The sequence below is a fragment of the Equus caballus genome, chromosome 28 (assembly GCF_041296265.1).
Source record: "Equus caballus isolate H_3958 breed thoroughbred chromosome 28, TB-T2T, whole genome shotgun sequence".
Classification (NCBI taxonomy): Eukaryota; Metazoa; Chordata; class Mammalia; order Perissodactyla; family Equidae; genus Equus; species Equus caballus.
Window position 1 is genome coordinate 38329867 of NC_091711.1, and position 131293 is coordinate 38461159.

The following is a 131293-nucleotide window of genomic DNA, read 5'->3' on the forward strand; positions in this document are numbered from 1 at the left end:
AGAGAGACTGAGTCCAGGTTCTCCCAAGGAAAGGAGCTCTTGACGTAAAGTAACCCTTGACTATCACACCACCTAGAGAGCCGTGATTTGGGTGTCCAACACGTGGCAGTCGGTTCCGGTTTTGCCACCACCTGGTGACGTTAGCTTCTTTGTTCTCAGTTTCCTGCTCTGTGAATTGGCACACTGTCTGCCCTGCCTTCCTCGTGAGGGCTTTGTGAGGGAGACAGGAGAATAAGAGGGGGTAAAGCATTGGGGAACAATTAAGTGTGCTGCCCACATGCAGTCATAATTAAGGAGGAGACTGCATTTGAACTGAAGGTGTCCGCAGCAGACACTGAGCACCGCCTCCCCAGCAGTCATCTCTCTCCTGCCTCCTCCTTTCTTAGAGCATCCAGGCTTTGCGCAGGTAATGGGGGCCCAGGTACCCAGGAGCCCCTCCCCAGCTTGGGAGTGGTGCTGAATGCTGATTGGTGTAACCGAACCCAATAATCCCATTCTCCTGGCCAATGACGGGTTGAGGCCCGGGCACGTGATGCTAATTGTCCAATGAGGCTGCTGGGGGCTTCTGGGAAAATTTTTCTCATCTTTAAAAAGGGGCAGAGGGGAGAGACTTGCTGCTTCCTGTCTTTGGACATCGTCCCGCGGAGATGTGATGCTTTGAGCTCGGGCAGCCGTCTTGCAAGCATGATGGGAAAGCCAGGAGAAGCTCAGAGAAACTAGCTGGATCCCTCATGTCACGGAGCTGCCGATTTATCCACCTGGAAGCGGTTTGCCCGTGTGCTTCTTTTGTAAAATAAGAAAGGTCCCACATTTCTGTAAGCTGCTCTTAGGCCTCCATTACTGCGCTCATTCATTAGTCCATTTGTTCCACAACTGTCTGTTGAGGTCCCACCACGTGTCAGGACCTTTCAAGATACTTATGGGGAGAAGTCAGTGACATCCCTGACCTCACAGAACTTACTTTCATCATGTGGGAGACAGAAAATGGACAAATCAGTAAGTAGAACAGAGAATTTCAGATGGGGACAAGGGCCGTGGAGAAAAATAAAGCAGGAAATGGTGCTCCTGGGCAGCGGTGACCTCTCCACCTGAAGAACCGAATGAGGATGAGCCCAGAGGATGACGGTGCCCCCGGGGTCGTGGGCTGCTCATGGGGACTGATGCAGATGAGGATAAAGGGCATGATGGGAATATCCTTGGGGGTCTCCAGATAGTTGGCAGATGTGAGGTGGTAAGTCTTGGGCCAGGAGAGAGGGAGGTAGGAGCCCACCTTGTTCCAGTCGCCTCTTTCCTTCCTGTGGGATGTGTGTGGGGGTGCTGATGTGGAGCATGCGGGTATCCTGAGCTTCCTCGTGACTCCAGAAGGCATCTCGAGTGATGCTGCATCCTTGCAAGAAATGCCCGGTCTCCTCCACCTTGGAACTGAGTATGGCCCGACGTCGCTCTGCTGTGGGGTGGAAGGGGAAGCTCACAGGACCACCATGTTTGGTGGGGCAATCTGCACGCTGCACAGCTGTAAGCAGTGGCCCCAAAGGGTCAGGATTCCAGAACCCCTCAGACCAGCGTGCTGGCTTTTATCTTCTGTTACCCTGAGAAGAGCATGCCTGGGAAGATGCCGGTCCAAGATTAGACACACATGGAGCAGGCCTGGACCTGGCACCAAGCCCAGCCAAGCCCAGAAGAGCCCGGCAGAACCAGGGCTGAGCCACAGGACCGTGCAGGAGAGGCCACTGCTAGTTGCTGCATGCCAGTGAGCTCGGGGCTGATTGTTCCTCAGCGTTATTTCAGCAGACGCCCGACTGCTACAGGAGGTAACTGATGCAGGAAGGACTCACGACACAATAGGGACTGTGCCATGTGCTGGCATTGTCTCCTTATTGAATCCTCCCAATAACCCCATGAGGGGGATATCAGTATCCCCATTTCACAGATGAGGCAACTGAGGCTCACACAGGTTATTTTCCCAGTTTAGCATCACAGATACTGACAGAACCAGATTTGACACCTACTGACTCATTACAATGTGCTGCGCAGTTCTCTTAGAATGCATGTGCATTTTTTTTCATTTAAGGGAAAAAAACAGCATGTTCAAAAGGGCCCCTGCCCTGCTGATTGGATGTCTGTTGTCATCAGATCCCTTACGATACAATACGGTGGAGCTCCATGGGGCTGCAGCCAGCAGCCGGGGGGAAAGAATCTTCCTCCAGCTCCTGCCAGGCCGAGGGAAGAGGCCTGGTGCGCAGGTTTAATGTGGAAAAGTTCATCCGTAACCCCCCTGTTGGCGTGCGGTCTTGCTCTGACACATTCCGATGGTGGCCTGTCTAGGTGCCATTTCTTCCTTCTCTCTTGTTAATAAAACAGCAGTTTTATCCAGGTGGCAGAGTGCCCAGCCTTAGGAAATGAACCATACTTGGTTGGTCCAAACCAGTCGTGCAATCTCATTTCCCTGTGCCAGGTATGAGGTCCAGTATGGGCATTCGACCCAGTTCTGGAAAATAAGATGCTCCGGGGAGGTCTACCAGGTGCTTCTGGGAAAGCTATTTCTCCCTCATAAGAGAAACACACCCTCTGTCTTATTGCTTAGTCGCTGTGGCGAGGACTTGATGCCTGAAGCTGGGGGTGTATTTCAGCCGTGAGAGGAGACACCACCCAAAACACTGAGGATGACAGGAGCCGAAAGACGGAAAGATCTGGGTCCAAGACAACATCACTCAGTTGTGAAACAGCCCCGTAACGACCTAATATCCTGTAACGCAAACCCTTAATCTCCTTATACTTTAAGCCCCTGGTAGTTGGGTTTTCTATTACTAGCAGGCAAACATATCTGTATTTATCTATTGCTGCATAAAATTACCACAAACATAGCCATTTAAAACAACACACTTATTATCTTCCAGTTTCTGGAGGCCAGGAATCTGGGCACAACAGAGCTGGGTGTTAGACTCCAGGATCTCTTCAGTCAAGGTGTCTGCTGGGCCTGGGGTCTCATCTGAAAGGATTCTGCTTGTGACAGGATTTGGTTCCTTGCTGGCTGCTGGCTGGAAGACGCCCTCCGTTTCCAGCCAAGTGGGCCTCTCCACAGGGCAGCTGGCTTCATCAAAGCCATCAAGAGAGGGCCGGCCCCGTGGCTGAGTGGTTAAGTTCGCACGCTCCACTTCTGTGGCCCAGGGTTTCACGAGTTCGGATCCTGGGCGTGGACATGGCATAGCTCATCAGGCCATGCTGAGGCGGCATCCCACATGCCACAACTAGAAGGACCCACAACTAAAAATACACGACTATGTACTGAGGGGCTTTGGGGAGAAAAAGGAAAAATAAAATCTTAAAAAAAAAACTACTTTTGAGGCACTTGGGAAATTTTGAATATAGCTTATATATTAGATATGAAGAAAAAGTGTGAATTTTGTTAGGTATGCTAATAGCATTGTGATTATATAAGAAAATGACCATTTTTAAAATACATAATAAAGTATGTTGGATGAAATGCCTTAATGTCTGAGGTTTGCTTTCAACCATTTCATCTGGGAAAAAACAGAAAAAGGAATGGATAGAGTGAATGTGGAAAAAACATAGTAATTGTTGAATCTGAGTGATGAATATACAAGAATTCATACTACACCTGAATGTTTGAGTATGTTCAAATTTTTCATGATTTTTTTGAATCTGGCTATCCCTTTCTGACCTTCATAAAGCCAAGAACTCCACATTAAACATAGGGGATTGAGTGACAGTGTGTTGAGAACACAAGAGTGGCTCTGAGCTGATGACGGGGTTGCCCTCGAAGGTCTCCCTGCCTCCCGATCCATCTTCTGCTCTCCTACACGCATGCTCTAACCCTGCCATCCAAAAACATGCCTAGTTCCCCAGACAGACCATGCTCCTTCCTGCCTCCCGCAAGCTTTTGCGTTCTCTGCACCTTTACCTGGGGATTTCTTCCAACACCTTCCTCAATGCTGTGTATCTATCTACTCTACCCCCAAATTCAGCTCAAGTGTCAAATCTTCAGTAAGGACTTCCCTGACCCCATCCGATAAGCAGAATGGACCCTCCTTCTCTGGAGCTCCCATGGTGCCTTCTGCAGATGAATATTATAGTATGTATCACCATATATTGCAATTATGTATCTTCATGTCTGTTTCCCGCACTAGGCTAAGAGCTTCTTGAGAAAAAAAGTTTTCTCATTCATCTCAGTAGCCACAGTGATTAACATAGGTCTTGGCACATGGCAAGTGCTAAATAAATGTTTGTTGAATAAATAAATGAATGGGTGAATGAATAAATAAATGAATGAAAAATTTAGCACCTAGCAACAATATCTATACACCTAATTTCAATCTATTGATCGGAAAGTGATGAGTCCCGGAAGAGCTTCAGCTTACTAAGTGATTTCTGCAACCCAACCAAGTCCTCCCCAGCCATCTTAGTCTCTCTCGCTCTAAACAGGGGATCATTGCAAATTCCAATACAGAAAAGACTCCAGGACACTGAAATGAAGACGAAGCACCAAGCGTGATTCCCTTGTGTGGCTCAGAAATGAGCACCGAAAACAATGCCTAAAGAGGAACTGCAGACGTTGTCTTAAAATTTGGTCTTAGAGGGGCTGGCCCCGTGGCCGAGCGGTTAAGTTCGCGCGCTCCGCTGCAGGTGGCCCAGTGTTTCGTTGGTTTGAATCCTGGGCGCGGACATGACACTGCTCGTCAGACCACGCTGAGGCGGCGTCCCACATGCCACAGCTAGAAGGACCCACAACAAAGAATATACAACTATGTACTGGGGGGCTTTGGGGAGAAAAAGGAAAAAATAAAATCTTAAAAAAAAAAAAAAAATTTGGTCTTAGAAAGGAAAGCTTTGTTGGCAGCTGCCATTCTGTGCAGATAGCACTCAGAACAGTAGGGCTAAATGAGAGGAAGGCGGATTTGGGCTCAATATCAAGAAAAGTTAGAGTTGTCCAACAGTGGAACAGGCTGCCTCACAGAACCAGGAGTTCCCCATCCATCCAAAAGTCAATGATGATTTGCCAAGCACCTACTGGTCCAGGTGTTGGGTTACCATAGGCAACAATATAGAAGCGTACTACCCCTTGGAGGTGCCATGATGGATAAGTCAAGTCTGGGTAATTCCCAGAATATTGCAGAGAGGTCCTCTCCATCTGGACCCCCAGACACTGGACCAGCTGACCTCTAAGTTCCTTCCAACTAGAGATCTGTTTTTCTTGTCCTGATGATCGTTTCCCAGTTAGCAACTTCATGTAGGACCAGTAGCTTCTATGGACCTTCTAGGGAAGGTGGAGAAGATTACTAGATATTCACTACCAAAGAATGTAAACTTAATTATATCTCAACAAAATTGGGGAAAAAAATAATATAGCCTTGAGGAAGAAAGAATCGTGTGTCTCTGGTCCACCATTATATTCAGAGAGCTTGGCACATAAGAGAGACTCAACACAAATGAGAAAAAAACAAATGAGTACTGGAAGTGGGTGGGAGGGGACGAAAACAAGAGAGTCACCACCAGCTGGGAGGATTGAGGTTAGGGGAGCGTTAGGAATGGGAGACATATGAAGAGAACCAGAATTAAGGATGAAGGAGTTTTAAGAAGTTTTGCTATGCCTTTTAATGTCGACTCCCTTTGTCATTTTCTCAAGAGGATTGCAATAAAAAATTAAATTGCTTTTCAATTCCTTTTGGATTCCGTACTGAGAATTCTTTGCATGAGATTTGTGTTGAGAATGGACACAAGGCAGCCTACAATTTACATGAGTTATGATCGTGGGAGACCATCACATTAGTCAATTGGCAATGATATCTTCGCCACAGCAACCAGTCTTACGCAAGATGATTATTTTGTAGAATTAACTTGCCGTACTGCAAACCTAAAGGTCATTCCTGAGGTTCATTGGTCTACAGTCAGCTTTTTGTCTGACGTTGTTAGCTTGTCCAGTTTTCCTTTTTGTATTTCACTCTTGCCATTGCTAAGGAAGGAGGCAGAATGAACTGACTTGAGAAAGGACCAATGAGAAGATGTTGTGTAGTTTTGATTGGCAGGTCAGCATCTTGTGATACAAACGGCCCTCATAGGTTGTCCAAAGCAGGAGGAGTGGCAGTCTCAGATTTGCAACAGAAGTTAGAATTGCTGCATACACTGAGCACTGACTTCTCCAGAAGATCAGTGGGCCACTGGATTGGGCAACCTCTCCACTGATGGCACTGAAAATGCTCTCACCCTTGCATTATTCTGTTCTTGCTGCTAGGAGCCATCCTGCTCCATCATTTTACTAAGTAACCGTAGCCTTCAACATTTCCTGTCACTCCAATGCAAAATATTACCTGAATTAACTCATAAAAAAGTCCCAAGAGTTAGCCATGATTGACCTAATTTTATAGTTCCCAAGCTCACACTGCTAGTAAGTAGAGAAACATGAGCCTTTGATCCAGTTTTCCAACATCTCTGTTATGGAGTGAAAGTGTGTGTTCTCCAAAATTCATATGCTGAACCTCTAACCCCCAAGGTGACAGTGTTTGGAGGTGGCGCCTTTAGGGAAGTAATTAAGGTTAAATGAGGTCATAAGAGTGGAGTCCTAATCCCCGAGGATTGGTGTTCCTATAAGAACAGGAAGAGACACCAGAGATCTCTGTCTGTCTCTTTCTCTGCACCTGCACCGAGAAAAGGCCATGTTAGGACAGAGCAAGGTGGCCATCTGCAAGCCGGGAAGAGAGCTCTCACCAGACACTGAATCAGCGGGAACCTCGATCATGGACTCCCAGCTTCCAGAGCTGGGAGAACATAAATGCCTGTTGTTGAAGCCACCAGTCTAGGGTCCTTTGCTCCAGCAGCCAAGCAGAAGCCAAGCCAACCAGGGCCCTCCCTGCTGTGCCCGCAGCCCTCCCCTCGCTCTGCCCTCCCTTCGCTCAGAACCGTTGCTCATCCTACTCCCTCCGCACTTAGGTCCCGTTCCCGGCCGAGGTGCACCAGCACCACTCAAATCTCCCAACCAGCATCACCTCCTCCATCAAAACTCTCCTGACCCTCCTCACGTTGGCTCTGTACAGACTCCAGTAATAATGACAGACAGCAACAATGCCATTTACTGAGCACTTGCTATAACCAGACACCTTGCTGTGCATTTGTCACTTAATCCTCTCTCCACTCCCACGTAGGCACTCTTTCTATCCCCACTTTACAGATAAGGAAACTGAGGTTAAGCATCTTTTCCAAGTCAGTGGCAGGGCCCAGATTCCAACCTTGGCCGTCTGACTGCAGAGCCCGTGACCTTGCCCACTCTCCTAGCGCATTAAGGTTTCATCACCTGACCTCTTTGTCGCTCTGTCTTCCCCATCAGACCGTGAGCTCTGCAGGGCTGGGACCTCGTCTGATCTTCTCTGCATCTCTATGCCTCCAGTGCCTAGCACAACTGCTACATCCTGGACCTCACAGAGGCTTGGGGAACGAATGAATGAATGAATGCACGCACGCCTCAGCCTCACACTGGCAGCCACCTGTCCCAGTGATTGGAAAACCTGCAGTCCCTTTGACTGTGGTTATTAACAAAGAATCTCAGTGTGGGATAATGAAAGTTACAGTGTGTGCCGTCTGTCCACGCAGGCTCCCTCTGTCTCCGTGCATGCACGTCTGAATGAACAGATAACTCACACTGAGATTTACTTAAAAGGCATTTAACTCAGCTCACGCGTCTGCCGACCAAGCCTATTACTTGCAGAAATCTATTCCACGCATTACCATTTTGATTTCCAGTGTGGAGAGACAGTGGTGGGTTGGTAGAAATTTTTTTTCCTCTCCCCAGTTGAGTTACTGTCTGCTTTTGTGGAATAAATTGCTATAAATGGAGTTACCAGCACTCTAAAATGGGGAAATATATTCTTGGTGCTATATGGGCAGCTGACAACATTATGGAAATACACAGAGTGTGTGTCCAAGTTTATGCGAATGGTGATGAGTTGTGATGGATGTTGGGAGAACGAGGGAGCGATGGGGGTGGCCTCGGGCAGAGACACACTCGCTGCATGCTTTTCCTCCCACTGCAACGGGGTTCAGCCTCTCGGAAGGGAGTTTTAGAGGTGGAACGCTAGGAAGATTAAAGCTCTGAAGATAAACAAGGCAGCCAATGGCTGGGAAAATCAGATCGGGAAATAAAACAAACCAGCCCAGTAAGTATAGGATTGAGGCCATTGTCGGTGCCCCACCCACATTCCCTTAGATGACTCCAACCGGTCCTATGCTTTGGTATTTTGCATCTAAAGGCTGTCTCTGCTCTTGGGCTACTGGAGTGGCTTTGAGTTTTGCAGCCCCCCGGGGCAGCTCTTAGCCAGTGACTGTCTCGTGTGAGAGTGTGAAAGCCCAGTGAACTTGCGCAGAGTGGGGACGAACTCTGAGGTCTAATATACTTACTCCGGAGCTTCGCGCGGCATCAGACTGACGCTGGGGCTTCTTCACCTCATGTTGCACATCTTCTCGGCTTCTTTCCCTTCCCTGTCCTCCTTTCCCAATTTGTTTACAGGTTTCTCCTGGGAGCACCTCCTTCAAAAGCCATTTGGACACAAATGTTTGTTTCGGGGTCAGGGAAAGGACACAGGGTCTGCGGGCAGGAGACCTCTACCCACTGAGAGGGTGGGTGGGAATGCATTGTGGGAAATCCAGGAGCTGAAGGGGCAGCAGTGTCCAGGGGGTAGAATGGGAGTTGAGGCCACAGGGGGACCTGCAGAAAATGCACCCAGTGCCTGGCAGAGAAAGTCAGCTCCGATCTCCCGGGCCAAAGATCAGGAAGACAGGTGATGGCTTACCAGGCAGATAAGAACTTTCCAGACCCCTTTTCTTCCTTCCTTCCTTCCACATCCCTCTACCCAATGCTCTACAACCCCAAGGAGTTAGAAATAGCAGCAATCAGGGGGAAAGAGAGAAGGACAGTCCCCCTTCCCAAAGCCAGCGCCCTAACCGCAGTTGGCCCCAGCTGGAGGGGAGGGGAGTATCTTACCTTGGAAGGCCACTGAAGTGCCGACTAATAGACTGGATTGTACATTCCAATCTCTGAACCAAGGTTCTTTTTTTTTTTTTTTTTTTTTTTAAGGAAGATTAGCCCTGAGCTAACATCTGCCGCCATTCTTCTCTTTTTGTTGAGGAAGACTGGCCCTCAGCTAACATCCATGCCCATCTTCCTCTACTTTATATGTGGTATGCCTACCACAGCATGGCATGCCAAGCGGTGCCATGTCTGCATGTGGGATCCAAACTGGCAAACCCTGGGCTGCCAAAGCGGAACGTGCGTACTTAACCGCTGCGCCACCAGGCCGGCCCCTGAACCAAGGTTCTTTTGCACCTTAAAGTGACCACAGGGCTTTCTCTTGCCTCAGACGACCAGCGGAGCCATGGGGACCACCTGCGTTTTGATCTGGGACCAGGGAAGGGACAGCTCTTCTCAAGCCAGGACTAAAGGAACAGGGGGAGACACTAATGAAGTGGCTTTCAGGACCATGCCTCACAGGTCATGAATGGTCAACCTACAAGCTACCCATGTAGTAAACATTTGCCATTGGTATTGTTACCATTGTATCATAATTGATTTGCTAGATATAATGGTTTCGTATGCCCCTAGGACAGGAATGCTCTGGTGAGAATTGAGACAAAAGGATCAGTTAGGAGGCTGACGTGGTAAGAGATGCTGTAGCCAACAGCAAGATTCCCTACCCAAAGCCACACACATCCCTCTCCCCTCCCTCCCTCTACGATAGAGCCTGGAAAGTGAAATACTCACCCACCCAGACGCCCTGCAGCCAGTGGGAGTCATGTGACATGGTTCTGGACAAAGAGATGCTGATCAAAGACCCTAGAGAGGGGTTGTCTGCCCAAACAAAAAGACAAAGGCTCCCAATTAGAAAGAGATATGGCCTGGAATGTCGAAGTGATGCTTGGAGAAGCAGCAGCTATCTTGTCACCGTAAGAACTAATGCCAACTCTAAGGATGGTGGAATAGAAAAAGTGGAGGAGCCAGGGTCCCTGATGACATCCATGGGCTCCTGTTCCAATTCTGGACTCCTTGCCTCAAACTTCTTTTTGCACATGAAGAATACACCCTTTGCCTTTTTAAGCCACTCTAGCAGAGTTTTCTGGTACTCAATCCTAGCTGACATGAATGATGAGGACCTGACCTAGAGCAGCTGTGGAGGGACAGAGGAGAGAATGTGGGTGACACATAGGAGACAGAACCAATAAGACTTGATGCCTGAATGGCCATGAGAGAAGGAGAGAATCAGAAATGAAAAGAGTGAATGTCTTTCCCAAGATAAGGATAGAGGAGAAGAATCAGATTTAGTGGACAGAAGTAAATAATCATTGTTTTAATAAGTTGCTATGGACTGAATTTTGTTCCAAAAATTCACATGTTGAAATACCCAACGTGATGGTATTTGGAGGTGGGGCCTTTGGGAGATAATTAGATTTAGATGAGGTCAGGAGGGTGGAGCCCTCATGATGGGGTTAGTGCCTTTATAAAAGGAAGAGAGCTTCTGTCTCCACCATGTGAGGCCCAGCAAGAAGGTGGCCATCAGCAAGCCAGAAAGAGAGCCGTCAACAGGAACTGAGTCAGCCAGCACCTTGATCTTGAAATTCCAGCCTCCAGAACCGTGAGAAATAAATATCTGTTTTTTAAGCCACCCAGTCTAGAATATTTTGTTATGGAAGCCCCAGCAGTCTAATCTGTAAGTGCTGTGTATTGTGCTAATGAATGGGATTTTTCTCCTATTGTCCCCAAATTGTGCATAAACCTCCAAAGGGAGGACAATGGGCCCCAAATACTCTCATGTTCTAAGGAGAGCTGTGACATAGCCATGGAGGATGAGGTAAGAGAGGACAGAAGCCCCTCTGCTCCCCAATCGTCACCCCTCCCCAGCCCCTCCAGCCTCCATTAGCAGGAGAGCTAGAGAAATTCCAGGGACTTGTCAGAGAAGGGGGCCTTTGAATTAGGGGGACAGGGTTGCGACTTTTCCTTTCCTGCTACACAGTCCCCCACCCCAGCCAACTGCAACAAAGATGACGGCTCTGTCTCAGTTTGGGTTTCCCCAGAAGGAGACCTTGACACAAGGATTCAGGGACAAGTGGTTTCCTTGAGAGATGATCCAGGACAAACCAGGAGGGGAGGGAGAAATTGCTGGAGAAGGGAAGGCAGGGAGAAGGGTATGGTTACAGAGCAAGGGATGCTGTGAGCAACAGATTAATCCTGCTGAGGAATGCTGGGAGCCAGGGAAGAACAGGGATCCCAGAGCCATCCCACTGGAGGGGCAAGGGAACCTGGTATTTACACACCAGTGCTCTTCAGTCATCGGTCCTGGGCTGCTGCTGGGCTGGCGATCTCGGAGGTCGCTTCCAGCTGCCACTCCCATCTGAGGGGCCCTGGCCATTAGAGAAAGCCCTCGGGCACAGAGGTGCACAAGCTGCCCCAGAAGTCAGCCAGTGAGCACTTCAGTAGGGCCCCAAAATGTACCAGCAAGCTCAAGAAGGAGACTGCAAAAGGACCATCAGAGCTGGAAGGAAAATCAGAAATGGTGCCCAAGAAGAGACCGCAGGGCTGGTCTGTAAGTCCTTGACTTTTCCCTGGCTGATGTGGCCTTGGACACAGGGTTGCAGAGTGGGAGGGGGAGCCAGCTAATGGAGGCAGCAGAGGAGGATGAGGCAGGAAGGGAGCAAGTCTTTCCTGGTGCTTGAGCGGGAGGAGAGGCTGGCTGACCCTCTCCCTCCCCCTGCCCACTGTACTCACCCAGCGTTATCCTTGGTTCCTCAGACTCAGAGACCCAGAAAACCACACCCCGTCTAGGACTCACAGCCTCCCCCTAAGCGTGACAGCAGAACCAAGGGAGCTCTGGCCACATTAAGGCATGAGCTGGAGAGGGGACAGAAATAGAGAGAAAGAAATCGAATGAAAGGGGGCAGAGTGGAAAAGGGGAGAGAGGACAGGGAGAGGATCTAGAGAAAATATCTGGCTGGAAGGACCTTCGAGATGAATGCTAGTCCAACATCCCTCCTCCTTTAAACTGAGCAACTGAGACCGTACCAATCCACTTTCTGTGCTACTCAAGGTTATCAGGTGTCCCAGGCTCCCAACCCTGAGTTATCACAGTTTTGCATGACGTGGGGTGAGTACATATTTTGGGGACCTTATGGAGAGCCCTCTTATGGAAAAATGAGACAAAACTATGAATGCAAGATTGGGTGCAAAAGTAGAAGGGGGCTGGGCAGGTGAGAGACCCTGAAGCTGAAGCTTTTTTGGCTTTTATAGCATTCCTCCTCTGATCACACTTAAGTTGGAGGGGAAAATACCCCTTTTTTTATTGAGGTCACAATGGTTTATAACATTATATAAATTTCAGGTGTACATCACTATATTTCAACCTCTGTTCAGACTGCCTCGTGTTCAGGGGAAAGTACTTCTAAACTTGGCCAGCAGCATCCTCTAGTGGGTACATGGGGGAAAGCTTCGAAGAGCCCAGAACCCACACTCACCCACATCGTAAAGCATAAAGAGGGGTCAATACCACCATCAGCTTCCTAGAAATTTGTCATCAGCCTGTAGCCCCACCCTCCTAACCCCAGAGTTGTGTACTCATCATTAGAGGCTCAGAGACCAGCATCTAGATGCACAATTACTTGTAATGTGATTTGAGGCAAGTTACTTCATCCTTCTGAGCTTCAGTTTCTTTCGTATAAATAAGTTGCATCTTAATAAGATTAAATAAGTGTCTATTTCAGAGGGTGGTTCTAAGGATTAAATAAGATGACTCACATGTGAGTGCTTTACACAAAGGGCAGTTTGGAATGTAAGTTACTTTTTAAGGAAAATATATTGATGTTGACACATTTTTCTGCTTCTGCATCAACTCTTCTGAAGACATCACCTGTACTACGCATTCAAAGAGGCCCACCCAAGACCCCAACTACACAGCGCAGGGTGGAGGGGGGTTGTCTGCCTCGTGCACCGCTCTCCAAACTCCAGAAGAGTGAGGTGGGAGTTTATTCCTTTCTGGAGTCCCCCGACCATTTCCCTGTCTCATGGGCCATCACAGGCCTTAGAAAAAGTCACTGCATGGATGACCAGAGACGGCCCCCACACAGATGTGAGATGGGTGGAACGAAATGAGCATTTTCTTTCTTTTTTTTCTTCTAACTATATTTTGACATAATTTCATATTTTGAAAAAAGTTGCAAGAATAGTGCAAAGAATTCTCATGTGCCATCCACTCAAATTCCCCACATGAGCACGTGCACATGTGTGTCGTCCTTCTCTCTATCTTCCCGCTTTATAGACGGGAGAGCGTCTGCATCATCTTCTGAACCACCTGGAGTAAGCTCTGGTGTGACACTCCTTTGCCCCCAAATCCTCAGTGCACACTTCCTAAAAACAAGGACATTCTCTTACGTCACCACAGTCCAGTTATCAAAATCAGGCAATTAACAGAAATGCAGCACTGTTAATTCCTGCATGAACCTTGTTTATATTTCACCAATTGTCCCAATAATATCATCTATACAAAAGAAAATCCAGGATCACGCGTTGCATTCAATTGTTACGTCTTTTATTCTCTGTTAATCCGCCAACAGTTCCTCAGTTTTGTGTGTGTGCATGTGCATGTGTACACATGCACCCTTCACGACATTTTTTAAGACCTTCTTTACGGCAGTTTTGGGTTTACAATAAAACTGAGAGGGAGGTACAGAGATTTCCCATATATCCCCTGGTGTTGACATTTTTTAAGAGTACGGACAAGTCATGTTGTCGAATGTCCTTCATTTTGGGTTTGTCTGATGTTTCTTCATGATGAGATTGAGGTTATGCATCTTTGGTAAGAATACCAAAAATTTATAGTGCCATCAGTTTACTGTGTGACCTTGACCTTTAAGTGACTATGTCACTTAACCTTTCTGAATCTCACTCCTCTCATCTGAAAAGCCAATAGGATGAGACCAACCAGGTACCAAAAGGAGTTCTTATGAGAATAAAACATGTACTTCAAACTACCAAACAAATGAACTGGTATCCATGAACATGTCCTTCAGTTTGCTGGGTAAACTGCCAAATATGTACACCATGTTGCTTTGTCTTATAGTGGACTTTTCCAGGAGAATGCAGCTGTGAGAATATTTTGGAAGAGTAAAATTCAAGAGGTTACTAATGTTACTTGAGAAGGTCTGGGTGAAAGGGGCAGCATTGTTTCCATCATTTAGGATCAACCTTAATTAGCCACCTCATAGATAGGAGGTATGGAGAGGAGAAAGAGAGACAGAAGCCCCAAAACCAGAGACAGAACAGAACTCAGGAAGCCACGGGTAGAAAAATTACAGAAGTCCGTTCAACCACTTTGGAAAGCAATGTCTGGTAAAGGTAAAGATATGCCCTGGGATACAGCATTTCCATTTCTAGGAGACTTCTCAAGGAAATTCTCACACAATTGCTCAGAGGACTTGAAGAAGATTGTGTGCTACTGCTTATAATGATTTTAAAAAATGGATACAATTTGAATGCCAATAGTGATGAAAACAAATAAATAAAATTTGGTACTTTGCCACAATGGAATACTATACAACTGTGAAAATAAATTACCTGGATCTACATGTGTCAACACAGACAGAGAGCAGAGCCACAATTCTGTGTGTGTATGCTTTACAGCTTGATTTCTGATGTTGGTATTTTATGTGTTCTCTTTTTCTCCTGATCAGTCCAACTAGAGATTTATCAATTTTTTTTATCTTCTCCAAGGATGGCTTTCTTAAATTAAACCTTCTATTTGGAGTAATTTTAGACTGACAAAGATGGTACAGAAAGTTCTCATATACCCTGACACAGCTTCAGTTCCCCCTCATGTTTTTCATCTCACATTATCACCATCTATTTGTCAAATCTAAGAAACCAACGTTGGTACGTTCCTGTTCATTAAACTCTAGACTTTGGATGTCATCATTTTTTCTATTAACGTCTTTTTTTCTGTTTCAGGATCCACTTCAGAATGCCACTTAGCATTTAGTTGTGTTAACCTCTTCTGGTTTGTGGCAATGACCTGGACAGTCTCGAGGAGTCACGCTCAGGTATTCTGTAGAATGTCCCTCAATTTTTCTGATGTATCTTCTCATGATTTGGCTGGGGTGATGGGTTTGGGAGAAGAACACCACAAAGGCTAAATGTCCTTTGGATGATATTCACATGATATCACTTGGTTAAAGTAGTATTGGCACTCTAAAATCACTATCTTCTCTTTCCATACTATATTCTTTGCAGGCGAATTGCTAAGTCTACCCTACCTTCAAATGGAGAGGTGGGAATTAAGCCCATGCCTGCATAAACTATTTAGGATTCTTCTACAATGAATATTTGTCTCCTCTCATCCATTTATTTACCTATTTACTCTTTTAACTTATTAGTCCTTTATATTTAGAGTGGGCTTCTTATAGGCAGCATATAGCAGAGGTTTTTTTTTTCCGATCTCACAATTTCTGTCTTTTATTTGTGGTGTTTAGGCCATTTTCATTTAATGTGCTTATTGATATGGTTGGTTCCAATCTACCATCTTGTCACTTTTTTGTTTCTGTCATCTTTACTTTGTTCCCCTTCCCCTGTATTTCTGCCTTCTTTTGGATTAATTAATATTCCATGATTTCCTTCTATCTCCTTTTTCGGCTTATTAGCTATAACTCTTTGTTGAGCTATTTTCGTGATTGCTTCAGGCTTTATCCTACACATCTTTAACTTATCCTAGTCTATCTTCAAGTGACATTGTACTATTTCATGTATAATATAAGGACCTTTCAACATTATACTTCCTTTTTCACCTCTCCTGGCCTTTGTGATATTGTTGTCATACATTTTATTCTACATACGTTTTATTAAAAAAAAAAAACCCACACAATTCATTGTGACTATTTTTGCTTTAAAAAGTCAATTATCATTTAAAGAGATTTAAAAGACAAGAAGGCTTTCATATTTACACAGATGGTTACCACTTGCAATGCTGTCCGTTCCTTTATGTAGATCCAGATTTCCATCTGGGATCATAATCCTTCCAGCTGAAGGAATTTCTTCAACATTCTTGTGCAGGTCTGCTGGTCATGAAATCTTTCAGTGTCTATATATCTGAGAAAGTCTTTATTTACTTTTTATATTTTTATATCAGTTATATCTTTATTTGAAAGATAATTTCGCTGGGTATAGAATCCTAGCTTGACCTTTTTTTTTTTTAGTACATTAAAGATGTTGCTCTACTGTCTTCTGGTTTCCAACAAGACGTCTGATGTCATTCGTATCTATTCTTCTTTTTGAGTAATATGTAGTCCCCAAGACCACTCACAAACTCAGAGATTCACTAAAAGGACCACCGGATTCACCATATAGCTGTACTCATGGATAAGATTTATTATAGCAATGTAGTAAGGATACACATTAAGGATACAATATAGTAAAGACACACAGTAAGGATACAATATAGTAAAGATACACAATAAGGATACATAGTAAGGATATACAAAAGGAAGAAACACAGGGAGAGTCTGGAGGAAGCCACCTGCAAACTTCCTTATGCTCTCTCTCTCTCTCCCACAAGTAGTCACACAGAATACACACTCCCCTTGCAATAAAAATGAAGCAACATGTGTGCGATGTTCCTGCCCAAGGAAGCCCGTTGGACACTCAAAGTTTTTATTGGGGGTTGGTCATGCCAACTCTGCCTAGTATGTACTAAAATTCCAGACTTCCAAAAGGAAAGCAGGTGGTGCTCATCATAAACCACACTGCTTGCACAAACAGCAGGCACAGTGAGCCATTCTTGTCAGTTAGGGAAGGGTGGGAACCTACCCAAAATCCAAGTTCCCAGACACCAGCCACAGGCCAAACTTTCACATAGCCATTTCTAAGGTTGGTAGTCTTAGGTCTGCAAAGTTAAGTCTTTTTTGCACATGGCTTCTTTTTCTATGGATGCTTTTAAGATTTCCTATTACTGATTTTAAGCAATTAGATTATGACGTGCCTTGGTGTGGTTTTCTTTATGTTTGTGAGTTTGGAAAATTTTTGTATCATTTCTTCAAATATTTTTTTTTTTTTTTGTAGCCACACTTTCTCCTCTTTCAGAGACTCAAATTACACTTACATTAAGCTTAGAGTTTTCCCACAGCTCACTGACACTCTTCATCTGGGGAGGGGTGTCTTTTTTCTCTCTGTTTCATTTTGGAAAGTTTCCATCAGTATATATTAAAGTTCATTAACCTTTTATTCTTCAGTGTCCATTTGGCTGTTAATCCTATCTAGTATATTTTTCATCTCAGAAATTGTAGATTTCATCTCTAGAAATTTGATTTGAGTCTCTTTATTCTTGACACCTTTATTGAAGTATAATTGACATATATTAAACTGCACATATTTAAAGTGTGATATTTGAGGGAGTTTTGACACCAGTAAACACCAATGAAACAATCACCACAATCACTAATGAAATAACACATAGTGTGCTCACAGACCACATGGAATCAAACTAGAAATCAATAACAGGAAGATGACAGAAAAATCTCCACACACTTTGAAACTAAGCAACAGACTTCTAAATAATCCTTGAGTCCAAGAGGAAGTTTAAAAAGAAATAAACAACTATGCTGAACTGAATGAAAATACAACATATCAAAATTCCTGGGCCACAGCAAAAGCAGAGATAAGAGGGAAATTTATAGCACTAAATGCATACATTAGAAAAGAGGAATGTCTCAAACCAATGATTGAAGCTTCCACCTCAAGATCTCAGAAAAGAAGAGAAAATTAAACCCAAAGCAAGCAGAAAAAAGAAAATAAAAAAGATAAGAGCAGAAATCAATGAAATTGAAAACAGAAAAACAATAGAGAAAATCAATGGAAAAAAGATCAATAAATTGACAGAGAACGCAAATCACCATTATCACGAATGGAACAGGGAAAATCACTATAGACCCTACAGACACCAAAAGAATAATATGGGAATACTATGAACAACTCTATACACAACTCTAGGTTTATGACTCCTTTTTTTGACAAATAAAAAATTGTATATGTTTAAGGCGTACATGATGTTTTGATATACGTACACACTGTAAAATGATCAAACTAATTAATATATCCATCACCTCCCATAGTTATCATTTGTTGTGTGTGGTGAGTGCACTTGAGATCTACTCTCATAACAAATTTCAGGAACACAACACATTATTATTAACCATGGTCACCGTCCTGTGCATTAGGTCTCCAGAACCTACTCATGTTATAACTGAAAGTTTGTACCCTTTCCTCAATATCTTCCCTTTTCCTACACCTCCCCCTCCCCCACCAACCTCTGGTAAGCACTATTCTACTCTCTGTTACTACAAGTTTGAGGGATTTTTTTTGCTTTTGTGGGTTTTTTTAGATTCCATGGATAAGTGAGATCACACAGTATTTGTCTTTCTATGTCTGATTTATTTCACTTATCATAATGAACTCTAAGTTCATCACATTGACATAAATGGCAGGATTTCCTGCTTTTTTATGACTGAGTGATAGTCCAATGTGTACAGACATCACATTTTCTTTATCCATTCATCTTTCAAAAGACACATAGGGGGCCAGCCCAGTGCTATAGTGGTTAAGTTCACACACTCCTCTTTGGCAGCCCAGGGTTCATGGGTTCAGATCCTGGGTGTGGACCTATACACTGTTCATCAAGCCATACTGTGGCAGTGTCCCACATACAAAATAGAGGAATATTGGCACAGGTGTTAGCTCAGGGCCAATCTTCCTCACCAAAAACAACAACAAAAAGACACTTAGGTTATTTCCATATCTTGACTATTATGAATAATGCTGCAAAGAACATGGAAGTTCAGATACCTCTCTGAGATAGTGATTTTATTTTCTTTGCATATATACCCAGAAGAGGAATGGCTGGATCACATGATAGTCCTATTTTTAATTTTTTGAGAAACCTCCATTATGTTTTCCATAGTGGCTACACCACTTTACAATCCCACCAACAGTGCACAAGGGTTCCCTTTCTCCACATCCTCACCACTTGTCATCTTTGACTCTTTTATGATAGCCATTCTAACAGATGTCAGGCGATATTTCACTGTGGTTTTGATTTGCATTTCCCTGATGATTAGTGATATTGAGCAACTTTTCCTGTACTTCTTGGCCGTTTGTATGTCTTCTTTGGAAAAAGAATCTACTGAGATCCTTTGCCCACTTTTTTATCAGCTTATTTGTTTTTTTTGCTATTGAGTTGTATGAGTTCTTAATATATTCTGAGTATTAACCCCTTAACAGATATATGGTTTGCAAGTATTTTCCTCCGTTCTATAGGTTGCCTTTTCATGTTGTTGACAGTTTCCTTTGCCGCAAGAAGCTTTTTAGTTTGATGTAGTCCCACTTGTTTATTTTTGCTTTTATTGCCTGTGCTTTTGGTGTCATATCCAAAAAGTCATCGCCAAGACCAGCGTCAAGGAGCTCACCACCTACGTTTTCTTCTAGGAGTTTTATGGTTTCAGGTCTTACGTTCAAGTCTTTAGTCCATTTTGAGCTGATTTTTGTGTAGGGTGTTAAGAAAAGGAAAAGATACATTCTTTGGGTGCCAAGATCTGCCTTCTTCTCCCCACTTTTCAATGTCTTCTTACACTTCTTTTTCATACAAGATCCAGAGTTTTTAGCTATACTTAGTGGGAGGAATAGGGAAAAGTATATCTACTCCATCTTCCCAGAACCAGATGACTTCTTGAGTCCCTTTTACATCTTTCATGTCTCTGCTTAGCATGCTTAATCTTTCCTCTGCCTTCTTGAACATATGGAATATAGTTATAATTACTGTTTTTAATGTCCTTGTCTACTAATTCTGTCATCTGGGGCTTTTCTGGATCTGTTTATATTGATTAATTTTTCTCCCCATTCCGGGTCATATTTTCTTGCCTCTTTGCATGCCTGGTGATTTTTATTGAATGCCAAATATTGTGAATTTTACACTGTAGGGCACCGGATATTTTGTATTCCTATAGATAGTCTTGCACTTGGTTCTGTCATACACTTAAGCTCCCTGGAAACAGTCAGATCCTTTCAGGGCTTGTGTTTAAGCTTTGTTAGGTGGGGTCGGAGCAGCCTTTATCCTGGGGCTAATGTTCCCCACCACTGAGTGCCCTACAGGAGATCCCATGAACTATGAGGCTTTTCCATCCTGGCTGATGGGAACCCACACTATTCCCAGTGCTGTAAGAGCGACAGAAATTGTTCCCTCCAATCCTTTTGAGCAGTTCCTTCCCCGGCCTTAGGTAGTTTCTTTGCACCCATCACATGCACCGATCATTCCTCAGCTGAAGACTCAAGGGCAACTCTGCAGACTCCCCGGGGCTCCCTCTGGGCAGTGCTCTCCCCTTCTGCACTCTGCCGGAGAACTCCAGCCACCATGACCTCGCCCAGCTCCCAGCTCCATCTGCCCGACTCAGGAGACCACCGGCCTCCAGCGGGTTACCCCTCCCCACACTGAAGTCTGGAAACGCCAGGCAGTAAACCGAGGCAATCGTGGGGCTCCCCCTGTTAACCTCCCCTGTCTCAGAGACCACTGCCCTGTGCTGCCTGACGTCCAAAGTCTGAAATTCCTTCTTTTGTATATTTTGTCTGGGTTTTTTTTTAATTGTTTCAGGCAGCAAGATAAATCTGGTCCCTGTTATTCCAACTTGTCCAGAAGCAAAGTCTCCCAAGGATGTAATTTTGAGTGAAAAACCAAGTTGTTACCAAAGGATACATACACTTCTATGCTGTTATCTAGCTTTGTAAAATGGTACTAGTGCAGAGTAGTACAACATAACAGCATATATTATTCATGCATAATAATAGCTCTCACACATAGCACCTTCCTCTATCAGGCACTGCTGTGTCTAATAAGTGATTTGCTTACCTTTTTTCCATTTTGAGAAGAGAGGCATTAGGGCCCAGAGATGTCTAGCAACTTGTTCAAGGTCACACAGCTAGAAAGTAACAGTTAGACTTTAATGTAGAAAGTCTGGCTCCTGAGTTATCGCTCTTAACCATTAGGCTTCTCTGCCTCTCATGCATATACAGATGTGTGTCACTTAACAGGCATGCATCCTGAGAAATGCGCCCTCAGGCAATTTCATCATTGTGCACACATCACAGAGTGTACTTACATAAACCTAGATGGTACAGCCTACTACACACCTACGCTCTATGGTACTGATCTTATGGGACCGCTGTTGTATATGCAGTCCATCATTGACCAAAACATTGTTATGCGGGGCATGACTGTACATGATCAGAGCACGGACAAGGACACAAGCCAATTCAATTCCTCTGAGATGAGAGGGAAGGGAATGACCTATTGGTGCTAGGGATAAGGATGGGGCTTAAACCGTTTTCATTCCTTAAAAAAAAAAATAAAGGGGCTGGCCCCGTGGCCGAGTGGTTACGTTCGCACGCTCCGCTGCAGGCGGCCCAGTGTTTCGTCGGTTCGAATCCTGGGCGCGGACATGGCACTGCTCATCAGACCACGCTGAGGCAGCGTCCCACATGCCACAACTAGAGGAACCCACAACGAAGAATACACAACTATGTACCGGGGGGCTTTGGGGAGAAAAAGGAAAAAATAAAATCTTTAAAAAAAATAAAAAAATAAATAAAATTTAAAAACTGAAGCCATTATCGGTAGAATAATGTTAACATTTGTTGATCTGGGAGGTGGGTCCACGGATATTTGTACTTCGAAATATCTTATAATTTTTAAATATTTTCCTGTGGGGAAAAAAAGGAAAGAACAAATAGAGTCACTGCCATGGGCTAGACATGCAGAACGGGAGAGAGAGGCAGGCAGGTCAGGAGAGGGCAGGCGCTGGCCCCAGCCCCGCCAGACTAAGTTCAAACTCTCCATGTGGCCCCAACCTGCCACAGCACCCCAGGACCTGACTCCACAGGCTGGGATGTGTCTCTGTTAGTCATTCTGAGGGTATGACACAGCCCCGAGCCTCCTTGCCTCCTCTGACCTGGTTTCTTCCACCAGGAACGCCCTCTCACTCTCTCCTCCCACACCCCACCCCACAGGCAAGGCCCAGCTGGAAGGCTTTCTCCTTCCTGTAGCCTGGGGACAGGGCAGCTCCTCTGAGTTCCAAACAGCGCAAGAGCAACCAGATAGATGACACAAAGGAGAAGCGGAGATTCTTGGCTCTGTGATGAAGCATGAAAGGGGCAGGGGACGGCTTGATCCAGGCACTGAGCATCTTCGAGCCTCTCTCAGTGTCCTTCCCATTTTCTCAGACAAGCTCCTCCCCATGGCTGGCGACAAGGCTGTGGGCAGCCCCAGGCTGATACCCTTGCAGCTTGGAGGAAAGACACAAAGGACCTCTTGCCTCCATCTGAAGTTTTAAATCAGCCCCAGGAAAGCTCAAGCAGAGGTACTCTGGTTACCACGGCTGGAGTTATACACCCACTCCTGAAGTCCGGGCAGTGGTGGGCCTGATACAGAAGATGAGAGATGGACCAGGCAAACCAACCCCATCCCTGCTACACCTTCTATAACTCACCCAAGCAGTTTTCATCACTGTCTCCTTGAGTCCCAAGAAAAATGGCTTGTTCCACTCTTCATTCAACAACAGCTAATCAAAAGGATGCATTGAATACCTGCCACGTGCCCAGAGGGACAAAGATGACTTAGATCATATCCTTGAGGAATAGGGAAACAAAGTGTGTAAAAGAATTATTGCAGTGCACTGTGGGAAGTGCAGCGATAGAAGCATGTTATCAAGAGTGTGGGAAGACAACAGCAGGACTTGGAGAGGGGGCATTCCAGCTACATCTTGAAGAATAAATAGGAGCTTTCTGGATACAGAGTTGGCAAAAGTAGTGGAGTGTAGGGGACATACAACAGACAAGGAAACGTGTGCACCATTGCACGGATGCGTGATGGGGCACTGCGTGCTTGGGGCAGGGTGGGAAGGTCAGCGTGGCTGGGCCGGAATCAAGGGGTGGGAAGAATCGAGGCTGGAGAGGAATTTGTCGACGAAAATAATCCATAACCAATCTGTAAATGAAAATTTGGGTGAGTTTATTCTGAGCTGAAATCTGAGGACCATGGCCTGGGGCCCTTCTTCCCAAAGGAAGAAAGGGCACCAAAGAAGTGGGGTGCACAGAGTGGTTATACACCCCCAAACAGGGTGTTTCACATATGATTGAAATGTCCCTCCCACAATAGTCACAAGATTGCCCTGTCGGCACAGCGCTTGATGGACACAGCAGGTAGTGGGTCTGCTCTCTCCTAGGGAGGGCGTAGCAGGAGGCAAATCTATTGTCTCGAGCTGGGCGGTCACAGATGAGCACAGCAATCAGTCTCTAGCCTAAGGAAAGATGCTTAATCCTTAAAGAAATGCCAACGTTGGGAGGGGCAGGGAAATTGCACCTTTATCTCAAGGGCCTTTGTTCTTGCCATACAGAATCTCTAAAGCAGATATACAATGCACGCTCAACGGCCACGGTCAGGCCCTTTTGGAAAGACAAGGTCAGGCCGAATTAGGTTTATACCAAATGGCTTCCTCATATTCTCCAATATATCCTATTGCTTGCCATTTTTATTTGTCAAATTTGAGGCAGATTAAGAGAGTTCTTGGCTTCCACAGTGAAGGGGTTGCTCTTTATGATGCAGGCAAGATGGAGCTGTTAAAATTTCATGAGCTGGAGTATAACCTCCTCTTAGCTGTGCTTTATCCTGATGGCTACAGGGGAGAGGGACTCAGAAGCAGAGAGGGAACCCCGAAGGACGAAGGACGAGAATCAGTCGGGAAGCCGTTGTAATAGTCCAATGAGGGATGAGGTCATCTATCGTGGGACATCTTTCTTTTTAAACTGTATCACGGTTATTTACGGACTTGTTTTATGTTTCCCACAAAATGCACACACATGTGCGCACATGCGCATGCACGCACACACAGACACACAGATGATCACTGCCTCACTATAGAGGGTTCACGTTTTGTCTTGCCAGAATAGATTTCTCTGTTCTCTTGAGGAATGACTCCTGCCCCATTCCCACATCATGCTTCTGCCAGGAATGGTTTATCGCAATATTAAATGATCACATGACCCCAAGACAACCAATCAGAGTTCTTCCCTGGGATTTTTTTCCCACAGAGCTGGTGTGGGAAAGCTCTCTTTCCTCTCCAGTCAGGAGACTGTAAGGAAGTAACCCTGGGCTACCTGTGGCCGTGATTCCAGGCCCTTGGGAACTGCCAGCCTGAGAGAAGAGAGCTAAGAGGGAAGGGTTGAATCTCTGGGCCCATGTGTCTAGAGGGTCAGCTGCTCTCTGGTTTTTAGTGTTTTGTTTGGTTTTTTTTTGACATGAGCCATCAATTTCTAAGGCAGTTTTAATTAGGTCCCATCACTGCCACTCCAAAGGGTCCTAACTAATGAGCATATCCATCGCCGCATCACCCATCAGGTCTAGCACAAAGCAGCTGCTCAAAACACAGCTGGAGAGGAGAAAGCCTGAGAAAATGGTCTGAAGAAAACGTCCAAGCCGAGCACAACTTGGGCCACCACGTGCCACTGCCATGGACTGCGCAGATTTACTTGGGTCAGGTGGACCAGAGAGCAGCCCCCACCCCAGGGAGCACCCAATCTTCACATATCTCAGATGCCATCCTCCACTCATCACGGGACAAGGCGTTCTTACTCACAAAGCCCACTGTGACCAAGTCTCTCTCCATCTCAGGCCACCAAGAGGTCCTCCCTTCTCTCTTTCCAAGTTTCAGAAACAAAAGAACCACAATAGGATATTCAATAGAGAATATTTTTCCATCGAGGCTCAGAGAAGGCCTTGCACCCATTCCAGGAGCTATGACCTCCTGGCTCCCACCACCAACCCACTTCTGGCTGAGTGAGCCTCCAGGGGACATCCTATGAGAGAAGACTCCCCTGATCGCTACTTTAAATAACAGTCCTTCCCATGCTCACACCCCGGTGTCTCTTACCTACCCATCACTGTCTCCACCTTTGATCATAACCTAACATGGCATCTATTTATCTATTTTCTGCCCCCAACCCCACTAGAATGTAAGCTTCAGTAGGTCAAAGACTGTCGATCTTGTTCACTGTTCTGTGCCCAACATCTAGGACAGTACTGACACATGGTGTGTTTTCAATAGATATTTGTTAAATGAATGAATGAATGCACGTGCAGTGATTCAAGACTGGGAGCCAGTTAATAGAGAGAGCAGACTGAGGAGCGAGCCAACTTCGGGTCTACAGGAGGTTAAGATGAGTGATAACTTGATATGCCCATGCTCAGGTGGGTACAACACAGAATGGGACAAATGAGACTCATGCGGCACCTCGGTCCAAGTTAGTGGTATAGTTAAGGGCACAGCTATTGTTTTTGCCTACTTAGCAGCCATTTATTCTGACAATAACCCCTGATTTTCCTTGAGTTTGCCCTACTTTAGGTAGGGTGAGCATGTGACCTGATTTAGCCAATCAGCATACCCCACCACTTTGTTACTACTGATTGCTTTTTGTTTGGACACACAAGCCAATTCAGGCAATAAAAATCTGCCACAACAAATGAGAAGAAAAAAAAAAACTTCCTCTCCAGGGACACCGCTAGTAGTAAAGATGACAAAGACTGGAGCTGTTGGAGTTACCACCTGGAGCCTGAGAATACAGCCAACTCAGAGGAAAGCATCACAGAGAAATCTCAAGAGACCTGAGTCTCCTGCTGGATCCAGCAGCTGAAGGTGCTGGACATTTCAATAATGTCAACCAATAAATTCTCCTTTTCCAATTAACTATTTCGAATTTGCTTTCTGACACTTACAACTGAAAATATCCTGACCAATATTGAAGAATAAGAGAGAGATACATTTTCAAGGCTCTTAAATACCTCACAGGGAAGCCTAATGTCAGGCAAGGTGTCGCAGAAATGCAATCCCATACCTTTTGGTGAAACTCATTGCCTATCTTTTTGGCAAGGAGGATGGGGGTTGAGAAGAAGGAGGCAACGATGCTAGTTTTATTTATTAATTGCATTTACATTTTGGGAATGAATTCAACAACTTCGTCTCAGGTGTTTTACCATCTCAGCGTCTCACAGTTGTAACAGCAGTGATTAAACAGAATCCAATATTCTACACAGGGCAGGAGAGAGAGCATGAGATGGCAGAAAGAGCCCTGAAGCAAGGGTCCAATAATCTGGCTTCCAATCCTTATCTGATCGCTAATTGGCAGTGTGGTCTGAGGCAAACCATCTTGCTTCTCTGGGTCTCCATTTCTACATCTGTAAAGACAGCATGATGACTACCTCAGCTTTAAGCACCTGTTCAGTTCTGGAATGGAAAGCCCACTAATCTTTGATGTGATCTAAACCCCCCAAAAATATTCATGTGCACAAACACACAATTTTGCATAGTTTCCTGGGGTTCATAACTCTAGAAGCCAATCTATATCTCTAACCTGTCTGCTCTACCGTTACTAGGACACTAGCTTCTGCTTGGATTCCTCTGGTAACAGGGAGCTCACCGCCTTACAAGGTAGCCAAAGACCACTGAACTGCTCTAGAAAAGTAAGTTTGTCTCCATATTGAACCAAGATCTGCATGCTGTAATTTCTACCCATTGATCCTAGTTCTCGAGAGCAAATCAGAAAAACCCGCCTCTCTCCTCTTCATTTCTCTGAAGACTGTTTCTAACTTTTAAGGGCAAGTAATTTATTGGGAGAAATGCAGATGATTCGTCAGGCCAATTATTCCACAGTGCCTTGTTATAAAGATATGTTCTTCCACCTCATCCGAAATACACCAAACACCCAAATGCAAATATTAAATTCCAAATAAGCACCGCCGCTATTAATCTGCATGGTCTAGGTTTTGCAAAGAGAATTATCGTATAAAAATATCTTGAAGGAAATAGCATAGTCTGTTGGAAAGAGCACTGCGTTAAGAATCAGAAGACGTGGAGTAGCACCCTGCCTCTCACCCCAACTACCTGTGTACGGTTGGGCAAGTCACTTAACGTCTCTGAGCCTGTTTCTCATCTGTAAAATGTGACAAAACCTACTCCCAGGGATGCAGCGAGGATTAAACGATACAGTGTTCGTAAAGCTTCTAGCCCAAGCCCGGCACGGAGCAAACCCTCAATCACTACTCGTTGCCGACCTCGGCCAGCTCGCGGTTCCATTCGATGCGCTCGGCGCTCGTGCACGAGCGAGATGCCCGTCCGCGAGCCGGAGTCTGCGCTCTGGGCTCGACTGAGGCTGCCTGGCCGCTCGCGCTTTCCTCCCCTCCAAGATGGCGGCGGTCGGCGGCGCTGAGGCGGGATCCGAGCGAGCCGAGTGAAGGTAGCGGCGAGCGGAGCCCCCGCGAGGCAGCGCGGGGACCCCTCCCCGAGGTGGCCGCGGCCCCGGCCCGCCGCCCCCCGCCGCCGGGGGCCCGCGACACCGCCCCGGGGGCGCCCCAGGCCCGCCGCGGCCTAGCCCGGGCGCCGAGCCGGGGACTGGAGTAGCGGCCTCAGGCCGGCGCCGGGCCGGGGCTGGAGCGGGCCGGAGCAGGAAGGAGGGCGGGAGCTGTTCAAATGGGGAAGGCGGGAAAGCGGCGGGGCCGGGAGGGGGCGTGCGGCCGCCCGGGGGGCCTCGGGCCGGGCGCCCCTCCCCCTGCGCCGCGTCTCCGCCCTCGGGGGCGCGGGGAGGCGGCGCGGCCGCGGGGAGCCGGCGCGGGCCCGGGCGGCGGGGTCCCCGGGCTGTCAGGGGGCGAGGGCCCGGCCGGGCGGAGGGGGCGCCGGGGCGGCCGATGCGAGGAGCCGCCTTCCTTTCGCGGTCGCGCAGCTTTATTGAACTAGCTGTTGCTGCCAGACTGCCGGGAGCATCCCATTGGTCTGCCGGGGAGACCGCAGAAACGGGGGTCCTGGGGGCTCGCTATCCCCATAACTTGGTGTCCTGTGGACTCGGGGCGTGCCACCCAGTTTGAAGGTTGCCTTCTTCGCGGGCTCGTCCCCACGGGCCCATTTCCCCCACCACTATTACTCGTAGATCCACTTTATTTCGTATCACGCAGAAGAGGAGAAGCATCTCCCTTCTTCCCGGTGGGCTCAGCGGATGGCTGATTCTGTTCCCTTAGAGCAGCATAAATAAAAAACTGAATCCAAAGGAGAGCCTGTTGATTGGACGAGGCTTGTCAAAATTTGTATTGCTGCTTTTTTCTTTTTCTTTTTCTTTTTTTTTTTTTTGGGAAATGTGTGTTGTCAGCCGATCTGTGCGGTGGTCCGTGGTTCCGCTTAGTTGCGTTGCCATGAGAGGATTCGATCCCCATCCCAGGCTGTCGGGATCTCTGCAGTTTGCAGAGCTGGCAGGGGCTGTGAGTGCTGCATAGGTAGGTTCTTGGGGAAGGGAGTGGCCGGAATTCGGAGTCGCTGCGTTCTAAGATTGGAGGAAAGCTCGACGAGATAGGAGAAGACATCACCTCCTCCTCTCCCAGAAGTCACGACAACAGCAATTCAGAAACGCAACAGCTGGATGAGCATCTTTTTCTGCGCGGACTGGCAGTCTGAGTTCCCGAAAGGAGTGCTGGAAGAAGAGAACAGGGACTCTGCAACAAGGCTCTCGTCCTGAACTAGCCCTGGATGTCAGGATTTCAGGATTTCGCTCACTGCCCGGTGTCCAGGCCTTACTTTGGCCCGTCCCACTTTTTCAATACTCCTTTACATTCTGGGATCAAGAAGCTTGTTAGTGATTCCTGAGCCTCAGATGGCCTCAAAAAATCACCTTCTGAAACTTTTTTCCAGTGCTGATAATTTGGACTTTCAAAATAACAAAGTACCGTATCCGATGATTTTCGGGTTTTCCCTAATTACTTTGGTAATCCTGAAAATTATGCCTGAACATAACACATATGCTTATCGACCAGTGGAAGATCAGCTCTGCTTCTTCTTTTTCATCTCTTGAAGAAAAGTCCCAAAAGAACCATTTAACAATTTGCACATTTCATGCGTACACATTTTTTTTATCATGGCTTACTTCCATAAAAAATATTAAATAAGCTTTTACTTATGTTGTCATTTCTTAGCATACTGAGAGGAACATAATTGTAAAATCATCCTCCCTCTTGAAGTTGACAACATTGAATTCTATAAACTCCAAAATTATGGAATCAGGAGATTGGGTTCTAACACCTGTTTTACATTGGCCAACATTTAATGTAATTATGGCCTCTGTTTTCTAATGTGAAATTCAAAGCTAATATTTTTCATTTTTGTTAATCTTCACAATCTGCTGCCCAACTCTGAACTCTGAATTTATTGTGGATAATATTCAACACCTGGAAGAGTTACCAGGGGAGTCATCTGATCTTATATAAATGTTGCCCTAACTCTGCCTTTCTTCCACACTGTTGCTTAAGACTTCTTTATCTGGTTTCATCTTTCTTCTATGAGTCAGCAACCAAAACTAACCCCTGATCTGCAATAATATCCTGATTTTAAAGAACCTGGAAATTCAGGGACCGTCAGTCGCCCAAGCTGTGAGTGACATAGTCCGTTGTGTTGAATTTTCGTTATTTAAGCTCTTGGCTGTCCCAATTCTGTAGTGAGTTGGACTTGCCTTCAGGCCCCACTCATTTTTTCCTATAGGTTATTTAATCCTGTAATTTATAAAATGCTCTTCAGCGTTTTTATGAAAGTTTAAATAGCAGCAGGCCTAATCCTAATACATAATGCTGACGCCAGCACGTGTTTACTGTGTTGGTCTGTGCCTCGGAGGATCAGCTCCTAATTTTCTGTCCCCTTTCACAACTTGTTAAATCCACTGGTTGTTTTTCACAGCAGTCAGTTATGAGCCATGAGTGCTTTTTCATAGTCCAGCAAGTGACATTGTTTTCTTTCCTGTACTGTCTTCAGAGGTACTTAATCCTACTCTGACTGCTAGGTGTTCAACTCTGTTTTACGTTAGTTTTGATGTTATCAAAGGGAAGGCCTGGTTATCAGTCTTAGGACCTGCCTTTGCTTTGTATAGAAGTGCATTTTGTTGTTGGCAACACGTTGGTGGCCATATTGATGATGTTGAATATTTAAGATTTTTCCTCTATTATTTTTCAAACATTCTTTGCCAAAATTCATTTGGCATGGAAAAGCGTTAACTTGAGGTCTCAAGTTGTGGTGTTTCCTGGCATTATCAGCCTATGAAAACTAATGAGATCTATATATTTTTCTAATAAACTCAGTATTTTAATGCCAATGAGAGGATGTACCTTTCTGAAACGACTGGATGTGATTTGCTGTGACTTTCTCCCTCTCCTCACCCCTTTTGGGGTTAGCGCCCTTTTGGGTGGAAAGGGGAGGACAATAATTTCTACTGGAGAAAGTTTAATGCTTAATGCTGGAACATGAAAAACTGGCTGCATTCTGTATCTTGCCTCCTCATATTTCTACATGAGACCTGACCTTATACCCCCTCCGTATCCTATGAAAAGCCCTCAGAGCAGGCAGTTCTCCAGTGTATCTTCAAAATAATCCAGTTCAGTCAGTTTCTTTACTCTAGCTTCTCTCACCTTGACCAAGTCCATTCTTCATTCTCCTTCTTCAGAAAGAGGACAAATGCTTGTCTGTGTTTCTTTTCTTAATCTTACGTATAAATCATTCTTGGTAATACTTCTTTTTCTGTTTTCAACTTAGGCATATCTGTGCATTGTATTTTATCTGACTTGTACACTTAAGTCTTTTTTCGTTTATTTTAAATGCAACTCTTATGAAAGTTTCCCTGTTAATCAAATTCATTTTTTCTTTCACCAAAGTTATGTACTTCAGTATTATCCATAACTACCTGAAGGGATTGGCAATGTCTCATTGAAATGTCCCTCAGCGTTTCTAAATCCCATTATAGTAATAAAGGTAAAATAAAATTTAAATAAGTGACCAATCAGACCAACTTTTAAGTACTTCACTAACTGGATGAGAACATTTTCAGTATGTTTAGTGTATAATTTTTAAATTTCCTGCAGGAATTGTGACATTGCCTGTCCTTAACATATTTGAAAAACTTTACCTTAGAGGACAGTTTATGGCTTGTCATCTTCAAAATCAAAATGGACATGTAAACTTGAATGCCAAAAAAATAATTTTAGAAAAATTCAAGACAATATTTAGAACATTTAGGTTATAGCAATTCTTTAAATTAGTGAAAATCTTAATCAAAAATTTCATCACCAGTGGACAAGTGATCATCCTTCCTTGTTTGCCTTTAGAAAGGCTTGATAGTGCTGAAAGCTGTCATATGGCCAACTAATGTGAGTGTCCCTACTTTTACACTGCTATGATTTTGATCAAATTCATACAGCCCAACAAAATGCCTATAAAAAAATTATGCTCTAAGGATCTTTACCGTCCCTGTAATGTTGTCATCATTCCTGTTTAAATCAAAGTACAATAGATTTTAGCCTGTCGTCGATCCAGATGGTAGGATTTTGTGGTCTCCAATGTGTGGTGTAATCTCTCTTCCTTTGCGTCCTACTTTATCTGTGCATTTTGTCACCGTGACTGAACCTATCCCTCTGACTTTATGTCGGTTTTTACTCTGTCTCGATGTTGTCAGTCCTGTTAGCATTTCAGAAATTCACATTCATTTTGAAGTATTTATTATATGGGAAGTATTAATTTATATACTTCCCCAAACAACAACTTTAATTCATGAATCAAATCAAATTAAGCCTAGTGCAGTGCCTACAGTCTCAACCCCAGTGTATTTACAAACAGGATGAGGAGGGGACAAGACACTCCTTTATTCCTGCCGCCCTGCCAGTCTGCCCTCGGATCCCTGCGCACTTCCACCGGGAAGCTTGCCTCTCCACAATGATTTCGCATTACAGGAGAGTTTTCCTTCTTTGTTTCTCAGACCTGGTCCTGTAGACGGGAAGGAGCCTGGACACAGTGACACATTCTCAAAGGCCCTGCAGGACCACCATGGCTTATGATGACTCCGTGAAGAAAGAAGGTATGACCCCTTAATCTGAGAAGCATTCCAAAGGGGGTGTCCTCTTCAATCCTTGCAGCCCATGGACATAGAGACCAGGACTGGCCGTCACAGCCTGGACTCCCAAGTGATGATCCAGAGCACGGTTAAGCCTCCACGTCATCCCCAGACTGGGCCCGTGGAAACGAAAACCAGGACAGGGTTCCAACACAACAGTGTGAACTATAAGTCTTTGTAGTCTATTGGGGTGATCCCCTGCAGCACTCGTGGTCCTTGCCAGCTCCAGTGTGCAGGAGTCTGGGGATAGGAGTCACATGTTGGACTCCCACAGAGCAACACAACACGTGAATCCTTATTCTTTTCAGCCTTACCTCTGCAAGTCTGTGTCCACCTGCCAAATCACAACTAAGAAACCATGGCTGAGGATGCACATTGGGCCTTTGCGTAGCGTGGAAACATTGGTTCTTCAGGTTTGATTCTTGTATTTGCAGCCAAATCATCAAGAAATATTCTTGTCCCCTTGGATCTAGCCCTGTATTCCGGTGGACTTACTGAAACATTATTTTAATTTGGAAATGGAGGGACTGTTGCATTACATGCGTGGTGATCTGGTTGTTACTTACTTGACTTTCTCGTTTCCTCTCCCAAATGGACCTGTGCTGCTCAGATTGCTTTGATGGTGATCACAGCTTTGAGGACATAGGACTAGCAGCTGGCCGCAGCCAACGAGAAAAGAAACGTTCTTACAAAGATTTTTTAAGGGAAGAGGAAGAAATTGCCGCTCAGGTCAGGAATTCTTCCAAGAAGAAGTTAAAGGTAAATTCTAAACGTTTGGATTAGGAAAGTTTTAAACTATTTCACATCATATTTCTTAATATTTAAAGAAAAGTTTCTTTTAAAAACTTCTTAGTAGAAAAATGAACATCATTCACATCTGTTTTTATTATTTTCTGTGTTTTACTTTGTTTTCTGGAGTCAGACATGATCAAAAAACAAGATTGGTTCCAAACTGCTTTTGCCTCATCATCTTACTCTTTGATCAATTCTTCTTTCTCTTTAATTCTAGGATAGTGAATTTTACTTCTTGGGGACGGACACGCACAAGAAGAAGAGGAAGCACTCCTCTGATGATTACTACTATGGAGGTAAGGATGGGAAAGGGCAACAGGTGGGATAAACACATCACTGGTTCTTGGAGTCGGGGTAGGGGAAGGGATCCAGATGTTGCTGACTCAGTGGCCTATTTAACAGGACAGTGGTTCTTGTTCTGAGTGCCGGTAAACCAGTGTGAAGGAGGAGAGAGGTGGAGGGCTGGTATTTTGGAGGATTCAGCATAGAAGAACAGTCTTCATTTGTGATACACCAGGTACCAGGTTCCTTCTCCCCCCAATCATCCACTTATCTTATGCCCATTGTTATCTAGCATCCCTTTTGCCATGTGTCGTCCTGGGCCCTCTGGCCTGCACCTGTGGGTTACTTCTCAGTCCAGTGCATATCCACTCACAAGACCAGTTTTTCTTAGCTATATTCTGCACATAGCTGATGAGACTAACTCTTTACTAGAATGGATTTGTCCTGAACACAGAAACAGATGATACTCTGCAGTGTAATCTAAATTGTAACTACTTGCAATCCCACAGCTATAGTCCATTCTTCTGGGTATACTCTCTTTGGTTGCTTGTGAAGACTCAGTGAAGAAAAACAACTTAGTGGCAAGAACTGTCTCCAGGGTCAGAGGCAAAATCTACCAAGCCAAGAAGCTCATGAGCATCATCTCCGAGCGTTAGGACTCAGTTGAAGGGCCTCCCCTCAAATCATTCCTGTTAGTCTTTTCCTCATGTTAGTTGGGTATTTTGGTGAGAGAGGAAACTTATTGACGTTGCTTTGTCATGAGGACGTTACTTCTCTTGATTATTTCTAGATATTTCGTCTTTGGAATCGTCACAGAAGAAAAAGAAAAAGTCCAGCCCTCAACCTGCTGATACAGCTATGGACCTGTTGAAAGCTATCACTTCCCCACTGGCGACAGGCTCCAAGCCCTCCAAAAAGACAGGGGAAAAGTCCTCCAGTTCTTCAAGCCATTCAGAGAGTAAAAAGGAACACCACAGGAAGAAAGTGAGTGGAAGCAGTGGGGAGCTGTCTCTGGAGGATGGTACTTCCCACAAATCCAAAAAGATGAAACCGCTCTACGTGAACACAGAGACGCTGACCCTCCGCGAGCCTGACGGTTTAAAGATGAAACTCATTCTCTCACCAAAGGAGAAGGGGAGCAGCTCCGTTGACGAGGAGCCTTTTCAGTACCCCTCTCAACAAACGGCTGTGAAAAAATCCTCTAAGAAGTCAGCTCGGGATGAGCAAGGTGCTTTACTCCTAGGACACGAGCTCCAGAGCTTCCTGAAAACAGCCCGGAAGAAGCACAAGTCGTCCTCAGACCCACACTCATCTCCTGGCCCTGAAGGCTGTGGGTCTGACGCCTCCCAGTTCCCAGAGTCCCACAGTGCTAACCTGGACCTTGCAGGCCTTGAACCTATTCTCGTGGAGTCAGACTCGTCCTCTGGTGGGGAGCTGGAGGCTGGGGAGTTAGTGATCGATGATTCTTACCGGGAAATCAAGAAGAAGAAGAAGTCAAAGAAGAGCAAGAAGAAGAAGGACAAGGAGAAGCATAAAGAGAGGCGGCACTCCAAGTCCAAGAGAAGTTGGGGCCTTTCTGCTGCAGCAGTGGGGGAGCCCACAGTGACGCCTGGCCCTCCTCCCAGCAGCCCCTACGCTGGAGCAGCTGCCCCTCCTCCAGCGCTTCCTGGCCTCCACGCAGATGGGCACAGTGAGAAAAAAAAGAAAAAGGAGGAGAAGGACAGAGAGAGAGAGAGAGGAGAAAAGGTAAACCACTTTATAAGTGGGGCGGGGATAGGGGATGAAGCAGGTTTTCCCTTGGTAGTAGTAAGTGGGCTTGGAATGAAGCGGCTGAGGCCAACCACCGGGAGTGGAGCAAGGTGAGGGCAGCTTTGGAGTGGTAGAAAGTATTACTACCAGTGGCCGAGTCTGTCTGGTCTACAAATAGGAACGATCTTAATTATTCATGGGTTCTCTTAATAGAGTTGTTCTTCCGTTGTGCCAAGCCTGGGTGTAGGAGTACCGTGGCTCCTTCTGACGGGTGCTTAGACTTCATAGAAGGAGCCAACCCCAGCTTCATTCACTCGGCCCCACTGTCTACCCAGGGCAGTTGAGAGTTGGGAAAATGTATTCTATGAATTCATTTTGGCTGAAAAAGATTTTTAAAATTGGGAGAATAGAGAATAATGACCAAGTTAACGGAAGAAGTTAATAGCTTTCCTCCAACTGGTGTTGGCTGCTTTCTGGTATTCTTTTTAATGTCAAATGTGTATTCTTTCACCATTTGAGAGCTTACTGTTTGCCGAGCCCAATGCTATAATACATGCCAAGAGGTGAAAAGCTGGGCAGGACATAGCTGTTGACCTCGGGGAGCTCACTGTTGAGATAGGAATGAGAAATCAGCCGCCTTGGTTTGCTTTCCTTCTCACAACTCGAGAAATTTTCCAGCAGTTGTACTTTAGGGGTTGATGATGATGTCATTAAAGGTTTCCTTTAAAAAATAAACATTTTTTCCCGTTGTCACAGTAATATATTATTTTTCTAGAAATTTAGAAATTCAAAATAGTAGGAAGAAAAAAGCAATCATAGTTTTGCCACCTAAGGACAACCGTTTTCTTCCTTTGTTTATAGTTCTGCAAAATGAAATGTCAGATAAAATCTGAAAGAAAAACTACTAAGAAAGAGAAAATCAAATATATTAAGAATTTGGAAATGGCAGTTTCATTTCAGTCAGTAATTGAGGTGCAAGTTGTTTTCCCCAGTGTAAAGAGTGCCTTTTAACAAAGTATGTGTGTCTCAGAAAGAAAAAATAAAACTACCTTCTGAGTCAAGAATCAATGTGAGGAGAAAGAACTGTATAGTCAAATACTAGGTCAGGTTTTATTTGTTTGTTTATTTGAAAATTGCTTCGCGAAATAGCATATATTCTGTGCAAGATTCTGTTCATCCTAAGAATTTCCATTCTCGTGATATATGACAGTGCCATAAACTAATATTACATGCTGAATGTGGGAGGCCAGGGTGGTCAGAGAAAGCTTGAAAAAGAAAAAGGATTTCAGTGGGAGGGGATGCAGGAAGGGAGGCAGAGAGAGGTTTAGGAAGAAGCGTAGCCAGACAACTAAATCCAGTCCTGCATTTCCAACTGCCTGATCAGTATTTCTGCCTGATGCGTTGGGCACCTGAGACCCACGTGTCACTCACTGAGCTCATCCTCCAGACCCCAGACCTGCATCTCCTCCTGCGTCTCCTGTATTCCCCATGTCCCACCAACCCAAGCTCAAGACTGTGTGCTTATTGTTTTTCTCTACATTTTATTATGAAATTTTTCAAACAAAAAGCGTTCAAAGAATTGTACAGTGAACACCATATGCCACCCACTGAGATTCTACAGTCAATATTTTGCTATTTGCTTTATCATACATCTATCCATCCATCAATCCATCTTATCTTTTTTAACGTATTTCAAAGTAAGCTGTGGATATTATACACTTCACTCCTATACTCTTCAGCTTGCATGTCATTAACTTAAGCTCAATATTCATTTTCAGGGCTTTTTTAAGGTAAAATTTACATATAATAAAATGCACAAATTTGAAGCTTACCGTCTGATGAGATTTGATAAATGCTCACCCCTGCGTGACTAAACGTCTATCAAGATAGAGACGTTACCATCATCCCACAGAGCCCGCACAGCCATTCCCAGTCCCCATCTCCAGAGACAACCACTCTTCTGATTTTCTTCCAACCTCATGGTTCGCTTTTTTATGGTTCACTCTCACGTTTGCCTCTTCCCTGCTCCCTTCTGACTATTTCCACTCAAGTGTTAAGGCTGATAGTCCTCCTCCTCAATAGCTTCCACCCCTTTGTGCCCTCCATTGTTGCTGCCGCTGTCTTGGACCGCATCCCTCCTGCGCTTACTGTAATAAACGGCCTCCTCTCCCTTTCTTCCCCCATGCAATCAATCTTACGGGTTGATGCCAGAATGATCTGAAGTTGCACGTCAATGAGGACAGTCCTCTGTTCAGCATCTTCACTGGGTCCTCACTGCCTCTGTGTTAGCCTGTACGCTTCTGGAGGCCCAGGATCCTGTCTGTCTCGTTCTCCACTCTACCCCTGGTACCTATCCCACAGTCTGGCCTGCTGTGGATGGTCAGTAATACTTGTTGAATGAGTAAGTGTCACAAGTCCAAACCCTTGGCCAAGCCTTCATAATTGTCTGATTTAGCCCTAAACCTCCCTTTTCAGCTCTGCCTCTTCTTAGTCTGCTTTACGCACACTGTGAGGAACCTAAACTTGTTTCCCGCACATCCTCGCCTCCATTCCTCCGCTCATTCTTTGCAGCGACCTGCTTTCCCTTCGCACAGACGGAAGCTCTGCCCTCCCTTCAAGACCTGATCAAATGCCACCTCTTCTGAGACATCTGACCCTCCAGTCAGATCTCACTTCTGAACTCCCACAACACCTTGCTCGCACTCTCTGACTGCACTGATTTTCTTCCTTATGTTGGAGTTCTCTTTGTACATATTCTCTCCCCCTAGTAAAGAGTATAAGCTCCTTCTCGGTGTTTTAGCTCCTTAGGGACTGTTTTAGTCACCTTAATATTGCCTTCAACTCCTCAGTGTCCTTGGTAAGCATTTTATGTTGTATGTCAAATGAATGAATGACTGGATGAAAACAGTTTTGAAAAGGTAGATTGGGAGCAAATTGTAGAGAATTCTCAATGCCAAAATAAAGGATTTGGCAGTAGGCACTTTGGGGTTATGAGCAGGGTTTAGATGTGCTCTAAATGATAATTTAAGGGAAAAATGATAAGAGCTATCCCCAGGTGGATTAGACTAAGGAGAGCGTTGTGACAGACCACTCAGGAGGTTATTGTAGTCCGAGGCCAGTAATGCCTGAGAGAGAGAAAGTTGAAGAGACAGATTCAGGAGAGACTGAAGGAAAAACTGACGAGATCTGGCAACTGGGCTGGATCTGGGGAGCCAGAAACATAAATGAGTATGAAGACGTCCCTTAGGGTGTTGAACCTGGGTGCCTTGGAAAGTAAAATTATAATCTCCTTAAGGGTAGGGACTTATTTATAATCCCCCCATGTGGCTAGCAATTGCTAGTGAAAAGTGAGTTTTAGTTTATGGCAAAAACCTTATTATGAATCAGTATTTGATTGTGATTTTCCAAAAAACCTGAAGTAGTCATATTCTGAATTTAATCATTTATGTATCCAACAAATATTTATGGGACGTATACCTTGGGTTTTTTGTTTGTTTGTTTTTTGTTTTTTGTTTTTTTTGTTTTAGTTAATTTTTATTGAGTTTATGATAGTTTACAATCTTGTGAAATTTCAGTTGTACATTACTGTTTGTTAGTCATGTTGTAGGTGCACCTCTTCACCCTTTGTGCCCACCCCCTACCCCCCCTTTCCCCTGGTAGCCACTAATCTGTTCTCTTTGTCTACATGTTTAAATTCCTCATATGAGTGGAGTCATACAGAGATTGTCCTTTTCTATCTGGCTTATTTCACTTAACATAATTCCCTCCAGGTCCATCCATGTTGTTGTGGATGGAATGATTTTATCCTTTTTTATGGCTGAGTAGTATTCCATTGTGTATATATACCGTATCTTCTTTATCCAGTCATCAGTTGATGGGCACTTAGGTTGCTTCCACGTCTTGGCTATTGTAAATAATGCTGCAATGAACATTGGGGTACATGCAGCTTTTGGAATTGCTGACTTCACGCTCTTTGGATAGATACCCAGTAGTGGGATGGCTGGGTCATATGGTAGTTCTATTTTTAATTTTTTGAGAAATCTCCATACTGTTTTCCAGAGTGGCTGCACCAGTTTGCATTCCCACCAACAGTGTATGAGGGATCCTTTTTCTCCACAACCTCTCCAACATTTGTTACTTTTTGTTTTGGTTATTTTTGCCATTCTAATGGCTGTAAGGTGATATCTTAGTGTAGTTTTGATTTGCATTTCCCTGATGATCAGCGATGATGAACATCTTTTCATGTGCCTATTGGCCATCTGTATATTTTCTTTGGAGAAATGTCTGTTCATGTCCCCTGCCCATTTTTTGATTGGGCGGTTTGAGTTTTTGTTGTTGTGTGAGTTCTTTATATATTACGGAGATTAACCCTTGGTTGGATATATGACTTGCAAATATTTTTTCCCAACTAGTGGGTTGTTTTTTTGTTTCAATCCTGTTTTCCCTTGCCTTGAAGAAGCTCTTTAGTCTGATGAAGTCCCATTTGTTTATTCTTTCTGTTGTTTCCCTTGTCTGAGAAGACATGGTGTCCGAAAAGATCCTTTTAATACTGATGTCAAAGAGTGTACTGCCTATATTTTCTTCTAGAAGCCTTATGGTTTCAGGTCTTACCTTTAGGTCTTTGATCCATTTTGAGTTTTATACCTTGTTTTTTAAACCTCACCTGTGAGCTGTAAGAAATGGCCTTTCCTGGATTTTATTTCGGTATAAAAAAGAACTCTCTAACCATGTGCCTAGAGGAAGAAAGGAATGCTTCAGGAATGGTGTTCCCTCATCCAGTGGTAAGCAGAGACTCGAGAGGCAGCTGGTGGAGTGCTGAAGGCCTCTGTGCGCTCCTTCTACTTTAGAGTCTGTGACCAGGATGGTAATGAAGGGGCTGGCCCCGGGGCCGAGTGGTTAAGTTCGCGTGCTCTGCTGTGGGATGGTAATGAAAATAGAGAAGCAAGAAGAATGGCTGGTTTGGGAGAAGAAGAAAAGTTAAGATTTTAAGGTATAAGTAAGCATCAAGAGATTCAGCATATCTAAGTGGTTAAAAGAGTGGGCTATGGAGCCAGACCACTTGGCTTCAAATCCTGGTTCTACCGCTTACAAGCTATGTGATGTTGGACAAGTTGCATAACTTCTCCATCTGTAAGTTAGGGACATTAACAGATCTATTCAATGGGATTGTTAGTGTAAAATGAGGTAATAAACGTAAACGTGCTCAGGGCCTCCATGTGCCAGGGACCTCTGGGGTGCCACAGCAAACACACGGGCACCACTGGATATTCTAAATAGACGACACTTTCAAGAGAAACAGCAGTACTTGACATCTGTCAGATACCTTATGAACTGCTAGCTCAAAGTAATTCACAGTTTCAACATCTTAATCATGTTACGTTCCTTTTAATAATGCCGTATCTTTTTGAAGCTAACTTTTCTGTGATTGCTGTGATAAAAAGCAAGTACTGTATGAAACCCACGTTGACACCATGAACCAAGAAAGTTTGGGAGTTTGAGCTTTGCACAATGCTCAGCACATTAGTGAGCATTCAGTAAATGTTAGTTTATAATCATCATCTCGGGGGAATTTCCAGAGAGTCGTGAAAATGCAGGAACTAGAATTCAGTAGAATAGTTGAAACGGGTTGCAAATCGGGCGTTCATGTGCAATAAATGAAAAAAGTGAATGGATGAGAGGGAATGAGCCCAGAGCAGAATCTTGTAGAACAGTGACGTTAGGGCACTGAAGAAGGAGGGAGGGCAATTGTGTTGTTGGAGAAACCAGAGAGGGCCAGTGTCCCAGAGATGAGGGGACAGTTTCAAGAACAGACTGGTCTCCTGCTGGAGAGGCCAAGGATTCAAGTGTGGTGGAGACGAATGGAAGCCCATGGGTGGAGTCACGGAAGAGTGAGAAGCAAAGGCAGCAGGGTGGAACTCTTCCTGGAGAATTTTGACCAATATGTAATATTTTCAGTGTTGAGTTTTGTTTTGGGAGTGGTTTTTTTGGTTTTTTGAATTTCTTTGCTTTTTTGTTTGTTGTTGAATCCTGCTCCCTAAGGGGGGATAGAGAATCGTATGGTGATGTCTTGACGATCTGCCCCTAAAGAGCATCCCTTGGAGTGGAAGCTCTCTTTACATTAGAGGAGCGGGCTACGGCAACATGCCTTACTTTTGGTTTTACTCAATCAATAAAAGCCCATTCGCTACCACTCAAAATAATATCTGTGATGCCGCTTCAGAGGCATGCCTTCCATTATCTGTATGTTTCCAGAATATTCACATCTCTTCTAAGCAACCTAAGGCTGGGCCAGGTAGCCTAGTGCTGGGCACACTCAGGCATTGTTGTTGATCTTCTAATAAACTAAATTCTGAGATAGAACTAGATTCCTGGTGGTATTACATAAATTCTCTCTCGGGTAAATTGAAGTTGAATGACAATGGCAGTAGGTGGTGACAGTAGCTACCGTCCATTGAACGCCTACTGCGTGCCAGGCTCTCCTAGGCATTTTACATACATACCGGTCTTCATTGGTAGGTATCGTGAGCCCCTTTTGAGAGAGGAAGAAGCTGAGAAGAAAAGACATGAAGCCCAAATTTTAATACAGCTTTCTTTAACCCAAGCATATACCACATGCCTTTCTAAAACCTTGAGAGATGATCACCCAGTGTTATAATACACCTTTGACAAAGCTAAAAGAAGGTTCTAGGCTAAAGGAAACCAATATAGCGTGCGGGTATCTGAGGTTTGTCCTATTGAGCCATAAAGATGTTGTTGGGGTTTTGTTTTGTTTGTTTTTTTAGGTATGCTTTTTGGTAAGGAAGATTGGCCCTGAGCTAACATCTGTTGCCAGTCTTTCCCTTTTTTTTCCTCTTTTTCTCCCCAAAACCCCAGCACATAGTTGTATATCCTAGTCGTAGGTCATTCTAGTTCTTCTGTGTGGCACACTGCCCCAGCATGGCCTGATGAGCACTGTGTAGGTCCACGCCCAGGATCCAAAGCAGCAAACCCTGGGCTGCTGAAGCGGAGCACACAACCTTAACCACTCGGCCGTGGGGCCGGCCCCTAGATGTTGTTTTTAAGTGGAAGAGGCAGAGTGTGATGAAGTAGCTGAAAGCCTGGACTCGAGTTCAGCAGGCTTGGATTCTTGTTCCCGTCCGCTGCTTACCAGCTTTCTTCTCTTGAGATTGTGTCCTCACCTCTCTGCCCGTTTGTAAAGTGGGGTTATTTAGACTAAATTGGGTGATACGTGTAACACACTTAGCACAGGGCATGGCTGAAGAAACAGCTGCTGTTACAATTACTGTTGCTTTCGTCCTGAGTTCTTCAAAAGTATAAATAGACTTGAAAACATCTTTTTAAAACTGGTTTTTCAACCACTCATTTCACATATTAGACTAGGCAAGGAGACTAGGTTTTTGTGGTTTTGTTTTGGTTTTTAATATAACGACCACCTTTATAGGAAGCAAACTTCGCAATTCTCGCACTTATTTGGAAAACAGTTAAGAACCGGAAAGAAGACAGAGTCTCTAGGGAGCAAAAGCAGATGTTCTAAAGCAAGTTTCCTACAGCTCATTGGAGCACTCCGCAGGCCCTGGGGGAAGGAACATTGGCTGGAGACAGGCACGTGACCTCTGTGACCCTCTTCTTTTCTTCCTAGAACAGCGAACTAGTACCCAGCCTACTTCCCCTGCAAGGGTGCTGTGACAGTCAGATGAGGTGACGCAAATGGGTGCACACTGTGCCCTTTCCACACTCAGTTCTGAGACTGTCATTCATTCAGTGCACATTCTGCACTTATGTTGTGCCAGGTACTTGCCAGGTGCTGTGGACACAAAGACGAATAAGACAGTGTCAGCTCTCAGAGAGCATGTAGCATCTGGGAGGTGTCATCTAAACCAAATCTTAAGGCCAAATAGGAATTATCGAGTGGAAATGAGGGGTTGGCATTCAGTCAGGAATGAAAAACACGTGTGAAGGCACAGGTCCGAGAGGGTCTAGGATGTTCAGAAACCACAAGGAGTCCGTGTGACTGACGTGAAGCCAGGAGGTTAAGAGTAACCATGGAGAAGGCAGGGCCCGCCTTCTAGGGAGGGGCAGTAGAGCTGAGTAGGAACTGGCAAATTACAGTCATTAATAGCTATATTTACAGAGTTTTCAATAAGTTCTAAGCACTGCAGTAAATTTTTTATCTCTAGTTTATCAGTGAATTTTTCGAAGAACCCAATGAGGTGTAGGTATTTTCATCTCCATTTCACAGAAATAAGCTGAAAGAAGTGAAGTAGCCTGCCCTGGGACATGCACCTGCTTGGTGGCAAAACAGGAATTGGATCCCAGGTTTTTCTGATTGCGGAATCCGTGCTCTTTCCACGATACCGGAAGATGTTTAAATTATAGTCAGTGATGTATTATAAGAGATAGCAGAAGTTTAGACTACATTTTAGAAAGATTTCCGTTCAGATTAGTGAACATAAAAGCTCTGGTGTGAAAACCTTACTTCTCTGGCACCCTTTCCTTTAGCCAGCAGATTTAGGGATCTCAGTTAAGTTCGCTCAGAAGAGCGTCAGATGGTATAGTGCTCACGAGTACGGACTCCAAAGGCAGACCGAGTTCAGAAGCTGGCCCTGCCACTCCCTAGGTACGTGAGTTGACCTCAGTTTCCTCATCTTTCAAATGGCAGTAAGGAGGGAGCTTACCTCCTAGGGTTGTTCGGAGGTTTAAGTGGTTTCTGCAGGTGAAGCTTTTATAACGCTGTCTCCTACACAATATTAATAGCAATGGAGACATTGGGTTCCTGTCATCAGCAAAAGAAAGCCATGTTTTATTTTTAAGCTTCATAAGTTGTTTTGCCTTAACCCCCAGATGTTTTACCTTTTTAAAAATGTTCTTAAACTGGAGTCAGGGATGGACTTGAAGAGGGCTTTTCATCAGATTCTCAAAGAGTTCTATGACCCAAAAGACTTAAGCATGACTGCTTTATAGAGAGCATCAGGGCCAGCCTTCCTCAGCAAAAAGAGGAGGATCGGCAGCAGTTAGCTCAGGGCTGATCTTCCAAAAAAAAAAAAAAAAAAAAAAGAGCATCAACAAGTTGTTCTTTGAAAGGTCTTGAAACTGTAACATATGTGATCAAACATTTACAAGGAGGTTCTGGCTGTAAAATTACAATGTTATGAGTTACACTTAGTAAGTGGACTTGTTGCAAGTCTCTTGCTACTAATAAGTATCCAAGTTTTCAAAATATCAACATTTTATTAAAAGGAAGTCCATGTTATTCCAGATGTAACCACTGTGATTCACTTGCAATACTGTATGTTTTCTTTCAAGAAAGAGTCTAGAGTGGAAATACTGGCCTTGCATTTAGAATCACATGGAAATGGTTTGTATACACAGTCATGTGCTACATAACGATGTCTCCATCAAGGATGGACCGCGTATACGATGGTGGTCCCATGTAGCCTAGGAGTATAGGAGGATATACCATTTAGGTTTGTGTAGTACACTCTACGATGTTCGCACAACAACAGAATCGCCTAATGACACATTTCTCAGAATGTATCCCTGTTGTTAAGTAATTCTTGGCTATATAGACATCACCCATTATTTGTGTATTTCTTTTTCTTTTTTTTTTTTTGAGGAAGATTAGCTCTGAGCTAACTACTGCCAATCCTCCTCTTTTTGCTGAGGAAGGCTGGCCCTGAGCTAACATCTATGCCCATCTTCCTCTATTTTATATGTGGGATACCTACCACAGCATGGCTTTTTGCCAAGCAGTGCCATGTCCACACCCAGTATCTAAACCTGTGAACCCAGGGCTGCAGAGAAGTGGAACATGCGAACTTAACTTCTGGGCCACCAGGCGGGCCCCTATTTGTGTATTTCTAACTACAAATTTAGAAGTGTCTGTGCTCTGGAAAAATTTATTTATTTATTTTTATTTTTTATTAAGATTATGATAGTTTACAACCTCGTGAAATTTTAGTTGTACATTATTGTTAGTCATGTTGTAGGTGCACCACTTCACCCTTTGTGCCCTCCCTCCACCCCTCCTTTCCCCTGGTAACCACCAATCAGTTCTCTTTGTCTCTATGTTTAATTTCCACCTATGAGTGGAGTCATACAGAGAAATATCTGGCTTATTTCACTTAACATAATACCTTCAAGGTCCATCCATGTTGTTGTGAATGGGACGATTTTATCTTTTTTATGGCTGAGTAGTATTCCATTGTATATATATACACCATATCTTCTTTGTCCAATCATCAGTTGATGAACATTTAGGTTGCTTCCACGTCTTGGCTATTGTAAATAATGCTGCAATGAACATAGAGGTGCATGGGACTTTTGGAATTGCTGATTTCAAGTTCTTTGGATAGTTACCCAGTAGTGGGATGGCTGGGTCATAAGATATTTCTATTTTTAATTTTTTGAGAAATCTCCATACTGTTTTCCAGAGTGACTGCACCAGTTTGCATTCCCACCAACAGTGTATGAGGGTTCTTTTTCTCCACAACCTCTCCAACATTCGTCACTTTTTGTTTTGGTTATTTTTGCCATTCTAACAGGTGTAAGGTGATATCTTAGTGTAGTTTTGATTTGCGTTTCCCTGGTGATTAGTGATGATGAGCATCTTTTCATGTGTCTATTGGCCATCCATATATCTTCTTTGGAGAAATGTCTGTTCATGTCCCCTGCCCATTTTTTGATCAGGTTGTTTGATTTTTTGTTGTTGAGCTGTGTGAGTTCTTTATATATTATGGAGATTAACCCTTTGTTGGATAAATAACTTGTAAATATTTTTTCCCAACTAGTGGGTTGTTTTTTTGTTTCAATCCTGTTTTCCCTTGCCTTGAAGAAGCTCTTTAGTCTGATGAAGTCCCATTTGTTTATTCTTTCTATTGTTTCCCTCATCTGAGGGGTTATGGTGTCTGAAAACATCCTTTTGATACTGATGTCAAAGAGCATACTGCCTATATTCTCTTCTAGAAGACTTATTATTTCAGGTCTAATCTTTAGGTCTTTGATCCATTTTGAGTTTATTTTTGTGAATGGTGAAAAAGAATGGTCAATTTTCATTCTTTTACATGTGGCTTTCCAGTTTTCCCAGCACCATTTGTTGAAGAGACTTTCTTTTCTCCATTGTAGGCCCTCAGCTCCTTTGTCAAAGATTAGTTGTCCAGCCCTGGAAAAAATTTAACCCTTAACTTTGAATTTCAAACTTTAGGTCCACAAGACTGGAGTTGCATCTTGCACGATGGTTAGGTTCTAAGGTCAGCACATGGGTGAAAACTCTAAGTAGTCAGAGTTTCCCTTGAAAATTCCTTAGCAAGGCTCCATGGTGAAGGCTGACAGATTCTGAGTCCAACAGAACATCAGCACAATGCAGCTAGATTTTTCTCTCTTCGACACCAGATGAAGTCATTGGAATATGTTCATGAGCCATGATTTTATTATTTTTAATTATGTTAGCAACAAACATTGGCCTCACACTTGGGTAGTGAGTTGCACACACTGAGAGAGACATACAGGAACTGTCTGGAGAAAACAGATTTATGCTCTCTGTCGCACTTGCTCCAGGGAATAGATTCTTTTTTTTTTTTTTTAAGATTTTATTTTCCTTTTTCTCCCCAAAGCCCCCCGGTACATAGTTGTATATTCTTCGTTGTGGGTCCTTCTGGTTGTGGCATGTGGGACGCTGCCTCAGCGTGGTCTGATGAGCAGTGCCACGTCCATGCCCAGGATTCAAACCAACGAAACACTGGGCCGCCTGCAGCGGAGCGCGCGAACTTAACCACTCGGCCACGGGGCCAGCCCCCCGAGGAATAGATTCTTAAAGTGGGATCACCCAGAATAATCAATCCATGGTGTGTGCTCGCTCTCGCGCACGCACTCATTTTCTCTCTCGCCCCTGTCACTCAAATGGCCGAACATAGAACTTAGGTAAACTGGTGTATGTGTGTGGTGCCACTCCATTGCATCTTGGCCAAATAAAGGAGATTTGAAAGGAGGGCGGCTTGGTTGGAACACCTAAGCATTGTGGGATGTGAGGCTGCTACTAAATTGATAAAGGAGATGCTGTACCCAGAGCTCCCTGTGACACCTCTACACAGGACTGGCTGCACCGGAAGAATAGTAAAAATAGGACCTTTCCTATTTAAATGAAATGCTCAAGTACAGACCATGCTGCTGTTTTCCTTGTCTGGTTTAGGTCAAATGATTTCACCCTGTCCTCCTTCACGAAAATTTCTATTCTAAAAAAAGCTTGTATTGGCTTTTTGAGTACCACAACTTCTTTTTTTTTTAAGTTTTATTTTTTGGTGAAGAAGATTGGCCCTGAGCTAACATCTATTGCCAATCTTCCTCTTTTTTTTGTTTCCTCCCCAAAGCCCCCCAGTACATAGTTGTATATTTTAGTTGTGGGTCCTTCTAGTTGTGGCATGTGGGACGCTGTCACAGCGTGGCCTGATGAGCAGTGCCATGTCCACATTCAGGATCCAAACCGGCAAACCCTGGGACCCCAAAGCGGAGTGCACGAACCCAACCAACCAGCCATGGGGCCAGCCCCAGATACCACAACTTCTATTTTGAAGAAAACAGAGGGAATAGAAAAGAACTCATAGTAGTTTTCTATTGTAGCATAACCAGTTATCACAAATTTAGCAGGTTATAGCAACACCCATTTATCTCGCAGTTCTGGAGATAGAAGTCCAGGTAGGCTCAGTGGGTTTCTGCTCAGGCTCTCGCAAGACTGAATCATGGCCTTCGCCAGAGGTCCTCTCCCGGGTTCTCGTCTGAGGCCAGAGGTCCTCTGCCGGGTTCTCATCTGAGGCCAGAGGTCCTCTCCCGGGTTCTCGTCTGAGGCCAGAGGTCTTCTTCCAGGTTGGTGGCAGCATTCAGTTCCTTGCCGTTGTAGAGTTCCTGGCAACTTGTTTTCTTCAAGTTCAAGGTCAGGAGGAGAGTGTCTGCTGTTGCATCTTGTCTCTTTTAAGGGCTCACCTGATAAAGCCAGGCCTATTCAGGGTAGTCTCCTTTTTGATTAACTCAGATTCAACTCACTGGGGACCTTAATTACATCTGCAAAATCCGTTTTGCCACATAGCATATCCTACTCATGGGAGTTCTAGCCCATCATATTCACACTCAAGGGGAGGGAATTAGAAAGGGCTTGTAAACCAGGGGCCAGAAATCTTGGAAGCTGTCTTGGAATTCTGCCCACCACAGAAATATTATTATTGAGTACCTACTGAAATGCTGAACACTGTTGGATTAATTCCCACCTTTGAGTAAAATGGTGTTATCCAAGTGTTACAGGGAAACTAGAGCTCGGAGATGAATAATCGTGTAACTAGCAAATGGTATGGTCAGGATTCTCACCTAGATCTGTTGGCCTCCTAAGCCCAGGGAGGCTCTTTCCATTTTGTCACACTTTCTCTGTTAAATGCTGTCACTTCCCCTCCTTTCCCATTTATTTGCTTCTCTCCAGCCCCCGCCCCCCCCCCCCCCCATGGCTGTTGGCCGTCCTCATCTGTGCCTGCACTGCTGTGGCCCCTGATTGGTCTTCTTCGCCAGTCCCTTCTCCACAGTCCCAAAGGGAACCTGACCGTGTAACATCCTGCTTAGAGTACTTGAATCACTTCTTTCCCGTAGGGTCCATGCTGGTTATTAGAGGTTACGAAGCGTCAGTCTGGGCTCTGCCTGCTTCTCTAACATGATCTCTCCCCTCTCTTTGATGAGTGTTACCACGTGTTGTTTCCTCTGCCAAGAACACTCCTGACCACTCTTCATCTGGCTAATTCTGCCCAGCTTTCAGGTCTGGATTAAATGTCACTTCCTCCAGAGCCTTTCTCTGACTCTAATTAGGTGAGGTGCTCCTATTACGTCTTCTTGTGGCGTCCAATACTTTGCCTATAGTATTAGCACATTTCATTGTGATGACGTATTACTCTGTCCTGTCTGTCAGACTGACTGATTTTGGCTGTGTCCCAATGTCTGGCTTGAAGTGGACACTCTAATAAATATTTATTAATAAATAAATGGCAGAGTGCTTTGATAGGTTACTTTTTTGTGTTGCCTTTGAAACCTTTCATTTTTATTCTCTGCTTCTCCTTCTTTGCCATTGAAATACTTTTAATATCACATATCAGAAGAGCTATCCACTTCTCACATGTTTTATTCAGGATCAAATAATTAGTATAAGATGAAGCTGGGAAAGGATGATGGGTCTTTAAGCTTTAAATTTTGTATGCTTTCCACTATTTTGTGCTGCATAATTGCCTTAGCATAAGATCTGGGCTTTGAGCGCATTCTCTTAGCTACTCGCTATGCCTGCTCCATGTACTCCATGATTGCTAGTTTATTTTCTACAAGCATGAATAAAGTCCTTTATAAGAGGAACCCCTTGCTTCAGTGTGTGGATTTGGATCTGGTATATTGGCCAAGAGCTGTGATTCATTTCATAAAGGCAGTTTTGATTTGGTGTGACAGCTATAGATAGCCTCGTGGAATAGGGTGCATTAACCTTTTACAGTATTATCTCATGTTTGAGAAAACGTTGTTCAGACTCCTTGTACGTTTTATAATATGGCCAAAGGAGCTGGGAAATCCCTCAAGCACACAGTCTTTCTAATGTTCTCAATATTTAGCAGTGAGATTGATTCTATACTTGAGAAAGATTTGGCTCTGCACAGACTTCCACAAATTGTTCTTTCACCATATACTCTAGTAAATGTCAGGCCTATGGATAAGCTGTTTTAAAAGATTAGTTTAAAATTTTGAAGCTAAATTTATAACAAACATACTGCAATTTTTATATCTGAAGAAGAGCTCTCTCATTCAAAGCAGTTCCTTTGGAAGGTGTTCCAGGAATGTTTCCATTCCTCAAAATTGCAAAAGGAATTCTAAACAAGTTTTGTTATTGCCATGAGTCTCAGCCAGTCTTTGGCCTGTGAGAGTAGTTATTTTATGAAAGCTATATTAAGAACTGTCAGGTGAACGAAGTGTTTGATCAGGCTTAGTTTAAAACGAGATGCAGCTCTGACGTCTTGAGACACAACTGTGTTGTTTGTTGGGTTGTTTTTGGTCATAAAATCTGACTCTTGAAGCAAACAGAAGTTCCCAGTAGCTTTTGGAGCCCCAGACATTTCTGTCATTAAATTACCGTGGGGCAGAAAGGACTGTCTTGGAGGGGATGGAGAGCTGATCATTCATATTATGACACTTACAGAGGATGTTTTAAAGGAAAGCCATACTGAAAACGTCTCAGTTTATTGGAAAAAGATTATAAAGGGATAATCTTTTCTTTTTAAATAGTAACTTTTTCTGTAAGGAAGCAACATATCTTCCTTCTTTGGCCCATAACACATGCCCCTGGAAGTCAGGCCTGGGTTGTAGTCATTCTGGTGTTAGAACTCGCTTAGTTGTCGGACCCAAGCAAGTCACTGTTCTGAGTTTCCTTTTCACCATCCTCAAAATGAGAAGTTTGGACGGATGTTATAGCTAATGCATCTTTTCAGGTAGACATACTTAACTTTTTTCCCCAGTCTATGGATAGTTGTAATGTGGAATGCATAGTAATAGTCTTTTGGTTTTTATATCCCTCATTGAACTGGCTTTAAAAGCATATTTGATTTTGCTTCTCAAGAATCGTGCATTGCTTTTAGAATTGTTATAACACAGTGAAGAATAACGTGCTTCAAGTAGTACAAAGCAGTTTGTTGGAGTGGAAGAGGTTCACCTCACGCTGACTACCAAAGAATTGTCTTCAGTTATTTATTTACTTCTCACCTTGGACCACGAGATTGGGAATAATAAAATAATGATAAGCTACAAGTGACAGTAAAAGCAGGATCAGGGAAATTAGAAGATTAGAAATCAAAACCAGAGGAACAAAAAGAACATAGATTTGACTCTGGCTTTCTGCCCCAAGTTTAAAGGGAAGTTATGTGGTTCTCTTCAAAGATGAGGAAAATGACATCCCAGGAGAGGTTAAGATTTTCTTATCACCTTGTTCTGAAAGAATATATAACATGGGATTGTATGTAGGAAAAATGAAGAGTTTTACAAATAATTATCATGTAGCTGGAACACCCTGAAACATATAAACATAATTGAGCATGTGGATTTTACGTTCTAAAAGTAAAACTGATAAAATATACATCTCTGAGTGATAAGTACAATGGATTAAAAATTAATTATCCTGTTTAGGGAAACTAGTTAGTAGTTTAGAACTCTCTCCTTGATGAAAAAGTATAGAAGCCTTTTCTATTTTCTTACCATAGGTTCAGGGTTACTCAACTTGTGTTCTAATTAAGTCTTACCCTGTTCTATTTTTATGTGGCACTAGCCAAAAAAGAAGAACATGTCGGCCTACCAGGTGTTCTGTAAAGAGTATCGTGTGACCATTGTGGCTGACCATCCGGGTATCGGTAAGAACATTTCTGATCTCTAGTGTTTTTACTTTCTGTTTGTATCTCTGAAGCAGTGCAGTTAATCCAGTCAGCAGGCAACTTCTTCCCGTAGTATTAAAGGAACACAAACCTAATTTCTTTCCTTGCTTCTTCAAATCACTTTAGATTTTGTCTTAGTTCACCCCATCCATAAAAGAGATATGCTTTTTATTTATATCTCTTAAATTGGTAAAGTGGGAAACAGGAAAAGTACATGTTACAAAGCACAGTACATAGATATGCGGCTGTTTATTCTCAAGACCCCATAGTGGACCTTTTCCGTAAACTGCGCCTGGGTGTGGAGCTGTAGTGAGATGACTTGTGTTCATATTTGTCTCTATCTGAGACGTCAGTGAGGGTCCACAGACCTTGGACAAGCACTGAACTCTGCAGACCGCCTTTCCTGAGGTGGAGAACAGCTTCCTGAACTTCTCCTCGCGGCGGGTGTGAGGCACACGGGAAGTACCACGGAAGACATGGGCGTGCTCTGTAAAGCCTGTCCTTGCTTTACAAATGGGAGGGCAGCGTTACACTCTGGGGAGCGGCTTCTGAGTTGCACTAGGGAAATCTGTCTTTGGTTCTGAGGTCTCAGAAATTCGGTAAAAATCTAACAACTTTCATCAAACTTTCCGTAACGTATTGTCTTTAACCTGAGTTGATGAGCCCTATCGTGGGACCAAATTCAAAGACAGCAGAATGATGCTGAAGCAAGAAATCCCTGGCGAGTAGATGTGTGAGAATTGGTGCCTGTCCCCTGACCACCAGAACAGCCCCTCCCCTACAGAAGAACCCGGAAGAGTGATGGGGCTTGGTTTGCTGGAAGAACCTTGTGCTATCTAAATCTGATTTTCAAAACCGTTTTTCCAGTTTTTGCTCTCATCAATCTTCTGTTTTGTTGATAGTTAAACCTTTACTGTATTGGATTTTTTACTCTTTTTATGCCAGATTTTGGGGAACTTAGTAAAAAACTGGCTGAGGTGTGGAAGCAATTGCCAGAAAAGGACAAACTAGTAAGTATACTTTCTTACAAACACATTTTTCATTGCTTATAAAATGTGCAGTTTTCCTATAAACCACCCAGGCAAACACTGAAAACAGTGGAAAAAAATTACAAATCAGTGGGAAGTGGTTTAACAGAGGGCGTTAACACTGGTTGGTGTCAGTTTACTCTAGATGAGGATTTAGCTGCAAGAGGCTGTGTTTCTAACCTCATCTAGTTTTTTTGCAACAACATTACATTTGAGCCAAGATGACCTAACTTGGGCGGTGATTAAAGTGTTAACGGAGAATCTGAAGTCAGAGCCCTTTGCTGCAAACACCTCCTCATCAGCCTTGGTCTGTGAACTGATGGAAGTCATCCACTTCGTAGTCACTGCAAATAATAAAAACATGAGACTACGTGTACTAGGTAACCAGGTTCCAGGTCAGCATCCTCATCAACCACTACCAAGGAGTGTACCCTACTGTCAGGAAGCTAAGAAGACAATGATAAATAGTCGTGTCTGAATCACTTATAGTCGCTTTCCAATTGGGTGGTATGAATGTGGTCTAGGAATTATAATTACCATCTTGCTTTAAGGCACAGCTCTTCTGGGTGAAATAACTAAAATATTTTCCACTCAGGTAGATTATCTTTAGTTTCTGTTTTCTGTGTCAGTGTTATCCTGCTATTGGTATTGCCCACCAGCACATTAGAATAAATATTTAAACCGCATGGACATTATACTGAGCCAGGTGTTTACTCCATGATTTTACATTTCAACTGTAGAGTGATCTACAAATCAGTGCTGAGGTCTGACCGTTAGCACTGCTGAATATTTGTGGGCCTCACTGAGATCCGGCTGTAACCCCCGTCTGAGGCCTGTTCACTGACCCTCAGCTTGAAAGTTAGCATTAGCCCTCTGCCTGCCCCTCCACGGTGCCCTTTCTTCATTCTCCTCTTCGTGACTGCTTTCCCTTTTGTGGCCTTTTTATTTTATTTTATTTTGCTCTGATCTGATTGCAGATTTGGAAGCAGAAAGCTCAGTATCTGCAACACAAACAGAACAAAGCAGAAGCTACCACAGTGAAGAGAAAAGCCTCCAGCTCAGAAGGGGCCGTGAAAGTGAAAGGTGATGAGCACATCCCTCTCCTGCTTTGGATTCTTTCCCCTAGAGCACTGTTCATTTTTGCTTCCTTGCTAGGAAACTGGGAGAGCAGCCTATGTTAGGAGCAGATCGATATCCAACTATTACTACTGAATATTATAGGTTGCAAAAAAAAATCTGGAAAGCATAAATCAGAAGTTAGCAAAATTTTTCTGTAAATGGCCGGAGAGTAAATACCTAGGCCTTGCAGGCCACGTGCATTTTCTGTCATATATTCTTCCTTGTTTCTTCTACAACCATTTAAAGATGTAAAACTATTCTTAGCTCGCAGGCCATATAAAAACAGGTCACATTTGGCCCACAGTCCATAGATTTGCTAATCCCGGGTATAGCTCATTAAAGGAAACTCAGGAAGGACAGTTTTGTGGTGTTCAAGGCCATAAGCAAGCTTTATCTCTCTATTTTGTCTTTGTTCACAGCTTCCTCTGCAGGAGTACTGTCACCCCAAAAGAAGTCCCCGCCCACCACCATGCTGTTACCAGCCTCGCCAGCCAAATCGCCTGAGACAGAGCCCATTGATGTTGCTGCTCATCTGCAGCTGTTGGGAGAGTCGCTAAGCCTCATTGGACACCGCCTGCAGGAAACTGAGGTGAGCACAACTGTCAGCACCATGACTCCAGCTGCTGATAGCGTTTGACTCTGTTCACTCATCCCACATATATTCATTGAGCAGCTACTGTATGCTAGATTATGCCAGGTGTTCAGGACGCAGTGATAAAGGACACGTGGTAATAGAAGCATTCAGAAATTTGGAATCTGTCTACTAGCTCTCAAAGTTTACATTAATACCATCCTGTTGAAACAACTGCACAAAAAGAAATTAGAATGCCTTATAACTTTTTTCCCCCAGTTTTATTGAGATATAATTGACATATGACCCTGTTACTTATTTTTATTTTTTTAAAAATGCAATGGAGGGGCCAGCCTGGTGGCATAGCAGTTAAGTTCACACGCTCCACTTCAGTGGCTCTGGGCTTGCAGGTTCGGATCCCAGGCGCAGATGCACGCACTGCTCATCAAGCCACGCTGTGGCAGGCGTCCCACGTATAAAATAGAGGAAGATGGGCACGGATGTTAGTTCATGGCCAATCTTCCTCAGGAAAAAGGGGAGGATTGGCAACAGATGTTAGCTCAGGGTTAATCTTTCTCACCCAAAACAGAAAAAGAGAGAGAGAAAATGCAATGGAAAAAATGAGTACAGATCCCATGAAAGTTTTGATCACTCATGCTTGTAAGAGAGTTTGAATTTTTTTGTGCATTTCCAGTAAGGTTTTGAATAGACAGATTACACTGTGTGGGGTCCTCCTACTTTTTTGAAAATAGGTAGCAAAAAAGGGAAATGGAGGTTCTCCAGCCCCTCATTATTCAGCACTTGAATTTCACAGTGCTCTGTGCCCTGGGGAGATCTTTGTCCTTTTAAGCTTCAATTTCAAAACCACTTAACCTGCAAGGCTGTCATGTTCCATTTCTGTTACCATATTCAATTTCTAATCATATTATCCCCTTGGCTAACTCAGTGGTATAGTATTTTAGTTTTCCACTGGGTCCTGATAGGACATTTCAGCAAAAAAGTCAGTCTGAGCTACTAAAGCCATTTTTAAGCTAAGAAATCACTGTAGAAATATAGAACTATCCACTTGCTTCTATGTGGGAGTTGAATTATTATTCAACAAGTAAAATGCCAAAGGCCACAAGAGCTGAAGCTATATCTGAGTTCTTTGGCTAGTTTGGCTAGTTTCTAAAAATTTAGCAGGTGTCAAAACAGCTAGAGTACTTTTATGTAGGCTCAGCTATTTGAATGGATATAGATATTTCCAGAATAAAATATTCTGGAATCTTTATTTATTTTTCATATTTAGACATTCTTATATTTCCTAGAAAGAATTAAAAATTAATGTTCTCATCTTGCATATTCCAGATTTTCCCTCATATTTCCATTTCCTTTAGCAAATATTGTTGAGTATCTAGGCATTATTCCAAAAACTTGGGGGAGCAGAAAATCTGAGGAGCTCCCTGATGATTTCCTGTCATCAAGAAACTTACAGTCTAATTGGAAAGATAGAATAAATACATAATTAGCAAATTAAAACAAGCCAGTTCCTTTGAGCAGTTGCTGTGAGAGAGTTACACAGATGTAGTGACCAGAAAAGGGGAAGAATTTTGCAGGATCTCTAGTCCAGTTTTTTGTTTATGTAACAGTCTTTTTGAGATGTTATACACATGCCATAAAGCTCACCCTTTTAAAATGTGGAATTTAGTGGGGTTTAGTATATTCGCAGACTTGTGGACCCATTACTGCTAATTCCAGAACACCTTCATCTCCCCCGAAAGAAACCCCATACTCATTAGCAGTCATTCCTCATTCCCCCTCCTCTCCGCTTTTCCCCAGCCTTAAGTCATTTGCATGTATCCTCACACTTTCGCAATTTCCACCTACGACTTACACTATTATTTACTTAATATTTTTATTTCAATGAATCTATCCAATGATATCCTCGATATCACTTGTGATATTCTAACTTTTTTCTAATATACATCAAAATGGATGTATATCAAAATAATTGGTGTTCACCTATATGCCACCTGAAATCACATTTTCTACTTTAAGGAACTTTGATTTATACAATTCACGCATTGAAAGATTGAATACCTGAAGCCTCATGAAATTCACTGACTGTTGGAGGTTTACACAACTGTTTGTGACAGAGCCCAGCTTGCCTCACTTCTTGCCCTGTTCTCATGCTGCTGTCCCGTGCGAGCTAAAGCAGGTAGAATAGCATGAGAGAACAGAGAGCCAGGGGGAGTTGGGAGGAGCTGTGTGAAAGGAAGGTGGTATTCCAGCTGGACCGGAAAGGGTCGGGACGACTGTCTCGTGGAGATGTTGGAGAGACGTTCCAAACGAAGGAACCAGCTACATCTCTTTCTCCTCGGGGTCTGCTGCAGAGATGGGGGAAGGAGACTTAGCGGGGCTCTAGACCCCCATGCCCACTTGAACCAGATCTTTTACCTCTTTTATATATTGGTGTTCTGGGGTTCAGTTTTATTTGAACTGGGGTTTTACTGCTAATGTGATGAAACACTGGCACATCCAGTGCATAAGGCAGAGGCAAGCTGAATGTTAAAGCTGTAGCCCAAGTCACAGGGCACCTTCCTGGGCGTTCTGAAGTGTCCTGCTGTGCTTTGCTGCTCAGGAACTGCAGGGGTTTTTTGAGTAGGGAGGGATGTGATCAGAAGGCTCATTTGGTTTTCTCTGAGAATAGCTTCTATTTTAGATTGGGAGTGAAAAGAGACCAGAATTGGGAAGAAGTTATAACAATAGTCTAGATATGACAAAGATTTGAATTAATTCAACGGATGTTTATTGAGGGCTCCACCAGTAGTTACTGGGAGGATATAAAAAGGAATAGATGGGCTGGCCCAGTGGCATAGTGGTTAAGTCTGCACACTTTGCATCAGTGGCCCGGGGTTTGCGGGTTTGGATCCCAGGCATAGACCTACACACTGCTCCTCAAGCCACGTTCTGGTGGCGACCCACATACAAAATAGAGGAAGATTGGCACAGATGTTAGCTCAGTGACAGTCTTCCTCAAGCAAAAAGAGGAAGGTTGACAACAGATGTTAGCTCACGGCCAATCTTCCTCACCAAAAAAAAAAAAAAAAAAACCAGACACACAAGGAATAGAACATAGTTCCTGCCTTCAAGTTTTTGTAATCCATTAGGAGAGTGAGACATAAAATATTAGCTATTATTAACTGTAGGGCAAAAGCAATGAAATGACATCATTAATTGCTAACTTTCGTTCAGTGCTTACTCAGGCAGCTTTGGTTCAGAGTGCTTCATACGGATTTCATTTAATTCACACTGCAGCCTTTGTAAGGCAGAGTTTTTGTTCCCTCTGTTTTATAGAAGGAAAAACAGACTTAGAGAGGTTAAGTAATTTGCTCTGGGGTTCAGCCCCTAAGTGCCGAAACAGAGGCTTGAATGTGGTGGTGTGAGCTCAAGGTCCATGCTCTTAAGCCCTAGCCGTACTGCTTCCCTTGAAAGGGAACAGGGGCAGACATTGGACGAGGAGGATGAGGGGAGGAAGAGTCAACCATGGCAAGGCCTGGAGACTGGGCAGTTGTGGGAATGGTGGTGACTTTAGCAGAGAAAGGAGCACTAGGAGGAGGGGGAGGGTATTTCTCATTCCAGCGTGTTGAGATTGAGAAACGGCCAAAGGGAGAGACCTAGCAGGCAGCCGGAAATGCAGTTTCGGAGATGCAGATGCTGGCGATAAGGGTAACAATTACTGATGCTTTGTGAGCACTTACCATGTACCAGGCACCATCCCGAGTACAGTCATGCACTGTGTAATGACATTTTGGTCAACAGCAGACTGCATGTACAACTGTGGTCCCATAGGCTTGTACCATTTAGCCTAGGTGTGTGGTAGGCTACACCATCGAGATTCGTGTAAATACACCCTGATATTCGCACAACACTGAAAGGGCCTAACAACGAATTTCTCAGAGCATATCCCCGCTGTTAGGTGACGCATGACTGCACTTTATATCTATTATCTCACTTAATCCCCTACGTGCCACAGATGCTATTAGTGCTCTGTTTGACAGGCACAGCATAGTAAGCAGCTGGCCCAGTAGAAAAACAGTGAGTGGGAGAGTCGGGTTCTGGACCCGGCAGAGAGCCCGGAGCTCATTCTCTGCACCACGCGCTCCGCTGCCTCCCTAGGTGATGCATTCGCACACTGCTCCTGGTGGAAGCAGATTATACGAGAGCCGGGCAGCAGCATTTGCAGCAAGCAATCTCATTTCTTATGGCTTTGAGTCACAGAGATAGAGACAATATGAATTGTACAAGATATTAAAATTTGAAATGAACCAAATTCACTTCTTTTTGAGAGTGAACCCAGAAAAGTGATATCAGCTATCAAAAGCCACCTATATGGAGATATATGGAGAAGTATGTGTATGTTTATATGGAATGGTAATGTATAGGGCTGTGGAGTTCTCGTAGTTAGCACATTTGAGCTGCGTTTGTGGACTTCATAAGAAAACTGCTTTTGCATATGCGATCTCCACAAAGCCTCCCAGCAGCTCCCTGGAGTCGTTAAGGCATTTTCTACTGTTCCTAAGTCTGGGCCTTTTCATACTAGTCCTAAGGGACTAACCCGAGGTCTCATAGAGGGAAAGATGGCTTAGGAAGATAGAAAGGAGACCTGGGAATGTATTGTAAGAAGTTTTCTCTTTAAACAGCTTACAGGGTTATCAAAGCAGATACCTTCCATTTTTGCTGCGAGTTTCGTAGAGCTGCCTAAGACTTAAAGAGCCCCGTGAGGAAATCAGCCAGCCCGCAGAGAGAGCGCGAGAGTATGATTCCACTGACAGGTTCCCTCCTTTCCCACTCTCCCTTTCAGGGCATGGTGGCTGTGTCGGGCAGTTTGTCCGTGCTTCTGGATTCCATTATCTGTGCGCTTGGCCCCTTGGCGTGTCTGACCACACAACTACCTGAATTGAATGGCTGTCCCAAACAAGTCTTGGTGAGTTTTCCTTGGATTTTTTGGGCCAAACCCCTTGGGAGCCAGAGAGACTCTGCCTTAATGAACTCTATCAGGCAGAAGCGCATAAGGCTTCCTGGCGTGTAGTGCTCCCTGCATACATCGGCCCGTGCAACGTGATACTGTATTGTCGAATGCATGCCGTGCTTTCGGTGAAACTAGAAAACGTGCCATGTCCCAGAACAGTCCTTTGAAGAGGAGCGTGGCTGTCCTTGAGGGCTGCGAGGCCTCCTGTGTTCCTGTCTGCTCCTCCATACAGAGAGCGCAGGGGCCTCCACCTCTTTGCTGCTAGGATTAATGGGGGAGGTCAGTAGAGAAGCTCCTGGCATAACGGACAGCAGGATGCCATCTACATTCTGCCCCCTTTGCTCTAACTCTGGTTTTTTCTTTCTCATCTCTCTGCCCTGAGTAAAGAAATATGTCTCAAAGAACTAAGGTAAAGTACTCTTCAATTGAACCTTTTTCCCTTGTTTTGCAGTCAAACACATTAGACAACATTGCTTACATCATGCCTGGACTGTGACAGCAAAGAATCATGGGATAGAAAACTTACTGACCCATTGCTGGTTCGTGTATATATATATATGACTGTTCCAGATCCTTCACTGGCCTCTGGGTGTAGGTTTTAAATTTTTATATATATACATATATATATATATATATATAATGTATAATATATACATAGGACTGTAACTACTTTGCTTTTAATAATTTTATGAAATGGCAAAGGTTTAGCCAAGAGGAAACCTTGGCATGAATATGGGCTTGGGATTCTCTTTTCTCCTGTGGTGGATAAATCTGCCTTAAAAATCAGTGTAACTTGGGGGCTGGAGGCTTGTTCTGGGTGCCAAGGGCATCTCTTTAGGACAGCTAAAATGTAATTTTTTTCCAAACTCAGTTGTACCTCCAGACCCATCACTGACCATTTGCCTTACCTGTCTTACAGTCTGAAATGTAATAGGAAAGATTATGGGAAGATGGCCAGTTGACTGAAAGTACAAAGCCTTTGAACTTGAAGTGACCTAGGTGGGAAGTGACAGAATCGTTCCCATCTTACAGTTAGTGCAATGGCTTCGGTGAACTTAATAGGGGGTTCATTCCAATTCCTGCTATACAGGTGTCCATGTCTCAAAATTTATTGTAATCATTGGTACCATTGGCGGCCTCAGTAGGGGCCAAGGAGTTACGTGAGCCCTGGCAGCGTAAACACCTTGGAGAGGTAAAGCTGTCAGTGCCACCAGCTGAACTGCGTCTCTGGTGAGCTGACCTAGAGTATCGGCTCTGCAGAGCTGAGAGCTGGTGTCTTCCATGGGCAGTGCTAGTTAGCCACCGAGCCCTCGCAGCTTCTGCTGCTTAGCTGCTTGGTGTTGTGGAAGATGAACTTTGCCCGGTTGATTCTTGGGTTCATCTTTTTGGCTCTCTTGGTGGGCAAATACACAGTGTTCTGCATTCCACACATAAGTGAATTGCAAAAAAGTACTCAATTCTCATGTAAGTTTATTTATGTGCGCGTGTGAATGTGTGTTTTAATTATGTGTATTTAACTCTTTAAAATCTCTTAGATTTTAATTTATCCTGTAAATTTCTGTATATATAATTTAATAACAAAAGCCTCCACCAGCAACAGCGTGTGGAAGATACAGATTTGTCATTCCTTCCTTCTTTCCTTGCCTCCTCTGGTCTCCTCTGAAAACTCCAAATCATCTACATTTTAAGGTATCGTGCCTCAAAAAGGAATCATTATGTCAGGATTCTAAATCTTTATAATTCAATAATGTCAAGAAAGTAAAATAAAAAGGAATGCTACCATTCCCAGTCGCCCTTATTTCCAAAGAACCAGACTTTTGCTTCCCAGTTCCGAAGAAGACTTCAGGCTTGTTTGTAAATTTGCTGTGAGATGCCCTGCCTGAACCAAGCCCTGGGCCAACCACCTTCTTCCCCTGGCCTAGACACCACTGCGCATCAAAGTAGATCCCTGAGGACAGTGCGGCCAGCCTGCCTCCTGTTTAATTCCTTCCCGCTCCCCACCAGTGTGATCACGGGGCTGTGTTTCTTAAATGTATTCTGACTGCTGAATGAATGCCTTTCTCAGCTCAGAGCAGTTTGAGATTTAATTGGGGAAACAGAAAGAAACAGGAATGTTTGGGAACCAAAACCAAGAAGAGCAGAAATCTTGGTCTGATTTCGTGTTAGAACCTGTACCACCCCTCATCTGTACCCATGGAAGTTTCCTGTTTGACACAGGCATCAAGGAGGGGCCTTGAAGACATGGATTAGTACAGAAGGAAGTCAGTCCTACCCTTGTCATTTGTACACATTAATGAAATCCCGACGAGGACCTGCTTTTTGTTTGTTTTCCTTTAAAATCAAACCCTATTGTATTTGTATTTAAGGTTTGTACACATTTGTATAATAATCTGTATCTTGTGGTATTTGGTACTATTAGAGGAAAAACTTTGGATTCAGACCTTCTTGCAGTTTTTATATCATTGTTTTATTTTGTTTTTTAAATAAATTCTAGCAGTTTGATCCAAATCCCATTACAGTTGTATAAAGAAATAAAATTTTGTACTTATATTATTAAAAATCACATTTTTAATATTTGTAGTCCAGTCTCAGCTATCTTTTCCCTGCTGCTAACCAAAGATGCTGTGAAATTATAAAACCTGTCTGTTCACACTATATCCTACCATAATTTTCTCAAAAAGAAAAATCCATCTGGAATAGAGAGCAAGTTTCTGATCTTAGCCGTTTTCCTAATACACATCTTACTCTGTTTCTATTAACTTGTGCGTTGTGGAGTCTCTCTTCTGCAAATTGTAAACCCAGTGGCTCTGATAAATATGGCTCTATTCTCTGGCAGATGAAATTGTATGTACATTACAGTGTTGGCCTAACTCCAGAAAATGTCTGTCAGTCTCATACAAGGGTTGCATCTGAATCATGTGCTTAAATGTGACATATTTCATGCTGTTTCAGTACCGTCCTGATTCAGTGAATGACGTTGGTTAAGTCACTTAATCTTTGTAGGCATCCAAAGTCCCATTTGTAAAATCGTGTTGATGTCGCTTCCCTGTCTTCAAGCCCGCAGCCCGCCAGTCTGGCTGAGTATTTAATAGTATTGTGAACATTTCATATAGGGAGATTTGACCTTTCAAGGTAAAAAATTCAATGCAAACACAGTATGTTAATATTCATAAATAGTGAGACTCTTTATGATTGATTGAAAGGGGAACTTCTTATGGAGAGGCAGCAAGAAAGAGACCACCATGTTACTGAACGACTATTATAGAGTGACGTGCATATTTCACCTCACTTTATCTCCCCAGAAGCCTTATGAGTATTATCCCCCTTTACAAATGAGGAGGCCGAGGCGGAGAAGTACTTTTCCGAATTTTAGACAGCTAGTCAATGGGAAAACCAGAATAAGCACACTGGGACAGCTGACCCCAAAGCCTAGGCCTCTCCTACCCTCAGCCATTGTAAAGTTAAATCTTGTGTGCTCATCAGAATCCTCCATTCACTACAGTCCTGAGCAAACCTGATTGTAGGGAGACAATCTGAGACCTTTTCCTTGTTAAACTGTCCTGTCCTAGCTGGGTTTTATGATACAGGCCTCATTTTTCTTCTCATCCTAGTGTCTTTAAACTTTGGAGGCAAAGTATCTTAATTTTTGTCTAAAACTACTTTAAGGATATAATAGATTACATTGCATTTATGCAATATGTCAATCTTAAGGGACTTAAACATTTTTACCCTCGGGAAGACATTTGATATTAATATTGCTAAAACACTTAAATGGAAAAATTAAATTAAGACAGACTTTTTACTAAATGAGCTTGTTCCTTGTTTGCAAACACTTTTAAAACATAGTTTTAATCAGTTTTGTACTACACTTAATATTTGCCATTTACATTCCTATCATGTTGACAAAATCCCCACTCTTCCATTTCTAATTGAATAGTTATATAATATTGTTTGTATGGAGTTAATATGGCTGCGCTCCCTGGTTGGGGATATGTGGGTTGTTTCTGCTTTTTTACCCTGAAGGATAAAACTTATGGCTGTCTTATTCTTGGCAGTAAAGCCAAGATCTTCTGCCCATAATCACTTTAAACCACAGTGATGTAGGAAGGCAAGAACTTCTGGTAAATCACCACCCAGCATGAGGAGGTTAAAGATTGTCAGTGGAAGAATCCAAAAGAAATTCATGCTAAATATACTCCATACAACCAAGCAAGATGCTTAAATGAAGAAAAACATGGAGGGTACCTTACATGAAAGTCATCTTAAATATACGACCCCCTTTATAGTCCAAATACCATTACTGAAAGGTAGATTGATTTAAAGTTTTATGTTAGCCACTGTGCTAGACGACAGTGGTGAGCAAAACAGGCATGGTATCCCAGCCCTCATGGAGCATCCAGACTAGTGAGGGAAGGCTTTTTTTTTAAGGGGTGGGGAGGGGGTCGTGGAAGATTCACCATGAGCTAACATCTGTTGCCAATCTTCCTGTTGCCCCCCTCCACCCCGCTTGAGGAAGATTTGCCTTGAGCTACCATCTGTGCCAATCTTTTTCTATTTTGTATGTGGGTCACCACCACAGCCTGGCCACCAATGAGTGGTGCAGGTTCACATCTGGGAACCAAACCCAGGCCGCTGAAGCAGAGTGCACCGAACTTAACCACTAGGCCAGGGGGCTGCCCCAGAAGGCACTTATTAATAGGTCTCATGAACATTACTAAAACAAAAGCACAGGAGTGCATGATTTCCATAAAGTTTTATATTGTTCAGTAAGGTTGTCAGCCCCTATGCTGCTCAAACAGGTTAACATACAGAAGTGATTAAGTTCTAATGTACGTTTTCCATCCTAATTTTGTGCAGAGCCAGTTTACTAGCCTTCCAAATTTAAAAGTCACAAGCATCATGATCAGTGAATACTAACGCAGTCTGCAATAACCCAAACTACCAAAGCAGTGGTTATCACATCTTTTGGAATGCATGTCATTAGAAGAAAAAAACATAGCCAATAGATCAGATATCTAATGTGTAGGCGACGTATCTGAAACATGGTACACAGCAAGGCTGAAGAAGATATTAGAATTACAAAGCTGGGAAAGGCCGTTGAGATTCTCAGTTCTTCACTTAGGGTCCACTGCTGTACATCAGGGACCCAGAAATTCCCCGAAGTTTTTGTATCTCTGACTTTTATCTTCACAAAGGCTCACGGCTTTCTTCACATTCTCAGAGGAGACTGTTACCTAAAAAAAGAAAGTTCTTTTGAGTCCTTGATCTAATTCCAGCAGAGATGGGTCCCAGGCCCCAGCAGTGACTACAGCGGTGTGCTGGCCGCCACCCTGGGCTCTAGTCCGTCCCTAGCCATAATTCACGGGGTTGCCTCTCAGTGGCAAGGGATCGCAAACCCCGGGCCCTGGCCTCCAATTGGAGGTAAGCGAATCTGGGCTGCAAGCAGGGCGCATCCTGCCTCAGGGAGACCTCGACATCACATAGGAAGAGTTCTATCAGGGCAGGGAGACAACAGGCCACGGAGGCTGTCGACCCCCGCGGTGGGTGTGTGGTCACAGTGAGGTCCGAAGGGCTAAGGCACTGAGCGAGAGCTGTCCTCTGAGCTTGCCGTGTAACCTCACCCAAGTCACTTCCCTGCTGAGACCCAGTTTTCCAGATGCACACGAAGATCGCTTGGCCACGCCCCTAAATTCTTAAATAAACGTCGAGGGCGTGGCTTAGGGAGGTTCCCGCCCCCAGGCCCGCCACCGCCCTACGTGGTACGTGACCCCCCCCGACGCCGAGTAAGCCGCAGTGACGTCATCGCCCTCCGCCTCGGGAAGCCCAACCCCTCGCGTTAGGGGCGGGGCCTGAGGCCACGCTCCAGACTCTCTTGCCCCGCCCCCTCGGGCGCCTCCTCGCGGGCCGTCCGGCGCGTCACGTGACGGGTCGGCGGCGCTGGCGGTTGCTGTCAGCTGATTCCCCGGTTGGTGGCAGCGGCAGCCGTGGCGATGGACTTTCTCCTGGGGAACCCGTTCAGCTCTCCGGTGGGACAGCGCATCGGTGAGTCTCCGGGGTCCCGCCCAGCCCCGCCGCGGGGCGCTGCGCCCGGCCCCGGCCCCCCGGGGCGCCTCCAGGTCCCCAGTCCCACACCGGAGGGAGGCAGAGAGGGCAATGAGGCCGGCGTGTCTCCCCCGGGCCGGGACCCGCCCAGTCTCCCGCCCACCTTGATTGACAAACGCCGCGGTCCATTAGGAAGCCTCGGCTTGTGATGGATGCTTACGTCAGCCAATAGGTAAAGAGGAAGGGCGGGCCCGGGAGGCCGCGGCTCAGCCAATGTGCGGCTGCTGGGGTCCCGAATCCAGGGAGAAAGTTGGGGGGTTGAAGGGTCTGCGGGGTGCTGCAGTCCCTGTGCTCCTTCTCTGCTTCTCGCCTCGCTCTCCCGGCCAGGGGCGCGCCGCCTGGGCTCTTGCCGTCTCCTTCCTGCTCGCCAGGCTCCCCGGACACGGCTACCTGAGCGGGGCTGAACGTCCGTCTCTCAGGACCGGGAGACCGGGGCTTGGCGTCGGCGCGGCCGCCGTGCGGGGAGCGGGCGGGTCAGCCCTGCCTCCGGGCGCGCGCTGGACGCTGGGGAGCCCGCTGACCAGGCTGCCGAGCCTCCGAGACCCGGCTCTGAGGACGTGCCTGCCCGGGCAGCCCTCGCCTCCCAGCATCAGACCCTCCGCCTGGGGTCGCAGACTGGGCGATCGGAGGAGCCACCTGCTGCGGCCTCCCTCCGCTCCCAGTCCGTGGCTCGGCCAGGCGCGCTGGCGGGAGAGCCCGGCTCACTGAGAGCCGCCGTCTCCTGACTCGCTCACCTCCTGCTGACGGGAGACGCACTAGTCCTGTGATGTTACCTCTCTGTGCGGCGGCTTCCTCACTCGTAATTGGGGGATGATAATGGTCCCTGCCTCCGTGGGGTTGTTGTGAAGATTAAACGCGTTAATAGATGTAAGGTACTTAGAACAGTGCCTGGCACGTGGCCAGTGCAACATAAAAGAAAGTCGCGGTGTCTGTTATCGTTGTTTCTGAGACACCACCAAGCGAGGGTCGGGAATGCCTGGAAATGGCCGGGGGGTCGGTCTCATGGGTGCGCGTTCCTGCCCAGCAACACGGGGAGGACCCGCAGGCCGTGGCCCAGACAGCTAACCCTTCTCCAGGGACAGCTGGGTGTGCCGCCTCCTTCTCGCATGAGGAACCCACGGGCAGCGCTGTGAAATTCTCTCCATCTTTTTGATGGTTTTTTTAGCCTTAAATCCAGACTGGGAAAATTGTATCTTTTAGACAGGATATCCTTTCCATTCTGACGGTCTTAGAAGCCAAACCTTGCTAAAGTCGGCCGACCCAGCTCTGTGTTGTAATCACCACCGTGGCTGTTTGTGGCTCTTCTGAGGTTTGGTAATCATCTCTGTCCAAGAGGGGGTGGCAGGCAAGGATTTACACACCAGGAAGCGCCTGGACCAGAGAAGGGAAGCTGCCCTCCCAGGACCACCATTGCAGGACCTGCCCCACAAGGCACTACACAGACACACACACACACATTCTAGTGAGTCATTGTTTTGGAGCTGAAAACAGAAAGCAGCTCTCTGCTTGTATATCTTTTTTTGTGTGTGTGTGTGAGGAAGATTAGCTCTGAGCTAACATCTGCTGCCACTCCTCCTCTTTTTGCTGAGGAAGACTGACCCTGAGCTAACATCCGTGCCCATCTTCCTCTACTTTATATGTGGGACGCCTGCCAGAGCATGACTTGACAGTACCTGGGATCCGAACCGGTAAACCCCAGGCCGCCGAAACGGAACGTGTGAGCTTAACCACCGTGCCACTGGGCTGGCCCCTCGTCTTTATTTCTCTAACAACAGATACCACTGCTTTCATCACCTGCCAAGGTTGAGACTCCCTACTTTAAAAAAAAAAAAAAAGAAAAAATCTGGCCTTCAAAGTCAGCCACATATTCCTCAGGGTTTCTAGAGCAGCTCACTTGGACTCTGGGCTTTAAAAGCTGATCAAAGAAGACAGCTTCTCTTACCCTGTCTTGGGCGAGAAACACTCTGTCCAGAGAGAATACTACTAAATTATAACACCTCAGAGCACAAACCACCTGTTACTGCTGGAAGGGGCCTTCCCCTGGGGACCTTCGAACCTGGTTAAAGCACAGATGGCTGGACCCCACCCCCAGAGCTTCTGGCTCTCTTAGGTCTGGGTGGGGCCCTAGAATTTGCATTTCTAGCAAATTCCCAGGTGATGCTAATGCTACTGGATTGGAGACCACAGAGTGAAAACCTCTGTTCCAGCCCATCCCCTTCTTTTTACACAGGACACTGAGGCCCAGGGAGGGGAAGGTGGAGCCTGTGCCCCACCCAAGACCCCAGTGAGTTGATAGGGAAGCGAGATGACCTCCGCAGAACCAGTGAAATTTGACCCAAAGTTGAAGAAGCTGTAAAAGTAGAATTAAATGAAGGGTAGCTGCCATTTGTGTTAATGCCCTCATTAGTCCCTGTTTTTCTTTTGGATAAAGAGGCGGAAGTCCTGCTGATTGGCTGTGATTGCTGATGACCCCGCATTAGCTGCTTGTATTTCTGTAAACTGCAGGAGTGAAATAATCTCTTCTCAGGCCTGCCGGCTCCATCCCGTTGTTGGGAGGAGAGCCCTGTGGAGTTGGCATCCCTGAGCACAGTGGGTTCCAATGGTGCTCATCGGGGGTGAGTGTCACTCCCCTCACAAAGTACACACACACTCCCCTTTGTGCTTGCTGCGCCCTCTGACTGGAATGCTGCTCCGTGTGCTTCCTTCAAAGCCCCAAGCAGTCACCACCTCCCCCTCCCCCCTGAGGCCCCTGACCCCTACCCATCCAACCATCGATTCTGTGTTCTCCGGCGCCCGCCCAGCTGTGCAGCCTTCCTCACTGCCTGCCTTTGGGCTCTGGACCTCCCCCTCCTCCTGATGGAATGGTGGAATGACAGCACCCCCTCTCAGGGTGGCTGTGAGGATGAAGTGAGACACTCCCTGCAGGGTGCCCGGCACCTTGCGAGTGTGCGGGAACATCGGCTCTTGCTGTCATCGTCACACTAGGAGAGCACTGTCCCATTCCTGTAGTTGTGCATGTGTGTCTCCTTGAGAGCAGGGACTGTACCTTATTTATCAAGACCCTTGGCACCTGGCATGGCCCCTGGCACATAAGAGGAGGGAGAAAAGGAGACAAGGAAAGTGATAGTTCGTGGGCAAATACCATGTGCCGGGCACCATGCTAGCATCCTAAACATTAATCTTCATGGTGACCCCGCAAGGTTTCGCTATTTTTTCTCATTTTACCAAAAGTAAATCTGCGAGAAGGTGTCACTTCCCAGGTTTTCACAGCTAATCAGGGTGGGAATCCAGACCCAGGTTTCTCTGGTTCGGAGCGCAGGTCCCCCCTGCACCCTCGACACATTGCCTCTGGCTGATCGGTTCTTACTTGGAATTCGCCTTAGTGCAACCCTCCAAGATCCACAGTTCCTGTTCTAGCCACAGACGAGCTTTTCTGGTTATAACGCACACATGGGTCCGTGCGCACTTCCAGATCACTCACCCTTATCTTTTAGTAGGAGAGCTTCCCAAGTGCAGCAGCCTGTGGCAGAAAGGACCCCAGATAATTAGTCCTAGGGGGTGTTGACACAGCTCTCTTCTTCCAAGGATTTCAAAACCCTTTCCAGTACCCTCCGAGGACAGATCTTCCTGGCTACAGCTTGTAGACAGACGTCAAAAGGCAACCTCAGAATCCCATTTTCCCTTTCTGGCTGTCAGCTCAGGCACTTTGAGCCAGAGACCCAGCTGACTCACGAAAGCAAGCTGCAAACAGCACACACTGTAAATGTGGGCGGTCCCTGGGGACCAGCCCCCAGTAGTGGGGTGGGGGTAGCTGGGTCTAATGGGCGAAGAGCTCAGAGCATACGGCTGAGCCCTGAGGTGGACGGGAGAAAGGGAAAAGTCAGGGAGAACTGTCCTTGGATCCATGAAGGCCACGCCAGGGAGCACACCTCGGGCCTTCTGGGCGCCATTTTGGGTGTGATGAGCTGGACACGAGGCTGGACACTCACGCACTGTTGTCGAGGAGACCGCAGGCTGGGAGGCAGGAGGCCTGGGTCCAGCTCCAGTTCAGCTCCTGACTGTGTCACGCTCCCTCTCCATCGCCCATCCCCTTGTCTGTAATGGAGAAGTGCTGCCGTTTTCCCTCCATTTCCCAGAGGACGATGAGGAACAACTGAGGGGACAGACAAGGACAGGGAAGAACTGATGCTAGAGGGAAGAAGGAGCCTGCTGGCCACTGGGGAGGAATAACAGAGCCGACTCCACAAGGCTCAAGGGTGCAGTATGATGTTACAGGGGAAGGAGCTCAGTGCCAGCATAAAGAGCTGTGCCCAGCCCCTTTCAAAGATGACCGGGCTGCCTTGTTTGGTAGTGAGCTCCCCACCACTGGAGGTGTGAGGCAGAGGCGGGAGGGAGAGGCTGTAAAGAAGGGTCCTGCTGTTGGGGTGGACTAGATCAGGCTCTGCCGACTGTTCCTCCTGTAAAGGGCAGAGAGTGAACATTTCCGGCTTTGTGGGCCGGTGCCTGTTGCAGCTGCTCAGCTCTGCCCTTCTAGCACAAAAGCAGACACGCATGGGTGCGACTGTGTTCCCATCAAACTTTATTCATGGACACTGAAATTTGAATTTCATGTGATTTTCAAATGTCATGAAATATTATTCTTCTTTGGATTTTTTTCCAGCCATTTAAAAATGTAAAGACCATTCTTAGCTCTCAAGCTGTATAAACAAAACCAGACTGAGTTGAGCAGGTGGGTTCATAGTTTGTGACCTCTGGGTCAGAGCCACTGGCCAGAGGCAGAGTGATGGAGGGCGGTGCTCTTCAGAGTGGATCCCAGAACACCCACATCAGAGATGCTTGAGGATGCTCCAGCCCTGGGCCCCCTGAGTCGGAACCTCTGCCACTTCCCACATGTGCCCTGGGGAGCCCTCACATCTTGAAGCTCCAGCCCCCTGATCTGCAAGTGCTGGAGCCAGGTTGAGCCCAAGTCTCTGTCCTGAGGATAACGGAACGATGTCCAGAGAGGGCTGTGTCAGCTGCCCTCAGGGTGCACATAGTAAGGCATCCAGGATGAGCTCCTGAGTCAGACCAGATGGTCTGAGTCCTGGTTCGGCCTTCACTGGCTCTGTTACCCAGGGCAAGTGACTTAACCTGTCTGTTCTTCAGTTTCCTGTCTGTAAAATAAGGATAATGATAGCACATGTCAGTTGGGGTTGCATGTTTTCATGTTGTGAAGACCTTGGCCCGGTGCCTGTCAGACAGTAAGTGTCCATACTTGTGAGCCACTGTGGTTTGTCACAGGTGTTACTGTTGTTGCTGGGGCATAGTCCAAGTCAGTGGCAGCGCCAAGGTGCCCGCCCAGGGCTCTGGCTCCAGGGCAGTGTCTAGTTGGCCTTGCTGTCCTGGGAACGCGCAGGCACTGGCTGGGTGGCAGGCACATTCACAGACAGGTTGGGTTGTAGGCCGTGGGGTGGAGCCGACTCTCACTTGGGGATTAAACCCTTTGCCTGACCCTGCGGATGGAGCCGGTGAATAGGTTTTGTTCCCTCACTGAGCTCAAAGAAGTAAGAGTAAAGTCCCGGATTTCCGCTCCTCTAGTTTCAGGAAAAAAGCCCTCAGTGTCTTCTAAGTAGCCTGGGGCCCTCAGCCCATGAGAAGCAGGGGGATTCAGGACAAGTTAACTCTTTACGTCCTTCCGAGGAGGTGCCCGTCTAGGCTACACTCCCCACTTCCGTCCTTCATGCACCGCCTTTATGATTTGTATCTGCTCTGTGCCACCTTTAGTGTTATTTTCATGGTGTTTTCCTTCCCTGGGCTCACCTTTTTTAATTTGACCTCATCCTGTGTAATTATGTCCCTGAAACCATGACTCCAAGGCGCTAGTTCATGGCTGTTTCTCTAGTCTGCGTTAAAGAAACATGCAACTCTAAAAACGTCTTAAAGTCGGCCCATGAGCCCACCTCCTGTGATCCTGGGTGGCGCATTTTGGTCACACGCATGTCAGCAGTCTGAATAGGGTCAGAGCTTGGACCCTGCATCAGAAGACCTGGGTTCAAGTGCCAGCTCTGCCCCTTTTCAGCTGTGTCCCCCAGGCAGATGAGAAAACCTCCAAGGGACTCATACCGTGCCAGACAAGGGAGACGTAGCAATTAACGGAGCACTGAAAAGTGCCATGGAGCGCCAGACTGCGTGCCAGACCCTCGGGGAGGGACAAGCTTTGCTCCTGATGGGAGGGTGGAGAAGGGCAGGAAGGAGTCCAGGAGAGGGAGGGACCAGGAGCCGGCTAGACCACAGGAGGCTGAGCCAGCCGAATTTCAGGGCAGACAGAGGGGTCCCTGTTCTACTGGAACTTGTTTGCACTGAGGCAGTATAAACGCTGGGGAGTGGATAACTTCATGTGTCAACTTGGCTGGGCCATGGCCCCAGGTATTTGGTCAGACATGATTCTAGATGTTTCTGTGAAGGTATTTTTTAGATGAGATGAACATCTTTGAGTAGAGATTACCCTCCATAAAGTGGGTAGGCTTCATCCAGTCAGTTGAAGGCCTGACTCGAAGAAAGACTGGCCTCCCCGGAAGCGGGAATTGTGCTTTCAGACGACCTCTGCCCTCGAGCTGCGTCTGTCCTCTGGGTCTCCAGCCTGCTGGCCTCCGCTGTGGATTTTGGACTTGCCAAGTCTCGGCAATCAGATAAATCTCTCGACACAGTGTGTGAGTTGTCAGTAACATCTTTCATGTTCACAAGTGGGGGGAGGAGAAGAGAATGTCATATATGCCTTGGCCACCACCTCAAGCCTCTGCTTTCACAGCCTTGCTCCCTCTTACCGGATGGTTTTTAAAAACCCTCCTGCGTCTCTGAGATTTTCTTCAGTTAGATACTGTAGCTAATTACCTCTACTTTAAAAGTGTGGGTTGCAGAAGTTATGCCTTCTGTAAGGTATTTTAGGGTTCCTCTGTGACCTGTGGTTACAGAATGGCAGGGGAGAGGCAGCCAGGGTTTTGAGGAAGGACGGCTCAACAATTTAGGAAACCAATGGAACTTTCCACGCTGGGTCTGGAGAGAGTTGTTCATTTGGAAATTAGGCTCCAAGATAGTTTGCTAGCTGAAAAAAAAAATGACATCTGCACGTATGTGATTTAAAAATCCATTTTGTGTGAGTGCTTGAAATTTTCAGACAGTGACTTTCTGCTTGTTTTTTTGTAGTTGATAACGTTTGTTTTGGTGCTTGCTGTGTGCACGGTAGGATGCAAGGTGCTTGAGATGCTTCCTCTCATTTCCTCCTCAAGCGGCTCTGGAAGGGGAGTGCTTTAGTTATCCCTGTTCTGCACAGGAGGACCTGTGGCACAGAGAGGTTAAGGAATTCACTCAGGGTCACACAGCTAGTGAGTGCTCAAGTCAGGACTTGAACTGGGACTTCTCTGTGTCCAGATCCCCTGCTCCTAACTTTTCCCCCCTCATTGCTTTCCCTTAGATTACAAGGGACCTGCCAGGTTTCCTCTTGAGTGAAAATGTCTGGGTGCGTCTAGAATGAATTTGTTCTCATTGTTCCTTTCTATATCCTTCCCCACCCCCCGACCTTTAGCATATTCATTTCATCCTCGTGCTTGTCCTCACATAGCAGGAGGCACAGGTGAAGGCACCCACTGCCGCTGCCTGTGTTATCAGGAAAGCAGAGCCTTCCCCAGGAACCGCCCGAGAGATTTCCACTTCTGTCTCAGTGGCGAGAACTGGATCGCAGGGCCACTTCTGGCTGCAAGGGAGACTAGAAAACCTACAAACCATGAGCCAGTGGAAAGTATGTCACAGCAACAGAGTCTGTTGGAGTCAGCTCCATGCAGGAGCATTAATAAACATTAAACAGGGTGCATTTATACAAATAGCTTATCCAACGTGGGCAGGTGAGTGAGCTCCCACACCACGTTTCCAGAAGGACCTCACAGCTGACCGGTGTCCTGAGGGGATGGTTAGAATGGTGAAGGCCCTGGAGGTCATGTCCACCGTGGAGTGGTCACAGGGACTGAGGGTGTTGGCGTGGAGGACACATTAAGGAGGGACGTGGGCTTTTAAAAATATTCATCAGATGCCGACTGGAAGATAGATGAGGATTTCTAAACAGCTACTAAGGTGTCACTGAGGGCCAACGTGTGGGAGTATTTCATTGAAATCAGTGTTATAAAGGTTTATTGTCCTGGTGAATTTGGCCTCATACTTCATTCAGTCATTCATCAACATGTACTGCACATTTATCCCGGGCCCAGTGCTGTCTCGTGTAGAGAATTTGGTGATTCATGAGCTATATAATCTCCACCATTGAGTTCACAGCCTAGTGGGAGAGACAGACAGAAACAAAGAAATCAATTCTATAGAGTTATTTTAACGACCCCACTAGTAGTTATGCTTATAATTGTGGTCTGTGCAAAAATGCTGTTGGCCCATGGAGTGAAGGAGCAGGCCCCCAGGGGTCAGGGCAGGCTTCATGGAGACCTGACCTTCAGCTGGTCTCAGGAGCACGAATTACCATGGGGAGCGGGGAGGAGCACATTCCTGGAAGGAGGACTGCGTGCTCACAAGCACAGAAACCTGAAGGGGGCCCGGTGGGGCACGGGCAGAGGCCTGCGCTGGTGGGGGAAGGAAGTGGGGACAACACGTGGGCCAGGTCTTCCCCCAGCATCCTGCCCACCGTGCTCCAGTGAAGCCCAGGGTAGCTCCAGCCCCACAGCGCCACAGTCCCCTGGGGAAGCCGGGGCGGTGTGACTCGCTGCACAACAAGGGGCATCAGGGGTCCCGTGGCTGCAGGTGGCAGGAGACCCAGCCGGCACTGGCCGAGCCCGCTACCACACGCTTTGCTTACCCAGCAGGCAGAGTGAGGGTCGGCATTTTCAGGCTTGTCTGGCAGCTCAGTGATGTCTTTAAACACCCAGGCTCTCTGTCCTTAGCATGTTGGGTTTTGTCCTGAGCTTGTCACCTCCTCGGCTCAAGCTGCAGGCAGCATGCTCCCACGCCAGCCTCCCAGAAGAGAGAAAGGAAGGCGAAGGGGCAGAAGCTTCCCTCTCCCTGGGCCATGCCTCTGTGTCCCAGAAGGGACGCCCCCCCCCCCCCCCCCGCCACTGCCCAGCAGACAGCCCCTTACTCCCCAGGAATCAGAGCTGGGTTGCTAGCCCACTTCTAGACCAGGCCCTGCAGAGGGTAATGGGGTCGTGCTCCGGGCAGGCGGCGGGGAGGGACGGCTGTTGGGTGGGCCAGGAAGTGTCCGCCACCGTGGGTCTTGGTGTGGTTCCGCGCCTGAGTCCCTCTTGTCAGTGTTGGGTGTTGGTCTGTCCCCAGCTCCCGGCGTATGTCCTCTGTCTAAGCAGCCGCTTTTCTCTCCTCCCACTGCCTCACTCCCTCCTGGACGTTCCCCCACCCTCAGGTCACTTCTCCCCAATCCCCCAGACCGAGCCTCAAGCCTCTCTTCTCTCCTCTTCTCCCCATCACCCTGCACGGTTCACCGACTCGTTCTCTCAGCCAACGCCATTCCTCTCCCTGGGCGTCCCTGCTCCACCTGCCCAGCCTGGCGCCCCATGCTCTGGGCTTGGCTCAGATGGCACCTCCTCGCTGGAACCTTCCCGCTCCCTCTGTGTGTGTTCAGCCCCTTCTCTCGGCTCCCACCACACCCCAGCCTGACCTCAGTCATATCGCTGGTCACTTTGCACTGCAAATGTTTGTCCAGCTGTTTTCCCTTATCCCTTCAGGACCTCCTCCAGGGCAGGGATTCTGTTCTGCTGCGTCTTAGCCTCTCCAGCACCTGGCCCGGGCCTGGACACCTCAGAGAATGCTGGGGGGAGGGCGAAGAGGTGGGCGGGAGGAAGGCAATGAGAAGGGTGGGAGGAGGGGGCAGAGGGGATGGAGGCAGACGGGGGGGGGGGGGGGGGGGGGGGGGGCGGGGGGGGAGGGAGAGGCGAGCAGAGGGGTGCGTATCACTTACAGCAGATCCACACTTCATATTCTTTCCTTCGTAAATATCTCAGTGTGTCTCTAAAAGGTACAGAATAGGAATCTTACTTAAAAACAAACCAGCCTTGAGTACAATACCATTACACACTGAAAAAAATTATACAGATGTGTTCTTTAAAGACTGAAAACAGTAAATACTAGAAGGAAATCGCCACCCAGGTTCACTTTGGTTCCTTTGAGTGATATGAGTGGGTGACTTTAACGCTAGAAGGATGGCGTTCAGTAAATGTGGTCTAGAAAGAAAATGACCATGCGCGCCCTCGCTGGGGTGGAGGCTCCCTAAAGGGGCCTGGGGAGCCACCTAGAGCTGACACGTCGTGTCGCTGTTTTCCTCATCATGGCCAGCTGATTCCTATTGTACCCCTCTCCCTGGGTGCCTTAGACTTGGTCCTCGTCTACGATGGGACTGGGTGTGCCAGGGCTGGCATTGGCCTTTAAGACAGTTCCTTACTGCCTACAAGCCATGTTTCATTGACTCTAAGACAGCATGAAGCATGAAAAGAAAAAACTGCTAACTGAGCTCTGACAGGTCATTTGTGAGAAGTGTCTAATATCGGAGGGATTGGGGAGTGGAAAAGGAGAGCCTAGGGTTAGTGAAACACGATGCTATTATCAGGGCGGGGAGTGACGGGTGATCGGCCTTGAACTGGAGCACGAGACAGTCTGGAGGCGCAGTCCTTCCACAAACGCTGAGCAAACTTCTACTCTCTGCCCCACTAGAGGGTCGGCCCCAGTGAGGCAGAGACGCAGAGATGTCCCCAGGAGCGGGAGTCCACCCTGGTCAGGTACAGATGTCCTTCAAGAGGGCGGAGCAGAATAAGAGCACACGGGTTTAGAGCCACAGGCCTGGCTGTGCATCCCCATTCCTCCACTTCCGGCCATGGGCATCAGCTGCCACTCCACCCGGTGGGGGCTGTGGGGAGGTGACACAAGAGGGGTACACCGAGCATCCTGCACAGGCTGACAGTCAGTGCATGCCAGTCGGATTGTCACTGGTAGTCATGATGTTGCTGTCAACACTAGCTGAGGAGTGACCCAGTTTGCCCAGTGGAAGGCAGCGCAGAGGGGCTGACACTGGGGTAGGGCCCTGACAGATGCGCAGGGACTCTCGCACTCATTTCCTCTTCCACATCAGCCCATCCAGTCTCACAGCCCTGCTACTGTCTCAGCGCCTGGGCTTTCTGTCACAGCATTTGCACCCTTAGTAATGTCACAGTCACCTCCCACTGGACTATAAACATCCTAAGGGTAGGACCTGGTCATTTTTGCCTCCCAGTGTCTCCCTGGGGCCTGGACAACAAGTGTTGAGTATGTTTGAGAGGCACATAGCATGGTGGGTAAGAGCCTGGATTTGGGAACCAGGCTTCTTTGGGTTTGAATCTCTGCTCTGCAACTTACAAGTTGTGTGACCCTGGGCAAGTCAGTGACCTCTCTGTGCCCCTCAGTTTTTCACCTCGTCTTAAGGGCTGTGGTGAGGGGTAACTGAGTTGGCGTGAAGTGCCGAGTCCCATGCTGAGTGCCCAGTGAGTGTGGTGGTGGTGGGGTCGTCGTCATCATCCTCCTCTGTGAACTGATGCCTGACTGAATAGAAGAAAGGCATTCCAGGCAGAAGCCCAGAAGCATGAAAGGACAGGGCCTGCAAAGGAGAACACAGCTGACCGTGGCTGAGGTCAGTCCCGCATGTCCCTCTCAGCCCGAGAGGTCAGGTTTCTGACCTGCAGGCAGTGGGGAGTCATGGACAATTTTTAGATAGAGAAAAGTACTGGTAGGATTTATGTTTGAGAGAAGAGGGTGGTGGTGCCGGTCCAGGCCTGGAGGAGGTGACGGGGCCTGAACCAGAGCTGTCGCGGTGATGATGAAGTCGGGGGCAACTCTGAGATTCGTCGAGCAGCTGAAATCCACTGGACTTGGCAACTGTCTGAATGTGCAGGGCTATGGGGAGAAGGCCCCGGGCCGCTCCCCTCCCCGCTGAGCTGGGCAGGAGCTGGTCGTCGTGGCTCGCATCATGATGCTGACCACGGTCCCACCGAGCACCCACAGAAGTGGCCTCCTCCAGAGCAGCTGTGGGAGCAGGGCTTCCCCTGTGACCGGGAGGGCAGGCTTCCCAGCTATTGGGGCTGAACAGGCCGGGGCCAGGGGCTGGGGCTGGAGCATCTTTGGTGGCCCCTCTTTCCTGTTCCCGGCCCAAGTCACAGCCATGGTACCCAGCAGTGACTCATCGCTGCTCGCTGCCTGACGTGGTACACACATTGTCTGGCCAAAAAATCTCGTCGCCCTGTGAGGCAGGCAGTCTTATCTGGGTTTTACAGATGAGGAAACAGAGACTCTGAGGGCTTGGATCCTTGCCCGTGGTCTCCGAGTTAAGGGGCGGGGGTCAGACTCACCCCACTGCAAAGCTGTGCCACAGCCCAGCCTCACTATGCCACCATATGGGCAGACTCTTGGGAGCTCTCCAGGGAGGTGGGTCTGCACCAGACCAGACATGGAGAGGACAGACCACTGGGCAGACAGACAGGCGCCCAGTGATCCAGATCCACAGGCCTGCCAGCCCTCGACAACAGCCCCAAGCCTGACGTCCTCAGGAGCTGGGGGCCCGAGCAGAGCTCTGCCCAGGGGCTTCAAAGGCTACTGCCGGCACCCCCGAGGTCGGGCAGTCAGCTGTCATTCTCTTGGAACTGGTAACGCTTGTCACTGGTTTTTATTCACCCTTCTTAAAATAGCAAGCTGAGTTACTATTGCGGTTAAAAACAAAAACGAAGCCAGTAGCCCCAGATTCCCGTGGGTTTATGTTTCTGCCTTACTGGAGCACGCCCACCCCGTGCGAGTCTCTGTTAAGGAAGTCCCAGTTCTCTGCAGGCCTGCCATCTGCTCCAGACTGCGGGGAGCTGGCAGGACGCAGGTGGGCTGCATCTGTCCGGGTCTGGGCACACCTTTCTTCTGCTGAAATTGGTCAGATGGATCTTGTCTCTCTGCTGCCTCTTCCTCCCTCCCTCTCCCCCTTCCTGTTTAGACTGACTGAAACCCCTCCATTTCCCTCCACCCCCTAAAAAACTCCATCCTCTGAGTGGCTCCGCCCATTGCTGGTGCCCAGGACTAAAGAGCTTGCCAGCTGTGCTCAGATGGCCATCAGACGTGCGCTCCAGGTCCTTCTGCGCTCACTGATTCCCTGCGATGGCATGGCATTCCTCAGACTTACAAATATCCCAGCTGCCACCTTGACAGCCACTTGCCTTTCCAAAATGACCTTAATCCCTTTTCTCCCCTAGAAGAAAAGAGGTGCCCATTATTATTAGTGGCTGCTGCGGGGTCACAAGGGGACCTGATTGAGGAACTGCCGAGAGGCCTGCAGGTGGAGCCGGGGTCCGGGAGGAGGGGCAGATGGCCTGAGTGGTCCAGAGAGCCTTTCTGGGAAAGCAGAGCTCCCTGAGCCCTGATGAGAGATGGAGGCGGTGGCATCCACGGCCAATCCTGCCTTACCACCATGTGCCCTCTCTGTGCCTCAGTCTCCTCATTACCAGATGAGGACAGTGATGGACACCTGAGGGCCGTGAGGAGTCAATCACACTCTTCATGGAGACAGCTAACGGTGCTTGGTGTTACACAGTGCATAACTTGGGAAGTTAAAGTATTACTCCTGGGGAAGGGCATGCAGGCCAGGCTGAGCGCCAGGGAGCCTTTGCAGGATTTGGGGCACAGGAGGGACATGGTCACATTCAAGTTTCAGGAAGTTCACTCTAGGGCAGCACAGAGAATGGGGCAAGGCAGGAGGAGCTGAGGTGGGGTCGGTGAGAGAGGATGGGAGCCGGGCCGGGGCAGGGACAGAGGACAAGGTGGAAAGGAATAGGGAGGGTGGGGAGAGTCTGGAGCTGGAATTGGCAGGACTTTGGAGCCATTAGATGTAGGCCTGGAGTCAGGGTGACTGATCCTTCTGGGCCTTGTGACTGGGTCACTGAGACGTGGTTTCTGGAGGAGGAACAGGTTTTGAATGTTTGAGTAGCCACTGCCCCCGGACCCTCCAAAGTAGGGCCTGGCCCCCTCTGCTCAGAGGGGCCCCTGTCCAGCTCTCTTTGCTCCTTCCCATGTGGCTCAGTAAGTGTGTGAGTCCCCAAGGGTGGGGAGTGTGGCACACGGAAGCCACACTCAGGACATAATTGTGGGATGAATGAGTCCACCTTTCAACCTTTTAAAGGGGCCCTTCCATCCCCTCCCCCAGCCATAATCTAGGGAGTAAAGCAACCAGCCCTGCTGCTGGGTCCCTCCCTGGAGGCCTCAGCCGCCTGCATGTGTCCTGAGCCACCCTGGCTTCCATCTGGCCTCAGAACCCAAAGTTGGGTGGAAAGGAAATCAGGCCAACTACAAAACAAAGATCACAGAAGCCACAATTTTAGGGAGCTGACTGTGCCAGCCCAACCCGGCATTGTCCTACAGGATGGGCCTGCCTGCCTGGCTAGAAGAGGGCCCTGCCCAGTCACACGGAGACTGCCCCCGCCCCGTCCTGACAGGCATGGGCTCAGAGCATGCCTCGGCCTCTTTGGGTACCATAGGGCAGGGACCGTGGCCATCTGACCCACCGTTGCATCCCCAGTGCCTGGAGCAGGACTGGCACATCAGTAGCTGTGCAACGAGTGAGGGGTCACTCAGCTTCCCAGAGCCTCAGCTCTCCCTAAAAATGTGGAACTAGACGGAGAAGCTGATTGCACAGTACTGTGAACGTACGAAATGCCACTGAATTGTACACTTGAAAAGGTTAATTTTATGTTATGTGACCTTCACCCAATTTTAAAAAAAAGAACCACGCCCACTCTCTGAGCACCTATTTTGGGCCAAGTACCATGTGGAGGCCTCGTGCGTCATTGCCACTCTGCAGGGCAGTTGTGCAGGTGGCTCGGGGTCCACCCCGTCTGCAGACAGAAACTGGCTCAGAGGGGAAGTCGAAGGCCAGGCCACCTGTTGGTGACAGAGTCTGGATTTAAACTGCACCGTGTCCTTTCCTTCGTAGGCAGAGCATGTCTCTGGGAGATCTGAGAGGAAACGGGTTGCGGGGGGTGCCTCTGGGAAGCGGGGCTGGGGCGGGGGAGCAGACAGATTCACTCTCCATCGCATACTCCTTTAGAACCTTTTATATTTTGAATCATGTGAATGGTTACCAAGCCAAAGATAATAGAGAGTCAAAAAGGAACATTTTATTTACAAAAATAAAACAAAACACTGTCTTTATCTTGTCATGTCAGAAACAGTCACTGAGGGCAGGGCTGCTGGATTCCTGTCCCATGGATCCATTTGGTACTCTGAGCTGTGGCTTCCTCAGCAAAGAATGTAGGACTCCCTGCCTCACATGACTACTATAAGGATTAAGGGACAAAGTGGGACACGTTTACACACTGCCTGGCCTTTCTCGGGTGCCCAGAAGGCATCCATTGTCCTCCCTCTTCTCCCTCTCTTCTCGCCCTGCCCCAGCTCCCCACACACCCCCACCCCACTATTTGAGTTGTCCCTCTGGGACCCCTACACACCTCTGTGACTTGTGGTTTCTTCTCCTCAGAGAAAGCTACAGATGGCTCCCTGCAGAGCGAGGACTGGGCCCTCAACATGGAGATCTGCGACATCATCAACGAGACCGAGGAAGGGTAAGGGCCCTCAAGGAGAGGTCGGGGCGCAGCGGGGACTCCACACCCTGCCTCCTGCCAGAGAGCCCCCCTGAGTCGCCACTAATGCAGCTGTCAAGGCGGACCCCAGGTGTGCCCCTCAGTGCCAGGAGGGGCCGCAGGGGGCTGCTGGACCCCACTGTAGGCAGGAATACAGCACTTTAAACATTTTGGAACCAAGATCCAGTCCAGCCCTCTCATCAGATGGATGAGAAGCCGAGAGATATAACGTTCAAAGTCACACCAGGGGTGCAGCTGGCCTCTGGGCACTGCCAGCCCACACCGCCTCCCTCGGCAGCAGCCCAGCTGACGGGATCTTCCTAGGACGTCACCTGGGCAGCATCTTCCTAGGACAGAGCCAGCTGGGACTTGGAGAGTCAGGAGGCAGCCCCAGGCACCATTCTGCACCTTGTGAGCTGGGGTGGGAGTTAGGGACTCCCGCTTCTCAATGAGCAAGAACAGACTTTCATTTCCTCAAGATTGGGAACCAGCAGGAGTGCCAGGGGTCACGAGGAGAGCAGTGAAAGTGAAGCAGAACCGGGAGGCTAATCGGAGGCAGCCTGTGCCGAGCATTTCCAGGCCGCAGGTCCCTGTGCCTGCTCAGTGCCAAGGAGCCTGCCGAGGCACATACGTGGTAGGAGGGAGACGTCATGGTCTTGGCTCCTGACCTGCGACTAGCCGTCGCTGACCAGCTCTGTGACATTCGGCAAGCTGCTTTACCTCTCTGGGTCTTTGTCCTCAAAGGCAAAACTTTTCCACCCTCCATCCATAAGCCCAAGTCCCTCAGGAGAGCAGGGAGGGGATGGAGGTCACTCTCCTTCCCAGGAAACCCCAGGGAAGGGTGGGAGGGGTGTGCAGCCACGACCAGCAGGAGGTGCTGTCAGATGAGGCTTGCCTCCGGGAAAATCAGGACCGGCAGTTGGAGCAGGCTCTTGCTGCTCTCTCCGCCTTTCACAGATAATCCAGCTGGCCCGCGAGGCTCCTCTCTCCCCGTAGTGCTCTGTGTGTAGAAGGGCAGGCTGGGAGCAGGCAGCTAGCAGGGAGCACCCAGCTCAAGCCCCAGGGAGGCTCAGTCAAGGCCAGTCAGGAGAGCACAGTGGCCGCTGGGCACCTTCCAGCCGGGGAGCTGGGCGGGGATGCTCGCACCTGCGTCTGGACACGTAAGAGTCGAGGATGAGAGTGGTGGGCAGATGGCAGGGCCACCAAGAGAAAGAACAAGAGGCAGAAAACCTCATGGAGCCCCTGAAGAGGCCTGGGGGCTTCATGAACATCGGGGCTGGAAGTCACTGCTCTGTCCTTAGAGAAGCAGGTCCCCGTCTCCGTCGTAAACGTCAGAAGAACTGGGGCTCGGCTCACTCGGGTGCATGCTGTTGATGTGGGCACCTCCTGTGCCCAGGCACTGACGAAGCACCGGGGACCCAGAGTACAAGGCACACGTGCACCTTGGCCCCCCGAGCTTGTCGTCTAGACTTGAGTCTCTTGTCCACCCCTCTTTGTCCTGTGGCCTAGCAGAGGCCACTTGTCACCCACTTTGTGCTCTAGCAGAGTACTAGACACACAGTAGGCCCACTGTAGTGGCACACAGGCCAGAACTGTGAGTCCCAAAGCTGCACCCGTTCCCTGGGCCCCTCTGTAAGGAGTGGAGACGAGTCCCTTTGGAGAGCTGAAGGGGCTGCAGGTGAGCAGCCAAGCCAGGAACAAACCAGCTTCCCCTGAGGAGCTCCTAGCCCGAGGCTGAGGAGCTGCCCAGGGCGTTGGCTTGAAAACTGCCCTCACTCTTCTGGGACAGGGTCCCGCCCTCTCAGGGGCCATAGTCTCTCCATCGCAGCCCTGACGGGCCTCCAGGCTCCGCCCCTCCCAGGGTCCATTGCAGGAAGCCTTGCCTGCCACCTTCACTCATGTTGGGGGACCTGTGTTGGGGTTCCCACCTCTCCTAACTTGCCCCTGATGGGGTCAGCACTGACAGGCAGGCAGACAGCAGGGCAGGCCCCAACAGCCAGTCGCTGGCCTGGGAAATGTTACTCATGCTCCTGCGGCATGCTGGGCTCTGGGAGGCAGAGTGTCGAGTAGGACGCTCTCCCTGTCCTCTAGGAGGTATCGTCTTTGGTGGTAGGCCCTGGGCCAGTGGTAGGGCATGCCAGGGAGATGGAGGATGGGAGACACCATGGGCAAGGCGGGTTTTAGCTGGGCCTTCACCAAGTAGATGTGAAAGACGAGGGTCCACAAACACAGGCGAGAGAGGTCAGGCAACACTGTTCACACCTGCACGGGGCTGAGGGCAGGATGCAGGGGCGAGGTGCAGAAGGTGGCGGCGGTTACAGGTGGGACAGGGAGAGCAGGCTGCCCCCCCAAGGCCTTCCGGGCTCCCCCTGCACTTCGGTGCATCCACCCCCATTGCAGTGACCGCTGGGCCTCCTCAGCCCCTCCCTCCACCTTCCCCACCCTCTGGCCTCCTTTCAGTTCCTCCCCACCCCAGGGCCTGGTCCAGGTCCTGCCTCTATGGGAACTGCTCCTTCCCTGCCCCGCACCCCTGCACGCAGCAGGCTCCATCTCTCCTTTGCATCTCTTTCCTCTTCAGCTGCGATGCCACCTCCTCAGAGAAGACTTTACTGACCCCTCCCCCACCCACACCCACTCACTGTTACCGCAGGACCTGCTTACTTCCCTCACTTAGGTGGGTCTCCCTGGAACGTGTGACCCCTGAAAGCAGGGCTGCGTGGTCTTGTTCCCCGGTGTATGCACAGCACGCAGCATGGTGCTGGCATATGGGGAGTGGAAGCCTGGATGGATGGAGGAACTGGCCGGGGTGGGGCGTTAGGACTCTGCCTCCAGGTTATTTATTGGTCCTTAAACTAGAGTAGGCGTAAGAAGCTCCTGGGGGCATGATAAACCCACAGATTCCCCCATAGTCTGGGTTAGGGTTCTGGGGGGCCGGGATTCTGCATTTTTGGCAGACACTCAGACCTCCCTGCACAGAGTTCCTGGTGCAGGAGGTGCAGGGAGCACATGGTGAGGATCCCTGCTAAGCAGCCACGAGCTACTGAGAGGACTGTGGAGGGGCAGGAAGATCAGCTGTGACTGGAACCGGGATGCACAGAAAACAGAGACGGGACACGGGGCCTGGGCAGTAGCAGCCATTCTCGCTCTCCGGTGCCTCCTGGCCGCAGGCAGCCATCCTCCTGTTGGATAAGGAGAGTCCGTGCCTCATCCCGTCCTTCCTTTGTCCTTCTGCCCAGTCCCAGAGATGCCTTCCGAGCAGTGAAGAAGAGGATCGTGGGCAATAAGAACTTCCACGAGGTGATGCTGGCTCTCACGGTGAGTGACCCTGTCCGTCTGTCCATGGCAGGGCCATGTCCACTGGGGGTGGCCTCCCCCAGGCCCAGCAGGACTCCAAGCTACCCTCAAGCTCCTCTTCTAAGGGCTAGGAAGGAAAGGTCCATGGGCAGTGCTGCCCTGTCTACACCACCAGCAGACACAGAGTGGCAAGAGAGGACATTTTGGAAAAGTTCTCTCCAACCTAGTGACATGGGGAACAGACACCCTGAGGCCACATCCCTCCAGAACCAGACCTGGAGAGCCTGGTCCAAGGGACCTGTAGGGTGACATAGAAGTTCAGTGAACCGGGCCTCTGTGGGGTGGGGAGCCTGGAGGCCGAGATGGGTGCTGATCAGCACTTGGGCACCCCGAAAAAGGAACATAAAACACATGCTGGTGGCCGAGGGCAGTCCTTGCCCAAACAGGCTGGGCCAGCCACAGGTGGGCATCCTGGCAGTCGGGGTGGGTGGGCTGGGGAGCAGGGCCGAGAACCCTCAGTCACAGCCTCCCCAAAGCAGCACTTGTGTCCAGGGGAGTCCACTAAAGTGCCCAGCAAGGGCAGCTCCTGCAGGGCAGTGGGAACGAGGGGTGGGCGTAGAAGGTTAAGTGGGGCCTTCCCTGGGCTGCAGGGCCACCGTTTGACTGGAGAGCCATCTCCCCTCTAGACGGTGTTCAGCTCAGAACCAGCATCAGGAGAGGATTCTGTGGGCACTGAGGCCTCTCGGCAAGGAGGCTTTGGCCAGCATCCCTCCCTCTGCCCACCCCAGCCCCATCCCCCAGGAAACCAGCCCCCGAAGCCCGGCATTGTCCCCGCTTCTCCCTGTTCCAGGGTCTCACTGCAGGAAGCCCCAACCTCTGCTCAGCCCGGCTCTGGGATATAAGCAGAGTGCAAGGGTGGGCTCCTGGGTGCTCTGCCTCCTGTGACAGTGCTCACAGGCACCTCATGGCCTCCAGGTCTTAGAAACCTGCGTCAAGAACTGCGGGCACCGCTTCCATGTGCTGGTGGCCAGCCAGGACTTCGTGGAGGGCGTGCTGGTGAGAACCATCCTGCCCAAGAACAACCCGCCCACCATCGTGCACGACAAGGTGCTCAACCTCATCCAGGTGAGCACGGGGGTGGGGCGGGTGGACCAGGGTGAGTCAGTGCCAGCTCCCTTCTCGATGGAAAGTGCCAGGGCTGGGGAGAAAGGTCCCCCAGTGCTGCTCTCTTTCTGTTGGCTTCAGTCTGTTTCTCATTGGGGCCGTCTTGCTTGTCTGCTAACTGGATGTTCTGAGTGTGGGAGGCCTGTCGACTGGGCCTTCCTGTGGAGGGGCTGTCTGGGTGATGCAGTCAAAGGACCAGCAAGTCAGGGAAGGAATTTCTGCTCTCTGGGGGTGGGTAGACGGGTTCATGGGGAGACGGTGAGCTGTGGTTACCAGCTACGTCCCCTTGTCCCCTCTCAGTCCTGGGCTGACGCGTTCCGCAGCTCACCCGATTTGACAGGTGTGGTCGCTGTCTACGAGGACCTGCGGAGGAAGGGCCTGGAGTTCCCGATGACTGACCTGGACATGCTGTCACCCATCCACACGCCCCAGAGGGTGAGGAGACCCACAGATGGGAGCAGTGGGAAGGGAGGCAGGAACAGTCATCAGAGGCTGTTTCTGCAGCCACTTCCTATCAGCCCCTGACTCCCCGGGGGCTCACCGGCCTCCTGATCCTGTTTGTTGCCCTCTAGACTGTTTTCAATTCGGAGACACCATCAGGACAGAATTCTGCGGGCACTGACACCAGTCAGCGAGGGGACTCTGGCCAGCACACTGCCCTTCTGTCCACCCCAGCCGTGCTCCCCAGTGACGCACCCATAACGCCAACCCCTGAGCAGGTAAACAGATGAGCCTGGGTCACAGCCACGTGGGGCAGGATGGTGCACATGTCAGGGAGCGGCCCCTGTCACCACAGAAATTACCATCGAGGAGCCCCTGCTCAGTCATCCCAGCAGCCCCACAGGGTGTGCCTCAGTCTTCCTGTTTGGGAGATGAGGCTCAGAGAGAGAAATTCACTTGCCCAGAGCCACACAGCTCATCAGAGACAGTGCCAGAATTCAAGTTCACATCTATCTGACTTCAAGCTGGTGCTGTCTTGTTCTCTAAACCGTGTTCTCTGTGGAGGCCTTGGGCGAGCGCCAGGGAGAGGAAACACTCAGCAGGCGGCCCTTCAGCCACCACAGCTCCACTTTCCTTGTGTGGTTTGCTCGTGTGCTCACATAAGGTTCCATCTGAACAGAGGTTCTGGCTAAAAACAGTTTTAAAACATTTACACAAAAATGTTTTTAAAACCCTTGTGTTGCACCGTGATGCTTGCCACAAAGCCCCAAGAAGAAGATTTGAGGCGAAGTGTAAGGTTCGGGGCCTGCGGCAGGTTTTCCCAGGGCCCCATGAGTGGCTTTGAAGGATCACCCTGCTCCAACCAGGCGGCACACCAACTTAGCCTCTGACCCTCAGTTTCTTCCTCCCAAAGTTGGAGGTAACCTGCCCGTTGGCCGAAAGCAGTTGTGGCGTGCCAAAGCCACTCTCCCCGCAAGGGACGTCCACAGCCGTGACTGGCATCGGCTGGGTGCTCAGTCATTTTAGGCTCGGCTATTGGGGTATGGGTCAAGGCCTGCACACTGTAGGGGCACCCACTTTTGAGGGTTTTACAAACTTCAGACCCACCACATCAGCAAAGTGTGAAAGTGCTCGTGAGAAAGATACAGATAAATGATGGAAATAGAAGTGAAACTTGACTTTCCAGGGTGCACCCACTGATCTCTTGTACAATATTGTTTGGATTTATAAACAGATAAACTTTACCAGCATCCTTTCACACCCTAACCTATTAAGACAAACTTCTGTACTTTGTTATCTTACAGCAAGTTATGAAATCACCCCCCAGAGTTAAAATATTACTAGAAAAGTTTTCATAACTGGGCAAATAATTAAAGGTGCATAAAAAATTATAAAATCTCCCTGTGATCCACAATTTGTCTAACCTGGTAAATGATTTTAACCAGTTTGCCTGAAGCCTAGCATCTGTGTGCGTGGAGATTCTGATTACATCTACTACAAGTAGATTCTTGCTAAATGAAACTGAGTGGTGCATGTTTAATTACAGAGTCCCCTTTTCTCTCCTGGGACATGTTAAGACTTCGGCACGTGGTCATGTAACTCCTAGACTCCGCTGTAATTAGGTCCCATCTGGCCTGACACGCGGGGTTTGTGACCAGTAGTTTTTCCACTCGCTTATACCAAGAGTGTTCATTAAATAGGCTACGGGTACCAACGTTTTCTGGGCTTGGAAGGTGTCAGTGAACCAGAGTAGATGGACTGCCCCTGTCTGCACTCCTACTTCTTCATCTGTAAAGGCTGGGGTGGTGGCACCTGCCTCGGCAGACTGTGGTAAAGGCTAACTAGCAGGGTACAGTAAGTGCTTAGCGCTTAGTAGGTGCTAGACAAATGGTAGCTGCTGTCACAGGCATCATGAATTTATGTGGTGACACTTATATTCTGAAATCATCTAGGTCACACGATTTAGAACGTGCCAACATTTCTCAAGATGTAGCCTGCTAAATACTAGACCCATGAGATGTTCCGTGATCAGAGGGTTCTTCAGCGGGTCACTTTGGGGAACTTCCATACTGGTCCCTTCCTGGACATCCACAGTATGCAGTGCTCATGAGGGGACTAGACTGCAGAGCCCACAGCCTGAGACCCTGGCCTTTCACCACCTCATCTGCTGAAGAGACCTTGAAGCTTGATTGATGATGATTCCCCAAGCCAAGACCTTGGAACCCTTTGATCATTGAAAACCTGCTAAGATCCCTTTAACAAGTGCTGAGTCTGAGTTTCGCACTCAAGGTGGGGGGTGGTACTGGGACTCATCCTTGGAAGAGCAGACCAGGAGCAAGACAAAATCCCGTCATCCTAGGAGGAGAGAGGGGTAATCCCGTCATGCCAGGAGGGGAGAGGGGTAATCCCATCACCCTAGGAGGGGAGAGAGGGAGAAATCCCTTGTCCTAGGAGGAGAGAGCGAGAAACCCCATCATCCTAGGAGGGAAGCGGGCCTTCAGCTTCCCTTATCTTCCCTTGGGGGGAGCCGCCCTCCAGGGCCTCGTTAGCTGCTGCGTTGAACCCAGGGGATGCTGCAGCCCTCCTGCCAGACTCTGGTGTCTTCACCCTCAGCTCCTTTCCTGTCAGCCTCTCCCTGCACCAGGCTCCCCAGTTTGGAGATGGTAACGGTTGGTAGCACCTCTGTGCGGGGGGCCTCTGTGGGGTGGGGGCAAGCCCACTTTGGGCCTCTTAGTGCAGGGCTGTGGCCTGGGATTCTAGAGAGGGTGCTGGCAAGTTGACTTCTCTGAGTGCCACACCCAGGGCTGGTGATGCCAGGCTGCATCCCTGTGTGTGGCAATGGCTCGGGACTCTTGGCCTCTGTCACCGGGTCCACGTGTGTTTCAGATTGGGAAGCTGCGCAGCGAGCTGGAGATGGTGAGCGGGAATGTGAGGGTGATGTCAGAGATGCTGACGGAGCTGGTGCCCACCGAGGCAGAGCCCGCAGACCTGGAGCTGCTACAGGTGAGCAAGCATACCCCCCAGGTTCAGCCTCCCCCGGCCCCAGGTGACTTCTTGCTCGTTTGCCCGCACACATTTCTTCCCAACCCCCACTGCAGCTCTCATGGCTTCCTCTGAACTCCTTGGTCACAGTGGGGGGTGTTAAAGCCGGGGACTTTGGGCTCCATCAGGTTGGAATTCGGGGCTCTCTCACTTTCTGGTTTGAACAAAATAGCCCCTCTTACCTCAGCTTCCTCATCTGTACGATTGCCCTAATAATAGCCTTTGTGGTACAAGTTTGACATGAGAATTAAGTAAGGTTTTGCATGTTCCTCTTTCAGAATAGCTTCCAATAAAAGGTATTGAGAAAAAGCTGGAAGGCGAGGTTTCCACCTTCAGAATATGAAGCTTAGCAGGCAGGCGTGAGAGAGCAGAGCCAGCTTTGAGATGAAGGAGCACTGGTCCTGAGGAGCTGAGGCAGGTGGGGTTTTGCTCCTGGGTGTCCCACAGTAGTCCCATGGTTCCCAGCGGGGAACCACTGGAGCAGAAGGGACTATATTTGGAGAAAGGCACCCTCCCAGTGGAGGCCAGTTCACAGAGACGCCAGAGACCCCAAGGCCCAAGAGTCACCTGAACCCACGAGGGACAGAGTGTTGGTGTGATTGTCTCATGTCTTATCTGTCCCCTGCTGGGCCTCAGGCTCCTTGCAGGCAGGGCTGTCTCGTGCTGTGCCTAACTACGCTGACACAGGGTACTTGCTCAGGGGTCCTTACCGCCTGGGGGGAGTAAAGTTGGAGTCTCAGGGTGGAACGAACACATGAATGCAAAGAGTAAGTGAGGCCTTCTGAGAGCAGCTCGGGCAGGTTGGGAAGCAGCGGGATTGCTGCAGCGCATTTCCTGTGTCCAAGCCCAGGCCAGGCAGGTGTGAGCGATTTCGGGGACTGAGAAGCTGGAGCTGGCGGCCAGGGTTGACAGGATAGCCATTTGTGTGCATCGAGCACTTCCCACATGCCAGCTGCTGGTGTGGACACCTGACAGACATCCATTCACTTAATCCTCACCGCCCCCATGAGGTTAGGACTCTTACCATTTCCAGGTCAGCAAACTGAGGCAAGGAGAGGTCATGTGGTGTGCCCAGGGTCATGAGGCTGGTAAGCAGCAGAGGCAGGATCTGAACACAGGGCCCTGCTCCACCCGCTGCTCTTCTGCTCTTGAGAGGGGCGGGCAAGGAAGTGGGAACAAACCACAAGTGTGCTTGGTCATGGAGGAAGAGAGGGGAGGCCCGAAGGGTGTTGAAGGTCGCTCAGGCCTGCCTTGCCCCACGCTTAAGGTGGGTGAGGAAATTCCAGAAGAATGCCTGGCCTAGGAGGGGGTGGGTAACAGGGTCCAAAATGGAACCAAAGTCAATTTTGGGGCAGTGCCTCATCTTAATGCCGCCAGCGGAAAAGTGCCAGCACGTGGCCACAGTCAGCAGTGCCTGCCGTCCGTCTGGACCTCAAGACCAGGACCCAGCCACCCGTCCACCTGGTGGCAGGAGCCCGAAGGAAGAAACGCTCAGTCTTACAAATGAAAAACCTGTAATGCTATGGCTCTTGGTTTTTTTTCCGCAACATGTTTAAATATATAACCCTTACTGACTAAAAGTCTGTCAGTGACATGGCAAGTATATGTAATTTGGGTTCCTGGGACCGAAAAAGAGCATTAGTGGAAAACTGGTGACACCGTGTGGAGTCTAGTTTAGTCAATAGCATTGAACGAATGTTCATGTCTTGGTTTTGACAAATGCCAAACTAAGAAGCAGCCGGGGGAAGGGTTTACAGGAACTCTGTATTGTACTATCTTGGCAACTTTTCTGTAAATCTCAAATTATTCCCGAATAAAAAGGATTAAGAAATTAGTGAGAATAACGAGGCAGAAATCCAGAGACGGGGTTCGTGGATAGTAGTGGAGTCAGCTGGTTCGTTTTACGCTCTGGCTGCCGAAGACCCCGGTCCACCCGGGGGAGCTACAGTTTGTCCAGCCAGCCCCCTGCAGTCTCAGTGTTTCCCCTGAGCAGAGATGGCAGCAGGAACCTCATTCTCAAATCTGCACGGAGCCAGGTTAAACCAGCAACGCCGTTGAACACAGTGTTGTCCCCTGTGTGCTGAATGTTGGTGTAGAACACTGAGAAGTGGAATTCACATGCTCGTTTGTAGACCCCAAAGCCGTTCTGTGGAACTTGAAGTCCAGTCTGGGGACCTCTCCCTCCCAGGCACGCCCGGGGGCTGGACATCCGTGAGGGATGGCCTCACTCTGGCTCCAGTGGCCATGGTTGAACCCCTCCCTCCCTCCGCAGGAGCTCAACCGGACGTGCCGAGCCATGCAGCAGCGGGTCCTGGAGCTCATCCCCCGCATCGCCAACGAGCAGCTGACGGAGGAGCTGCTCATCGTCAACGACAATCTCAACAACGTGTTCCTGCGCCACGAACGGTAGCCCCACCGCCTCCCCCGGCCTCTGTCCGCCTGCCCCAGCCTTCTCCCTCCCCTGGTTCCTGCTTCCCTGGTTCACACCTCCCAGACAGCACGCCTGCCCTCCAGTCCATGTGCCCTCAGCTGTCTTCTTCCCGCACGAACGCCCAGCCTTCCACCCACCTCCCCTCTCCTTCCAGAGTTCACCCTGCCGCCCGTGCCCCTGCATCCAGCCCTGGAGACGGCAGCGGCGGTGGCTGCGAGCATGGGCCTGCAGCCACACAGTCCTGGTTCTGTCTGTGCTCACTGCACCTCTGCCCGGCCCTGGGCCTTGGATGCGTTACTTGACTTAATTAGTGCTCTTTGACTGTAAGCTACACACAGCGTTTCTGGCTCACTTAAGCAGGAAAAGAATTTGTTAGGAGAATAGCCTTCATTAAAGGGATAGCTTTCAGAATCCACAGAAGAGGGGCCGGCCTGGTGGCGCAGCGGTTAAGTATGCACATTGTGCTTTGGCGGCCCGGGGTTCACCGGTTCAGATCCCGGGTGCAGACATGGCACTGCTTGGCATGCCTTGCTGTGATAGGCGTCCCACGTATAAAGTAGAGGAAGATGTTAGCTCAGGGCCAGTCTTCCTCAGCAAAAGGAGGAGGATTGGCAGCAGATGTTAGCTCAGGGCTAATCTTCCTCAAAAAAAAAAAAAGAATCCACAGAAGAGTAAAACAGTGAGGCCACACACCAAAGCAGGAAGGACAGATCCCAGGGTGGTTCAGGGGTCCCCACAGCAGAATCTCCTGGGCCATGACCCCAGGGTGTCACCATCAATAAGTGGCATGCAAACGCCTGCCCTCCTCAGGTTTTTGTGTCCTAGAGTCAGCTCCCAAGAGAACTCTGGGTGGCTCAGCTTCCTTATGCCCACCTGTCGGGGGCAGGGAGAAGCCCCGTGATGGCAGTCCCACCAGGATCACGGGAAATGGGGCAAGAGCAGTTCCCAGAGAAGCGCTTAGATCTGTTTCAGAAGAAGGGAGAAGGGTGCTGGGCCTGCAGGGCAACATGTCCCCACACGTTCTCTGCATCTGTAAGACGAAGCTTAGGGTTCTTGTAGGTAACAGAGTCCACGCAACAACGCCTGTCAAGCGCTCAGCCATCGGGGTGTCTGGGACAGTTATCCCTGCCTCCTCCAGCCCCTTGTTCATGTTGTAGCTTTATCCATCGCAGACACTTGGTGTGTGATTCTGAATCAGTCAAGAGTGGGCTGGGGCTGCTGCTGACCACATCTGCCTGGCCTCTCCTGTTCCGTTGCCCAGTGGCATTAAGAGTGCCCTCCCTGGAATTATGTTAAGTGAAATAAGCCAGCGAGAGAAGGATAATCTGTGTATGACTCCACTCATATGAGGAATTTAAAATTATGGACTAAGAACAGTTTAGTGGATACCAGGGGAAAGGTGGGGTGGGGGGTGGGCACAAAGGGTGAAGTGGTGCACCTACAACATGACTGACAAACATTAATGTACAACTGAAATTTCACAAGTTTGTAACCTATCATTAACTCAATTAAAAAAGAAAAAAAAAAGAGTGCCCTCCCTGCCATTCTGGGCTGTGAGCTGTGAGGTGGCCCCAGGGCCTGATCTAGGGGTGACTGGGACCCCTCTGACACCCACAGTCGTCAGGCCTGGCATTTGCCTGATGCTTTCCAGTTCTCAGTCACTCATGCTCAGTGTCCGCCTGACCCTCACACCTGGGAGGCAGGTTCCTCTGTCACCCCCTTCTTAATAGACAAGGAAACTGAAGTTCAGAAGTGATGTAATTTACCCAACGTCACACAATAACAATAATGACAGGGCCAGGACTGCAACAGATCCCAGACTAAGGTCTTCTTGGTCCACCCCACCAGCCCCTCAGCCTGTCTGGGGTAGTCTCAGGGCCTCCATAAAGCAGTGTGAGGAGTACGTGTATGCCTTACACCACTTTAGAGAGCCGGTGACACACACCCAAGTGCACAAGTATATAATCCAAGTGTCACAAAACAGCACATCCCCCAGCTGTGTGCAGTGCAGCCCCGTTTTCTTTTCTGTTCTAGTCTGTTCATGTGTGTGCTCCATGCCAGCTGTGACTAAGGCGGCTAGGTAATTGATAATCAGGTTGAGACACTCTTGCAAGTGAAAGCCAGGCACCGTTCGTAATTCCCGGGACAGCAGGCATGAACTGGGTCTGTCACCCTGACTGTGACCCCCGCGTGCACATGGAGCCCCACCGTGGGAAAGCTCTGCGGGCTATGCTGAGGGGCCACTCCCAGTCCCGCGCCCTGACTCGAGTCTTTTCCATCTTCCAGGTTTGAACGGTTCCGAACAGGCCAGAGCGCCAAGGTAAACAGCTGCTTCTGGGTGACTAGACGTGCCTGTGAGCGGGAAGAGGGAGGGCTGTGCTCGCCTGCCTCCGCAGACATCCCGGACAGGATGTGCCTTCCGCTCAGGCTCACGGAGAAGGCCCTTCTAACTTTACGTCACTGTCCCTTCAGCGTAAATAAGGCTCTGCCACCAGCTGATGCCCAGGGCTCTTCCCACCCTCTCGGGGTGCAGCGGAGCTAGAGGCCCAGGACAGGAAGAAAGACCCCCTGGCTCCCAGTAGTAGCTGCCGGGGGCCTTGTTGACAAGTCCGCAGGCGAAGACTGCAGGTGCCCGTGCCTCAGGGCAGAAGGGAAGGAGGCTGCAGGCAGGGAGGATGATGGTGGCATCTCCCTTTCCCCCAGGCCCCAAGTGAGGCCGAGGCGGCGGCTGACCTGATGGACATGGGCCCTGACCCAGCAGCCACCAGCAGCCTCTCGTCCCAGCTGGCGGGAATGAGTAAGTGCCGTGTGGGGGCTCTGGCCAAGGGCACGTGGTGGTACTTTGGGCACGCCTGCAGTACTGGGCTGCCCTCCTGTTATACAGCTGGAGCTGGGGCGTCAGCAGCAGAACGTCAGCCCAGACCCCACCTCACCAGAGTCCCAAGCTGCGTCCTGCTGCAGGGTTGAGAACCAGGGACCAAACATGTGGCACTCTCCCTCGCAGCCTCACAGCTCCCGAGCCCCCTCAGGTCCCCGAAATCCCGCTGTTCTGTGACTGCCCTCGACACCAAGTTAGTTCCCCATGGCCTGAGCCATCTGGGTGGGCATGGGAGGTGACTTGGACGTCCTGTGCCCCTCTTTGCTCCTCTGCGTCAAGGGCAGGAATGGGCCCTTCCTTCCAGGTCGTCATGAGGACTGAGTGAGCTCATGCAGGAAACAGGCAGAGACCGGTGCCAGGCCCAGGGCACCTCCGGATACGTGTTAGCAGTCCTTACTGTCAGCATGACTAGTTTTAACATTGTTGACTGCCTGCTTTGTGCCAAGCGCTAGGAATAATTGAGAGAGGAAGTGACATGCCCACAGTCCCTCAGCCAGCAGGTGGCCTGTCCCATCCATTCACTCACCCTGTCCACCCTGCTCCCTGCCGCTCCTCCAGAGCTGGCCCTGGGCCTGGCAGGCAGCAGCTCAGCCACTGCTCAGTGTGTACAGGGCCAGCCGGGCGGACCCTTCACATGTCCTTTCTGTCCCCGCAGACCTGGGCTCCAGCAGCGTGAGGGCTGGCCTGCAGTCTCTGGAGGGCTCTGGCCGCCTGGAAGACGAGTTTGACATGTTTGCGCTGACACGGGGCAGCTCGCTCGCTGACCAACGGAAAGAGTGAGTGGCTGGGCCCCCCGGCTCCCTGCAGTCTGGGCTGCTCCACACCAGAGGAGAGCCTCTCTCCAGTCCCGGAACTCTGCCTGCTGGTGGGCACACCGTGCAGAAGGAAGGGCACCTGCCTGCACCTTCTCAGGAGGGCAGGCTTCCTATCCCCGAGTCAGCCCCGCATGGCCCGAGGAGCCCTGTGGCTGAGTGGTGGACTGCATGCCCCACAGGTGGGCTGGATGGAGGAGGGACGCCCAAGGTTGATGAGCAGCTATGTGCCACAATCTTACCTAGTCTGATCAGATGAGGAGACTGAGGTACTGAGAGGCTGAGTCAACTGCCCCTGGTCGGGCAGCTAATGTTTGACAGTGCTGGGTTGGGAACCCAGGGCTGGTTCTGAAACCTAGTGTCCCCAGCCCAACCCAGCACCCCACTGCTCTGTACACCACGTACTGCCCTCTGGGGCAGGGGGGAAGGTTCCTGATAAGTCCTCAGGGGCATGTCCGGTCATTTCTGAGGTTGCATAGCCATCCTTGATTTCCAGAGAATTCCCTGTTGCCCACTCAGGTCCGCCCGCTCTGCCCTGGGCACTGCCCATTCTCAGGGAGATGCTTTTGGCAGCCAAGGCTCCTGGCCGAGTGTCCGCCAGGGCCGGCTCCCTGCTGCAACGTCCCGGGACTGGCTCCACACAGGCCTGTCAGGGAAGCAGTTTGCTTGGGGTGGTTGTCAGCGCTTTGCTTATGACCTTTGGGCTGAGCTGTGGGCAGCCAGGCTGTATAGCCAAAGAAAGCTCTGGATTAAGGGACCTTCCCAGCAGACTCTTGGCTCCTTAGCGGGCATCCTGGTGTCTTTGGGAACTGTCCATGGGCCTCCAGAGGGCCCAGGGATACCCTCTCCACTCTGGCAAATCCAGGTCAAGTGTGACAGGCTGCCACCAGCGGGGCGTGGGGTTGCTCACAGCCCTGCCCACTGGCCAGGCAGCCCAGCTGTAAGCCACATCTTTAGTCTGGGACGGGTCTGTACTCCCAAGTCCAGGTGCCCTGGGACCAGCAGTTCACGGTTGCCATGGGGTTAGGAGCACTGGGAGGCTGCTGTGCCAGTGGAGGCTAACGAGTCATGTGGGATTTGTAGCTGGTGGGGGGCGGGGGTTTGGCCTGGCTCACCAGCCTGGCTGAGACTTGCTGTTGCACCATCACTCATTTGGGGCGTGGGGCCCTGAGGGACAGAGGGACGTGCACACGGACCACTGCCGTGCTATCTAAGTGCTGTCCTGGAGGGTGTAGCAGGCCCTGCAGACACAGAGGAGGTGGCGTGCAATTCTGCAGAGGGTGCTTAGGGCTGGGCACTGGGGCGGAGGAAGTCAAGGTGGTGTTTCAGGCCATGGGAACGGCGTATGCAGAGGCTCGGAGGCAGGGAGAGCCTGAGACGGGGATGGGCAGACGTGCTGGAACAACATTGTGTCCTTCTCAGGCCCTGGTTCTCCAGCAGGCCCTCCCTGGGGATTGGTTTCCACCCCAGCAGAAAGCGCAGGCAGGGACAAAGTGCGCCCTAGCATGGGGTTCCTCTTTCCTTTGTTCTCCTGCCTGGCTGTCCCTCCGTTACACTCGGCTGCATCTTCTAGCCCTGGTCACCTGGCTGGCCTTTGGACTGTCCACCTTGCCCTGTCCTCTGAGGTTCTTGGACTCTCCAAGGCCTTTTCTGCCCACCTGGTATCTGGCCCATGCCTCCCTCTGACCCGCGCCGCCTCTGCCTCTGTTCACCGGGAAGCCAGCTCCCTGTCAGCCCCTCCCTTTCTGCCCCAGCCCCGACCACAGCTCACATGGTCACTGCCCCTCCCACTGGCCAGGCCCTTCCACTTGGGAGCCAAGGAGAGCAATGGGGGCCTCTGGGCCAGGCCGAGCCAGGGGCACCTTAGCCAGGCTTTGCCAGAGCAAGGGTGCTCTTCGTCAGCTTCTTCCACATCACTGTCCTGGGGACACGCTCCACCTCCTCCCAGTGCCACTGTGTCTTCTCCAAGAACAACTTCTCAAGTGGCCCCAGGTCCTGCCCTGCCCACCAGCCTGGCTGGGACCATCTGAGGAGCAGCCCTCCTCCCTCCTGCGCTGGGCGTGGGGCAGCAGATCCCTGGCCCGGGCTCTGCAGCCCCATGGGGGCCACGTGGGCTTCCTCCATCAGGGCTGTGCTCGGCCTCCACTGCTGCAGGCAGGGTCCCCTGGTCTGCCAAGCTGGCCTTCGGGGGCTTTGCGGGCATGAGAGAGGCGAAAGCAGAGGGCTGGGGAGTAACTAGGACAGAACATGCAGTTCCTCTGAGCGAAGGGAGCGTCAGTGTCTATGTTCCTAGGCTAGACATGCCTTGTTCTGCCTTTTCCTCACGCACTTGCCATGTCTGGAATGCAGGGCCAGCAGCGTGGCTGCTTCCATACCCTGGTGAGCAGGCCTTCCCAGGGTCAGGACACATTGCTCAGTCTTTGGCATCACTTCCTCCTCGCCAGCTGCTGTTGCCCAGATTTAGCCAAGGACACTAGGCTGCTCCCCAGAAGGGCAAGGGCACACCCCACCCCCAGCCACCCTGGCTTTCAGGCTGGCTCCAGCATGGCCCTGCACGCAGTCCCCAGCCCACTTGCCATGGACAAACGAGCTAATGGCCACACTCCTCTGGCTCAGTCCACAGCCCGTGGGAAGGGGCAGGCATCAGTGCTCTTCAAAATGACTGCCTGGGAATCTGGGGGTCTCATTCAAGAGGCCCCTTTAAGTGCTGGTCCATCTCATTCCCAGGAAGGCAACTTGGCATTGCAAGAGTTAAAAGTGATGTGGCCCCAGGTCCAGAAGCCTCGAGTGGACCAGCCCTGGCTTCAGCAGGGTGCAGGGTGCACGGTGCTCCTGGCCTGTACCTGGAGGGAGATCCTGGAATTCTGCAGCTCAGTTCTTCACCCAAAGCTGGGCTGACCCAGCGTGAGCCCTCACCCCTTCCTGCTGGCGGTTCAGAGCTAGAGTAATGGCTCTCTCCAAGCATCCGGGCTGTGTGCCAGCACCTCCCCTGGCCAGCCCCCGTCACCGCCAGAAGAGACAGCCCAGCCCCTCGCTAGCGCAGGTGTCCTCCCACTCCTTTTTTATTCCCTCGCTCCCCCTGAGACCACCACAAACGCAGCAAACACCTCCTTCCTGTGCTCATCTGCCAGGAGCTGCAGTGTCAGACCCTGCCCGTCCCAGCCCGTCAGCCTTGCATTTGCCCCCAGCTCCTGTCCTCCTACCCTGCCCAACTGGCATCCCCCGAGGACATTTAGAATCCCCCTCCCTGTGCTGCTGGGACAGGGAGGGGCGGGGAGATCTCATGCTGGACAGCCAGTGCGTGATGGCACACCCCACCGTCTGACGCTTGTTTCCGCAGCAGGGTGGAATTCCCCACTCAAATGCAACCTTCTCCAGAACCGTGGGTTATAGAATTATGACATGAGAGCTGCTCAAAAAAGGGCCTGCCGATTTGAATTCTGCATGAGTGTGAGGTCATTGGCGCTATTTCTCTTCCCTGGAGTCTGGCCAGATCTGGTGATAGCCCTTGGGGGTCTTGGTCTTGGTCTTTGGCCCGCAGCACCCTCGCCTCTCTTCTCCCTCGCCTCTCTTCTCCCTCGCTGCTGCCCGTCACACAGGTCACACGTCTGATCCCAATTCCCTGAGGCAGGAAATGAGGCCCTCCCTACCATTCCCAGGCAGCCCTTCCTGGGGCCTGAGCCACCCCCGCCCAGGCACGACCCAAGTCTGCACCAGATGCGGGTCCCGCACCCCGCCCACCCGCTCCATCCTCAGAGAATCCGCTGGATGCCCGGTGCAGCAAGGGCAGCATCTCATGGGCATGGCGGCCTTTGTGTTTCAGGGTAAAATATGAAGCCCCCCAAGCAACGGATGGCCTGGCTGGAGCCCTGGATGCCCGGCAGCAGAACACCGGAGCGGTAAGCAGAGGGCCCTGCTGCCCGCCTGGGGCTGTGCAGAAGGACTACCGGAGGGTGCTCGCCCGCCAGCCCCCGTGTGCTGGGCACTGGCTAACACGACCACAGCCCTCTCCCCATGTGGTTCTCCAGGTGGCCCTTTGTAGCTAATGTGATTATTCCCATTTCACAACTGAGGAAACTTCGTCAGAGAGTTCGAGTCGTTTGCCCAAGTTCACACAGCAAGAAAGGGTCAGAGCTGAGTCAGGGAGCTGGAGTCCAGCAGCCTCAGTTCCCACCCCAGCTCCCCTTTCTACCAGCTGTGTGTCCTTAGGCAGATTGCTAACCTTTCTGACCCTCGACTTCTCTGTCTGTACACTGAGGCTCAAAGGAGTGCCCTTGGTTTATAGTAGGATGCGGGAGAGGGCGTATGGAAGGCGCTCGGTGCAGACTAGAGCTCAGTCACTGTGCTGCCTCACTGCCTCTCTGGAGACTGTTATTTGCAGGAGTGTGGACAGAGGAGGACAAGAGAACAGGCCCTCAAACCACAGGGAGGCATCCAAGTGTGTCATTTTGGTTGCATTTACTTGCTTGACTGTGTCCTGAGTGACAGCCACATGCCCGCACTGAGCACCCTGTGGGTGAGCCTCCCCCTCGGCGAGAGCTCCTAGTACAGTTCTCGCACCTCTCGAGCGGCTCTGGATGCCTTTCGGGTGGTGAGCGTTGCCGTGCCAGCGAGCAGACAGAGCAGCTCCTCGGGAGGTGGTTAGAAACGGCAGGACCCAGGAGTTGGAGAGGCGGGGCCGTGAGGAGCATGACCCAGGAGAGGGCTGGTGACTGCACAGGGCTCTGAGGCCACAGCCGGACTGGGTGGTGCGAGACGAAGCCTGAGGGGCGGCCGGAACCAGAGGCCTCAGGGGCAGCTGGGAGCACAGTGGGTTTCCTCCGCATGAGGGGGAAGCCGCAGACAGTCTTGAGCAGAGGGGACACTGTCTGACTTGGTTTTAGAAGGGTCATGCGTGGGAGCTGGAGAGACACGAGGAGGCTGTGGAAGCCGCCCAGTCCACGGGCGGAGAGTCCCAATGACTCCCATCTCAGGAGTCAGCCCCGCTCGGAACAGGGTGGGACCCAGAACACTGGAGGCAGGGCCAGCGACGGGGGGCAGAGGCCTCCTATGTGTTGTGCGACCTGCCACCCAGCAGAGCACGTCCCCGCGCCGTGTCCCAGCCTCCTGTCGTTTCTACTTGTAAGCGGTCATTTGTCGAGTCTGTGCTCTGTGCCAGGCCCTGTGCTGCGTGCTCTGTGTCCCCTCTTTACTGAGTCGTCACGCAGACCCTTACGGTGTATTGTTATCCCCTCTCACTGATGAGAAAGCTGAGTCCCAGAGAGAGCTTAAGGGAGACACAGATGTGCCATCCTCAGCACGGGCCGGCGCACGGGGGAGTCGTCAATCTTCACAGCACTGCTGTGCCGCCGCCCCACCTGCACAGGAGACAGCCGAGGCTGGGCGCTGTGAGGGAGTTTGCCCAGAGTCTCACAGCCATGGGTCTGTCCTGCTCCGAAGCCAGCGTTGGGAACAAGAACCCCAGAGGACCCGCGGGGCTCCAGGAGCAGGGCTGAGCGCCCCCTGCTCGGCCTGCCTTTCTGGCTCCAGGAATCTGGATGACTCCGACCGTCAGGAAGCCTGCTGAAAGCATTCCCTCGCAGGCCCTCGGCCTCTTGTGGGCTGAACTGACTCCACAGCCCAGCAGGCAATAGTCCCAGCCAACCCTTCCTGTTGCAGTTGAGGGAGCCGCAGCCCAGAGATGGGCGTCACTGACCTAGGGGCACACAGCAACTAGGGGCATGACAAGAAGTAGAACCAGGCCTCCCGGCTCCTCCGCCGCCTTCAGTCAGCCCAGGGGGGAAGCACACGCATCTGCTGCAGGAAGGCAGGGCTGGCCAATTATCTCATTCTCTCTGTGAGGGGAGAGGGAGATTAAGTGACCTCCACGAGATCAGGGTACAACCTTCTCAAAGCCGTGTCAGCAACATCCGCTTCCGAGGTCCTGAAGCCTGGCTGGGCAGTACACTCTCCCACTGAGCCGTCAGCACGTGATTCCCAGCAGCCATGTGCGCGATGGAATCAAGCGCACCCTGTGGGCAGCTGGTGTTTGCCCCCGGGGTTCACAGCCCTGTGATGTGGGGTGCTGGACAACGAGTGCCAGGCCCTGTGCCAGGCCTATCAGGGTCGGGGAGGCCACATTCTCCTGTTTGCCCATCGATAAACAGGGCTCCTCAGCCTGGGCCGACCATCAGAATCCCATGTGAGCCAGGAAACTGGCTGATGGCCGCCCGCTCGGCCCTTGCTCAGGCCTGCCCTCGGAGACCATCCCGGAGAAGGGGGAGCAGCGCCCAGCTCACTCGGGGCCGAGTCCCAGCACCGCTACGCCTCACTCCACACTGAGACCCTCTGCTGCTTCCTGTCACCCCTCACCTGCCTGCACACCCAGCACACACCTGCCTATGCACACACATGCGCACACACGGGCCGCCTCAGTGGCGGCAAGCCTGCTGTTGGGGAAGGCTGCGGGCACACCTGCGGCCCTGGCCCTGCCCTTCCCACCACCCTCAGCGAGACCCTTTCTCACCCAGATGGGAGGCAGCAGCGAGAGGAGCCTCAGTGACTGGATGGTGAGACAAGGCATGGTGAGGAGGCCAGGCTGGCCGCCCGGGGAGCTGGGACTGCCACTCGCAGGGGCCCACCTGGTGGTGCTGTCGGAGAGAGCAGGACCCTCGGATCCAGAGGAGAGTGAGCGGTGCTGTGCGTGCCCAGGCAGCTAAGAGCCTGCTGGGCCCAACCCAGCGCTCACCACAGTCCTGCTCCCTCCACTGTTGCTTCCACGGCCCCTCAGCGCCCTCTTTCGGCTCCTGACTCGGAAGCAAGGCCCAGGCAGCCCCTCTGGAGCTGAGAGGTTCTGGGCCGAGCACCAGCAGAGAGCTGAGTGGGAGAGGGAGCTGGTGTGGGCGGCCCAGAGCACTTGATGCTGCTGCTGCTGCTACTGCTGCTGGGAAGTCGGCTCCTGCCTCCTCTCTGGGCTCTCCTGCTGCCCACTGGGGTCCTCAGGGGCTGGGGACAGCGCTTGGGGACTGAACTGGCTTGGTTGGAGAAAGATTCCCTCTCTTTCGCAAAGTAGCTCAGTGGTAACTAGTATTTCCTGAGCCTCTGCTCTGTGCCAGGCACTGCACTCAGCTCTCTATAGCCATCGTCTCAATGCTCAGCAACCCAGAGGGTAGGTACTGGTATCCTCTAAAGATGAGCGAAGTGAGGTTCAGAGAAGTTAGGTAACCTGCCCAGAATCACACTGTATTAAGGGGGCCAAGCCAGATTCCAGTCTCTCTGACTCCAAAATCTGTGCCCATAACCTCCAACTGGATTCTCCCACCGAAGAAGCTGGTAGAGAAGGAAGCCCCCAGGCCCTGTGCAGGGGCCTTTGTGGCAGAGCCTCCATCTTTGTGGCCCAAACTGAAATGTCCCCGTGCACAGCCACAGCCCAAGTCCACCAGCCTGGCCTCCTCTAGTCATCTTGGCACCTCCCTCCACTCTGGCCCTCTGCACCCCTTTCCGCCATGAACCCTGAGTCTGCAGAGGTGTGGGAGACCTGGCGGCCCCTGACCGGCAGTCTGCCCCTCTGCTCCTTGATGGCCGGCCCCTCCGTGGGCTTTGCACGTCCTTCTGTCAGACGCTCCTCAGCACCTGTGCAGAGGCCCTGCCCGGGCCCGTGCACAAAGTCCTTCCCTCCAGCCTAGAGCTCCCCAGCCTCGGCGTGTGGGAGCCAGGGATCCATTCTCTCCTCGGGACCCTGCTCCAGCTGTTCAGAGCCCCCTCCCTATCCCCTGCTTAGCCTACTGGCCCTGCGCCCCCCTTGCCCACAGCCTGGCACAGTGGGCAGAACTGTGGGTCCCAGGCCCCTGAGCAGGAGCTGCCTTGGCGGGGATGCCAGGCTCTCTCACCCCCTCCAAAGGGGCAGGTCTGACAGGCCCCATTTTAGAAGTGCACAGGCTCAGGGATGGGTGACTGCCCCAGGCTACCCAGCCCGTGGACAGCGAGCTGGCAGGGCCTTTTGCCTTGTTCGCCAGCGCACTGCCCCGGCCTCATCCTCTGCCCTTCCTTCCAGATCCCCGTCACCCAGGCCTGCCTCATGGAGGACATCGAGCAGTGGCTGTCCACTGACGTGGTAAGTCAGGGCCTGCCCAGCCCAGAGGCAGAGGCTCAGGCCCCCTCCTCGCCCACCTGACGGGGCTCCCGTTTTTCTCATGAGGAAGTGGCAAGGGGTACTGCTGTGAGGAGAGGGGCGTTAATGTAGGACACCTCAGCAGCTGGAAGTTCTCCTGCCACCCGCCCACCTCCTGGGTACTTCCCTTCAGAGGGGGCCTGGGCACCACACCCCTCGCAGCTGCTGGAACCTTCCCTCCCCAGACATTCTCCCACGCCAGGTCTAGGGTGTGAGCCCGCTGGAGAGGACAGGATGAGCTGAGGGTACCCGAGGACCCATGGTAGTGCTAAGCCCCGCTCCTGCGTGGCTCAGGTGGCCTCCCGCCACTCTCAGAGGGAAAGGCCATCAGCAGCCCCCTCCCACAGAGCAGGAACTGACCAGCAGCTGTGGCGAGGGCTGCTTCGCCCAGGAGGAGGCAGGCGGGGGCCCAGGCCGTCTCCAGAGCCCTGCCACCCCCAGCGAGCGGAAGGACAGCGTCAGCCTCGGCCTCCATTCAGGGCTTCCTCTTTGGGTGCCAGGGACCAAGTGCCTGGGCTCTGCCAGGCCAGAGGCTGCCTCTGCACGCAGCCGACACCGTGTATCTGCCTGAGGTCAGGCCAGGGTCTATCTGCTTCTGTCGGGTGGCAGAAGGCTCACCCCCTCCCCAGCCCCCAGCTTTAGCAAGCGTGGCCTCAGTCTCCGAGCATGGCTTCAGTCCCCAAGTGTGTCCTCAGTCTCGGAGCATGGCCTCAGTCCCTGGTGTCAGCCTTTCCACCATGAGGGCCCCTGGGCACCACACCCTGTGCCTGGCACTCTGTGTGTAGTATTCCGTTTTAGCTACCTGACAACCCTCTGAGTTTTTCCGGGCAAAAACCGAGGCTCGGAGAAGTCAGATGACACCTGGGGCCATGTAGCTCAGGAAGGGGTGAGCGGCCGAGGTTCAAGTCCTGGGGCCTCGCAGAGCCTGAGTCTGGAGCACTCCATGGTGGTCCCCGCCCACCATGCCGGAAGGACTGCAGCTCTTCTGCAGCTAACCTCTGCCTCCTGCTTTCCCAGGGGAATGATGCCGAAGAGCCCAAGGGCATCACCAGTGAAGGTAGGAGGCTCTGGCCCTGCACCCCCTGCCCCGCCCTGCAGCTTGGAGCCCACCTCCAGCCTGTCTCCTTCCTTTAGAGTTTGACAAGTTCCTGGAAGAACGGGCCAAAGTGGCCGATCGGTTGCCCAATCTCTCCAGCCCCTCCGCCACAGGGCCCCCGGGACCCCCTCCTGGCGCCGCCCCTCGAAAGAAGACCCAGGAGAAAGATGACGACATGCTGTTTGCCTTATGAGTGTGGGGTCTGGCACCCTGCAGCCCAGGCCACCCTGCTCCCACGCTCCTTGGCTGGGGCCCCTCTCCCTCCTTCGGTGTTAAGGCTGCTTTGGGGGCGGCTTGTTCCCCCTTCTCTCTTCCTCGAGGGTGGAGCTGACCCAGCTGCCGCTGGCTGTGCCGCCTGGGGGTGTGGGGAGGCCGCCAGATGAATTGGGGGAACAGGTCAGCTCTCCACTGGGATCCTGGCCACTCCTGCCTCCTTCCCCACCCCACCCGACCACTACGACTTTGCTGAGACTGAGGCCCAGGTGACCCTCGCTGGACCATCCCCAGAGGAGCCCTCTGCAGAGCCACCTTGCCAGTCGAGGCCTGGCTGGACGCTGGAGACAGCAGAAGCTTCTGGCACAGCCTCTGGTCACTCCGTGCCCCTACCTCACGGAGCCCAAAGGCTTTGGCCAGCTGGTGGGGGCAGGGTGTGTGGCCCTCTGCTGAGCTGCACATGGTCCAGGTACGAAGCTGCACATGGTGGGGCGAGAACACAGCAGCCCCAGGCTGCCAGAGGAGGCCCGGGACGCCTGGAACACCTGCGGCCCCACCACCTCCTCCACAGCCTCCTGCTCCAGCCCTCTTCTGTTCCTCCCGGGCAGGCTCCCCTGGGCACTGGGCCCACCTACCTGCTGGTGATCTTGTACTGGGAGAGGTGCCTTTTGTGTCCCCAATTAAAGGTGGAAGACCACCCTGCTAGCACCGTTGTTCATTCTCCAGGTGGGAAGTGAATTCTTGGCTCACCAGGGTCAGGGATTGCTTGGGCTGGGGGAGGCCGTCCAGGAGGGGGCGTCTGCAGATGGTACAGATGGAGAAGCAGGCCCGGGCCCGGCAGCACCTGTCACCAGGCACAGGCAGGTGCAGCTCTCACACCCCACAGGCTCCAGCCACGATGTGCCCTGCCAAGAGGCCCCTTGCTCTCCATTTGAGGGAGGTCCCTCCATCCTTGGGCATCTTTCCACTGCTGTTCCCCCTCAGGCCGGCTCCTGCTCTGCAGCAGGAGCACGGTGATCACCAGGAGAGGGCGCATGTGGCCGGTATGGGTGTGTTGGGAGCAGGGCGGTCTGGGCTGAAGCCCAGGCGCAGGCGCTGCTAGGCTCTCCACGGGCTCCTGGAATCCTCACGACTGCCCCGGCGAAGTGCAGTTGCCACCTCGTTCTACAGACAGAGTCTGTGACTTGGTGGGCCGTGTGAGCTGCCAGCTCAGACGAAAGGCACAGGCACAGCTGTTTATCCTGTGCTGGGCGCTGCCTCGTGTGTCACTGCCTTGTCCTCATTCCTTGGTGACGACACTGAGGCTCAGTTTGGATGACTTGGCACACAGCCGAGGAGCTGGCACAGGCCAGGCGCGGGCCGTCGGTTCTTGTCTCAGTCCATGGCTGCTCAGAGCCCCAGGCCTTCCGTGGTCTGGAATCGCCACGCCAGGCTCCCCAGAGTCACTGCCTGAGGCCCAGCCCTCAGGTGGAAGGGAACGGGGATGGTGTGGGGCTGGAGCAATGCACCTGCCTGGAAGGTCAGCCCGTGGAGGACAGCGGAAGTCGGACGCCTGCGTCCAGGGGGCCTGGGTGACCAGAGTGTGGCCACTGGCTCCCATCAGCAGTGGGCGGGCAGCAGCTGCCTTCCGAGGTGTGGCCTGGAGCTGGGCACACAGGAGGCCAGGCCCAGCCGGCTCTCCGAGGGTGGCGTGAGGAAAGTAGCCCGGGGACAGGTCCATGGGACCCTGGGTTTGTCCACCCCTAAGGAGGGGAGGGGCGCAGGGTCCAGGCTGAGCGCCAGAGCTGCAGAGGAGCCAGGCCCGGAGGAAGGCAGCGCCTGGGCCTTCCGTCTGACCCTGTCCCCAACCTCAACCTCAACCACCTCTTTTTTTTTTTTGTGGGGAGCCGCTATCCCACTGTCCTCTGGGCAGCCGGCCAGCAGCCTGGTGTGCCAGCTTTCTGGGAGGTGGAGGCTCCCTGGCCCTGGCCCTGCAGGCGCCCCAAGCTCAGCTGCCCAAACTCCAGGTCCCCTCCTACACCTGGCATAGCTCGGCTGGGGGAGCCCAGGTCCCAGGAGACTCTGCTTTCCACACCGGGTTAAGCATCTCCTGGTCCAGCCTTGCTTGGTTACTCAACAGGTGACGCCCCCACCCTCCATGCCAAGGTGGTGGAGGCTTGCCAGCCCTGCCTCAAAATTGGGACGAAGCCGAAGTTCATGTCCCATGCCACTTGGGACATGTCACTTGGCCACTTCTGCTCCCTGCCTCCACTCGGTCACCAGCACCCCCTCCATCTTACCCTGCTTTAGATCACTCAGAAGTGGCCAGGTGCTGGGGACTTTGGCCTGCCTCTGCACGGCCCCAGACTGCTTTATCTTGCTGGCCCTGCTGCCTCCTCCAGGCAGTGTTCCTGACAGCAGGTGGCTTCCAGAGGTCCTTCCTGAGCTATTCTGCACCGCCAGCAGCAACACGCCAGACCACCAATGTCTGGAGCAGCAAGCCGAATGTTGTGCTTGAGTCCATGTGCTGGATGAAGGCCCCTAAAGCGCCTGCGTTTGGTGACCCTCTTTCTCATAATACACACCTTTTCAGCTGGTCCCTGCGTGGCTGAGGGTGGCAGCATCTGTGGTCAGATAAGAGGACAATGACAATGACAGATCAGTTACTCCCCGACTCCTGGCTTGGCCGGACTGCTGCCATACACGCACACTTAGACACACCCACGCCCGCTCACCATGGTGGGGCGAGCTGTCCTGGTGAGCTCAGGCAAGTGTACCACCTGTGCACAAAGGATCACAGGCCTCTGTGCTGGGGCCCAGGAGGGACGGGGCCAGCTCAGGACAGGTAAGGAGTGGGCTCCTCCCCTTGTCCTGCAACCCCAGCCCCCCAGGCCCTGCCCACCCACACCCACATTCAGCTGAGCTCCCGCTGTGTGCCAGACCCTGACCTGGCCTTTCTGCACTTCACAACAGCCCTTGGGGTCAGCGGTTCTGCCCACTGCTTACAGGTGGGGAAACTGAGGCCCGGGGGAGCAAGGACTTGCCTAGTGACACACTAAGTAATGAAAGAGCCGGACCCAGTTGTCTCCGCACTGTGGCCTCTCCGCCCCGCCTCCCTCCTCCCCAGCACCGCTTAACTGGGGTCCCCTGGGGGAGAGATGCTCTCACACGGCTCGGAGCCCAGCAGCCCAGGGGACCTGCAGCGAGGGCTCCAGGGGCTCAAAGGCCCGGCAGCGGCCAGAGCTACTGCATCATCTCTCCTTTCCTGGGTGTGGGATCTCCTGAGCACCAATGGCACTCCAGCTGTGGTTCCAGATGCGGAGAATACAGGTGAATGTGGCCAGTGCCAGCCCTGGTGGGCCACACGGGAGGGAAAGGGCAATAAAGACAGATGTGAATACGAAAAATGCCACCGGCTCTGAGATGAAGGAACGGGAAGCAGGCAGAGTGATGGGAGCTGGGAGGGCAGGGAGAGCTCTGACAAGGGCCAAGGCTGGGGAGGTAAGTTGGGGCCGGCGGCAGAGAGCCAGGCAGGAAGGGGGACCATGGAGGCCTCCAGGCTTCCCCTGGATGGGGCAACACTGGGCATCCCCTCCTTAAGGGCGCCTCCTCCAGAGAGAAGGCCACTGGGGCTGGGGTGGGTGAGACAGCGCTGGCCGGGCTGTCGGGTTTCCTGGCAGCAGGCTGGGTGTGAGGCTGCAGGCCCTGCGCCCACCGCTCAACAGCAACAGGAAGTCGTGCCGCCCCACGTGACAGAGGACCAGCAGCCTCAGGAGGTGGCACTGGGCCAGGGACGGGGAGGCTGAGTGGAGCATGGCCCGTGGGCAGGGAAGGGGTGCCTGGGAGGCGGCCCCTGGAGCCTGTGAGGAAGCGCCTGGAAGCATCTTGGCAGAGCCGCCACTCCCGCCACTCTCGCCCCAGAATCCACGCGAGGCCTGGACACTAACCCCCTCACCTACCCTCTGCCCCACTGTCAGCATCCAACCTCTCCAATCATCAAGTACTAGTCATGTGTCACTTAACAACGGGGACACGTTCTGAGACGTGTCATTAGGTGATTGTAGTGGTGTGGGAACATCATCGAGTGTGCACACCTAGGTGGTATAGCCTACTCCACACCTAGGCTATATGATATTGATCTTATGGGACCACCGTCGTATATGCAGTATATTGACCAAAGCATTCTTATGCGGCCCATGACTCTAACAGCAAATCTTGCTGTGGCCCACTTATGAGCTGTGTGATCTTAGGCAAATCACTTAACCTCTCTGTGCCTCTGTTTTCTCACTTGTAAAATGGACTCTAGCAGTCACTCCTTCACAGGGTTGTTGGGAGGAGTAACTGAGAGGACAAGTAGCACAGCACCTGTCACAAACACACTCCATACATGTTGTCACAGGTGGTACCCCCTCCACCCAGAACAGTGTCTGCTCCAGACCCCAGCCAGGGGCACTGCCCCCTGAATCCTGGTAATTCCAGGGATCCCAGCTCTGCCTCTGGTATTGCCTTCCCAGCTCTTGAGGGTGCTCGCTGCCTCCAGGACAACGTTGCAACCTCAGCTCCAACGACAGAGCCCTTGTGCTGCTGTCATGGGCCTGGGCTGCTGCCCCTTATGGGGGCCGTAGTGTTTTGATCCCAGCAATAGGAGCAAGGCAGGGTCCGCCCAGTGGTCTGGGATGCGCACTCACAGTGGGCGCTTTGGGAAGCCCCCGCCCTCTCCAGAGGTGGCGCGGGCTCAGGTCAGTGTCCCATGGTGACCACAAGATGGCAGCAGCGCTGCACACACTGGGGCCTGCGGGGGCACGAGGGGTGGGGTCCACCGCCACCGAGCCAGCCCCCTCCCCTGGGCTGACCCCGGGAGGGCAGGGTGGCCGCCAGGTCCTGTACTGCCCCTCTCCGCCCTCAGTGCCGCCGCACAGGGGTCTTTGTCCCCACACCCAAGCCCCACACAAACTCCCTTGCCCTCTGCCTGCCCCCCACACTCACCCCTCTCTGGTGGGGCTGGGACTCCAGTCGGAAGGCTCTGCTGGGCGTCTGGACGAGGCAGCCTTCCTTATACCCCTGCCTCCCAGGGGCTGGGGAGCAGGCTGGGGGCCTGCTGAGCGAGGCCCTGTCCCTCCTGAGCCCCTGACGCCAGAGTGCCGCCTCTGCAGCATGGGCATCCTCATTACGATGGGACACCCGCCCCCAAGGCTCCAGGCCCTGACAGTGGACGTGGGTTCAGACCACTGTGCATTTCCAGCTCCACCTGTCAGTGGAGAAAGGCGTGAGTTCACACCGGTAACTCCAGTTAGGATCCAACACCACCTCCCTTCTTGTGGCCCCTCCGTGCGTGTCTTCACTTGCTCCCCCAGCAGTGGAAACCTGGTGCCATTGTCCTTTATTCTCCTATTTGCTGGATCCCGCCCGTAGCCCATCTCCGGCTGCCTCCTGCCCCGCACTGCAGGTGTTCTCCTCACCTTGCTCAGATCCCACGTGCCTGTGTGGACCTGCAGATCCCCTCTCAGACCCCTCCTCACCCAGCGCAGGTCCCAGCACCCCACCCCACCCCACCCGACCTGGGCACAGCCACCTGCCTTTCGGGGTCCCATCTAGCGGCTTTGGAGCCGAAGAGGAAGACGGTTCATTTCAAGAAGGATGGTCAGGGTAAGCCTCTCTGCAGTGCTCCCGGAGTCCCTCTGAGCCCACAAACCATCCAGATGTTGTGCAGTCCCACTGTTCACACCTCCAAACTACCCCTGCCAGCCTCGTGCATCAGAGAGAACAGCAAAGACCCTGGGCCTGTGTATCGGGGAACAAGGCTGCGGCAGCAGAGGATGCAGATGGGGGGGCTGAAGCGACAGAAACCAGAAACGTATGGTCTTGCAGTTCCAGGGGCTAGAGGTCAAGGGGCCAGCAGGGCAGTTCTTCTGAGGCCTCTCTTCTTGGCTAGTAGGGGGCCCGGGGTCTTCTCCCCGTGTGTCTGTGCCCAAGCTCCTCTTTTGTTTTTGTTTTTGTTTTGTTTTGTTTTTGAGGAAGATTAGCCCTGAGCTAACATCTGCCGCCAATCCTCTTTTTGCTGAGGAAGACTGGCCCTGAGGTCACATCCATGCCCATCTTCCTCTACTTTATATGTGGGACGCCTACCACAGCATGGCTTGTCAAGTGGTGCCATGTCTGCACCTGGGATCCGAATCAGCGAACCCCAGGCCACCGAAGCAGAACGTGCGCACTTAACCACTGCGCCACGGGCCGGCCCCCAAGCTCCTCTTCTTATAAGGACACACTCACATTAGATTAGGGCCCACCCATATGACCTCATTTAACCTTAATCACTTCGTCAAAGACCCTCTCTCCAAATCTAGTCACATCCTGAGGGACTGAGGGTTGGGACCCCAACACACGAGTTTTTGGTGGACACGATTCAGCCCACGATGTCAGCTATCCTGATTCCCTCCGGACCTCTGGCTGTTCTCCCAGGGCACACCCACTCTGCCCTGGACGCAGGCCCGGGGCAGCATCCCCCGACCGACCACACAGGCTCTGCAGAGAGGGGGCCACGTGTGACCCCTCCTCCACTCCCCGCCCCTCCCCCGGAGATGCATCCTTGGCCAGCCTGGCCTTGGGAGGCTGGGGAGGACCAGCCATGGGGGCCTCGAGTAGAACAGAAGGGGAGGAGAGTGGAGGAACCCGGAGCCTGGGCTGGATGCTGTCCTCCTGGGCCCCACTGCCACGCATTGTCTTTTAGAGCAGACCCAAGGCAGCAAGCTGGCAGGGTGCCCTTCCACCCACCCTAGGGCAGGACCAGACTGAGGGAGCAGCCTCGCTGGGCCCTGCCTTCTCCCCTTGCCTCCCTCCCAGGACGCCTCTCTCTGCCCCCGCCCTCAGCCAGCCCCCCACCATCCAAGCTGACTCCCGGCTGAGGATGCACCTCCAGGCTTGGCCAACAGAGGTGGGGGGCCCACACCCACCTGGGTCCCAAATCCTCAGTGGGTCAGAGTCCTGGCAGCAGAGCCGCTGTGATGTTACAGACAGGGAAACTGAGGCCCAGGGAGGGAGGGGGCTACCTCGGCAGATGTGCCACTTCCCCGCCCCATGCAGGTCCTGGGGGGCTCCTGTTCCATCTCGGAACCCCACCCCACGCCGAGAGCTCAGGGAGAGCCATGGGGGGCCCCCTTTGTCAGGGCAGAGGCTGTGGGGGCCCAGTTTCCAGCCCCCACACCACTGACTGGCTGTTGGATTTGGGCAAGCCTTTTGTGATATTGTCATGTATAATAAGAAATATATACTTTGGTCTTTGCCCTGGTTCCTGACGCTGCGCTCCTGAAATCCTTGGAATTTCCCAAGTGATAAGAGCCCTAGGAGCATCTCTTGTTCTAATATTTGCTCTTTGACCCCGGTTCCTGACGCGGCGCTCCTGAAACCCTTGGATTTCCTGGGTGATAGGGGTGTCTCTGTGGGAACGAGGCAACTCTGGGTGGGCTCCTGGAGGCTTCCTGGATGAGAGCTGGTCCCTGGAAAGTCCAAGCCATGAGTAGAAGCTTGGAATTTTCAGCCCCATCTCCCCTTCTTTCGAGGGGGGAGAAGGGCTGGAAATGGGGGTAGCGATCGATCCCGCCCACATGATGAAGCCTCCGTAAGATCCTGGAGGTTAGGGGTTCAGAGAGCTTCCGGGGCGGTGAACACGTGGACGCGCCGGGAGAGGGCACGGAAGCTCTGTGCCCCTTCCCACGCGCTTGCCCTACTCATCCATTCCATCTGGACGTCCATCTGCGTCCTTCGTCGTATCCTTTGTAACAAACTGGGGAGTGTAAGTAAGTGTTTCCCTGAGTTCCGTAAGCCGCTCTAGCAAATTGATGGAACACTAAGAGGGGGTCATGGGAACCTCGGATCTACAGCCGGTTGGTCAGAAGCACAGGTGACAATCTGGGCTTGCAATTGGCATCTGAAGGGGGCAGGGGCCAGTCTTATGGGACCGAGCCCTTAGCCCTTAACCTGTGGGATCTGACGCTGTCTCTGAGGAGAGAGTGTCAGGATTGAGTTAAATTGAAGGACAGCCAGCTGGTGTCACTCAGAGTTGCTTGGTGGGAGAAAACCTGCACAGATTTGGGGACAGGAGTGTCAGAAGTGGCATATTCTGTGTGGGAGTAAAGGAGACTCACAGGAGAGACACAGCAGGAAGAACTGGGTTTTTCCTTACTCAGGAAGGAAAAAAACCTGAGTTTTTTCCTTTATACCTTTCCTCTCTCCGGGCCTCAGTTTCCCCATCTGTCAACGGAGGGGAGTGAACTAAGTGATCCTAAGGCCTCTGCCCGCTCTGCTCTGCTGCCCACTCGACCCCAAATCCACATTCCTCCCTCCGGAAAAGAGCGAGCCGTGGCCGAGCCCAGGATGAGCACGAGAGGCAAGAAATCCTGAGAAGAGAGAGGGGGACGCGCCCTGGGCTCCTCTCCCACTCGGGGACCCCCGAGGGTGGGCAGGTCAGCAGGACTGCGTGGCAGGGGGGTGGCTGTGAGTACCAAGCCTGGGCGGCCTCGTCCCTGGCCTGCTGGGTGCCTGCTGGGAGCCTGGCGGGCTCGGGGGCAGGAGGGAAGTGAAAGCCACGCTGGGAACATCCTTGTCCTGGCCCCTGCCAGCCCCGTTCTGGCCCCCAGAAAGGGGAAGCTGATGGGCCCTGAGGAGGAGGGCAAGGGGCTGCCACACTCCCACCCCCGGGCTGCACTTAGGGTGATGGGATCCTGCCTTCCTGCTCCCAAGATGGAAGAAGGGAATCTTCATTTACAGAGGAGAGAGCGAGGCTCAGAAATGTCGCCTGACCGAGCCAAGGTCACACAGCTGGGAAGCGGACAGGTCTCACTGAGTCCTCCCTTCTGGGAAGAAAGGGTCCTTGTGGGGGTCGGCGTGAGCTGTACTTTATTCTGGGCCTGGGGCGGTGCTTAGGGCTGCTTTAGGGCTAGAAAAGTCAGTGTGTGTGTGTGTGTGTGTGTGTGTGTGCGCGCGCGCGCGTGCGCACGTGTGTGTATGTGGGCATGCATGCTCGCACAGCACGTGTGTGTGTGTGGCCCTAGCCTGGTGGGCTGGACGGCACCATTTAGTCTGCAGAAGCTGCCCCACCACCTGCAGGGAGGAGGCTGGCGGGGTGGGGCAGGCAGGGGCCCTTCTCAGGCTCAGAGGGACACAGAGACTTGGCCAAGGCCACAAAGCAAACCTGTGGCAGAACCAGGACTGGAAGCCAGGTCTCCCTCAGCGCCTGCCCTGCAGGAAGCGGGCAGTGGAGGGTGGCTGGAGGTCCCTCCCCGGCCCCTCCGCCGGGTCCGGCCTCCCGGAGGATGTGACACCTCAGACCAGCCTTCTCTCACCAAGGCCCTCCCTCCTCATGGTTTTCCCCAGGCCTCTAGATTTGGAAGCTCTACGTGTGTTTTTTGTCTGCAAAAGCTTTGGCAGCGCACGGAGGGGTTAACCTTTTCCCTCTGGTGTGTGGTAACCACACTCTGTGTCCAGTGTCGCAGGCCCAGGGGGTAGCTCATTCCAGCCGGAAGTGTTCCAGTTGCCTGGCAGCCTCCTCCCTGGGAACTCAGTGCACAGCGTGTTTGCCCGGCCCTGCTGGGCCCACCCCCTGCTGGAGCAGGAGCTTCGGACAGCTGCGCTCATCCCCGGCCAGGGACTCTGCCACAGCTCACCCCCACCCCCCGACCTTACCTTCACTTTCGTCACTCACTGCCATTTTTTTTTTTTTTTTTTTTTTTTGTTGAGGAAGACTGGCCCTGAGCTAACATCTTGCCAATCTTCCTCCATTTTATATGTGGGATGTTGCCACAGCGTGGCTTGATGAGTGGTGTGTGGGTCCATGCCTGGGATCTGAACCTGCAAACCCTGGGCCACTGAAGCAAAGCATGCAAACTTAACCCCTACACCACCAGGCCAGCCCCATGCCACCATTCTCCACCCCTGGGCTTCTGCACTGGTCCCTGGTGGGCACGGCTCTGCTCCCCATCCCCCTGCCTCGACTCTGCAAACCCAGCTTTAGGGTGGGCTCCTTGGCTCTCACATGTGCTACCTGTTTCACTCCCATTTGTCCCGTCCCCCCCCCCACCCCCCCCCAGTGCTGGGGATCTTGGCTTTTAGAACTCAGCTCCCGGTGAGAAGCCCCATCCCCTCCCTTCCTCACCCCTCACCCCTCCCCAGTGACTCCCACCAGGAGTTCCACCCATTGCCCACCAGCTGAGCATCAAGAGCAGACACCATGGAGCTTCCTCAGATATTGCAGTGGAGCTTGAGGACCCAGGTGGGGGTGGTCGGAGACCCCTAGCTTGGGAAGTCAGTGCATTCCAGTCCCTCCTACATCACTCCATCAGCCCTTTCCTCCCATCATCCACCATGGTCCATCCACCACCCTCCCATCATCCACCATGGTCCGTCCACCACCCTCCCATCATCCACCATCGTCCGTCCACCACCCTCCCATCCGTTCGCCATGGTCCGTCCACCACCCTCCCATCATTCACCATGGTCCGTCCACCACCCTCCCACCCGTTCATCCAATGCATATGCCAATACCGCCATCCTTTCTCCTATCACCCGTCCATCCACAGCCTGCAGAGACACCTGCCACACGGAGGACATCCAGGGCCACCAGTGAGGGCCACAGAAGCAGGGGTGTCACACCACAAAGACCACAGCAGCACTAGCTGACAAGATACAAGGCCCTTTCTGTCTCCTCCTCCCCAGCAGAGCCCACCAGAGAAGAAAGGGGCCCGCAGGACAGAGGGAAGGGGGATGAAGGAGCAGGCCCCCCGCCCCCTCCAGGTCCCTCCAGTGAAGCCCTGTAGTGCGCAGGGGCCGGTGAATGTCAAACCAGATGTGAGATTTGACTCTCAGACTGGACTGTCACAGGCTCGAAAGGGACAAGAAAGTTAGCAAAACCTACCAAGGTGTCACAACGGCCACCCATGGCAGGCTGGGCAGGGTGGAGGAAAGGAACGGACGTCACTTCGGGTTCGTGAATTGTGCCTTTGGATCTGTGAGCTTGGGAGGGGGGCTGAAGACCGCAGTTCCCGAGGCACCTGGAGGAGGGAAGTGGGAGGGGGGAGGGGCAGGGGGAGGAAGATGGAGAGAAGAGTGACTGGGCTTGGGGGAGGGGAGGGAACAGGGTGTCCCCCAAGCTTTGGAAGACACACCTCTAAGACGCCACATGAAAGCGTCACCCCTCTCTGGGGCCCCAAGATCTTTAGGAAATGCCCTGCTCAAGTGTTTGTCAGGAGTCGGGTTTTGTGGAAATGGAGAAGGGGGGACGTGCATGTCTGAGTCAGCACAGTCCCGGGCAGAAATCACACAGGAAGAAGCCGAGCGGCAGGACGAGGAAGGCAAGAACACCGGCGTCCGGGTGTCTGAAAACTGCTGGAGGCCTTTGGGCCTTTACTGGACGTGGGGCATGAGCTCTGCCCTGCCCCCAACGCCTTCCTCACCCGCGGCCAGAAGGAGTTTCAAAAGGCTACCCTGCCCGTGTCTTACAACACCCCACCCGCAAACCCCAACACACACCTCAAACCCTTCACTTGCACTCAGGTTAAAGACCCACTGCTGGCCTGGCCTCCAAGGCCCCTGGGGTCGGGGCCCTGCCACTCTCTCCAGAGTCTCTGCACTCTGGGCACACAGGCTGTCTGTCTCTCACACCTCCAAAGTTTCACGCCCTGACCACGGGGCCTTTGTACTTGCCGTTCCCTCTAGAACTGCTCCACCTTCCCAACCCCCAATTAACTCACTCACCCTTCAGGACTCAGCTCAGACCAGTCACTCCTGAGCTGCTGACCAGGTCGTTCATCCATCTCGGAATTCACCTCCGCGATTACGCTGGCACAGAGGAATGGCATAACCACAAGATGGCTTGGAGTCCACGCCCTAGACCCTCATGATTCATGCCCGGGCACTGGGCCCACCTTCTCTGTGTACATTTCCATTTGAATCCCAAACAAAGTGGGGGTCTGTCACTGAGGGGGCGCAGGGGTGACGAGCGCACAAGCAACACTGTCGCCATATTACCATACACTGTACACCCTCCAACCCGCCCCCTTGCGGAGGGGGAGGCAGGCCGCCAGACATTTCTGGAAGGTGATGGCGTGGGCAGGAGCATGAATGACCTCACCCTGTCCTGGGGCTGGACCCAGACCAGCCTGACGAGCCCCGGGCTGTGTGAGGCATAAGGAAGCCTCATTATCAGCTTGTTTTTAATACGGGTAAACTGGAGGACAAATCGCTTCGCCTGGGATACACAAAAACCTCACACAGCAGAACCCTCCCCTTGGGCAGCACAGGTAAGGCTTTTTGTCTCGCCCTCTGACAGAGGTGGGAAAGACTAGTACAGAGTCATAGACTAGTGGTGCCACCCAGCTAATCCCAGTGTCTTGCACCCCATCTTTGCTTGCATACCTCCAGTGATGGGCCACTCACCACCTCTCATTGGAGCCCATTTCACCTGGCCAGTACCCCAACACTGACCCATCCATTAAACCGTATAAGTGTAATTGGCATATTGTTTAATGAGTACAGAGTTTCAATCTGGGAAGATGCAAAAGTTCTGGAGAAAATGGATGGTGATGATGGTTGCACAACAATGTGAATGTACTTAATGCCGCTGAACGGTATCACTAAAAATGGTTAAAATGCTAAATTTTACGTTATGTAAATTTTAAGACAATAAAAACAAAATTCACTGCCTCTGAGTTTCACAACTTACAAGCTGTGTGGCTTTGACTACTTTTTTCTTTTTTTTTTTTTTTTTTTGAGGAAGATCAGCCCTGAGCTAACATCTGCCGCCAGTCCTCCTCTTTTTGCTGAGGAAGACTGGCCCTGAGCTCACATCCATGCCCATCTTCCTCTACTTTATATGTGGGACGCCTACCACAGCACGGCCTGCCAAGTGGTGCGTACGTCTTCACCTAGGATCCGAACTGGTGAACCCCGGGCCGCTGAAGCGGAACATGGGAACTTAACCGCTGAGCCACCGGGCCAGCTCCGAGGAGAACTTTTAAGGTCTACTCTCTGAGCAACTATCAAATACATGACTCAGTCCTGTTAACGAAGGTCTCCATGCTGTGCTTTACAGACCCGGAAAAGGGCTGTTTCCTCCTGTGTCCACAGAGGGCTGGCAAGGGGCGGCGCTTAGGGACCCAGGCTGTTGGAGAAGCCAGCATCGTGAACACTGCCCCTCCCACACCAGAGGAAAAGTGCTTTGGAGGGTCTCACACTGGCCATGGAACGCTCAGGCCGGAAATGTGACACGAATCCCTCCCACCCTGAAGTCGCCGGCCACGACTAATCCCACAGCCTCCCCTCGGCCAGGGGGGTCAGGACGCGCCATCACATCATTCTCCAGGAGGCACGGAGAACAGCCGCACCCAGGGGCGCCCAGGGAAGGTCCATGCTCCACGTGGAGAGCAGCAACCTTCCCAGACGCCATTCACGTGATCCACAGTGTGGACTGCACCCCTGGAACGGGGCGGCCCCGTGTCCCCGACTCATGCGCCCCGAGGACAATCCTGTGATGCTCAGGCTTCAGACCACGTCTTGCCTCCTGTGCAGGGCTGGCTCAGGTTCAAGCTCCTCCCTACCTCTCCCACACTCCTGCTTACGCAAAACAGGGAGCCGGGAAGGGGGCAGGTGGCAGGGCCAGGGCACTTTCATTTGTCAATAACCCTAATTATAAAAGACATCCACAACAGTGATTACTTTTTACTGAGCAATTACAATGGGCCAGGCACAGTGCTAAATATCTGACAGGGCTAATTTCATTTCACACAAGCCTAGGGGGTAGGAATATTATGGTTCCCATTTTATAGATAAGAAAACTGAGGCCCAGAGACATTAAAAGACTTGGCCAGGTGCCAGGGGGTTCAAAGCCAGGTCTGGATGTGTTTTTTTTTTATTGAGGAAGATTAGCCCTGAGCTAACTGCTGCCAGTCCTCCTCTTTTTGCTGAGGAAGACTGGCTCTGAGCTCACATCCATGCCCATCTTCCTCTACTTTATACGTGGGATGCCTGTCACAGCATGGCTTTTGCCAGGCGGTGCCATGTCCACAGCTGGGATCTGAACCAGCGAACCCCAGGCCACCGAGAAGCAGAAGGTGCGCACTTAACCGCTGAGCCACCAGGCGGCCCCCAGGTCTGGATGTGTTTAACCGCCAGCCTTTATAAGGAAGATCAGCATCGTTTCTGTGAACAGATCCTGTTTCCCACTCGACGCAAGGGCGCTTTTCCTGTCCTATGTTATCAGTCATGGGCCTGATAAAGACAAATAAAAAATCTGGTGATGCAACGTGACCATATAGTATTCTTGCCAAAAATGTTTCGGGGCTGACCCTGTGGCCAAGTGGTTAAGTTCGCGCACTCCGCTTCAGTGGCCCAGCGTTTTGCAGGTTCAGATCCTGGGCACGGACACGGCACTGCTCACCAGGCTATGCTGGGGCGGCATCCCATGTGCCACAACTAGAAGGACCCACGACTAAAATATACAACTATGTACTAGGGGGCTTTGGGGAGAAAAAGAAAAAATAAAATCTTAAAAAAAAAAAATGCTTAGCCAGAATCTAATTCTGAAAAAAAGATTGATCTAGAACATGGGACATTTTCAAGGCAACCGATGGGTCTCTTCCAAACAATTCTTCAAGAGTCAACATCACAAAAGACACTAAAGAGGTGACAAGCAGAAGGCAGGCGCGAGCCCTGACTGGATGTGGATGTGGGCGGTCCTCTACGGGACCGGGTCGGGGGGTCACTGGGGAGACGTCACGGACATTACGGGTCAGCGTCCCCTTTCTTCAGAGCGACAAGGATAACGGGACTGTGGCCTTGCTCTTACGGCCATGTGAAGTGTCATGGTGTCTGCAACTTACTCTCAACGGTTCTGGAAAAACAGAAGAGAAAAGGAGAGAAACAAAAGCAGCAACCATTAGCAACGTGGGACCTAAGGGAAGCAGCCACAGCATTCACCGCTTTCTGGAAGGTCTGAAATGCTTTCAAAGTAAAAAGGGAGGGAGAAAGGAGAGGCGAGGAGACGGAGCTGGATGAGCCGGCTGTGTCTGAGTCCCCGTCTGAGAGTCTAGGACCCCGCACTCCTTTGCTAGGAACGCCGTAAGCCAGCCCCACACTGGGGGTTAAACCATCGAGCTTTATCTTCTCCCAGTTCTGAAGGCTGGAAGTCCGAGTGGCAGCAGGTTCTGGTTTCTTCTTCTCCTTGGCTTGCAGGTTTCTCGTCGCGTCCTGACGTGTCTTTCCTCTGTGCATGCACCCCTCCCCCACACCCTCCCCCATCTCTCCTCTCCCTTGAACGACACCAATCAGCTTAGATTAGATGGGGGCCCATCCTAATGGCCTCTTTTTAACTTCATCTCCTAACACAGTGTCGATGAAAATAATCCATAACCAATCTATAAATGAAAATTTGGGTGAGTTTATTCTGAGCTGAAATCTGAGGAACCATGGCCCGGGGCCTTTCTTCCCAAAGGAAGAAAGGGCACCAAGGAAGTGAGGTATACAGAGTGGTTATATACCCCCATACAGGACGTTTCCCATATGATTGAAACGTCCCTCCCACAATAGTCACAAGATTGCCCTGTCGGCACAGCGCTTGATGGACACAGCAGGTAGTAGGTCTGCTCTCTCGGAGCGGGTAGCAGGAGGCAAGCCTATTGTCTCGAGCTGGGCGGTCACAGGTGAGTGCAGCAATCAGTTTCTAGCTTAAGGAAAGATGCTTAATCCTTAGGGGAATGCCAACGTTGGGAGGGGGAGGGAAGTTGCACCTTTATCTCAAGGGCCTTTGCTCTTGCCATAGGGAATATCTAAAGCAGATATACAATGCACGCTCCACGGCCACAGTCAGGCCCTTTTGGAAAGACAAGGTCAGGCTGAATTAGGTTTACACCAAATGGCTTCCTCATATTCTCCAATATATCCTATTACTTACCATTTTTATTTGTCAACAGTCACATTCTGAGGGGCTGGGGGTCAGGACCTCAACATACGAAGTTGCTGGGGGGACACAATTCTGCCCATAACAGCCACTAAGTCTGCCTTGAGCTTTACTCCAAACTCCACAGGGTCACAGAAAGCCCTTTTCAGACAATTCTGGTTCTGCTTCTCGAAGAGCCGGAGGCTGAGCTCGGGCAGGAGGGGGCTGCCGTGGGCATCTGCCAGGAGAGGGAGGGACGGGGAGCTCCCCACTCACCTTCACCACCCCCCACCCTTTCTGTCCATGGCTGGCCACCTCCCCACCCCCTACTCCATCCTCCCACACAACACACCCACACCCCCCCAGCTGCTCAGGGGCAAAGTCGTGCCGAGTGACCTGTGATAGGCCCTTCCCTCCTCTGGGTGCAGCGTAACAGGCCTCTTCCTGGAGCTCCAGTGTCATCTGTTCCTTCCTTAGGGGGCAGGCTCTGACCCCCCGCACTGCCGTCACTCCCAGCCTTGCAGGACACTGAGGTACTCCTCCCTCCTGGCTGTCACCCAGACAAACTAAAACCAACCCCTCTCCCCCTGCCCAAATGACAAAAGTCACATTTACCATAGAAATGCGAGAAATATTCAGAGTTTTAAAAAGCAATAAAAACGAATCATTTACTTTTACCTAAAATTAGGTAAAAGACTCCAGAAGCCTTAAAAATATCTCTACCCTTCGACCCAGTACTTTTGCTTTTGGGTTTCTATCTAAACTCACAATCGAAAATGCAGGAAATCCTTTTTGCTTCAAAGGGTTTCTTTTGTTGTTATTTACAAGGGTGTGTAACCCAGTGTGTGCCTCCCCGGGGACCCCAGGTCTCCAATTATGTGGGAACACCCTGTCTTTTCATTTTCAAAGGCAAGGGCTCCAGCCCCCAGCCCTGCCCCCAGGGCACCTCTGGGAGGAGGAGCTCCCAGTCCCGGGTCTCCCGCTTCAGCAACCTCCTCCCTCCCTCTCTTCTCCGGCAGGCAGCCTGTTCATTCTGGCGAAGACCCCCGCCCAAGAGACTTTTGGGAACGGCAGGTTCTGACCAAGGATCTGGCGTGGTGGAGGAACGGCAGCACACACGGCACCGGCAGCTCCCTAAAGCTTAACAGTGGCCGCCTCGATCCACACACCCAGCGGCCACTCACCACTGGGAATTTCTTCCCCGCGGCTTTCTCATTCTGGGCCCCAGCTTCCCAGCAGGATGCAGTCCGTCGGACTTCCATGGATCTGCAGAAAGCCCCTGGGCTCCGAAGCCCCTCCTTCCTCACCCCTCTTTCTTTTGCTTCACTTTTCCTTCCAGCCCTTTGTGGGTGGGTGGGAGGCAGGAAAAGTATCTTCGAAAATAAAAAAGGTTGGGCCGGCCCAGTGGCACAGCGGTTAAGTGCATACATTCTGCTTCGGCGGCCCGGGGTTCACTGGTTTGGATCCGAGGAGCAGACATGGCACCGCTTGGCAAGCCATGCTGTGGTAGGCATCCCACATATAAAGTAGAGGAAGATGGGCATGGATGTTACCTCAGGGCCAGTCTTCCTCAGAAAAAAGAGGACGATTGGCAGTAGTGAGCTCAGGGACAATCTTCCTCAAATAAAATAAATAAATAGACGACACCTAGTTCTGAAGCTATACTCGTGTTATTATTGCTCTTCACACATAACCATATTCTATACATACTCCTTTGTGAGGATGACATAGTTTATCATTTTTTTAATTCTAAGAAATACACTAGAATGTGAACAATGGTCGTCTGCAAGTGTGTGACTGCGGGCTCAAATGTACAGTGGCCATGCAGTACTTTCATTTCTGGGATAAAAATGCATTATTTAAAAAATGTATTTAAAAGTCAAGGACAATAGACCCATGGAACGTCATTGAGTGAAGGGAGCTTATCTCTGTCCCTCAGTTTCAAGATAGGGAAACTGAGGCCCCAGGTGGACGCCGAGTGTTGGTGGAATTGGGCTGAAGCACAGCCTCCGACGACCTTCCCCGGGCGGGCGCCAAGCGGATCCCACGCGGCCGAGGAGGCTGAGCGCCGGGGTCACTGGCTCAAGGTCATTTGTTACAGTGCCAGCGGGCGCCTGCCACTCCTGGGCGCCCTTAAGCCTCCCAAGGGCCCTGCACGTGGGCGCTGGGTTAGGCGGCTGCCGGGGCTCAGAGAGGCGAGGTGGCAGGGGTCGGGACGTGAGGACAAGCACGCCGCCCACCCCGAGGACCGCGCGGCACTTCCCGGGCGCCCCGCCCGCTGCGTAATCTGCCCGAGCGCGTGGCTGCGCCTTTCCTGCTGAGTCACGGTCCCAAGGCCTGTTTTCGCTGAGTCACGGTCCCGAGGTCTGTTTTCGCTGAGTCACGATCCCAAGTTCTATTTTTGCCGAATCACGGTTCCAGCTGCTCGGGTTTCATCTGCTGGGGGCAAAGTCCCGGCTGCCCGGGCGCGGGAGGCGGCGACTCCCCGGAGCCCGCGAGTCCCGGGGCGGGGCCCGAGCCTCCGAAGTCGGCCCTCCCGCGCCCGCCGCCTCCCGCCGCCCGTGTTCGGGAGCTCATGCAGACCCCGGCTGGGCTGAGCCTTCACGCTGTTAAGTCGCAGAGTCCAGTGGGGTTGACGTTATGTTCCTATTCGGAGGTCGGGATGTGCTCACACGCTGGGGCAGCTGCAGCACGGCCGGTATAATTTCCTATAACGACAAGGTCAGGGAACGCAGAGGCCTCGAGCGCAGAGCAGCAGGACGCCTTCAAGCAGTGCAGGATCCGGTTGGAAGCCGGATGGAGGGAAAGGGCTCTGAAAGAGCCGTTCTGGGGCAATTGTTGACATTTGACTATAGGCTTAATGAATTCGCATCGGAATCAACTTTCCTGATGTTTATCGTTGTCCTGGGGTTACAGATCCCGTTCTCCGGGTATCCTACATGCTGAAGAAGTGGGGGTCAAGGGCAGGGTGCCTGTAATTTACTCTCAAGTGAGCCAGAAAAAAAAATCTACTTAAACAAAAAAGTACGTATGTGTGTATATATATGGACAGAGAGAGAGAATGAGTGATGAAACACATGTGACAAAATACTAACAACTGGTGAAGCTAGATGAAGATATTTACAGAAAGATATTCTCTGTACTGTACCTGCCACTTTGCTGGACATTTGAAATTCTTTCAAAGTTTACTTTTTGGAAAAAAAATAAAGATGAGGACCCCAAGGTTCAAAACTATTGAGAGCAAGGTTGGTCCAACGTTAGGGACCCTACCCTACTCAGGACCCTCCAGAAGTTTCTAGCTAGGTAACGGCTCTGGTGGAATTCGCAAAGGGGAACTGAATGCCTCTCTCTGACCAAGCAGAACAGCTAAGGCTCACTGCAGGCTTCCGCTGTGCCAGCCCCCGCCAGCCTCTTACGTATACGCAACTGATTTTGCTCTCACCACATCCCCTTGAGCCAACGCCCGTCCTTCTCATTTTGTCAGAGGGGGAAATAAAAGCTGAGAGGGGGCCAAGGGTCCACACGCGGTAAGTCATGGATCCTGGATTGGACGGCAGTCCTTCTGCTTGGAGTCCATCACTTTAACCAGTCTACACTGCCAGAAGTGCCTGGATCAGGTCGAACCAGGTCTTGGAGCCAGTCAGGCTCCAGGTTGGCCAGGCTGTCCCAGCAGAGTGGGCTGCCGAAGACCGGGCTGCTGCCTGGTCTGGCTGAGGATCTTCAGGACCTGCCCTAGGGGAGGCCGGACAATGTTTGAGAAAGATGTTGCCCTTTCTGCAACCTTCACTGCCTGCCGTGGGCCCAGAGACCCTGGACGGCTGCCCGTTGTAGAACCTGAGTGTGCTTTAGAGCCAGACGCGTAGGGATTGCACACTGCTAAGCCTCATTCATTACATATGTATCGACTGCCTGCTGTGTGCCAGGCTCCAGGCATAGGAAGGCGAGTCCCACATGGTCCTTGCCGTCCAGAAGGAGCTCACCGTCTGGGTAGGGACAGCTGGGGCTCCAGGAGCCCAGTGGAGGCCCCATAAGGTGAGAGAAGAATTTCAGGAAAGGCTGGGCTGACTGCTTTACAGCGTTATTGAGATAGAATTGACATACAATAACCTTGACATGTTTAAAGCACAGATCTTAAGGGGCCCGCCCGGTGGCATAGTGGTTAAGTTTGCACGTTCCGCTTCGGCAGCCTGGAGTTGGCCGGTTTGGATCCTGGGTGCAGACATGGCACCACTTGGTAAGCCATGCTGTGGTAGGCGTCCCACATATAAAGTAGAGGAAGATGGGCACGGATGTTAGCTCAGGGCCAGTCTTCCTCAGCAAAGAGAGGAGGATCGGCGGCGGATGTTAGCTCAGGTCTAATCTTCCTCAAAAAAAAAAAAATTAAAGCACAGACCTTAAGGGATGCGTTTTGAGGTAAGTATACTGTGAAACCATCTCCGCAATGGAGATCATGAACTCATTCATCACTCTGAAAACTTTCCTCATGGTCCTTTGTAATGCCCTCCTCCAACTAGGTAACTACTCATCTGATTAGCTTAGCTTACCTTTCCTAGAATTTAATATAATTCCATACACATTTTATATATAATTTCCTGTAAATGGAATTATACAGTAAGTACTCCTTTTTTGGTCTGGCTCCTCTCCCTCAGCGTAATCATCGTGAGATTCATTCACGTTGTTGTGTGGCTCGATGGTTCGTTCCTTTTTATTGCTGAGCATCCCTGCGTTGTTTATACCGCAATTTGTTTATCCATTCACCTGTCGATGGGCCTGTGGGTTGTTTCCCGTTTGGGACTATTACAGACAAAGCCACTGTGAACATTCGCATCCACACCAGTCTTAGTGTGGACATACGCTTTCATTTCTCGCAGGTAAATACCCAGAGTGGTAGGCTGGGTTGTCCAGGAGGCGTACATTTAGCCTCTTAAGAAATTGCCAAATTGTCTTCCAAAGCGATTGTATTGTAGAGGGAGAAAAAAAGCTTTTTTCCTCTACCCTCCCAGGTTCTCCAGCTGCAGCCCTGGAAATGAAACTGATAGAAGACAAATCAACAAGAGAAAAAGAAACAGATTTATTAACACGCAGTACACACACACGGGAGAAACTCAGTGAGGAGCAACTCAAAGGAGTGGCTGGAACTGGGGCTCACACAGCGTCTCCCCGAAGAAAGAAATTTGAAGAGAAGTGTCAAGACTAAGGAAAAGGGGGTTAGGCTTTTAGGGGCAGCGGGCTGTGGGAAGGAAAATACATGGGGGAGACTAATGGAAGATAAGGATTCACTTGATAAGGCTTGTTATGCTGATGGCTCTGGGCCATCTCTGGGCTGAGGACTCTGCAGTTGTCTCAGGTGACTAAGTCTGAGGCTGCTTTTAGGCAAATGAGGGGGAAGACAGAGAGTGGGGTTTTTTGGCATTTACTGATTCTTAATTGTCTCCAGTTCCAAATAACCCTTACACCCTGAGTGGCATATTTGGGGGTGGCGTATTCTGACCTCCTGCAGGACCATTTTACGTTCCCACCAGCGGTAGGTGAGAGTTCTTTCTGCTCTGCATTCCAACAGTACGGATAGTCAGTCTTTTTCATTTGTGCCACGCGAATAGGTGTGCAGTGGTATCTCACTGTGGTTTTCATTTGCGTTCCCCTGATGACCTGTGAGGTTGAACATCTTGTCACGTGCTTAGTTGGCATCTGTTTATCTTTGGTGAATTGTCCCTTCAAACTTTTTATCCATTTTTTAATTCACTTGTTTGCCTTCTTATTATTGAATTGCACGAGTTCTTTACATATTGTAGAGACAAGTCTTTTGATGGATATATATTTGCACATATTGCCTCCAAGTCTCTGACTTGCCTCTTATTTTTTGTCACGATGTCTTTTAAAGAGCAACAGTTTTAAATTTTGATAACGTCCCATTGTCCCATTGGTTGACCTTTTTCTTTTATATTTTGTGTTTTGGGTTGTATTTGAGAAATCTTGGTCAACTCCAAGGTCACTGAGATCTTCTTTCGTAATTTATTCCATATGTTTTACAGGTTTAGCTCTTTCATTGAGGTCTATAGTCCATTTCTGGGCCAAGTCTTGAAAGATAAATAGCTTGACAGAGGTGTGAAAGAGGGCAAGCTAGGCAGGCGGGGCCAGGTGAGCAAAGGCCCAGAGGGGAGTGTGCCTTGATAGTTGGGTGTGAGGGAGAAAGTGAGGTGAGATCCTCCTGCTGGCGAGGTGGCCAGGGCCAAGGTCAGAGACCTAGGTGTGCCAGGCTAAAGAGCTTGCACTTCATCCCAAGGGCGGTGGGGAGCTATTGAAGGTTGTTGAGCAGAGGCGTGGTGCAGTCACTTCAGTTACCCTTAGCAAAATCAAGGGCAGGAGGAGGAGTAAAGGAGATAAGGAATGGAAAGACGTTCCATCAGGGCTGGCTCTCGTCTGTACTTCTGTGGGAGAGCCCCCAGCCCTCCCAGGAGGCTCAAGATAAGCCTCCTGTGTTAAATGCTGACATTTCCCGGTGACTGCTTGCCTTGCTGCTTTGGGGAGCTCTTTTATCAGAAATGTTCATCTTTTGCCTGTTACATGTGTGGCGAACATTTTCTCCCCGTCTGTCGCTGAGGTATCATCCTTGTCTGTGGGATCTCTGGCAACCCAGAAAGCGTCAGTGTTTGCAGGCCGGTCTGATGCTGTGTTTCAGGATTTGGGCCTGTCTGCCTTGCTGAGGAAGGTCTGTGCTCCGTTCAGGCTGCGCGGCACCCCGGGGCCCCCTGCCCTCCTGGGTCAAAGGCAGGCCCTCTTGGGTCTGTGTGGGGTGTGGGTGTGGGCAGGACCCCCTGTGTGACCTTGTTTACCTGCTGCCCCCTGCCTGAGGAAACCCAGATGGGTCTCCTGAGTCTCTGGGAACACCGTCCAGCTGAGGCAAGAGACCCGCCCTGCTCCCGGGGCTCAGCTGGGGCCTCGCCTCTGTTTTTCACCCTTAGGACCTTGGGAGCTGCGGCCCGGGCCCCCTCCCTACAGCCCAAACCACTTCTGCCTTCCTGGCAGGCGGGCGGGTGGGCGGTGCCTGCGGAGTGCTGAGTCCAGATTTCCCCATTTCCCGCTGCAGCTGCATTTCTGCTGTGTCACGGTTGGGAGGGGGGACTCGCCGAGACAAGGAGAAGGAGGAATTTGCTGAGTCACCGGCCACTTCCTCAGCCTCCCTCTGGGTGGTCGGTGAAAGGGCAGTTTCACAGCGGGCCTGAGGAAGTGAAACTTCTGGAAAAGGCCAGAAGACTCCTATTTACCTCCAAGTCTGCACACTGTTTGCAAAGCCCGGTCCCATACATCTTTTAAAATGGATTTGTCCAAGGCCGCGCTGCCCAGCTGCCCCCATGGCGTAACTGGCGACTCCACCTTCCCGGGTGGAAAACTGTGGAGTTCTTCTTGACTCTTCTTTTTTCTCATATCCCACTTCCTATTCTTCTGAAACTCTTGATGGCTCTGCCTTTAAAATAGGGGTGTTTTAGGTCACTTCTAGCCCCGTCCTGCCCAAGCCACCATCACCTCTCTGCTGGATTACTCCAGTGGCTGCCCTCTGCCCTTGGCCTTCTGCAGTCCAGCCTCACCCTCAGCAACCACAGTGACTGACCCCACAGAAACCCAGGGAGATGCCGGCACTGCTCCCCTCCAAACCCTGGAGTTCCCCCCCGCCCCCCCCCCCAAAAGGCCTTTGTGACAGCCTGCAGGCCCCTCGGGCTCTGTCCCCCTTCTCTCCCTGCCCTCCTCTCCCGCCCGCCCCTTCCCTGCCTGCTCCAGCCACACTGGCTTCCATGCTGCTGCTTGTCCACGCCGCATGTGTCCCACCTTGGGACCTTGGCCCTGTCTTTTCCCTGCTGCTTGAGACAAGATTCTGCCATACCTCCCAGCCTGTGCGGTCCGCCTTACCTGCCCCTCATTTAACACTGCCATCCTTGAATGGCTCTCACAGGTTGCATCTCTCTGACCTCTCCTGCCGGGTCTCTTTGCCTCCAGCCAGGGCAAGCTCTCTACTTTTAAGGGCCCCTGAGACTAGGCTCGGGCCCCCCAGAGGATCTGAGGGGATCTCTCCGCTTTAAGGTCTGTAACCTTAATTCCATCGGCAAAGTGGAATTAATTCAATGGTAACACATATTTGCAGGTTCCAGGTACTGGGGCACAGACATCTTGGGAGGGACATGGTTCTGCCCACCACAGATAAACTCCCCCCTCCCGGGCTGGGTGAGGATGGAATTGACGGGGCTGGGCAGAATGCCTGGCTCGGAGCAGACCGCAGTGTTTCTTTCTAATTCCATCCACATTTGTCTTCCGTGCCACAGTGCCTGTTCTGGATCATTTTCTCCCGTCCCAGACTTCCTCCATTAGGGTCCTGAGCACGCATGCTCTGTCAAGACGTGCTTCTACCCTCTTCAGCCTTATAACTCCAGCGCTCATACAGAACGGGCCCATTCGAGCTGCGCAGGCATTTGAGTCAGGAAGGAAGGCTTGGAGAAGAGGTGGTGGGTTCGCGGACAGAATAAAGCCTTCGTGGAGGAACACGAGACATTGTTCTGGGAGACGGCAGAAGAGGGGCGTTGAGGGAGAGCCCCTGGGAGCTCTCTGTCCATCCCTCTCCTGCCTCCCAACGCGGAGGCTCTGCCCCAGGTGTGAGGAAGACAGGCCGTGAGTGGCGGGTAGGCCTCCCCTATTGCTGTCATGCCACACCGCAAACAGTAGCTTCAAACAGCACAGTTTATGCTCTGCAGTTCCTGAGGTCGGAAGTCCTAAAATGGGTCTGCAGGGCCCATTCTGGTTCCTTCTGGAGTTCTAGGGGAGCATCCAATTCTGTGCTTTTTCCAGCTTCTGGAGGCCACCTGCTTTCCGAGCCTCGTGGCCCCTAGCTCCACCTTCAAAGCTGGGAGCAGTGCATCTTCCAATCCCGCCCTCTGTCCTGCTTCCCTTGTCACAATCGCCTTCTGTATCTGTAACCATCCAACCTCCCTCCTACAAGGACTTTTGTGAAGACATTAGGGCCCGTACAGATAATCCAGGATAATCTCCCCATCTCGAGATGAGACCTTTAAGGTAACCACATCTGCAAATCCCTTTTGCTGTGTGAAGTAAGATATTCACAGGTTCTGGGAATGAGGCTGTAGCCATCCTTGCGGGGCCATTATTCAGCCTCCACGGGAGGAGAAAGAATGCCACTCGGATCACTCCCATTGCTTGAGGACAGGGAAGAGGAAGTCAGGAAGCTGAATCAGTATGGGGTACGGCGGCAAGCTCAACACTGGGACAGAGAAGACAGCCACATCAGCTCTGACCTGGCCTCCTCTGCCCTGCGGTTGTCCGTGTGTGGGGTCTGTGCTAGCTAAGTCTGGGGCTCCCAGTTGGGACGAGGGATACTCCTGGAGGACAGACTGGCCCCTCGGTGAGAGGTTAGGAGCAGGGGCTCTCGCTTCAGAGTGCCATGGTTTCAATCCTGACTCTGCCATCACTAGCTGTGTGACTTGGGGAGACTACTTAACCTCTCTGTGCTTCAGTGTTTACACGGACAAAATGGAGTTGAAAATGCTGATACCTTGCGGGGCTGTTGTCAGATCCTACACATAGTAAGTGTTCAATAAGGGTTGGCCAAGTTTGCAATTTGTGACTGTAGCTTGGTTCCAGCCCTTTCGGGCAGCCTAACAATGTTATTGTTTTTACCAGAAAGAGATTTTGTGGTGTCTATAGTCATATGACACATAATGACGTTTCGGTCAACAACAGACCGCATATATGATGGTGGTGCCATAAGATCAGTACCATGTAGCCTAGGTGTGTAGCAGGCTGTACCATGTAGGTTTGGGTAAGCGCACTTTGTGATGTTCACACAACGACAGAATAGAGTGACAGTGCATTTCGCAGAACGGGTCCCATCATTGAGTGACAAGTGACTGTATTCATTCACTCATTCATTCAGTCCGTGTTGACTGCCACCTGCCAGGCACGGTTCCAGGCTCTGGGGATTTGGAAAGCAAAGCAGACAAGTTCTCTGCCTCCTGGAGTCTACAGTCTAATGAGGGCACTGGTTTCTCATGGTCCTGATTTCTGGAAAGTTCTTGGCAGCTCTTTTTGGAATCACCTAGCAGCAACAGTTCTGACCTCTGTGCGTCTTGTAAAGCAGTAGGCACCACCTTTCCAAGACAGCCGTCGGGGGAGCCTTCTGGGCTGCAGTGGGAGCAGCCATGTGCCTCTGGCTGGTTTCACCCTCTGCCACTTTCTGGGAGACGATTCCCCACTTTGGAGTTTTTGTGGTGGACGGCCTGGGTTCAAACCCTTATCTTAACCTCTCTGCCTCAGTTTCCTCATTTGTAAAATGGGGGTAATAATATCACCAACCTGTGAGGTCACTATGAGGATTAAATGAGTTCATACATGTAAGTGCTTAGAATAGTGTCTGGCGCACAGCGGGTGCTCAGTGAACGTCCGTGTCAGTATGGTTACCATCGTTCACAGAAGCAGGAGCTGGCAGTACAGTTTATGCAGAGGGCTGCCCTCCCGCCATAGGCCCTCTAACCAGAAGGCTCAGCAACGCCCAGGTCGCTGGATTGACTTGGGGACTGAAAGTCAGGGAAGTGAACCTGGAAGAGGAAGCTGGGGAATCTATGCTGGACAGGCGGTCCTCAAGCCGGTACTGCCGTCCTTCAGAAGTGGGGCACTTGCCGCCTCCATTTCCAAATGGCACCCTTGCACTGAGCCAAAGTCACCTCTTCTTTGTAAATTTGGAACCCAGGACTGTGGCACTGGGAGGGGACTTCAGGAACCAGCCAGTCCATTTGTGTTGTCATCTGGGCTCACCCAGTGACCTGCTCCCCTCACCCCGGGGTTGAATTCAGTAGTTGATCAGCGAGGGGCGGCTCTGTTCCAGGCCTGGAGCGGGCGCTGGGGACGAGAGGTGAGCCAGATGTGACAGCCCTGGAAGGGCGCCCTGGCAGGCAGGCGGGGAGGCGGTTGGTATGACAAGTGTCTCGGTCAAGCTGTGCACCAGGTGCTGAGAGGCTGGAGGAGGCAGGCAGAGACTTGAATGCACCCCAGGGTGAATTCCCGCTTATGTGAGACCGTGGGCACGCCACTTCACTCCCTGAGCCTCAGTTTCCCCGTCTGTAAAATGGGGGCCATCTACGCCAC

At 50.6% G+C, this 131293-nt stretch overlaps 2 protein-coding genes and 2 long non-coding RNA genes across 15 annotated transcripts; 2 read left to right on the forward strand and 2 right to left on the reverse strand.

The window, feature by feature from the left end:
• Window positions 1-27249: 27249 nt before the first annotated feature.
• Window positions 27250-59648, forward strand: HMGXB4 (HMG-box containing 4). 7 transcript variants are annotated; one of them, XM_023631794.2, is made up of 13 exons: window positions 27280-27361; window positions 31901-31999; window positions 32344-32448; window positions 32646-32794; window positions 33045-33123; window positions 33230-33344; window positions 33900-34855; window positions 51177-51258; window positions 52225-52289; window positions 53285-53390; window positions 53846-54015; window positions 58841-58963; window positions 59460-59648. In XM_023631794.2, exons 7-13 carry the CDS (start codon window positions 33968-33970, stop codon window positions 59502-59504), a joined length of 1479 nt encoding a protein of 492 aa, XP_023487562.1. In that variant the 5' UTR covers window positions 27280-27361; window positions 31901-31999; window positions 32344-32448; window positions 32646-32794; window positions 33045-33123; window positions 33230-33344; window positions 33900-33967; the 3' UTR covers window positions 59505-59648. The 7 variants fall into 7 exon arrangements, with proteins under 7 accessions (XP_070110385.1, XP_001499735.1, XP_070110386.1 ...); XM_070254284.1 differs by lacking the exon at window positions 32344-32448 and having other exon boundaries at window positions 27250-27361; XM_070254286.1 differs by lacking the exon at window positions 33230-33344 and having other exon boundaries at window positions 27288-27361.
• A 4098-nt stretch (window positions 59649-63746) lies between these two features.
• On the reverse strand, window positions 63747-65855 carry LOC106782696 (uncharacterized). Its single transcript, XR_011433678.1, has 2 exons — window positions 65271-65855; window positions 63747-64242 (listed from the first exon to the last, which is right to left on the reverse strand). It is a non-coding gene; the product is annotated as an uncharacterized lncRNA (long non-coding RNA).
• TOM1 (target of myb1 membrane trafficking protein) lies at window positions 64794-104960 on the forward strand. 6 transcript variants are annotated; one of them, XM_005606575.4, is made up of 16 exons: window positions 64820-65050; window positions 80625-80709; window positions 83964-84042; window positions 84997-85146; window positions 85486-85620; window positions 85758-85904; window positions 88513-88629; window positions 90941-91074; window positions 93386-93419; window positions 93803-93896; window positions 94633-94753; window positions 98613-98688; window positions 101299-101352; window positions 102822-102881; window positions 103956-103995; window positions 104073-104960. In XM_005606575.4, exons 1-16 carry the CDS (start codon window positions 64999-65001, stop codon window positions 104225-104227), a joined length of 1533 nt encoding a protein of 510 aa, XP_005606632.2. In that variant the 5' UTR covers window positions 64820-64998; the 3' UTR covers window positions 104228-104960. The 6 variants fall into 6 exon arrangements, with proteins under 6 accessions (XP_003364338.2, XP_005606632.2, XP_005606633.2 ...); XM_005606576.4 differs by having other exon boundaries at window positions 101299-101337; XM_070254288.1 differs by lacking the exon at window positions 64820-65050 and adding an exon at window positions 71354-71799 and having other exon boundaries at window positions 101299-101337.
• Window positions 99229-116276, reverse strand: LOC138921251 (uncharacterized). The gene is made up of 3 exons (XR_011433679.1): window positions 115972-116276; window positions 115133-115268; window positions 99229-106850 (listed from the first exon to the last, which is right to left on the reverse strand). It is a non-coding gene; the product is annotated as an uncharacterized lncRNA (long non-coding RNA).
• Window positions 116277-131293: the final 15017 nt, after the last annotated feature.

What these genes read in the sequence shown, in the direction of transcription:
- TOM1 (XM_005606575.4), top strand. Translation starts at nt 64,999, where the DNA reads ATGGACTTTCTCCTGGGGAACCCGTTCAGCTCTCCGGTGGGACAGCGC. An exon ending in TCCGGTGGGACAGCGCATCG is followed by an intron (nt 65,051 to 80,624) that starts GTGAGTCTCCGG and finishes TCTTCTCCTCAG; the next exon opens with AGAAAGCTACAGATGGCTCC. An exon ending in TAACGCCAACCCCTGAGCAG is followed by an intron (nt 85,905 to 88,512) that starts GTAAACAGATGA and finishes CGTGTGTTTCAG; the next exon opens with ATTGGGAAGCTGCGCAGCGA.
- HMGXB4 (XM_001499685.6), top strand. Translation starts at nt 31,969, where the DNA reads ATGGCTTATGATGACTCCGTGAAGAAAGAAG. An exon ending in TGACTCCGTGAAGAAAGAAG is followed by an intron (nt 32,000 to 32,645) that starts GTATGACCCCTT and finishes TGTGCTGCTCAG; the next exon opens with ATTGCTTTGATGGTGATCAC. An exon ending in GGCTGACCATCCGGGTATCG is followed by an intron (nt 51,259 to 52,224) that starts GTAAGAACATTT and finishes TTTTTATGCCAG; the next exon opens with ATTTTGGGGAACTTAGTAAA.